The 144179-nt window shown below is 30.3% G+C and overlaps 2 long non-coding RNA genes and 1 pseudogene across 3 annotated transcripts; all 3 read left to right on the top strand.

Moving 5' to 3' along the window:
* The first annotated feature begins 41529 nt into the window (after window positions 1-41529).
* LOC139425562 (DEAD-box helicase Dbp80 pseudogene) lies at window positions 41530-55940 on the top strand (annotated as a pseudogene). Its single transcript, XR_015435981.1, has 3 exons — window positions 41530-43175; window positions 45658-45744; window positions 54725-55940. The product of XR_015435981.1 is annotated as a DEAD-box helicase Dbp80 pseudogene (transcript).
* Window positions 55941-60327: 4387 nt separating this feature from the next.
* Window positions 60328-89291, top strand: LOC147806574 (uncharacterized). Its single transcript, XR_015428564.1, has 3 exons — window positions 60328-61616; window positions 77197-77248; window positions 88896-89291. It is a non-coding gene; the product is annotated as an uncharacterized LOC147806574 (long non-coding RNA).
* Window positions 89292-101774: 12483 nt separating this feature from the next.
* LOC122271317 (uncharacterized) lies at window positions 101775-141442 on the top strand. The gene is made up of 6 exons (XR_015435980.1): window positions 101775-101858; window positions 107316-107397; window positions 116799-116850; window positions 128300-128366; window positions 131113-131328; window positions 137852-141442. It is a non-coding gene; the product is annotated as an uncharacterized LOC122271317 (long non-coding RNA).
* The last annotated feature ends 2737 nt before the right edge of the window (window positions 141443-144179 follow it).

The following is a 144179-nucleotide window of genomic DNA, read 5'->3' as shown; positions in this document are numbered from 1 at the left end:
TTTTTCTTTTAAATTATTTCGGACTGAATGGGTTTTCTTTCGTATTTTGATAATTTTTTAACTTATATAAAACACTTATTTGTAGTTAATTCATATTATCTTTCATATAATTTTGTCATAAGTAAATGTTTCATATTTCACACATCTTTTTCCATTATTTACATCATACCCTATCTTAAACATTCTTTTGGTTATTTCAAATAAATATTTACATTTATATTATTATTATATATTACTATTATATTATTATTACATATAAATTTACATTTTTAAAAAAAAAATTCTTTAAATGTGCAATAACGAAAACGAGCTGAATGGTTTTCTTCTAATTTGGAAAACTTTATTATAAGAGCAAGCAATCGCTTTCAAATTATTTTTGGTAGTTTCATTACATTATTTATCAAATGGGTTTATTTTTGCTTGCTATTATTAAGAATGTTTCTTTCTAAGTTTAAAAAAGCATTTTAGTTGAAATGCACTCAAATTTAATAAAAAAGATCTATTACCCAATTATCACAAATTAAATTCAGTATTATATATAGATAAAATATGTTTAACTAATTTAAACCTCCATGAAAAACTTGCAAATCCTTTTTGGTTTGAATTTTCTCTAGATTGTAATCTATTGTAGCTATGTATTATGTAAACAACTTAATAGTTTGCTTTAAAAAGAAAAAAATGTAAAAGAAAAAAAAACATAAAAGTAAAAAAATATAAAAGAAAAAAATGTAAAAGAAAAAAATATTAAAAATATATATATATAAAAAAGAAAATAAAAGGAAAAAATATGAAAGAAAAAAAATGTAAAAGAAAAAAAAAGAATAAAAAAAAAAAAAAAAAAAAAAAAAAAAAAAAATGAAAAAAATATGAAAAAAAAATATTAAAAAAAATAAATATTAAAAAAAAAAATAAAAAAATAAAGCAAACTGTGGTAATAGTACTTTGTATAATACTTTTGTATTAATTTTTCAATTTGTGTACCATGCATTTTTGTACTATTCAACTAAAAAGCTAAAAATTTAAAATTAAGCATGCATTTTTGTATTTAATTTTCTATTTATTGAAAAAGTGTTTTCATTTTATTTATCTATAAGCAATAAGAATGTTTCTATATTTACAGTAATTTCATACATTACTTCAAGAGTTTAACAGTGTTATCTTTTTTTTATGGCTTTGATTATTTTATTTAATTATTAGCTATTTGTTAAATATATTAACTTTTCTAAGACTTTTTTGACTAAATCATTTTGTTTAATTAAAAAAAAAATATTCTTTGCATCAGTGTTTCATGAAAATATGTTTGAATTTCGGAAATGTTGAAAACCCTCAGTCAGAGTTATATTTTTACGAATTAAATTTTACAGAAAGAGTGGAGTTTGCAAGAACAAATTTAAGTGATTCGAACCAAACAAAATCTCCTTTTCAATTTTTGAATATCTTTAAACTAATATATTCGAGTCAATTAATAATCGTCAAAAACATTGAATCAAATGTATGCTTTATGAAATGTTTCTATTAAGATCATCGACTCAAAATTTTACTATAATCAGCAGTATCATAAAATGATATTGAAAGGACGTGTTTACAAAGTTGAAAATGTAATTTTTTTTTAAATATTTACCATGAAATATAAAATTCCTTTAAAAACTGGACGGGGCGAAGCACAATATCTTCACTTATCGTCCCGATTACTGGAAGTCAGTCAAAAAATTTTATGTGCTGATATTAACTCGAATTCTCAAATCCATTTAAGTGTAAATTCTATTAAATATTTACTAAGCTTCAGTATGTTGAACTGAACTTCAATTATATTTCAATGTGGTTGACCAAAGCTGTTTTTTTGGGGGGGTGGGGGGCGATACTCAAGCCAAAATGAATGTACGTCATTGAATGCCAACCTTTATCATGAGATAATCTTACACTAGTACCAGATGTTTTCAGAGTAAAGAAATAATTATTCTTTCCAGTTCAATTAAACCACATTGAATTATTTCAACTAAAGCAACCATTTACTGAAGATTTTTACATTTTTGTTTCGATTTTAATGAGTGCAAAATTTTTATAATTTCTGGAAAAGCATAAAATCATCTGAATTACATTTTTTATTTTTCCGCCTGCAAAATTAAAATGTAAAAATTAACAAGCTGTTAAGAAGGAAGACAATACTAAGATTAAATGAAACAATAGTTGTTTTTTTTTTGTTCAAATCTATTTGCGTACCGTCCTAAAGTTTTTAATCGTTTTTAGAAGAATTTTTTTTAATTGTATTTGTAGTGTGTTTTAATCAAATTAAAAGTTCCATCGACAACTTTGCTTGATTAAAAGCCGCACCACAATGTCATCTAACTAATATTTAAAATTTCTGTCTTCACAAAGAAATAAATTTTTCACCAATGCAAAGCAATTTTATTCATGTATATGGCAGAAAATGTTTTGTCGCTTTTTGTATAACAGCAGCAACTGTGATTAAAATCCACAATTCGAACGTCCAGTGAATGGCGATAATTATAAATCTTGAGCCGCGATGGCTCAGGGGATAGAGCGTTCGCCTCCCAATGAGGTGAGCCGGGTTCGTATTCCAGCGATGACATGGCTGGTAGATACGAATCCGCATCCGGCTTGGACCGACCACAGGGAATTACTGCAAATCTTGCGCCGCGATGGCTCAGGGGATAGAGCGTTCGCCTCCCAATGAGGTGAGCCGGGTTCGTATTCCAGCGATGACATGGCTGGTAGATACGAATCCGCATCCGGCTTGGACCGACCACAGGGAATTACTGCAAATCTTGCGCCGCGATAGCTCAGGGGATAGAGCGTTCGCCTCCCAATGAGGTGAGCCGAGTTCGTATTCCAGCGATGACATGGCTGGTAGATACGAATCCGCATCCGGCTTGGACCGACCACAGGGAATTACTGCAAATCTTGCGCCGCGATGGCTCAGGGGATAGAGCGTTCGCCTCCCAATGAGGTGAGCCGGGTTCGTATTCCAGCGATGACATGGCTGGTAGATACGAATCCGCATCCGGCTTGGACCGACCACAGGGAATTACTGCAAATCTTGCGCCGCGATGGCTCAGGGGATAGAGCGTTCGCCTCCCAATGAGGTGAGCCGGATTCGTATTCCAGCGATGACATGGCTGGTAGATACGAATCCGCATCCGGCTTGGACCGACCACAGGGAATTACTGCAAATCTTGCGCCGCGATGGCTCAGGGGATAGAGCGTTCGCCTCGCAATGAGGTGAGCCGGGTTCGTATTCCAGCGATGACATGGCTGGTAGATACGAATCCGCATCCGGCTTGGACCGACCACAGGGAATTACTGCAAATCTTGCGCCGCGATGGCTCAGGGGATAGAGCGTTCGCCTCGCAATGAGGTGAACCGGGTTCGTATTCCAGCGATGACATGGCTGGTAGATACGAATCCGCATCCGGCTTGGACCGACCACAGGGAATTACTGCAAATCTTGCGCCGCGATGGCTCAGGGGATAGAGCGTTCGCCTTCCAATGTGGTGAGCCGGGTTCGTATTCCAGCGATGACATGGCTGGTAGATACGAATCCGCATCCGGCTTGGACCGACCACAGGGAATTACTGCAAATCTTGCGCCGCGATGGCTCAGGGGATAGAGCGTTCGCCTCGCAATGAGGTGAACCGGGTTCGTATTCCAGCGATGACATGGCTGGTAGATATGAATCCGCATCCGGCTTGGACCGACCACAGGGAATTACTGCAAATCTTGCGCCGCGATGGCTCAGGGGATAGAGCGTTCGCCTCCCAATGAGGTGAGCCGGATTCGTATTCCAGCGATGACATGGCTGGTAGATACGAATCCGCATCCGGCTTGGACCGACCACAGGGAATTACTGCAAATCTTGCGCCGCGATGGCTCAGGGGATAGAGCGTTCGCCTCGCAATGAGGTGAGCCGGGTTCGTATTCCAGCGATGACATGGCTGGTAGATACGAATCCGCATCCGGCTTGGACCGACCACAGGGAATTACTGCAAATCTTGCGCCGCGATGGCTCAGGGGATAGAGCGTTCGCCTCGCAATGAGGTGAACCGGGTTCGTATTCCAGCGATGACATGGCTGGTAGATACGAATCCGCATCCGGCTTGGACCGACCACAGGGAATTACTGCAAATCTTGCGCCGCGATGGCTCAGGGGATAGAGCGTTCGCCTCCCAATGAGGTGAGCCGGGTTCGTATTCCAGCGATGACATGGCTGGTAGATACGAATCCGCATCCGGCTTGGACCGACCACAGGGAATTACTGCAAATCTTGCGCCGCGATGGCTCAGGGGATAGAGCGTTCGCCTCGCAATGAGGTGAACCGGGTTCGTATTCCAGCGATGACATGGCTGGTAGATACGAATCCGCATCCGGCTTGGACCGACCACAGGGAATTACTGCAAATCTTGCGCCGCGATGGCTCAGGGGATAGAGCGTTCGCCTTCCAATGTGGTGAGCCGGGTTCGTATCCCAGCTATGGCATGGCTGGTCAATACGAATCCGGCTTGCACCAACCACAGTGAGTTGCTAATAATGTAAACCTAATCAAAATATTACTATGGAACCAGGATTTGCATTTAGATTCTATTAACGGATTGTGATATTTTACAGTATTTTCTTTTATCGCTGCCAAATTTATTAATTAAAAAAATGAATTTCAAGCATATTTAAGTGAGATTTTAGTTATTAAAAATTAAATTTGCAAAGTTGTTTATAATTTCAATTTGTGATGAAAAAGAAATATAAGTTTCGAAATATTTAAATATGATTTTAAACTTCAATCGTATATCTAAATTATTTTCAAATTCCTTCAGTTATGTCTATTGGTAAATATACAAAAATGAGTGAAAAGTTCTTATGACCAAAAAAAAATATTTTTGGCTCAGTTTTCTTTATTAAATTATCATTTCCACTTTTGATGCATACCTTTTTTATGATTTTAAGGACAAAGAATTATTGAATATAAAAAAATCCACGCAATGCTTATAAAATGTACTACAAAAATGCAATTTGCACATAAGCCGTTGAAGCGTTTATTATAATCTCTAAAGCTTTTCAGTCAGAAAACAATGAATTTTTCAAGCAAATTATTTTTCTGATTGTCAATTAGAAAACTAGTCAGTACATGTTATATTCGTCATATTTACTATTATTTTTAGAAATTTATTAATAAATGATTGTAAGTAAATATTTATTTTTAGTAATTAATGTTAATATATAGTTTGATTTTTTTTTTACATTTTTTAAATTCTTGTTTTTAAAACACGTTAAATACTTTACCATGAAAGATAGTTTTGCTTTTTTTAAAAAAAATTCAAACTTTAAAACACTATTTTTAGATTTTTGATTCCAAAACAGATTTATGTTAATTGTCAAGTTTAAAAGAACGTCTTTATGCTTCAAACATAAGAAAAAATTAAGTTTGTTATATTGGTTATTTTCTGATCACTAAAAATGTTTTCTCTGAAATATTATTTTAAAAACCAATTTTTTTGTAACTGTTTGTGTATGAATATATTTTTTGAAACGAAAATAATGCATAAAAAGTTATTATTGTATTATAGTTATTATAATTTAAAACTAGTCTTACTGATTATTATAAAAAAAAAATATTTTTCTTCCTTAAACCATTTTTAAAAAAAAGCAAAATTGTTTGAATTTTTAGTTCACCCCCTTGGAAGTATTATGTTTTAAAACTATTGGCAGTTGAGTCGGGTCATGATATTATAGATATTAAAACAAAATCAATTTTTGTGAAGAAGATATATATCTACTATCCATATGACGAGAGAAATATAAATAATCCGGCAGAGAGTGATAATCGAAAATATATATAAAAGAAATGGCGATGCTATGGGCCAGCACGAACCCCCCAAAAAATTGCTATTTAAAATCAAAGTAATGAAGTCCTCCCAAACAAAAAAAAGTATATAAAAAAGATGCTTGAACAAGAAAGTTTGTTATTCCAGATACATGGACAAACAGAATTTATTATCTTATTCATTTTGTAAATTTTATAGCAAATTACTTGAAAATATCATACCATAAACATATAATAAGATTCAGTGTTTTTAATTACTGAAATTCCATACAAAATGACGTGAAATTTTCGTTGCTTTACTTTCGTTACAGAACGAGAAATTTCCATTACTTTAAATGTGTATTTATAAAAAAAAATTGATGAATTGAGAGGATTTTCTTTCTGGAATTTTGTGTTATTAATAAATTCTTAATTCGCAGTTATTTATTCCAATATATTTTGTATGTTTATCATCACATGCCATTAATTTCAAATGTAGTTAATTCGTCTACTCAAATTTACCATTGTTTTCAAATAAGAGTTCCCATTACATCAAAAATATGGATTTGGCATTAAGTTTTATTATTCCAAATTATTTTTTATGTTTTGAAATGTGCAATTTCTTATTAAAAGAAAGTTTATAACTGATTTAATTGATTTTTCATTAGTTTGGAAAAGTTTATTTTACTATTAGGGAAAGACAACTGTTTTCAAATCATAATTTCAATTTTTTTTTGTTTCCAACTAAAAAGGAGTTTTCTTTTTGTGTTTAAAAATTTTCTTTAATTAAAATATGCCCATTCTTTCGAGGATTTATTGAACAAGTCAATGAAAAGTTCGTTCATAGTATTAAATACAGGTTAATGTATTTTAACCGATGTATTCAACCTCCATGAAAAGTTTGCAAATTCATTTCTAATTTGCATAATGTTTACCATATTGTAATTTATTGTACTAAAGTATAATATAAACAACCGCACAGTTTGCTTAAAAAAATGAAAAAAAAAAAAAAAAAAAAAAAAAAAAAGAGAGAGAGAGAGAAAAAAAGAGAAAAAATGCACAAAAAAAGGAAAAAAAAATATATATATATATAAAAAAAAAGAAAAATATAAAAAAAATGTAAAAAATATAAAAAATATGAAAAAAGAAAATACGAAGAAAAAGAAAATATGTATAAAAAAAAAATAATAAATATAAAAAAATATATATATATAAAAAAAAAAAAAATAAAAAAAAAAAAATATATAAAAAGGAAAAAAATAAATAAAAGCAAACTGTGTTCATAATATTTTATCTAGTTTTATATTTTTATTGTCAAAAAAATTTGTAAATTTTTTTTGCTCACTTATAGGCTAATTTTGAAATATATTAATTGCTTTGAACTCTTTGAACTAAAAAAATTAAATATTATGCATTAAAAAAATCTTTGCATCAGTGTTTCATACTTTTTTTACCCAATACTTCTTTGCAAAATGAGTGAGATATATTGTTTTAAGTTCGGAAATGATGAAAACCTTAAACAAGTTTATACTTTTATGAATTAAATTTTAAATGATGAACTAATTTAGGTACTTTATATCAAACAATTTATTTTCAATTTTTTAACCTCTTTAAACTAATAAATTCGAAACGATTATCGGAATCCTCAAAATTATTGAACCAAATGACGATTCGTGAAGTGTTTCTATTTAGATAATCAACTTAATATTGAACTACTATCAAGCAGTGTAAGATGATATTAAGAGGACGTTTCTTAAAAGTTGAGCCTGCCTAAATATTTACTATGAAATCAATAAAATTCTTTTTAAAACAGGGCGAAGCAAAAACCTATCTTTTCACTTATCGTTCCAATTACTGGAGGCCAGAAATTATGAAATCAGAGTATTTCTAAAAGCAGAGCAAGCCAAAATCTTTCGTTTTAAAATGAAAACTTCGTTCTATTCACAGGAAATTAATAAGAGTTTTTCGCAGACTTTCTTAACTTGTATCTTTGGAATCTAATTCCAAATTACTAATTTTTTTAAAATAATTTTGAAGCTTTTGTTTAACTGAAACCTATTTTTTTTTGTGACGATATTCAAATTCATGCTTAAATGATTGTACTTAAATGAATGGCAAGCTTTATCACGATATTCTCTTACATGAATGCCAGATATTCTAAGAGTAAATGAATATTTAATTAAATACTTTTAACAGTTCAATTGATTAAATATATTGTATTATTTCCATTTTAGCTTTTCACCTAAAACACCAATTTACTAAAAATATGCCGATTTTCTTTTTTTTCTTCTGAAAATTAGTTTGCGCAAAGTGTTTTTGTACATGACAAAAATCTGAAATTTGTTTATAGAAACATCTTAATTAAACTTATTTATCTGTCATAGAACCTAATATATATAACTGGAATCAACAGTTACAAATGGAAAGGAGTTGATTTAAGAATATATTAATTGCTCTTATGTTTAACCATAAGTGAAAATGGAAACTTTTTTTTTTAATTTAGCAAATTTTTGGTATTGTGGTTAGCGTGACCTCTAATCATATTAAAAAATTCTACTTTTACGAACGTTTCAAATGTTGAGTTTTCTATTTTAATTTTTTTTCTGTCATTGCAAAAATTTTTTCTACTTTTCTGCGACGTAATCCATACGAGAGATAGGCAGAAAATGTTTTTCTTCGTGTTTATCAGCATCTTTGATTAAAGGAAAATTAGTTTTGCAACTTAAGTGCAGTTGATTGTTATAGAATATTTTTATTAGGTTTTGCACAAAGAAAAATTCATGATAGCCACCTTGAGTAATTTAATATTTATTATAAATTATTATGTATCGTACATTTTTTTTAAAAATTTTCTTCTTTAATTGATGTTGAACACTTTTAGTAAAAAGACTTCTTGTTCTACCACATTTGGACGACCATCTCGTTTTAATTTTGATTTCTATTAAGGCATTTACGATTTAAATAACTGGCTTTTTCTAATTCTAAATTCTTTTTTCTTTCTAAGTATTTTTTACATGTGCCTTCCATGAAGATTCTTTTCAAGAAACCTATCGCTCTTTGAGTGAGAATCACCAACCTTTAAAATAATGATTTATAGACTCAAGAGGGAATTTGATAATTGACCTTGATTCTATGTGGGTCAGGATAAGGAATCTAATCAAAACCTTTTATAGAACCAGGATTTGCAATTAGTTTCTACTTACAGATTGAAAATGGTGGTACATTTTTAATCACTTCCAAATTATCAATTAAAAAAATATATAAATTATATCAGTGTATTTCAAGCAAACTGAAATTCAGTATCAGTTTTTAAGAGTAAAGGTTTTTAATTTCAATTTGTGATGAACAGGAAGCATTAAAAGGGCTATAGATTAATCAAGTATTAATAGTTTTTCAAAGGAGCTTTCAAATTTTTTAAGTTATAGGTGTGTCTACGGTAAATGTTCAAAAAATGAGCAAAACGCTTAGAAGCTAAAATTAAGCTTTTTATTTTAGTTTTATTTATAAATATTTCCTTCCTTTTTTTGATGCGCAACTTTTTACAACTTATATATTTGATATACATGAAAAAAGAGAAAAAAATGCTCTACATGCTTGAAAAAAAAGCACTGCAAATATGAAATTTTCAAAATGTCGTTAGAGCGTTTTAAAATGGTTGAAGTTCTTGAATCTGTCATCAGTTTTGAGTTTTCTGAAACAAAATATTTTTTTACAAGAAAATTAGTCACATAATGAAATATTTACCATGTTTGCTCTTATTTTTGAAATTTAATAGCTAAATAATTGTTGGTAAATGTTTAATTTAATGGCTGTAATTATTCATAATCTGATTTTCTTCAATTCTCATTTGTTATTTTTCAAGACAAGTAATTTTTTAAAACTTGTTAATAAGAGTTACTTCAAGCAAGGATAATTTAATGCTTTTTTGCTTTAACTCAAAACTTTGAAACTGCTTTTTTTTAAATTTATCTACTTTTTCAATTAATTTCTTAAATGGTTTTGACCAATTAAATGTGGTTACTTAAAATAATAAGAATATAGTGTTCGTACCATACTGCAATCTCTGCAAAGAAGGTATAACGTTTCGTAGGAATGGTTAGGTACAATATGTAAGAAATCAAACATAAAAAGCATTTTATTCCTGCTGTTGGCAATGGTTATTTCAGAAATTAAAAATTAATGGGTTGATTTAAACTTTTTTTTGCAGATATTTTTAATTTTGCAGCTTTTTAAATTGAAGAATCACATTTCCTGAAGCGAACTAGTGCTTCAGATAAAATTTTCCTTGCTTAAATTTGCTTCCTCTCTTTGATCCATTATTCTATAAATAATAGAAATTGTTAAATAATTCAAAATTGCCCGATCGTTTCCAATAGTAATTTTTTAACTATTTGCTAGTTAGTACCCCCCCCCCGAAAAAAATATCCTGGATTTATGTTAATGCGCCCAATACCTGTTTTTAAATATTTAACCAATTATTATAACAGCAATTGACTGTTTATGTAAAAAACACTGACATTAATGATTGCTGAGAGATAAAATTATCCCATGTATAATTGTATTTTTCACTTAAATATTTATTATCCCTATGGTTTAGTATTCGATAGTATTCGATCAATATATATAAATGATCAATATATAGAAGAACAGTCATTTTTTTCTTAAAACTACTGTAAATTGTAAAATTTCAAGTCGTTGGTCGATTGATCATAATTTCCAAAAGAAACCAATATATCACGAAAAAAGCTTTTATTTTGAAATTAATTGCGTAAAATCTTATTTATTCTCGTGATATTCAAATCATTCTCTCTTTTTTTTCTTCTTCTTAAATATAATAAAAATTCATTGCATTTAAAAACATTTTAGTTGCATTATGAAACTATAAATTCCCTCTTATATTTAGTTTTACAAGTCAGCCATTAGCTATTTTATTATCGGAGTACTAATATTTTATATATATCAATTTTTGCTTTTTAAATATCACCAAGCTTTGGTTTGTCTATGATCAATAGTTAATATGTAAATGGTAATTATCCAATTTCGGTTACAAGTTATGAGTTTTAGAACTATCAATTTCATCGTTTTTTTAAAGTTGTTAGCAAATTCATCGATACACATTGCAAAAGCGAACTCAATATCCTGAGCATTTTTCTATGGTTTACTGAGTTTATGGCCTCATTTCACTGAGTATTAAGTGTAAAATTAGATGCAGGAAATTTCGCTAGTGAAATTCTTCTTTGAAGCTATATTATATACATAAAAGAAGTTATGTATTCATATATCGACTAGTTATAAAGTATTCAGTGTAGTGAATGTTTTATCAAATAATTGTTGAGAATAATTATTAATGTTGGGAAACACAAATTTCCTGAAATGGATCAAATCTAAACACAAAACGACTTCACAGAGATTTATATCTATCTTTACATCGGTTTTTTTCTTATTTCGTATAATTGTCATACGCTTAAGAATGAAGCAAATTTGTAAAATTTACGAATATTAGATGCAATCCGTCATTTTTACGGAATATAAAATGACTATTTATATAAAAATGTTTTAAGAAAGCCTTTTTGTTGTATTTTACATAAATTTCATGAATTTCGCGTAAATAAGCCACGCGTATGGTCTTTCCAAGCTTTTTTCTTCCCTCCATAAAACCTTTTTTTTTCCAGCTTCAATCAGAAAATTAAAAAATTAAACTATAATTTCAAAAATGGCTCGTTATTCATTGGTAAATGCATACATAGTGTTACTCTCTGTATTGTATCAAATATCTGTGAAAGGCTAATTCTAGTAAGCGTATTCCGCTGTTTTGGAGCGATAATTAAAAATGTAAAATCCATGAAATTGCCAATATGTTCTTTTTCTGAATTTGTATCAATTAAACTAAGTTAAACTGTCTTCGAGATATACGTAAAAAATTCTCAAATATTTTGACAATATACAAAATTGTGAAAAGTTCGAGGACTTTCTTATAGTGTAAAAAATACAGAATCCAAGAAATTGCCAATACGTTTTTAGCCATTAGATTTTAGTAAAATTGTTATATGTAAAAAATATACAAGACGATATAAATTTCGATTTTTTTTTCTCTTTATTCAAAATTTTATTAAAATACGAAAAATGTGTGTGACAAAATATACTAAGTTTCAGTTTTAATAAATGTTTTGATTTCATTTTGAGGGTGTGCCGACCGGCCTGTGTAGGGGTTAGGGAACTTTCCTTGCTTCAGTAAGGTTCTGGGTTCGAATCCCGGGCAAGGCATGGATGTTCTTTTCTTCTCTGTACTATCTGTCCTTACTGTGGGAGCAATGTTGGCCCACCTAATATGGTGTCCCTGAAAGAGTGGCCAACAAATCTGCGCCTGTATGACCTAGGTCATTATCCAGGTGGGCATTGGAGAAAGAAAAATTTGAGGGTGTAATTATTCTTTCTGCTGTTAGCGGGATTGAAAGATCGATCATTTCTGACTGGTTTTTCGAAGTCGGGAGTTCGATGATTTGCTTGAGATTTAGAACATATAAGATTTAATGAAATGGTGGTTGAAAATGAAATTCATTTTCCCAGTTTTATTCGCAATTTAACACTTTATCGCTTATTTACTTTATTAAAATAACCATATTAATTAATAAGTCTCAAATGTTAACTAATATAGAACTGGAAACTTTCTACTCTTTTTGTAAACATTTATTCTAGTTCTAACTATGTTTTAATGTATTATTGTTTATTCATTTAAATCTATTCTCCACGCCACTACATGCAACTGATTTAAAAGTTCATTTGCAACTCCACTGAACTGCAGCTTTTTGGAGATGAGAACCGTGAACTTAATACAGCTTTCACGGCAAACGCTCAGAAGTCGCGGTCAACCTAATCCAACTCTCACATGTGCTCAAAATTCGGTAAACTTAACGTAGCTCTCCCGGTCTTTCGCAAATACGGCAACTAGTGGCATCCGTACATCAAATTCTATCCCTGATCAAATTTTGGTGGAGGAATATTGTGGCGTAACTACCACTACGATTATAAAACATCAATTCACTAGTATATAAGACATTTTAACTCAATCCAATCTTGGGGAATCTTATGATAGATGAAAGTTGACAATGTCGATTTCTACTCTCCCTAGCAAATATATCAACTAATGAGAACTTTGCACTTCATTGTTTAAGAGCGCTATTAAAAGTACTCAACTAGTAATGGTTGTGTAAACTACTTTTGAACTTTTAGAAAACATTTCCAAGTAACTAACGATACGATTACGATTAACGATACTACGAATTATTATTTTTCTCAGCCACTCTTTTATAATTCTTATTTCTCATTAGTATTCCTTTTATTTTTCCCAATAATGATTAATTAAATGTTTATCAAATATCTTTTTGTTGAAAGTAGTACTTAGTAGCACAATTGCTGCAGGCACTTTCACAGCGTCAAGCCTAAACATCGCTACGTGTTCAATGCAATGAAATCATACGGTGATATAAAATAAGTTTGATGAAGAAATAAGAGAGACGAAATAATTTGTAATTCCCATTTTATGTGAAAAATATAATTTTGAATGAATTCTTTATTTCAATGCATATTTTTTTTTCTTAAATTTACCGTTACATTAAATAAAAGCTAATTATTTTAAATAAAATCTTGGTCCAGCATTCATTACTCTTTTCAAATTAATATTTTTTTTATTTCATACTTACTGTATTGATCAATGTTGCAACGTAATTAAAAAACATTAATAAAGCTTAGATTAGAGAATGACGTCATTCCTAAGATAATATTTATTTTCAAGTGCTTCATTAAGCAGGTATATTAAAAAGCACGTATGAACCCTTTTTTAAACAACCTAAACACTAAAAATGTATTTATTGTTATTAAAAAGGATATACACCTAAAAATACTTTCGGAATTTATCTAAAAAAATTCTCAGAATTGTGTCTGAAAAATATTTGTCATTCGAATAAGTCCTATTAAAATACCCAATTGTATTAGCCAGAAAGCAGTTATTCGGATTTAGTATTCATAAACTTGCTATTTTTTTTCAAAGATTTATTCTGAAATATTTCAAACTCAATAGTTACAATTTTTTTATTTTACTAATTTTTTTTAAAAAATGTAACTTTAAAACAAATGAAAATTTTTGTGAAATTTTCTATGCAGACTTAAATTAGTGATGGCTGTATTTTATAAAAAAATCAGAATGATCCGATAAAAGTTGTATAATTTTGTATTTTAAATGATTTTATCCTCCACTCCTTTATTATTCAATAATTCACTTTTTATGGGTCTGCGAAACTTAATAATTTACAATTCTTAGGGATAAACAGTGAGAAAGAAGGCAAAGTATTGACCACATCGCTCATTAGAAACGAAAACCTTTTAAACGCCATGTCACAGAAACCCAAAACTTAGTGTTTTTAAGTCTTGATTAAAACAATCTCAACCAATTTTGCAATACACTATAAAAGATTCTGGTTCAAATTACGATATGAAGTACCGATACTCACGATGCCGGTACTTTCCACTGTAAAATCCTTGTTCACAGAAACATGTTCATTAAAAAAAGAATCATCTAATTAGTAAAAAAAGTTTATATTGAGATTCATATTTTTTTTTAAGATTTGTTTTTAAAAGATATTACGTATTTCTTGATTAATTAAATAAATTTTGGGGATTGGTTACACTTATCTCCCTTGTACAAAACATACGTATTACTGTTTTTAAAAGGCTACCTTTTCTTAATTAAAAAAAAATTTATTCAAATTTTCAATGTTATTTTTTTATCAACCAATCCGTTTTTAGGAAGGTTGTCATATTACACAGGGTGCGTAGCGTTTTCAAAAAGGGCTTATTTTTGATATACGTTTCTTAAAAGCCCTTAAAGGTGCTTTTTTTTATTCGGGTTTTGTAAAAAAACTCTTAATTTTCTATCTTTTAAAAAGAGGTTTTTTCTTTACAGTGTCGATAGTTCTAAATTACAAAAAAAGTCATGATTTTCACACTTTTCTCTGAAATATTTATCAAAAACTAGTTACTTTACCAAGATTAAGTAAAGTTTTTGAAAATGTTTTTGAATTTTATTAATTTTTTGTTTATAAATTAAGAACTTTAAACAATAGAAAAAAATAATTTTTACATGGATAATAATTATGATTTTTTTAAAAAAGTGAATAAAAATATTTGATTAAAAAAGTACTTTAATGGTGCTTATATTTTGTTCAAAAATCTGAATACACACCATTTTACACAAGATCGTCAACTGAATAAAACAACGATAGCAAAATAGCAGTTTTTGTTGATCGTTTCAATATTTTAAAAATAAAAATAGCTGTAATTTTTAAAATTGTTTGATTAATTTTCTCCAAGAAAAAAAAACGTTACTGTAATTCTTATTCTAAGCTTATTTATGAAATAGAAGCAAACATCATTTTAAATTCCAAATGGTAGCTCATATATTTTTTTCTAAATTAGATATTTTGTGATTTACAGAGATTTTGAAATTAACAATAATAATTTTTTTTCATTTATCAAATTGTTACTGCATCTTACGAAAGTGGCCGTAAAAAAATATTTAAAATAAATCAAATGACAACAAATTACTCAATAAAATTTTGCTGTATTCAAGTATGATTCATACTATACGAGTAAATATATTGTGATATTCATCTCTACTTAAAAATCCTATTGAACAAATATAATTTAAAAAGGGTACAAAAAAAATCTTTATCTCATATACTAAAAATACGTCTTTTCAAATTACGTCATATAAAATAACTGGAATATTCGAAATAGCGTTTTAAATTTCAAATTTATTTTTCAATATAAATAGATCAATATTTACAAATTTATCCAATAATAATAATTTTTCCAATAATTTATCGAAGAGGCCAATCCTCATAATTTATTAAATGATTCCCATGATCAGTAGGAAAATTGTGCAGCTAAAAATTCGTAATTGGTCTAAGTTAATGATACAAATTTTTTGATTAGTAGTTTATTAATTGATACATGAATAGAAATTTATATCTAATGTTTGTATACACGCAGCTGCACCTGTGTAGCGCGCCTTTCCTTTGAATAACGTTTTACTGTAGAGTGTTCATAAGTATAAATTGCAGATGTACTTGGCGCGATAACTTTTATTGAAATTTTTTTAAAGTTAACATAAAGTCGTCTATATTTTGTTTTGAAAAAGTTTAACGTATAAAAAGTCAAAAATAGTTTTGAAAAATATAATTGGTTTTGAAAATAAAACTAAATAAATGTTATAAACAGCTCTTCTGCAATCTTCTACAGTTAATGATTGATAAGTATTAATGATTTTGAAATTCTTTAACAGTACTAAAAACTACTTGCGTTTTTGTTGACAAAATCAGTTACCGATGTCAGTTTAATGTGAAGATTTTTCGTATCTGTAATCAATCTAAAATAATCGGTAATTAAACGAAAATAAGTTTTTTGTGACTTCTGCACAATGACCCACGAGAAACTTAAAAACAAATAACTGGCAGAAGAGAATCACGTCGGGAAACTCCAGAAAAAGATAAGAATCGAACATGTCTCCACCAAATTTTTTTTTGTTTTTATTACTTCACTTGCCTTATTACCTGGCATATTTTAGATTGAAATAAGTACTTCTTAATTGATCTGCAAGTAATCTAGCTTGGATAAATCACCCATATTTTACAACCATTAAAGATACGTTTTAAATTCTTCTCACAGCTAATGATTACATAGTGGATAAAACCAGGATTTAAGTCTCGAAATAAGCCTAACTGAAGTTCCTCCAAACCTAATCTGTTCCAACTTATATATGTTTAACCTTTTGCTTACGGCGCTTAGTATCATCAAGGTCCACAAGTAAATCAAGGAACACAAGTAAATCATGGTCACAAGTAAATCATGGTCACAAGTAAATCATGTTGGTTCACTTGTTATACCAGCCATAATTAAAAGGTTAAAAAATGCTTCAAATGCTATTTCCTTATATACATGGTAGTAGAAACCCTGCACCATAATCACGGGCAGTGCAGAATTTCTTTTTTTGTAACTTCTTGTGGGAAATAGAAAAAAAAAAATATTTGAAGATAAAACGCTTACACAAAACTGTCGAGTTCAACATTTTTGTACGTATATATTTATGTTTTAATGCTAAGTTCTTTTCATTGGGCTTAACGTAAATATCGGTTAGACTAGTGTTCCCCAACTCCCGGTCCGTGGATCAAATGGTACCGGGCCGCCCATTTCATTGAAACTGAATTTATACCCCAAATTAAAAATATCTGTGTTCCATTAAAATTTTATTTGTTTAAAAATAGGGGCCCTCGAAGGTAGTGACATAAATTTTTGTAATGTATCATTGTCTCCAATTACCCCCAGATGGAACCCTCTCATTGCAAAGAAAAAAAGCTCAGGGTTCTAACGTTCTAGTAAGTTGAAATGCTAAATCACTTTATATTTATTTTTCGGTGCAACTGTATTTTGTTTGGAAGGCATGTTCATTTACAATTAAATTAAAATTAATAAATCAAAATGATCTAAAATATAGAAAATCAGCGCCCCCCCCCCAACGGGCCGCGGTAAAATTATCAAACGTTAACAGGGCCACGGTGATAAAAAGGTTTGGGAAAACTGGGTTAGACCAAAGCTATTAATTTTTAACTATGCCATTATTTGGAAACGTCTTTAAACTTTTCTTCAATCAAAAATATATAGCTGACTTGACAGAGGAGCAACAATCAATTGTTAGTTATATGATAAAGTAAAACCGAAGGAAGATTTCAGATTATTTTGCATTTCTCGCAATTTTCGGAAATTTCAGTTTTATAAGTTGGAAAGAAAGAAAAAAAAGAAGAAAATTTTGGGAAAGGAAAAACTATTAAGAGGAGTAGGCGAAGAGAGGATTACTCCTTTCGTATATGCAAAAATTTCGAATCCAAATAAAATTTGAAACTAATATGCAGATATATAAACTAAATAAAATTTACTTTCAAACCTTTCTGTTCTTTTTATTTAACTAAGAATTTTAAAAGTGAAGCTAATTAAAAAAAATTTTTTTTTTTTAATTTCCAAAAATTTTGGATAATTCGATAAATCTGGGTTCTTGTCTAATATGGTTGAGCTTGCAGATTTCCCACACAATCAATCAATGTCAAATAACTTTAATTTTAGAAGTTTTGTTAGTTCATATATTTTTTATTTTTAGAAAGGTCGAAAATTATTAATTAAAGGTCGAAACAGTTCAATTTTTTATTTATTTCATTAATGAAGTAATTCAATAAATACAAAAAAGAATGAATACTTTTTCCTTGAATTTTAAATGAGTTAAGATTTTGAAACTCTTGGACATTTTTTGATATTTTGAAATTGCACCTAGAAAATTGCCAAATAATTAAACTTTTTTTTTATCAATTCTTACACCGATTTTCTAATAAACAAATATTCTATTTTATTTTCCATTTATTAATGTTAACTGAAGAGGTCCATTAATTTGTGCAAATAAAAAGAAAACTTTAATAATTTATGAACATCCATCCATCACAATAATATAAATAATTCACTTATAATATTTTCACTACTGTAAGCATTTAAAAGTTTGCATTGTAATTCGTATTTCAGCTGTTTAATATCATTGGACGGCTGTTGTGAAAATATATTTCTTTTGCTTATCAATTGTTTGGTAATTCGTTTTATGGTAAACCCTTTACCGTTCATGGTTTGCATCCGTTTATATTCTTCAACCTCACTCTTATTGTAGAGTGTGTTAATCCGAATATCGTAAATACCATTTTCATTTTTCTTCAGTTCCAACGAGTAAATGGTAGAAATCAATATCGAATCTTTTTCAACAAACATAAACCTGGCATTTTTACCACAATTATGGCATTAGATATTTGCCTTTTCGTACAAGACGTACAAAAAATCGTATTAACGTGGCGAGTATGTCAAGGTTGATTATGCTACATAAGAGAGAGAATTAAATTGCTATTAAATCATTCCACATTTAATGTTTGAGATATCATTGTTTAAATTTAAAATTTTTTTACGGTAAAAGTTTAAAATTTTTTTATGATGTTTGAGAATGTAATGAGACTCTAGATTGAAAACGAAATACAGCAAGGGAGCTGGATCTAGAAGAATTAGACCTTTCTAGATTGAAAAAAAATGTAGTAAGGGAGCTGGATAAGAACAATTTGACCTTTCTAGATTGAAAAAAAATGTACTAAGTCAGCTGGATCTAGAAGAATTTAACCTTTCTAGATTGAAAAAAAATGTAGCAAGGGAGCTGGATAAGAACAATTTGACCTTTCTAGATTGAAAAAAAATGTACTAAGTGAGCTGGATCTAGAAGAATTTGACCTTTCTAGATTGAAAAAAAATGTAGCAAGGGAGAAGATAACAATTTGACAATTTGACAAATAAGAACAATTTGACCTTTCTAGATTGAAAAAAATGTACTAAGTGAGCTGGATCTAGAAGAATTTGACCTTTCTAGATTGAAAAAAAATGGAGCAAGGGAGCTGGATCTAGAAGAGTTTAATCTTTTCACACCAAATTGTTTTTAAGACGCAAGTAAAATAGAGGGGAAATAAACGGAAAAATGTAGGAAAATTCCATAAATTTGAGGTAAATGATGAAAATTCAACGGACAACACCTCTTAAATTTTTATTTTCACCATTACTAGGGGAGAGTGGGGTCGATTGTAAAATTTTTTACTTAACTATTTTTAACTAACAAAAAATTCAATATATTATTAGTATTAATTGACAGACGAGTAAAGTAGACTATCCTCTACTAGAAAAAAAATAATAAATACCTTATTTTAAATGTTATTATATTAGTTATTAACAATTTTTGACAGTCGTGCAGTTGTTACAATTGTCCCCACTTACGGGGTCAATTGTAACAGTTCATAAATTCAACTAAAACATAGTTAATTATACATATTATTATAGTTGTGATATATTTTTTTATTGATCAAAATAGTAGTGATATTTTAGGAGTAAAAATAATAATGAGCAGAGACCTAAAGGGTTAAACTTTTAACTTTAAGGAGTTAAAAATTTTAATTCATGCTGTGAACGTTGACAAATAAAATAATGCACATGCAACATAATATAAATGATGTAGGAAACTATTGGTGGTTCTTAAAGAGTTAAGTAATTGTTTGTAAACATAAGATTATTTATTTTCAGCTGTTACAATCGTCCCTTTACTTATTGTTACAATCGTCCCCAAGACGCCATTTCAGCTTCATTTGCTAAAAACAATGCTAGTTAATTAACAAAACTAATATTTTTTTTTTGAAATGTTAATTAAGGTGTCCACTTACATATTCGGTTAATAATTTTTATTTGTTTAAACAAAATTACTTTGTTACAATATAATATTCTAACACCAAAAAAAGTACTTACGTAGCGTGAAAATATCTTTTGTGAGGTAACTCTTTCAAAAGTACATAAAAATGGTTGCCAACAGGAGTGTACATGTAGATTTATTAAATACACCTTGTGCGCCACCTAGGAACCAAATCTAGAACCCGACACTCGAAATTTTTGCTCTGTTACAATCGTACCCTGTTACAATTGACCCCACTCTCCCCTATTCATAATCGCAAGGATAAAATTAAATAATTATTCATCCCTTTTTTTAAATTATATATAAGGATAAGCAGTCTCTGACTGTGAATTATTTAAGCCTGACTGTTGTCAGGTAGTGTGCCCTATTGATAAAAGATTGAGTGAAATATGTTGAATTTGATGCTTTCTTGATGCTATGGTCTAGACCAGAGAGCTGAAAAATATTTTGAAAATTTGTGTTGAAACTCTAATATTGAATCCAATAAATGTCTTCTACAACCAATATCAGCGAAATTTTCACCAAAGGAAACTTTTTAGTCACTTAAAACTGATAGGTAGGAATAACCAGACTTCTTAAGTTAATATATTCTTAACACTTGCAAAATAGAGGATAAAATAATAAATCACGTTATTAAATAAGTAAGATGTGGGCCCGCAATCCATTTTTACAAGTCTATTTCCTACCTTCCCTTATTAGTTTTTGAGTAAGAAGCTTAAAAATCGCAATGAAAAAAGTGGCGAACCTTAAAACAATGGGTCCGTGATAGTTAAAAACAAAACAAATTTCACTCTCTCCAAAAAAAAAAAAAAAAAAAAAAAAAAAAAAAAAAAAAAAAAAAATCTGAGATGCAGCAATGGTGGATAACAGAAACCTTTAACAGGGTGTTGGTGTACGATAATGTAAGGAGGAATCCAAATAAGATGTTCGATTTAGAATCATTGCTTGTTTCGAATGCCTAGAAAAAAAATAAGAAGGGTTTCTAACACGAATTAAGAATATGCCCCTGAAAAATTTCATTTTTCCGACCATGAATGACGTCATGGAGTGACTCGGTCTTCTCAATGTACTCAACAAAAAAAAAATTTATATTTAGACATTAAATACAATGTAAATTCCCTTTTTTGTTTTGTTTTCTTAGCAATCGAATTTAAAATTCATGGCGATATACTATATGCAAAAGGAAGTAAACAAAAATAAATCAAAAATTAAAAAAATTTGTATTTTCGTAGAAGTTATTTTTGTATTTTTTGTTTTTGTAGCCTGATGTCACCACATATATATTTCGAATAACATGGAAATGGGAATATCCATTATTGCCTCACTCAATGAAGTGTCGAAGGGAAAATATATGGACGCACTACCTCATGAGAGCATCATTAGGGAATCCTGTGCTTTATGGGGTGTAACACTCCACCACAGTTTCCTCAATGGTGATTTCATAAAGAAGTGCTTTCATATGTATGATCTGTGGCATTCCATTGATAGGGGCTGTGATAGATGTACCAACCATTCCCATAGAGTATATACGTGAGGAAACCAGGTTCCCCCTTTTTTTTTCTAGCGAAAATACGAAATTTAACTTTAGTTATTTTTAAATTAATGCGTAATATTAAAATTTAAGAGGGGATTAAATTTTAAATATATATTTTACTATTTTCCAGCATATTTACTTCCTTTTGCATGTCCTAAATTTGTATGTTTTCCTTCCTTTGCCTTTTACTTCTTTTCCTTGAATTTCTCGAATTATTTTTCCTGCTTATTTTTTGTCTTCCTATTTCAAATTATTTTATTAAACATATATATATATATTTTTTTTTTGAATAACCATTTCTTTTCCTTCGTACTTCTAACCCATAACTGCCTTTTACCCGTCCCTCCATAGATTTTGCTTATTTCTAATAGCTAGATTCGACGTGCGCTTTATTTACCCACATTACTTTTTATTCTTATTTTATATTTACTGTTTTAGAGTTTATTATTTCTGCTGAGTTGTCGATGTGCAGTGCTTGAAATTATCTTGAAAATGCATAATCAATTTATTGTCATTGTTAAAATTTGATATTAAAAATAAATTTGTGTACCGGATGTGTTAAAACCGGACATAAAACTGTCTCTTAACTTATTTTAATGTATATTTAAAAGTATTCTCTAGTTTATGGGATGCTTCTCACAAAATAGTGCCAATGTTCAAATTTGAGCTTTGCGCTATATGTTTAACTGAAAATAGGAGACGAAGTCTGCACGCTACGAATTGCGCTTACTATATTCTTAACGACATGCAGAATTGACGTGGAATGTCACGTAGCGATTTATATAAATTTTAATGTATTATCTATAAATCCTTGTAATTTTTGAACTGGACTCAGAAGCAAAGAAATTTATTACCTACAAAGGAATTTTTAAGAGACAATAGAAAAATTTGCAATTTGTATAATCATGATGAAACTGTATAATTTATGATCTGTTTGTTTGTTAAAAATATTTTTTTTTTAAATGTACGCGAGACAATTAAACAAAATGCAAACGCAACTCCCAAGGCCAAAATTCAAATCTCAAAACAACAAATCATTGAGTTCTAAGTTTTTTTTTTTTTTTTTTACTAAAAGTTGTGGTTGACTTGGCTAATTTGTTTTTGTCTTTTTATCTGAATTCAAAATTTTCCCCAGGGGGTTTGCTTAACCCTACAATGCTTTTATTTATTTGTTTTTTTACTTCACTTTTTTCACTTTTTTTTCAAAATTCATATTTTGTATTGAGTATTTAAATTTTAAATTTCATGAAATGTTAACTTTTATTTGCTAAAATTTGTTAATAAATGTTTCGATCCACTTTTTGCTATAATGACGATTGGTTCGTCATCTTGAGCATTTTAAGGGTTATTAAGTTTTGACAAATAAGTAAATGTGGTAAATCTTCACGCGAGTTATTACGCTGTGAAGATGGGCCATGCATGAAAAAACCGGTTCCTGTGTAGACAAGAACTAAGAAAAGTATAGTGAAGACCAATGAGGAAGTGGAAAGGGTTTTGAGGTTAAAAACGATTCTTGTCCAACCCGATTTTAAATGCATTTTTCGGAAAATTAAAAATTGTAAACTTTGGTTTCAAATTTCCAGTGGAAGTAGATAAATGTAACATTCGTGTATATTTTTATTTCTTTCGATTACCATCATATGCTTGCTCTGAAAATTAGCTTGCTTTGAAATTTGTCTTTCTCAGAATCAGATTTCATGTACAAACTTTCCCTTCCTCCTGATCTTTAACTGTAATTGCATCAGCTGAAATTGTAGTGTTAAGCAAATACGGGCCTCACGTACCCGGGTGCCCCAGTGACGTCCATCTTCTTTCATATATGTAATTTTTGGCACATTTCATGCTTGAGGCATTTTTTAATATTTACTTCTAATGTCTAGAATTTTGGTTTCTATTCTTTTCTAAAAGAAAAGTTTTTAATAATGAAAATGAGAGCCGTGATGGCTCAGGAAGGAGAGAGTTCTCCTTCCAGCAAGGCAAACCAGGTTCGTTCGAATCCCAGCGATGGCTGGTCGATACGAATGATGCAAAAGCATCAGGATCTCGCCGACCCACAGTGCTGACGTTAAAATATATTTAGTGGTAGACTGATTATGGGCTACAGTCCCCTTCCGTCAGGCTAACCCGAAAATTGGGTCGTCTGTTCAACGACGGTTAGAAAAAATATGTAACCGTGTTAATGTTATTGAGTAAAATGCTATCCCTTAATTGTTAAAATTTTTCTTTTCAAGCAATTGAAAATTCTTTTTCGAACGAATTGAAAATTCTTTTTCGAGCTCCCAAATTGCTAATATCTTAACATTACATTCGCCTCTTCCCCACAGTAATGAAGATGGACGGTCCCTTATCGGTGACAGAGTATTTTCGGTGTAGGTAATTTTTCAACTCTGATCTCGGCGTCATTTTAAGTATTTGTTAAGATTTTATTTTATTTCAAGCAATAGCCTCCAAAAAATTAAAATTATCAATCCGTTAAATTAATGGTTGACCAGACTTGCTCAAAAATTGAAACATCTGATTTATTTGTATGAAATAATAATATTCATTTGAGGTAAATTATCGAAAATTGGAGAATTGTTTCATTATCCAGTTTTACTTATAAGAAAAAATATTCGATCAGCATTGTCTGAGATATTTCTTAGAAAAGCTTGTGTGCTTTAAAAGAGAGAAATTCAGTAATACTTTCATGGGTTTGAAGATCTAGAGCTTTCTATTTTTATTAAAATCTTTGAATCGTGATATTTTGAATGTATGGAAAAACAAATGCATTCAGAAGAACAAATTTTCTAAAATGCTTCATTATTAACATTTTGAGTGTTTATTTTAATGGGGTTTGTTTTTGGTAATTGATTAAGTCAAATTAGCCAACCTCGAATTATTTCATTCAAAAAATTGCATCACTATTAATTTATTTCCATGGTCATAGACTTTTGATTAAAGACAAAAAATCAAATTTTCGAATTTTCGCCAAATTTAAATTACAATGCATTTGTTTTTCTAAATTGGAAAGTTATTGTTCTGAATCTAAAGAAGGGTCTGCATCTATTTTAAATAATAATTAAATACCTTTATGCTCAAAAATTGTATTTTTAATTAAAAATGAGCATAAAATGTGTGTGGTTAAAAAACTATAGATGACACATTTATTTCAAAATTTATATGTAAACATCTTACATTATAATCAACGTATTTTTTTTAAAAAAAATAAAAAGGGTCGAAAGGTAAGGAAACTGTTTTTAGAAAGTAAAGTTTTTTGCTGGAAACAGATGCAATAAAAACAGCTTCTTTAAATGCGGAAACTTGATTATTTTTTAGTTAATATATTTAATGTAGTTCTGCGTTTTAAAAAATATTTTTTTCTAATATAAATAGTTTACTAACTAGTTTTTGACAAATCTTTTCTGTACTGTTGTAATTTTCAGAAAAAAACATTTTTAAAAAAAGTAAATGAAACAATAAATGGAATAAATTTTATTAAAAAACTTAAATGCAAATTTCTTTTCATAAATTAAAAAACGATTATTCATTTTGAATAATCTTTGTATTAAAATACTTTTAATTTACAATATTCATTGTTTTCCTATTTAGGGAAATGGCAATTTTCCTTATATGTTTTATTAATACACGGGTTTCTCTTAAAACAGTATGGAAAGTTTTTTACGAATATTATGTATAAATCATATTGAAATATCAAGTGCTATAGTTGAATTTATATTCAATTATCGCACTTGATACTTGGGTGAATCATTTGAAACAGCTTGATTATTGCTAGGAAAATTATTTCAAAGTACACAATTTAGAAAATATTGATTTGTTCAAAAAGTTTTGTTTAATTACAATATAAAAAATATTAATTATATTTAAGAAAGGAATGCTTATGTTTGCAGTGAACTCACTTTTATTCCAAATGGCAGAGTTTTTCGTTTATAAAAATGGCTTTTTCACCTTTGAGATAATCTTAAATCGAAATTGTTTTTTAAAAAAATATCTTCAAATTTTTCATCTTAATAAGGAAGCTTAAATGTCTAAGAAAGAAGTTAAAATGTCTTATTTGTAATTTTCAAAATTCTTATTTAAACATGCACATATTTCGGTATCTAAAATGCATCTTTGAAATGGGAAAACACAGTATACTCTCCATAGCTCAAAGTTGAAGGAACGCTAAAAAATTTTCGAGATAGCGAGTTTTCGATATAACAAGTTCAGAACCAAATATATTCTAAGAAGTAGAAAAATATATTCTGAGATAGTACTCTAAAGATTAGTCATGAAGTATGAAAATAATTACTAATAAATTTATATGTAATGGTAGTTTACTATAATTCTAAATTGAGTCATGATAATTTTATTTTTAAAAGTCAGACAAAAATAATTATCCGTTAAATGGGAAAATAATTGGTTTACAAACTTACATTGTGATTTTTCTGAAAAAGTTCATTTTATATTACGAGTATTCTACATAATGAGAAAATAATTTGAGAAGAAACTCTGCGACATAGTTATTCAAATTAACACTATTTGGACGGGTAGGGAAATATTTTTTTGACATAGTAAAGGTTTTCGAGTTATAGAAGTTCGAGATATCGAGAGTATACTGTAATTAAATTTACCTTTTTTTATTTAATGTTTCAACCAAACTAAGCACAATGTCAAAAATTTCAACAAAAAAAAATTATAAAAGCTGCTGTTTTCTCAGATTTAAAATTTATAACCAAACTGTTTAAATAGTAAAAGCTGAAGGTTCTTGCATTTTTTATCGTTACATTTTTGTATTTACATTGTTACAATGAATGATTGAGAGAATAGCAATTCTATTTTATCTCTTATATTTTACGCTATTTACCAATTTAAGACATTTCAATAGGAAAATTTTAGTAATTGATTCTAATTGAATGTATAGTTTTTTTTTCCTTCTTGGATTTGAATAAGCCAAACTGTGGTGACTTAAATCTTGAATATTTTTTGTAAATCTGAAATTCGTGTTTTTACAATATTGTATAATGTAAATACATAAGTGTTAGCGAATATATTAGCGAATACAAGTGTTTTTATTTGGATGACAAGATTTTGTTAAAAATGCTTTAAAATGTTATTTCTAAATAGAAAGTTTCATAATTAACCATGTATTGCACAAACATACAAAAGATTGCGAAAATAAGAAAATAAGTGGTAGTTTGGTATTTAACTAAAGTTTGTTTAATATAATGGTTTAATTCTATAAATGATAGTTTTTTTGTTAGTAAATATTCCAATTAAAAGAAATGCTGGTGATATTTATCAGTTCTAAACACAGATTTTCAAAATATCAATGGTGCATATTTTTAGGGCTTAGAGAAATGCAATGATACTACTTTTAACATTTTCAGTTTTTACGAATAACAACTTAAATATAAATGCACGGAAGGTTGAAAATTCAAGTACCTATTTTACAACTTCAATTATTTTATTTTAATTGCATTCGGAAAATTTCCTGAGAATTCAAAAATCCACACTTTCGTTTTTAGAATGTTGAAAAATGATTCTTTGACACATTAATGAAGAGAACTGGCTTTATATTTTGAAACTTTCTATTTATTCTTCTATTTAAAGAGGTGCCAACCATTACGATTTATCCGTAATTATTACGGTTTCGTAATAAGGATTACGGTTGCGTAATAAAAATTTTAATATTCGAGAATTTTTCAAATAATCTGTTAAAAATATTTTTTTTCTCCCTTGACTTTCAAGAGTTATGAAATGATGTAACGTTTTTAGCTTATATTTGAAGAAAAAGTAACACTTAAGTATTTTTTTCATTTAATACTAAACTGACGTATATTATTAGATATATATAGAATTAAGTAGTTAATTTGATTTGAATCCTTTAGGTTATTTACATTATTGCATACATTATATGTTATATATATTTAGATTATTTATATTATTATATATGTTACCTGTTGTGTATGTTAAAATTTTGTTTATTATTACCTATATTGTATAGATTATTGTATATTAGTGATATCTTGCTCGGAAAGTTGGCACTTCGATATAACTTATTGGTATTAAGTTTTCATTCTTTGGTTTTAAAAACCTTAAATTTTCTGATGTTTTTTTTCTTTCTATTTTTTAGATTTTTGTTCCAATGCAAAAAAAGCAGAAAAGTGTATAATTTGAAGAATGAGAAGACTAATATAAATAATTTATAATATTCTTCTCATGCATGTTATGTAATGTTCTCTGTTTTCCTATATAGAAAGCTTCTAGAAAATGTGATTGTTGGCTTCACATTCAAAACAAGGGTTCAAAATTAACCATAGACTAATAAAATCGGATTAGACTGCTACCCGAATTATAAGACCAACCCCCTCCTCTTAAAACTAACTTCTCCTGATCAAATTTAATTGATCAAAACAGATTCCTTTAGTGATTAGTTTCAAGCAAGATTTATTGATTTTCACAGGGTTTTTATTCAAAAATACTTTTTTTAAGAAACTTAGTATATGTAGGTTAAAAAAATTGGAAAAAAATGGAATAACTAAAGCACAAAAAAGGGGGAAATTGCCAGCTGTTTCTCATAAATAAGAGATTTCATTAAATTTTCTATTTTTTTCTACACTAATTAACTTATAGTTCTAAATTGCGTTAAGAAGGAGTTAGGTAAACTTTCTGAGACACTAGTCAACTTATATAGTTCTAAATTGAGTTATGAAAGTTAAGTAAACTTTTACCCACTATGTTAAGTTTAACTGGTAAGTTTCGTACATTTTAAATAAAGTTGTTTTATTTTTAGAAAAATGACAAGTTGTGATTAAGGAGAAGTAAAATTAGGCAAGTAAAATATAATGTACAGGTAAAAAAAAATTGCAAATTTTATTTTACGAAGTAATTGAAAAAATTGAAAACAATTAAAAAAATCCAATTTCAAAAAGTTTGTGCTAAATTTAATGTTTTCTAAAAAATATTTCATAAATTTTAATGTTATTCTAATTGTTATAAATCGAATTTAATAGTAAAATATTTTCTTTATGAAATCGCTGTTTTTTGTTATGGTTGCGTTTTTGAAAATTAAATGAGAAACAAAATTTGATGCTACGAGACTATTGAATGTATGTCACCTATCATTAAGTTTTTAATTTGAAAAACCCTAAACTAAATCAAACGAAGCAAACATTATTTTTCATGCATTAGCAAATTAAATTTATTATACCATGAATTCGAGTAGCTTATGTTATGTCTTAAATTTAAATATAAATTAAGACAAAATATTGAACAAAAAATTATAAGTTTACAGTTTAATTTTGTTAGAAAAATTTAGTAATTTATTCCATAACGTTATTGTTAAAAATCCAGTATTGAACTGTGAACTCTTTACCTCGTTTTGAAAGAAAATATTAATTATTTTATGTCCAATTTCAAAGAAGTATTTATAAAAATACATTTAAAAAAAAACTTTAAGGCATTAAAATTTTCTTTTATAAACGTATTATGAAACACCTGTTACACTTTTTAATCTTAATTTAGTTTGTGAAATATTATAGAATTTCATTTTGATTTATCTGGTGATTTAATTCAGAACGTTGCAACATACTAACTTTTAGTAAGAAAATATTGATTTTTTTTTATTTTATTGTCGCGTTGAGCATAATTAACAGTATGCAAAATATATAATGAAAAATGACTATATCACACTATATATAATGAATGCAAATAAAGAATATAGCTCAAATTTTATCTCACTAAAGAAAATATTATTTTATCAAATTAAAGAAAATATTAATCGCCTGCAAATTTTTAAAAGGAAATCATCAGACTATACTACACATTAAAAAGAAAGAAAAGAAAAAACTCGTGGAATGGGGGGAAAAACATTTTTTTAAATATTTTTAAGGAAATAAAAGATGAATTTTCGTCCAATTTTATTTGGCACTCTTCTGTGGTTGCCTAGGTTTACCAAATGTTATGTCCAGCCCTGCCCAAACCTTAGTCATTTAGTCTTAAGAATCTTCCTAGTTGCCAATTGGAAATCATAGACGAGCAGTCTACCTATACTATTATTCTATGAAAACTCTTCTGAATGTGAAGCTAACTTTGTTTATTCTGTTTCGTGCCATGCATAAGACAGAAGGTAATATTTTAAGTAAATATGGATAATGGAATGTTTTAATGTCTTCTGAGTTCGGAGTTCAAAAAAAAAAAAAAAATGGAACTAACGTCTAGAAAAAACGAATGAATGAATTGCGATTTGTCTACAAATTTGAATTTTATTTTGCAAATTAATGATATTAACGCGCAGTGTTATTTACTACCAGCGGTAAACTTAGTGGAAGAAATTCAGTTGAAGTAATTTCTTAACCACCAAATTCAATCGAGAAAAATAGTTGTTCATTTTTAAATTTACGAGGTCGATAATCATATGTCTACTTTTTACTCTTTAAAAACTGTTGTACAATGTTTACTTTTTAATTATGCATTTCATTTTAGATTTTAATATAATACACTCTATAACAAAAAAAATCGACGCACCTAAGACGCGCAAAATCGACGCTCGATCAGGCAGGAATGATGCCGACTGGGGATGTATAGTCTTTAGCGACGAATCCCGCTTCCAACTGTGTCCTGACGATCATTGAAGACTTGTTTGGAGACACGCAGGGCAGAGGGGGGATTCTGTCTTTACTATTGCACGCCACACCGGCCCTCAACAAGGCATTCTGGGATGTCATTTCCTTTGACAGCCGGACCCCTTTGGTCGTCATTAGAGGTACACTTACTGCACATCCCAAGACCTATTTTGCTACCGTTCCTTTTGCAGCGCCCTGGGCTGGCTTTTCAGCAGGACAATGCCAGACAACATACGGCTCGTGTTGCTATGAACTGTCTGCAAGCTTGTCAAACTCTTCCTTGACCTGACAGATCTCTCTTCCATCGAGCATGTCTGGGATATGATGAGAAGGCGATTGCATCTGGCACGGAATGTTGAGGACCTCTTTCGGCAATGGGATCGAATTTGGCAGGAAATACCGCAAGAGACCATCCGGGAGCTTTATCGGTCTATGTATTCAGTCTTGTATCCAGGCTAGAGGCGGGTCAACACCTTATTGAACTTGTTACTATAACTCTGCAATAAATTATTCAATTGTTCTGAAATTTTAATCATTTACTATTCTGTACATTGTCTTCCTATCCAATAATTTTCGTTTTAATCGGACAACTCCTTCTTGGTGTGTCGATTTTTTTTGTTATAGAGTGTTTTTTTTTTCAGGTGAAACTAATGAATATTTTAGATATTTTTCAGCTCATCGAAGTCGTTATCTTGTGTTCTCTGATCTTTAATCGTATGGGATGAATGACTTTTTGCATGCATAAGTTCAAACGAAGAGAGCAGGAAATATTTAGAAAATTCACCAAGCTCATCTTTTAGTATATCAGGTCAGTTTAACAATTGTATGATAATGAATTCATGCTGATTTGAAACTGATTTCCGTAAAAGTTGTTATAAGTAGATTTTTTTCTAAATTTAAAATTGAGTAAAATCCGAGACTCACGCTAATTAAATAGTGCAGACGATTTTTCTGTTATGAAACCAAAACGTACTTCCTCTGAATTAAAATACCTTTTTTCCCTTAGAATTAGGACTGTTAACCCTCAAAATATGGGTGGAGTTAGCCGAAATCTGAAAAATAGTGCCCAACTAGTTGCTCCAGTTAAGTTAATTTTACTTTTTGCGTATTTTGCCGAAATTTTTCGACAAAATTATAAAAGTTATTTATTTAAGGATAATTCCATGCAAAAAATAATTTTAATAATTATCTGTAATTTATTATTTTATTTAATAATGGTCGAAAAAAACTTGAATAGTAAAGTACAAAAAATTTTACATCATTTTGGAGAAAATATTTTTGAATGATAATAAACAAAATTTCAAAAAATCGGCCGAATAGTTCTTGAGAAATTAAATTTTAAATGCATTGCATTTTTCGCGCACTGCAAAGCACTCATTCATGTTTTGTAAACCGGTCCCTATATTATTCAAATGAAGCACAGGGATCAAACGGTAACAAAAGTCTCATTTTTCTTCTATCCTCGAGTTATTGCGTTCTTTTCAACTTTCAACTATGATAATGATTGCTTGTACTTGTAACGACATTAAATAGTTGTAATATAATATAACTCAAGCTTTTGCTTATGGTGCATCACTGTGATTCTCAACCACTGTGCAACTATATATATATATATATATATATATGAATGACGTTTAATGACTATTAAAATTATTAATTAACAAAAGAAAGAAAGCTAAATATTAACTTTTAAACGGAAATAAAAGCTAATCATTAAAGCAAGCTATTCAATTAATAGTTTTAAAAGAAATTAACAAAGGAAAACTAACAGTTAATAACTAGCAAAAAAAATAAATAACTGTTATTAACTAATAAAAAATGAGTCGAAATCGTTAAAAGTGTGCCGCCGTGAAAAAAATTTTGAGAATCACTGTTACACTGTATCAGTTAAATCATCACTCGAGGTCCACATATTGTAACAACCATAAGCAAAAAGTTAAGATTATTAAGGTTATTAAGAATTTAAAAAAAAATAATGAACTACTTCAACCCATAAAAGTAACGTCTAACTCATGTGTTCTGATTTTTCCAGTAATGGAACCCTAAACTGTCGACTTTTGTTTTTGTTTGCCATAGATTTTTGTCCTGATAATCCAGATTTTTGTTTGTGTACAAAGCATCAAATTTTCAACGAATACAAATGGGAATTTTAAACGTTGTTGAACAGCCGATCCAATTTTTTGATTTACGACTATTAATCATCAACTCCGTAGCCTTGTCACTTAGAACCCAATCCAGAAGACAAGGGAACTACTGGATTGAGTATTGGGAGAAATTTGCTTTCGTGGAGTACTTCTTGACAAGCATCTGCGTTACATGAAGAGGAAGACCACGAGAACTTCCTACGGCTAGCCTGATGTCAAAGGGACTCTAACCCATGACATGCAAGCCGGATGCGGATTCGTATAGACCAGCCTTCTCTGGGATTTGAATCCGGTTCATCTCATTGGAAGGCGAAAGCTCTATCCCCTGAGCCAGCACCTCACTTTCTATTCCATGAGCTCTATCCCCTGAGCCATTTAAAGAATCAACATATTTATATTTTCGATTCAACATAATTTCATTTTAATTTAATTAATACTGCTGTAAAAATCGCTAGATTTAATTGTCGTTTCATAATGATCGATTCTTATCAACAATACAGTAATATCATAGAATTTTTAGTAGATTTATGCATCATGTACTAAAATACTGCTGTCAAAAATGTGAAACGACATATTTCCTGTATTCTTGTTCCGAGATTTTTAAAATTCTTTTTTTTAAATTATTTGAAAAAAAAATCTTGAACTCTCAATTAGAACTCCGACAATAAAGACTTTAACAATTCTATAATTACAAAAATTTGAACAAAGGAACTATCAACACATAGATTAAAAATAATTAGTTTCTTATCTACTAAGCAGTTTCTTAATTCAGGAATTTTAGAATTTTTCAACATAATTACGCTAAAGAAAACTTGAATAAAGAAATTTTATTAATGAAAATGTGTAAGTGTAAATAGGTGAACATATAGTTGCTTATTATTTAAATAAAATAAAATATTCTCTGATACAGATTAGTTGCTGGAATGAATATCTTTGCACTGTTGATTTAAATTTATTTCAATCCATTTAACAGTTAAATAATCAAAACTGATTGATAACAAATTAATTTAAAATTGTTGTATTTGAATGAAACGTTCTAATTCCCTTTTAAGAGATTAAATCTTTAATTTGAATTATTAGGCTAGGATTAAAAACAAATATTAAATTAAAATTATAAAAAAATGAGTGTCTTCAGAGAGCTGTTTAGTAAGAAAAGTTTCCTATTGATAGTTCAATTAGTTATGACATTTTGAAACGTACAACAAACGGAATTTATTTGCATGTGCATGAATTATACATTTTTTCATTTAATTAATGTTTTATTACCCATTGGCAAAATGGGTGCTCTTTTGGGATTGATGGCGTGCACACCTTATTTGGACGTCATCACACTTTTCTATTGAGTTCAAGAGTAATCGTCAACAGTGAGCATGCGTAGTCATTGCATGCGTTGCTATGGCGACCGTTGCTGTTTGATAATTTTACAATTCTTTTATTTGTCTAGCTTTTGTTTACTTTGTGATATTAATTAGATATCGTATAAATAGTTATTGATAGTCAGGTGCGCTTTACATCCATTTAATTAAAATAAAATATATATTTTTTAATACAACATGAAAATTTTATGGTCTTTAAATTTCTATTTTATTTTTTTTAATTTTTTTTATTCTAGTGGTACTGAGTCTGCCACTTTTTTTAACAAGTATGTGGAGCGATGATGATATTTCGTCATTAAATACTGTTGAATGTTTTGATCCTGAAAAAAAATGGGTAAGTTTATTTGTTTTATATAATTCATATATAAATATGTTTAAATTTGTTAAATTTGAAAGGGAAGTTTTCAGTGAAGTTTTAGAGCTTAAGGAGTTAATTAGTAGTATAAATTAATTAGTGAAATTCTTTGTTTGAAAAATATGCTTCCAATGTTTTACGTTAACGTGCAAACTTCAGATTTTTTTTTCCTTCAAAATTCTATCGTGTGTAAGATTTTAAGTATTACTTTTAAAAATGGGATACATCAATTGTATCAAGTATTGAGGCTTATTGTGAATCTTACTGGATTTTTAGTTTAAAAAATTTCAATGCTCTTGAATTATTTTATGAAAAAAATCATTTTTTTTCCTATCAATATTAATCAAATGTCTCTAATATTAAGTATTTGAAGTACGAATTTAAGGGACCTTTACATATCTCGTATAAGTCTATTATCAGAAAACTCATGACAACAGGAATTATAGCGATAAGAAATCTTTTCTGCTATTTAAATGAGCAAATCTGCAAAAAAGAACAAAATAGATATTGTTATTTATTTCTGACATCAATGCAGAAAAATTAAAAATGAACAACATTTCAGCTTATTTTCTTCATCAAATTTTAATTATGTTAATAAAACAAATATGTGTAGACAACCCTTGACCAGAGAGTTACCATTCCCTTTACTGAAGAAAAAAATCCTTGTTTCTTTCAAGAATCCTGCCGCACGCTTCAAATGAATGTGTTTATTCTCTGGCTACTTATCTGCAATGGCATATATTTAATTTTTGATTTTATTTATCTGCAATGGTATCTTATTTCGGCTTTGATTTTATTTATTTGCAATGGGATCTTATTAATTTCGATTAAAATTGTAATCTACGTTCAGTATTCTCAATGTGCGATGACTCAGGAGATAGAACATTCTCCTTCTAAGAGATGAACTTGGTTCGAATCCCTGCGACGGCTGGTCGACACGAACCCGCATCCGGTTTGCACCGACCACCGTGCTGACGTGACATATTCTCAGTGGTAGACGGATCATGGGTTAGTCCCTTTACAGTTAAGCTAACCGTGGTATGTTTTCGTAGTCTTTCTCTCCACGTACCGCAAATGCGGGCTATTTCCCTCAAAAAAGTCCTACATGAAGGCAAAATCCAGAAGTTCCCTTGTCTTCTGGTTTGGGTTCAAAATTAGAAGGCTACGAGGTTGAACATTAGTAGTCGTAAACCTACAAATTGGTTCGGCTGTTCAACGACGGTTATAAATATAAATAACGGCAATAACTGTTCTACAGTATTTTCCGGTCTACTGTAAGGCTGTTTTATGGTTAAATAAGCGTACTTGCTTATCACGACAGGCTTGCTAAGACTACAATCTACTTGCTATTACGGATTGTCGTTATTACGAACTTTTATTGAATTATAATTTATTGTTAAACAATAACAATGACTAGAGTGTAATAAGTGTGATGCCATTGATACCACTGAATGTTGACTTGTATTGCAAACCGAGAAGATAAATAATTGGTGGATCTATGTGGCCAGCAAAAAGTGGGTAGCAGAAATCCTGAAAATAAATTTTTCCTCAAGTGGTAGTTTGGTATCCAGCCAAAGTTTGTTTATTTATATAAATTATAGCTTTTTTGTTAGTAATTATTTCATTTATAAGAAATATTGGTGATAATTTAAAGTTCTAAATATAGATTTTTAACATATCAATTTATGGTTCATATTTTTAGAGTTTAGGCAATGCTACTACTTTTGAACATTTTCAGGCTTTTACGAATCACAATTTTTAAAAAAAATGCACGAAAGGTTGAAAAGGCTCACAAGTACCTATTTCTCAATTTTATTTTAATTTTGATTGGTTTTAAATAAAACATTCTGAAAATTTCCTGATAATTAAAAAAATCTACATTTTTGTTTTCAGAATGTTTGACATATTAATGAAGCGGACTGGTTTTCCATTTTGAAATTTTCTATTTATTCTTCGATTTAATTTTGTAATTTTGAACCCAATCCAGAAGACAAGGGAACTCCTGGTTCGAGTATTGGGAGAAATTTGCCTTCGTGGAGGACTTTAGGATGGAGCTAACCCACATTTGCGTTACATGGAGAGGAAGACCACGAGAACCTCCTACGATTAGCATGATGGCAAGGGGACTTCAACCGATGATCCGTCTACCACTTAGAATATTTCACGTCAGCACTGTGGTCGGTGCAAGCCGGATGCGGCATTCGTATCGACTGGGATTCGAACCCGGCTCGCCTTAAATGCATCAAGTATTTGGGAGAAAATTGCAAAATTAATGAAAGATTACTTAAATGTTTTATTTTGCACTTTAGAGTATTAAGGTTACAACTGAAAACTAAAGTGCTGAACAGTTTCACGACTATAAAAATCCACAACAATAGACTACACAATTCAACGTATTTTTGAAAACTGCAAAAATATTTTTTCTCTTCAATGTTTAAATATATCTTGTTTAATTAAAGTATGTTATGCTTAAGGAACTAACTATTTTTCTAAAAATGGAAAATTAATGAGTATTAATACATGACTGCAGCGAACTTTTTCGATTGTCCATTATAAATAGATTTCAATTTTCTTCATCTTTCCTCCCTAGAGTCTAAAGAAAACTTCTGTCAAATCCGGTAAGTACCCGTCTGACATATGAATGAAATCAGTGTAGAGTAACTGAATATTTCTGGTAAGTTTTAATTCACTTTAAAAGATCTCTTACGTGACGTTCAGATGATTACGATGATAACGATGATGCAATGTTTACAAGTAAGCCCACACTCGTAAGGTAAGACACTTATTTATCCTTAAGTTCTGCATGGTGCAATACTCGAAGTTAACTCTCATGTATTATTGAAAGAATAAAGTGGCTTTTTTAAATGTTTTTTTTTTATAGAAAACAATAAATTTTATCCGAGTTTTTTTTTCCTGACAGTTAACTTATTTCCATTCAAATGTGCAGCTCGTTAACAAGCTTTCGAGATTTTCCCACTTTTAAATCACGCGCTACGAATTTCGATCAACGCGACGTTTTACCATTTTTTCATCATTAAGCGCGTTTTCCACTTTTTTCACATTATTCAAATTTTTTTCATCTGGTTTTCGAGTTTTTTAATATTTTTTTCTTTTAGTTTTTCTTTCCTATTTGTGTACTAAACTTTCTCTTTCAATGTTTGTGCTCTAATTTTTTTTCATCCTGTGTTTATATTCCTAACTCTGTCATTCTCTGTTTTGTGTTCCTAATTTTTTCATCCTGTGTAGGTGTTCCTTTTTTTTTCCACTGTGCCAGAGTTTTTCACCCAGTGTTTGTGCTCCGAATTTTTTCATTCAGTGTTTGTTTTCTAAATTTTTTCGTCCAGTGTTTGTGGTCAAAATTTCTTTCTTCCAGGGTTGATGTTCTAATTTAAAAATTTTATCCAATTTTTGTGTCCCGATTATTTTCGTCCAGTGTTTGTCTTCCAAATTTTTACGTCCAGAGTTTGAATTCCAATTAGTTTCTTTCAATGTGTGCTTTACTTTAAGTGTCTTTTGCATTTTTTTTTAAATTTTTCTGCAGCTCTTCCAGGGTGTTTTTCAATTGGTAACATTTCGTACATTCGGTCAAATTCGGCTTTGTGTTTTATCGCCTTGTTTCTTGAATGACTCCCTTTTTATGCATTTTTTACGTGTTCAGATTTTTCCCCCATATTTTCAAATTTTTACATTCATTTTTTTTTTTAATTTTTCAAATTTTTGTTTTTTATCTCTCCTGTTTTCCATTCTCTTTTTCAATGTTTCCTACCATTTCCTGTTTTTTTATTGTTTTGGTTCATTCATTGCTTTTAGCTTTTCATCTTTTTTTTCTATTTTTTTAGTGTTCCAATTTTTTTCTCAATGTGTTTGTGTTCTCAACTTCTTCCTCCAGTGTTCGTGCTCCAAATTTTTTGATCTTGTTCTTGTTTAATTTTTTCATCCATTGTTTATATTCCTAAATTTTTCATACTGTGTTTGTGTTTCGAATTTTTTCTCCCAGTCTTTGTGTTCCAATTTTTTTGACCCATTGTTGACGTTCCAATTAGTTGTTTCCAGTATGAGTGTTCTTTTGTTTTTGTTTGTTCTTCCAAAGTGTGCCTTATATGTGTGTTGAATTTCTCAATATTTTTCTGTAGCTTTTTCATGTTTTCCGATTGCTAACATTTTTGTTCAAGTGCATTCGACTAATTCGTAATTTGTTTTATCGCCTTGTTTTTCGAACAGTTCTTTATGTATAGTTTTTAGTTGCTCATTTTTTCCATATTTTAAATTTTTTCGCGTTTCCAAATTCTGTTTTTGAATTTTTTAGTTTTTTTTTTTTAAATTTTTTCTACGAATTCCTGTGCTTTTAATATTTTTCTTGTGTTATCCATTACGTTCCAGTTTTTCATCATTTTTTTTTACATGTAGATTCCGTTTTTTTTTCAATATATAATCTGGTCTTATTTCCAATATGTGCTTTTATTCCAAGTGCGTTTTTTTTATTCCCAGTTCATCTTCTGATTTACTTCTGGTGTCTGTTCCAAATTTTATTTTCCTAGTTTTAATTTCCATTTTTCGTTTCAGTTTTTTTTTTTGTGTCTATGTGTATTTCGTTATATTTTTCTTTCAATGTGTGTTTCACCATTTTTCTTTCAATGTGCGTTTAAATTTTTCTGCTTTCACTGTTTGGTTCAATTTTTTAATGTGTGTTTCAAACTTTTTCCAGTGTTTTTTGTATTATTTTTCTTCTATCCTGTGTTTGCTTTCCAAATTTTTTTACCAAATGCTTGGGTTACAATTTTTTCACCTTGTTTGGATTTCAACTTTTTTCACCCAATGTTTTTTTCACCCATTGTGTTCCAAACTCTTTCATCCAGTGTATGTTATACAAATTTTTTGTTCTTGTGCTGATATTCCTATTTTTAATTTCCATTTTTCGATTCAATTTTTTTTGTGTCTTTGTGTATTTCGTTATATTTTTCTTTCAATGTGCGTTTAAATTTTTCTGCTTTCACTGTTTGGTTCAATTTTTTAATGTGTGTTTCAAACTTTTTCCTGTGTTTTTTGTATTATTTTTCTTCTATCCTGTGTTTGCTTTCCAAATTTTTTTACCAAATGCTTGGGATACAATTTTTTCACCTTGTTTGGATTTCAATTTTTTTTCACCCAATGTTTTTTTCACCCATTGTGTTCCAAACGTTTTCATCCAGTGTATGTTATCCAAATTTTTTGTTCTTGTGCTGATATTCCTATTTTTAATTTCCATTTTTCGATTCAAATTTTTTTGTGTGTTTGTGTATTTCGTTATATTTTTCTTTCAATGTGCGTTTAAATTTTTCTGCTTTCACTGTTTGGTTCAATTTTTTAATGTGTGTTTCAAACTTTTTCCAGTGTTTTTTGTATTATTTTTTTTCTATCCTGTGTTTGCTTTCCAAATTTTTTTACCAAATGCTTGGGTTACAATTTTTTCACCTTGTTTGGATTTCAATTTTTTTCACCCAATGTTTTTTTCACCCATTGTGTTCCAAACTCTTTCATCCAGTGTATGTTATCCAAATTTTTTGTTCTTGTGCTGATATTCCTATTTTTAATTTCCATTTTTCGATTCAATTTTTTTTGTGTCTTTGTGTATTTCGTTATATTTTTCGTTCAATGTGCGTTTAAATTTTTCTGCTTTCACTGTTTGGTTCGATTTTTTAATGTGTGTTTCAAACTTTTTCCTGTGTTTTTTGTATTATTTTTCTTCTATCCTGTGCTTGCTTTCCAAATTTTTTTACCAAATGCTTGGGTTACAATTTTTTCACCTTGTTTGGATTTCAATTTTACTCACCCAATGTTTTTTTCCCCCATTGTGTTCTAAACTCTTTCATCCAGTGTATGTTATCCAAATTTTTTGTTCTTGTGCTGATATTCCTATTTTTAATTTCCATTTTTCGATTCATTTTTTTTTGTGTCTTTGTGTATTTCGTTATATTTTTCTTTCAATGTGCGTTTAAATTTTTCTACTTTCACTGTTTGGTTCAATTTTTTAATGTGTGTTTCAAACTTTTTCCAGTGTTTTTTGTATTATTTTTCTTCTATCCTGTGTTTACTTGCCAAATTTTTTTACCAAATGCTTGGGTTACAATTAATTTTTTCACCTTGTTTGGATTTCAATTTTTTTCACCCAATGTTTTTTTCACTCATTGTGTTCCAAACTCTTTCATCCAGTGTGTGTTATACAAATTTTTTGTTCTTGTGCTGATATTCCTATTTCTAATTTCCATTTTTCGATTCAATTTTTTTGTGTCTTTGTGTATTTCGTTATATTTTTCTTTCAATGTGCGTTTAAATTTTTCTACTTTCACTGTTTGGTTCAATTTTTTAATGTGTGTTTCAATCTTTTTCCAGTGTTTTTTGTATTATTTTTTTTCTATCCTGTGTTTGCTTTCCAAATTTTTTTACCAAATGCTTGGGTTACAATTTTTTCACCTTGTTTGGATTTCAATTTTTTTCACCCAATGTTTCTTTCACCCATTGTGTTCCAAACTCTTTCATCCAGTGTATGTTATCCAAATTTTTTGTTCTTGTGCTGATATTCCTATTTTTAATTTCCATTTTTCGATTCAATTTTTTTTGTGTCTTTGTGTATTTCGTTATATTTTTCGTTCAATGTGCGTTTAAATTTTTCTGCTTTCACTGTTTGGTTCGATTTTTTAATGTGTGTTTCAAACTTTTTCCTGTGTTTTTTGTATTATTCTTCTTCTATCCTGTGCTTGCTTTCCAAATTTTTTTACCAAATGCTTGGGTTACAATTTTTTCACCTTGTTTGGATTTCAATTTTATTCACCCAATGTTTTTTTCCCCCATTGTGTCCCAAACTCTTTCATCCAGTGTATGTTATACAAATTTTTTGTTCTTGTGCTGATATTCCTATTTTTAATTTCCATTTTTCGAATCAATTTTTTTGTGTATTTCGTTATATTTTTCTTTCAATGTGTGTATCAACATTTTTCTTTCAATGTGTGTTTAAATTTTTCTGCTTTCAATGTTTGGTTCAATTTTTTAATGTGTGTTTCAAACTTTTTCCAGTGTTTTTTGTATTATTTTTCTTCTATCCTGTGTTTGCTTTCCAAATTTTTTTACCAAATGCTTGGGTTACAATTTTTTCACCTTGTTTGGATTTCAATTTTTTTCACCCAATGCTTTTTTCACCCATTGTGTTCCAAACTCTTTCATCCAGTGTATGTTATCCAAATTTTTTGTTCTTGTGCTGATATTCCTATTTTTAATTTCCATTTTTCGATTCAATTTTTTTTGTGTCTTTGTGTATTTCGTTATATTTTTCGTTCAATGTGCGTTTAAATTTTTCTGCTTTCACTGTTTGGTTCAATTTTTTAATGTGTGTTTCAAACTTTTTCCTGTGTTTTTTGTATTATTTTTTTTCTATCCTGTGCTTGCTTTCCAAATTTTTTTACCAAATGCTTGGGTTACAATTTTTTCACCTTGTTTGGATTTCAATTCTTTTCACCCAATGTTTTTTTCCCCCATTGTGTTCCAAACTCTTTCATCCAGTGTATGTTATACAAATTTTTTGTTCTTGTGCTGATATTCCTATTTTTAATTTCCATTTTTCGATTCAATTTTTTTGTGTATTTCGTTATATTTTTCTTTCAATGTGTGTATCAACATTTTTCTTTCAATGTGTGTTTAAATTTTTCTGCTTTCAATGTTTGGTTCAATTTTTTAATGTGTGTTTCAAACTTTTTCCAGTGTTTTTTGTATTATTTTTCTTCTATCCTGTGTTTGCTTTCCAAATTTTTTTACCAAATGCTTGGGTTACAATTTTTTCACCTTGTTTGGATTTCAATTTTTTTCACCCAATGTTTTTTTCACCCATTGTGTTCCAAACTCTTTCATCCAGTGTATGTTATCCAAATTTTTTGTTCTTGTGCCGATATTCCTATTTTTAATTTCCATTTTTTGATTCAATTTTTTTTTGAGTCTTTGTGTATTTCGTTATATTTTTCTTTCAATGTGCGTTTAAATTTTTCTGCTTTCACTGTTTGGTTCAATTTTTTAATGTGTGTTTCAAACTTTTTCCAGTGTTTTTTGTATTATTTTTCTTCTATCCTGTGTTTGCTTTCCAAATTTTTTTACCAAATGCTTGGGTTACAATTTTTTCACCTTGTTTGGATTTCAATTTTTTTCACCCAATGTTTTTTTCACCCATTGTGTTCCAAACTCTTTCATCCAGTGTATGTTATCCAAATTTTTTGTTCTTGTGTTGATATTCCTATTTTTAATTTCCATTTTTCGATTCAATTTTTTTTGTGTCTTTGTGTATTTCGTTATATTTTTCGTTCAATGTGCGTTTAAATTTTTCTGCTTTCACTGTTTGGTTCAATTTTTTAATGTGTGTTTCAAACTTTTTCCAGTGTTTTTTGTATTATTTTTCTTCTATCCTGTGTTTGCTTTCCAAATTTTTTTACCAAATGCTTGGGTTACAATTTTTTCAACCAATGTTTTTTTCACCCATTGTGTTCCAAACTCTTTCATCCAGTGTATGTTATCCAAATTTTTTGTTCTTGTGCTGATATTCCAAATAATTTTATTAAATGTCTGCGTTTCCAATGTTTTAATCCAGTGTAGGTGTTCCAATTTTCTTTTATCCTGTGTTAGTGTTCCAGATTTTCTCCCCAGTCTTTGCATTTCAACCGGTGTTTATTTTCCAAACTTTTCCATTCAGAGTTCTTACTCCAAACTTTTCTTTTTCCAATTTTAATTTATATTTGTTTTTCGGAACTTTAAATTGTTTGAAATTAATCATGTATCTAGTTTATTGTAATCCAATGCAATTAAGCTTTTTAGGACACGTTTTTGCTAAGTAATCCGACAAATCGGGAAGAACCTGACAAAGTGAGATCTTTGGAGTCTGCCTGACTGAGAATAATCAATTCTCTTATGATTTGCCTGCTATCAAATGATGAAACTAAAAAACGAAGGATGATTTTTAAAAATTGAATCTTTATCTGTAAGTAAAGTTTAATGTTTAATCTATTTTGTCAACTATTTCAAATCTAACTATTAATTTTAATCATGGACACGCATTTCACTCTTCAGTTTTTTTATACGTTTATATACACTTTAAAGATAAAAATAAACTCCAAAATTTGTTGTTTTATGTTTTGACCCTTTAATGTTAATTTGACTTTTGCGTATTTCAAAATATCTCCAGATTTTTTTCAAACGAAATGGAACATTTTTATACACAATTATAAATTTCGTTTATCCAAAGATAATTCTGTGCAAAAATATTTTTAGTCTTATTATTATTTTTTTCATTGCAAAATACAAAATTTGTCTGATATTGGCCAAATAGTTTCTCGGAAATCGTATATGAAAATTCGATACTATTCGATCGATTTCACCCAAATTTTGTAATTTGCCATGTAATATTACATTCTTTAAAATGATGTAAGAAGTTTTATGCCTTATAATTCAAATTTTGTTCATCTATTATTAAATAAAATAATAAATATTTACTTGAAGAGTTATTTTTTTGCGTGAAATTATCTTTGAATAACGGAATTTTATAACTGCGGGAATTTTTTTTTTTCATTTTGCTTAAAAAGTTCTCGAAATATGGTGAAAATATGCAAACTTGTATTGCTGTCCTGGCCAAACTATGGGGACCATATTTCCCAGATGGATGCTTCTTCCTGCCTCTTGAGCGTCATAAATTCTCATCCGGATTTTATTAAAAAGATCGGCTTTCATTTTAAATTTGCTTTTTTATAAAACTAGCATAAAGAAGCTCATACTTTTAACCGCTTTTTTGACCAAACAATTACGGCTATATTCGTATAGTGCGGTTTCCCGTGCTAGAATCGCAGCGACACGGCGACATTGTCGCAGAATGTTAGAGTTCTTGCAGAATGATTTTTCTTTTGAAAAGTAAAAAGTTTTACATTTTCTACTGGAATTTACAACGTAATTTACGTAATATTTGAATCATGTATTTAGATAATCACGTTTGGGTACGCTCAATTTATGCAGATATAGTATCGTAAATCGATGTAATGTTTCGATTGTATTTTCGGCAGTTGTTGATATCGATCTTCACGTGGATTTTTAATATCCCGATGTATTTCAAACAATAAGGAAAATTTGAATCGTGCATTTGAGTATTTAATTTTTAAGGCAATCGAATTTTTGGCAGTTATTTTAAATCTGGTATTTTTTGCTATTTTTTTTTTTTTTTTACTGTAGCTGTTAACTGATAGAATCCGAAAGTATCAAGCACAGGGCTGCATGTCGGTGTTATTATTTAACCTACTTATGTTAGAACAATACAACATTTCTTAAGATATGGTAAAAAATAAATTTAACTTATTTTTTACCATACAACCTCGTGTTTTAATTTTCTTCCAAACATTAATCTGCCGAAATTTCTTATCTTATAAGCCAAAAAAGCTAATTATCCTGTATCCCACTTCTGATAAATTGATTTATTTTGATGAGAATTTTGATTTTAATAAGCATTTAAAATTATTCTACGATACGTCCCGCTAAAGCTTTTTTTCCAGTCAACTTTTAGAGAAAATTATACATTTTAGCAATTTAGCGAATAAAATATCACGTTTTACCAAATTTTTGATCTAAAACAAAGAGAACATGTTACACATATCGACAACTGGAAATCTATATAAAAAGAAAAATCCACGTAAATCTACAGTCTTTGGCCAAATTATTAGATTCTATGTAAAATCTTAATTATCAGGTGATAACTATACAGCTTTATTGTTTTTTATGTGACTGAAACAGGTTTGCACTTGTTTGCGTTCATTTATCGATTTGTTAACACTATAATTCAATTCGTTAAAAATAAATAAAAATAAAAAGTAGATAAAAAATCTCCTGTATAAAAACTCACTACATGTATGTTTAAACATAAAATTATTGCCTATAAACTCGCGCAAAACATGTCATTATTAAGAACTGCTATTATTTGTTCTAATAATTATAATACACTAATGTGATACTTGATATAATGAATATTCTACATTTATACAATATATCGTCAAATTTATTCAATTGTCGAATTTATATTATATATGGTCTAACTTAACCCATTGATACACAAACGTAAACAAGTGTAAACCGGTTTCAGTCTCGTAAAAACAATATTGCTGTTCAGTAATGACCTGATAATTAAGATTTTACATAGAATCTTATAGTTCGTCAAACCGTAAAACAGTATTTAGGTTTGATTACTTTTACTTTATTTTAATTGTTCAGATCGTGTCTTAAAAAATAATGTAGAAAGTTTAATTAAAACATATTAAAATCTTCAGTCATCTATTTTATGTTACTCACTTGTTTGCTTCGGTTCCGATAATTTTTAGCACCATGCACACATTTAATTTGAAGAGAAAAAATTTTGTGAATTGTGATAATTTTGTGATTTTAATAACTTACTAAAACATTGCTTATGCTTATTATTTTCTTTGCAGTGTTTACAGGACGAGTTGTGGCCTTCATTTTCAAGATAGGACAGAGTTATGAAGGTCTCAAGTTCAAGAAAGTTTCAAGATAGTCTGGTAAGAATTTTATTTTCTCGTTCTATAAATTAAGATTTTTCCACGCGTTTTGACCAAAAATAAAATGTACCAAAATTAAAAACTGAAACCGAAAAGTGAACATTTAAATTTTGCCTCCAAATGTCTAACACAGAAAGCTATCACGATAGACACCCTAACATTTAAAGTGGGAATCAAAACTGGTTTTTGATAATTTTTAATAAATCTAAGTAATCTTTTAACCGGAATTTCGAATTTCACGATGAAATCTATGTTTATAAAAGAAATTGTTCGCCCCTAAACTTTTATCTGGCCATCCTCTCAAAAAAGTAATGATAGTGTCATATATAGCAAGTTTTTAACTTACAAACAAATCTTATCTTAAAATATAAGCAAAATGTAGAAAATTTTAAAACCACCAAAATTTTCGTTAGCCTACCAACTATAAATTAATAGTCAAAACAGATTTTAATTAATCTTTCTCAAAATTTTTCCACTTAAATTTGCCTTTGAATGCACCTCTTCGTTTTAAAATCATTTAAAATAAAATCCGCAATAAAAAAATTGCCAAAAAGTAAAGAAAATAATATGAAGTAAGATACAAAAAATTAATTTTTTTTTAAATTTGAAAGGTAGAAATTTTTATCTTATTACTGAATTTTTAGTTGAACTCTGGTAAATAAAATATAACAAGTACCGAAATCATTTACAATGAGCGAAAAAATTCGCTTGACAGACACATATTTTTTAAACACGAATTTTTTAAAAACAATTTACCAATTACTTTCCGTGTATAAATATTAATGTTGAAAAACTTTGTAGCATAACTACAATTAATCAATTCCAATTCATTAGTATAAAAACAAGTTAACTCGATTCTATCTTGAACCTCGTTTTGATAGTTATTGGTTGACATTGTCGTTAAAGTAGTCCTGGCATTGGCGACCTCCAGACATGAACTGATTACCCTTATCTTGACAGCAGCGCCCACTTCTATTTGAAAATTCCACTTCGAACAGCACGTCTACCTCTTACAGAAACGCTCACTTCGATTTTTAATACCTCTAGTTTGATGGATGGAAGACAGTGAACACTTGACTTTCGATTTGTGATTGCGATATTATCCTCCTCGCGCTGTTGCTGCTCAGTCTCGATCACACAACGGGGCGCTGTACAGACAGCCAAATGCAACAGAAGAGCAGTCACGCACACAACCGTGATCATAATACAGCTCTTGCAATCAGCGCTTAAAATCTAGTGATCGTAATACAGCGCTCTCTGCCTCTCATAAAAATAGCAATGAATTATATTGTGACATCCATTCATCGAATTCTATGACAAATAAAATTTTGGTAGGGAAGTATTGCAGCGTAGCTACCACTACAATTATTCAATACCTATTAACTAGTATATAACAATGCATCCCACCTTTTTTATCACCAGGGTCACAACGTTTTATCACAACGTTTGATAATTTTACCACGGCCTGCTGAAGTAGGAAGCGAACGTTGTGTGTTATACTGTAGATGGTTTTGATTAAATAATTTTAATTTAATTGTTTTTAAACATGCCTTCAAAACAAAATACAGCTAAATTTGCGATATGGGTGTGGCTTAGAGGACTGACCTTAGTTTTGAGGGTAACGCGGATGTCCATTTTTGTGATTTAGCAAATGAAATTTTTTCCTGACATAACAGATCGCTGTCATTGGCTGCAATTTGTCGTTTTCAAGTTTAAAAATTTGCTTAAGATTGTTTTTTCAATAAAACTTTTATAGGTGGGATAGGTAGCAAAACATTTTGGTGGGAAAACGTAAGCTAATGATCTCCTACAATGGACTAATTTTTGAATTCAAAGCTTAATTTCCAGGTCAGAAATCTGCTGTACTTGTAAAACTGTTTAGCTCTTAGAATTGAGGGACTTATGAAAATAGAAATTTTTTAATGGGTTAATGCATGGTTAAAAAATACGTGCCACAATTGGCACGCAGATGTACACTGGATAATGTTAATAAATGAAATAAAAATATTCAACAATTTTTCTTCGTGATTCCTGTTTATTAATGCGTGTTACTTACCCAGGGTACGTAGCGTTTATAAAAAGTCCTTAATGGTGCTTATTTTTGATTTGCGTCTTTTAAAAGCCCTTAAAAGTGCTTCGGGGTTTGTAAAGAATGCTTAATTCTCATTATTTCTAAAAGAGATTTTTTTCTTTGCCGTGTTTATTGACGTTCTAAATTACAAAAAATGCATGGTTTTCACATTTTTCTTATTTATCAGAAGCTAGTTATTTTATCATGATTATGTAAAGTTTTTGAAAAGGTTTTTGGAATTTTATTGATTTTATGTTCATAGATTAAGAATTTTAAACGATACAAAAGCTAATTTTCATTACTGCACAGATCCTAATTATGATTTTTTTTAAGAAAGTTATTAAAAATATCATTTCAGTGATAAAAAAAATAATAAAAAAGTGCTTATTTTTGGTTGAAAAATCTGGCTACGCACCCTGTTACATGTTGCTATAACGTGATGAACATAGTTAAAAACTCACATCATTCATCGCTGATTGGTGAATATTTCAAACATTTTTTATACGTTTTAAACCTTAGCTTCACACACAACACATCAAAATGGTGAAAATTTAAAACGAAACGTCATCAGTATGAAGTTGTCACGTTCGTCAACAGCCGACAACGTCATCAAAAGGTGCCTCGAGTTAACATCCAGTCAAAGAATTAAAGACTTAAACAAACTCAGAAAAAGACAAATTAAGAAAATAACATATAAAATAATAATAAGTCTAAGTGAAAAAGTGCTAAAAGCAGCAAAAACCAAATTTTTCTTCATTAAACAATTTAAAAAGTTAGAAGCAAAAATCAAGAATTTCTAAATTCGAATTGTTCTTATATAATTTTCTAGAAGATTAAATTTCGAGAAGAATTTCTAAAGATATGTATGTCAGAAAAAACAGAGCTTCATCAGGAGACACACTCTGCCAGAGCACTGGAGCCCTTCTGTAGTCAGCGGTTAAATCAAAAACTGCCTGTGCATCGAGGCCCCATAATAGATAAACTAAATAAGAAAAAGCAATCAAAAACTGAAATGAAAATGCAAGGAAAGTTTAATCGTTTTGTTATTAAATTTTTTTTTAAATTTTCCAAGTGTTTATTAAGACAAAACAATTGATCAGGTAAAGCTTATTAACCCTCAGTAGATCCTTCATCAAGTCTATCTGCAGGACCCCTTGTTAACCCACGTGACGGGTCATGTGCTATGAAAAACATCCGTAATCTAACTATTCATATAAATAAAAATTAAGCCTTAAGGGAAAGAAATGAATACATAATAAAATGTAAGGAAATATAAAAAAAACTAAACATTACGGGAACAGGACCAGAATCCTCATTAAAATTCAATAAAATCCATATAATGCATTAATTTATATATTAATTTCCAAACGAGATTGCGCAATTGCAGCTAATCCAGAAATGTCTTAATAGAAAGTCTAATTAGTTTTAGTTCTTAAAAGTTAACATCCAGCATTGTAGTCTTAGGAAAGTTTCTTTTTCCTCTAGGAAAGACAAATGATGAAAACACAATTGTTTCATTATCAGCATTTATATAAAATAAATAAAATAGTCTTACGCACCATAATGCATTAATGAATATAGATATTAATGATTACAGATGTAACCCTTAGTATTACATTCCGAAAAATTTTTTTAAATTGTTTTCATAAGATCAGCTAACAGAATTTTAACTTTTTTCTAATTCATTTATTTCTAATTTTGTGAAACGTATTAACCCATTCCTGCCTAGCGTCTTCTTAAAAGACGGTAAAAAAAGAAAAAGAGTTTTCCTTGTTTGAATTTATTTTGCCAAAGTAGTTCCATCAACAACAATATATTACATGTATGGCCAGGATAACCTGGTTAGAAGGGCACTGGGCCCAAGTACCAGAAGTCGTGGGTTCGATCTTCACCGGTCGAAGACTTCCCGTGTAGTAAATGGTGACTGACTCTCGTTAAATCTGTCGAGTCACAAAGTCCTCCATGTTCTCATAACGAATCATACCTCTGAGGGTATTGATCCAGGAGTTTCCTGGTCTTCTGGATTAGTTCAAAATTACAAGGCTACGGAGTTGAACATTAGTATCTATAAACCCAAAATTGCGTCGGCTGTTCAACGACAGTTTTAAAATTAAATATATTTCATATTCATTGGATGTTTTTAAAAAGTGCTTAATTTTTTCTTTTCGAAAATGAGACATTTTTCTTTACCATTTTGATTTTCGCAGCATTTTATGCAAAAGCATGGTTTTCAAATTCATTCAACCACAATCCATTTCGGCCTACAGTCGGTCCGAAAGCACCAATCATGTCACACGTTTGATGAAATACTTGGGAGTCCGAATGTCCGTCTACTGAGTTGGGTTCGGTGAGATTATTGCTCTCTCATGTGCAACTCTGCTGCATTTTGCAAGATATTCTCTTTTTCAGGCTTCATTTTACGCCTTTTGAAATCGAACCGAAAAATCTCATGATCATTTTATAATAGCTTAATAGCAAGAAAAGAGCTCTTAGCCAGAAACTAAATTTTTATTTTATCATGATCATGTAAAGTCTTTGAAAATTATTTTGCGGACTGTTAAAGTATAAAAATATTTTTTGAGTGCTTCAAAAGTACTTGAAGGTGCTTATTTTTTGTAGAAAGATTTGGCTACGCACCCAGTATTAGTTTAGTCTAGCTATGTATATATACACATAGCTAGACTAGAACTAAATCTGTATGTATATATATTAATCCAATGTTTAAATTTTTTGTGTATGTATTAGTCCAATAAGTGAGTGACGCTAATTAAAAGTTTGAAGTAATCCGAGAAAAACTGCAAAAGCAGAAGGATTGGAGAGATTAGAAGATAAGGCGTAACTACTAATGTATATAATGCTAAAAATTATTTTTGATCGCTTAAAAAGTACTTGAAAGTTGACTGTTTTTTGTTGAAAGATTTGGCTACGCACCCTGATTAAAGTTGAAATTATTTATTTTATGCCTATTATAGAATAGAGAATTTTAAAATTCTTGAAATAAATTCTTTAATATTAAAATAAAAAATTTATAGAACACTACTTTTTAGTGTTATTCTTTATGTGTTCTTACTATAAATAGTTTATAGTAAGGGTGCAGTATATCTGTTTTGCGTGAAGGGTCATTTGCACAGCAGATTGACCAATAAAAGGCAGATTTACCGCATGACCAAGTATTTAGACGGACATATTTATATTAAATTAGTGCTCCAAGCACTGAATTTTTTTTAACAATTATATTAGAATATATGTTTGCATGAAATTAAAATACTTTTAACTGCTAGATTTCATTTAAAATTAAAGAATTCAAAACTAATTATTTTAAAAAAAATATTTCTTTATTAAAAAAAAGTACAGATTAGTCGAAATAACTAAATTCCATGGGATGTTTTTCCTTTTTTTTTACATAACAAAAAAGTTTAATATAAATTTTAGCAATAAAAATCTTCACTGTTTACAAAATTAAATTTCAAATGAATATGTTAGTAAGCAAAAGTAAATGCATGTTAAATTCTTTAATTTGCCTAGGATAGTTTTTAGGGCTTAAAATTATTAATTTTAAAACAAAATCATTGTAGTGCAAAATAAGTTTCAACATTTAGTGGAAAATATACTTCAAATTTAAGATATTTTTATTAAGTAAATTATAAGAGGTTTTACATAGCTTAAATATTTTTAAAGCAATTTCTAAGATACAAAAAAATGAAACAGAATCTATTATGTTTGTGGATTTTTGAAACGACTTGGGAAAACTAGCAATAACCACAGGGAATGTATGAAGGGGAATATGAAGTATTAAATTAAAATTTGAAACAGTTTGATTGCAGTGTAGTTTACATAATAGTATTTTTCAAAGATTTCTTCAATTAATTTCTTAAAAGAAAGTTTTTTTTCGTGGTTTAAAACATATTTTTTTGTTTAAAACATGCTTTTTTCGCTTTAAATGATTTTTTCTCTTATCTTAGAATTGAACATAATTTTATATCATACATATTCTTAATTTTTCTTAAAATAAAAAAAAACCTTATTTAAAGTCACATTTGCTTTTAGAATATTGTTGCAAGCATTGCAATCGTTGCAACACTCAAACGATTCCTTATTTCACAATGTGCAAAACCAAATGTTGAGAGCATTTGTTCTTATTCTGCATTTCATTTTATTTTTAGCTTAAACATATTTTTTCTTTTGACTTAAACAATATCCCGTTAGTTTCTGGAATTTGAAAAAAAGGAAAATTAAATTTTAAAAAAATAATTATTTTAATTGTTTTTTGTAAAAAGTATGTTTTAAAATACATTTTTATTTCTTATTTTAAACATATTTTAACAAAGTTTCTTTAAACGTAACGACCCTGTCACAAAACTCTAGTTTCTTTCAATGTTTTACATATATACATTTCTTTCAATGTTTTACATATGTATAGTCAAACTTAATTTTATAATTATATAACTTGTTTTAGATAAATAACATAATCAAATTATATATTATATTACCCTCTAAATCACTCATAGCACAATTACTAATAGCATACTAATTTTCATAAGCAAATTTGATGAGTACTAAACACAATTCTTAGATAATACTCTAAAATTATTTATCAATAGATATTTTTAATAATACAGATTTCATTTTTACATGCCTAATCCTAAAAATAAAATGTGGCGTAATTCATGAAGAACTTTTAACTTTAAATACTTTTAACAAGTAAATGAAATTTTATTTTCACATCTATAAATAATTTTATGAAATTAAAAATTACTTTGTTAAAAGTTCTAGTATATAGTATTTAAGTTAAGTTTAACTATAATGTAGAGTATTAATAGATAAAACTACATGTATTATAGATAAATACATATATCATCACTTAGCCCCTTTCAAAGTTTGGTTAATTTTGATTTTGTTCACTATTGTTATAATTGTGCAAAAAATAAGCAATGTTAATTATTTATTTCTCAGATAATTTTTACTACCTTTCCTAGCTCTCTAGAACTAGGAAGTTTTTATTAAATAAGTTATAAGTCTATATATAATTTTGTAAAGAAACAAAAACGTTATAATCTGTTTTATTCTGAGCAGTTAGACATCAAGTATAAGACAATATCTAAGTAACTTCCAAAGTTACAGCAAAAATTCTGAAACCCGTTAATGAAAGCAATAAATATCACATGAGTTTTCTAAATAGGAATCGACTGCAAAGCAAACTCAGTTATTTTGTTCAAAAGTATTTATTTCAAAGTTATGTCTTCAAATCGGAATTCCACAATTCGAGATTTTTGATTTTGCGAATAAGATTTCTCGACATCTAAAAAATCAATTAAGTTAAAACTTGGTATTTAGAATCAGTATAGCATGTCGCTTAAAAAAATAATTTTTATTTATAAAGAAAATACTTCTTATTTTTCAATTTTTTTAAAGCTAGTATGGTTTTTGAAAGATATTTTACTCTCTAATGTAAATTATTTCAATTCATTAACATGATTTTTATGACTCTCATCGCCCGCGCAATATGCCACAGTTTTTATTACATTTTTTTCTTTAACTTTTAAGTCTAAGGAAAATTTAATTATAAAAGTTCTTTGTGATAGATATGTAATGTAATTATGTAATGACATCAAATGAATTATAAAATAAGAATTTATCCTGCTGTGAATAAAGAAACATTATGCTTTTCGTTTAGACGTTTAAGAACTTTTATTAGAATTTAACAATTGAAATCTATACAGTCTCGTTACTTTAAACAGAAAATAAAATCCTGAATTTTAGAAATGAAAATTATTAATGATCAAAACATTTTTCAATTTCACAATGAATATATTTTTTAATGTATTCAAAATATTTATGCCTTTTAATTATAACGCATTAATTTTAAATAGTTATGTGTAATATTCTCATTATTATATGCTCAAAGATTTTTTTTCATAATTATCATTTAAGGCTTTTGTGTCTTAATGTGTAAATATATGAAAATATATTAAAATTAGACATACCATTTAATTGTTATCGAACAATATGTTACTATAAAAGTGTTCTTATATGCTCTTTTATTTAACATTAAAAGTAAAAAACTAAAATTAGAAAACGATAATGAAACCAAGATGACAAACATTGAGAAATTTTTCTAACTTTAAAATGTTAATTTTTAATACTATAAGAAAATGTATGAATATTATATTTTTCGGTAGAAATAATTTAGCAGTGTAAAGTTTGACAGCTATTAGCGGAAAAGTGTCGAGCATTCAACTCATTTCTTACAGAAAGTAAAAACAGCAAAGTTTTCATATCCTTTAGTTGTGATTTTCGAGATCTGTGTGCAGCGTAGCGTCATGAGGTAGGAAATCGTAGCTTCAGCTTTGAGTAAGGAATGAACCAGGACTTCTCTATCGTCTCTTGATTTATAGGGTTTAGAGAATAGCTCGCCCTTCTGAAAATACTCAGGGAGAACACTGCTGCATTTAATTACTTTTAAATTTGTTTTCCATCATATGCACTGTTCTCAACAGTAAAATTGCTTTTCACAAAGTTAAATTGCGTCCTTTGACAACAATTTGCAATTGAAAAAGATCCCTCCTTTTCATGTGTACTGCTATTTAAGCATAAGCTAATGGTGTGAAAGAAAAAAAAGTTTTTCGAATGTAATTTTAAAAGAAATATTTCTTAGTTTTTGTTAATATTACCGTGATATTTTGGGTAAGAGAAATTAGTCATTTTTATTCAAAATTTAATTAAAGACTGTATAGACTGATTTTCGTCTGACAAGTTAACGATTATGAATATCAAATAGCATATAAGGTACGAGTTACTATATATATAACAGAAAATATTGTTGTTCTTTAAATTTAACAACTATTTTATTTAAGCAATTTTTGCAATTACTTTATTTTTCTTATAAGGGATTTTTTTTTCAAATTTTAGATATGACAGATAAAGTGACAGACTTGCGTCAGCTTTTAGATTATTTCAGACTTTCTTCTAAGCCTGTTTTAAGACCATGGAAAGTAGGCAGCTCTCCACTATCTCGATCACCATCTCTAGAGAAGTCTACAGACACAAAACAGCATGAGATTAAGAAGCCTATTTTCGATACACCTTCTCTAACAGACGCAAACAAAAACGATGTTAAAGTCGATGCAAATACTACCGAATGATGATGAGGAAATTTGTTTGTCGGCGGCTGAAATATCCATTACGAGAAAGATTCTAAGGACCCAACTATTGGTTTCCTCCCCATTGAGTTGAAGTTTTGCTAAAAAACGGTGACTCTTCACGGTATTCGGTGGAATCTTTAGAACAGCTCCATTTTCCAGAAAATATGTGAAAAGTAACATGCGATGGTCTTTAGCTCCTTCCAAGAGTCAAGAAACAACTCTTCCAACTTTGCTAGCAGATCCTCCAGTCAACATAATCGCGCAATCACAGAGTGTCACTGGTTAAACGACAGCTTTCGTTTTGTCTAGTTAAGCAAGAACGTATCCGGATTTGCATTACAACCAGGTTTTGATATTAGCACCTTATGAGTTAGCCCTGCAGATTAGCGAGGTGGTGAAAAAAATGGCGCAATTTTGCGAAGGGATTGAATTCCGAATGGCTGTTATAGGAACTTGTCAAGAGGTTCCACGATGATGGAGCATTTTGTGATCGGAACGCCTGGAAAAGTGTTTCATTGGACTGGGGGAAAGCGATTTTTCGATTTGGAGAATCTGTGAATTTTCGTTTTGGATGAAGCAGATGTCATGATTTCGAATCAGGGACATAGTGATCAATGCTTGAGAGAAGCAGAGAGATGTAGAGGCTTGAAAATGTCAAGCAATTCTATGTTATGTGTTACATCAAAGAAGGCGGATATTCCGCATTGTCGAATATCTATGGTTCCATATCGATCGGTCAGGCCATTATATTTTGCCGAACAAGAAGACCTGCAGCTTGGTTTGGAGAATGACTGACTGCTGATGGACATTCCGTTGGTTATTTAACCGGAGAATTAGAGCTCAATCAAAGACTGGATGCCCTACTCGCTTTAAAGAAGAGAAAGAGAAGGCACGTGATCTTTATTTTTTTAAATTCAATTTCTACTATTAGTTCACACTCTCCCTGTATCTTATTTAAATTTTCAATCGTTAATAAAAAGTTTCCTGCATTCTCATGAGCAATTAGGTTGTATTTTGCGAGAGATTCTCAATTTCAGGATTCATTTTCCGCCATTTGAAATCTGAGAAATCTCTTTAATTTTTGCGAATCACGACGACCAGCTAAACGTAGCCAATTTTTTTCACAAAATGCATAAGAAAATTTTTATTCCCTCGTTAATTTCATTGTGGTGAAGCACCTTCGTCACTAGCAAGCTGATGATGACCTTCTCGTGATTTTCTATTTATAGAACAGTGCCGTAGTCCTTTAACTTAACTTGAGGATCATTCACTAGTTAAGTTATTTCATGTGGGATAAAGACTTCCTAAACTATTGTGGTGATTTAGAACATCCGATGATAAATTTTAAAAAGCAAGGAACCTCTTTTAGAATATAGATTTTGCTACGACTTTAAATAATTTGGCTGGCCTTAGGAAGACCTGGAAATTTTTGAAACAGCCACTTAATCTCTCAAAAACACATAAAATTTAAAAAAAAAAACACGTTTCGCTTTTATACACCTTCTAAATTGCATGAAATAAAAAAAATAGTAACTGAGATTTTAAAAGTAAAAATATTAAATTTCGAAGTAGTGACAGTTTTATTTATAAGAGTCTCTTCTTTGGAGAGCCTGTCCAAAATTGAGACTAAACAACTTTCGCTTTTACGAACGCTTTATTTTTTGAATGTGCCTTTTCCTAAGTCAGCTAAGCACTTTTAAGATATAAGAAATAAACCCAATGTTTTTAAAGACGAACCTGGTTTTGAAATAATCAATTTAATATATTTTAAGGGCTTGAAAAAGAGTGTTTTCAAAGTTTTCCAAAAATTAAATAATTATTTTAATTCACCTTTTTTAAATTCATTTCCCTCATAATTTTTAAAAGCTAAGCTATAAAAAATTCATAAATAAATATGAGTCTCATTTGCTTTGTCAAAATGAAGGCAAAACTTATCCTGTTTCTCGCTGAGGAGAAGGTTATATACCTTTGTATACGGACATATACTTTACTTATATTATGAGAATGTTTTCTGAAGTAAGCCTTAAATTTTGTTCCTTTTTTTGGAGAAAAGCAGTGAAATAATTTCTATTGAAATTGGACTATGTTCTATAATAGTGAATATGAGTTTCTTACAAATGGCGTTAAATATTAGGAATAATTTTCTTTTAGATTAAGTGTGATTTTTTTTTAATCCTTTTCCATTCATTAAAAAACAAATTTGTAGAAGTAATATTTACAATGATTTTATCTTTTTAAAATAATTATAAACTAAATGTGTCTTAGCCCAACTTTTTATTCTATTTTTTGAAAATTTTATGCAAGTTATTAATGGTGGGTTATTTTAAAAAAACTCATTCGATTTCATTTTGCGATAATCGTTTTATTAGGATTTATTTCTATTTATATTTAAAAGACATCAACTTTTAGACAAATTCCATAAGAATTACTGATAGTCTTCGTGTACTCTTATAATACAAAATATTATACCTTGCAAGATAAAAAGAAATTAAGTCAGATTTAAATTATTTCAAACTCTAAATCAAATAATATTGTTTCTCGAACTATATTATCTAAAAATGACTGCAAAAGAAATGCCGAACCATAAGGGACGTGTAAGGCATAACAAGTATAGCTTCATTTAAAAAATAAATAATAATTAAAAAGTCAAGTTTCAAGATGAATTATCTAATGGTTCTTAGTGTCTCAGCGACATAATCAAAATGGTAGCAAAGCTTATATCATGAAATGAATTGTTTCTTTTTAGAAAGTTATAAAATGCTGTTCCTCATAATGATTCGACTACATAACTGCATCCTACTTAAATTTATGTGACTGCTAATTGAAGTAGTTTTTCATTTATGTTATTGACTAGTTTACGACTAACTGTATATTTTTGCCGGACCACGGGAAGACCTGTTACTTATTTTAAATTCTAGTCGAATATTTTTTTTCATCTGCAATAACGTAAAATTAATATTGTTGGTAAAAAGATTATAGAGCCAAAATGTATAAGTAAAACATTATAAGCATAAATAGATTAAAAAAATATTTTCCAAAAAATAGTTTTGTTATTTTATAATCAATATTTAAAGATAATTAGAAAGTAAAGTTTTAAGCCGTATTTGAGCTAAATTGTATTCCAATCTCATAATATTTTTTCAGAGGCAATTACATACAAGTGTTATGTAAATATATTGAACCCAATATGGAGTTAAAAAAATTTTCTTCATAAGCTTTCTAACAATAGCAGTTAGTTCTAAATTCCTTTTCTGATAAGAATAACAATTTATCATGCTCGATTTTTTTTTGATAAAACAAAACATTAAAAATTTTTATTAAAATAGAAACAAAATTTTTCTTTAGCATTATTATCAGGCATAGTGAAAATGAAAGTTTAGACTCTACACCAACCAAATAAGCATCATAAATCTTCTGCAGTTTAAATGCAGAACAAATTCACATAAGCAGAAATGTTTTTAGAGTGACCTTCTCTTCTTCCTCAGCAGCCAGGTGGTTCTCTCCAAAAACTATAGCATCGATTGTGTCCTATGGGTGGCACTAGAAAAATGTTGCAGATCAAGCCTGCGTCTGTGTCTAAATATATCATGCAGTCGGAAATAACAATACATTTTAAAAGTTTTAAAAAAAATTTAATTTCGGTTAAATAAAAATTACTGTTGATCTCAAAATATTTCTATCACCTCCAAATAATACGGGACACAATTATCTTTCTCGTTTTTCGTTTTCAAACAACAGCACCACTTATTGGCAATCATGCTTGAAATAATAAAATAACTCCCAAAACAATATTTCAATGCCTAAAACGTCTTTTTCTTCTCAATACTTCTTCCAATAACAGGGAATATCCAAAAAGATGTATAAAGTTCAAATAGAAAAATGGCTTTTACTAAAGTATTGAAAGAAGTCTATTGGTTTGGAAAATTTCTAATTTAGTCCACAGCCATTGGAAAAATAATTCCCGGAAAAACTCGAAAAATCGAGAGTGCAATTCTATATAGTTATTTTTTTCTTTTCTAGCTAATAGATTTTAACAAATTGATTTTCAAGTACATACAACATATTATAAAAGTTCGGATTATATATATATGTCATTATATATAATATACTTTTATAAAAATATAAAAGTATATATAATTATAAAAGTTCTTTGTGATAGATATGTAATGACATTAAATGAATTATAAAATAAGAATTTATCCTGCTGTGAATAAAGAAACATTATGTTCTTCGTTTAGACGTTTAAGAACTTTTATTAGAATTTTACCATTGAAATCTATACATTCTCGTTACTTTAAACAGAAAATAAAATCCTGAACTTCAGAAATAAAAATTATTAATGATCAAAAAAATTTCAATTTCACAATGAATATATTTTTTAATGTTATTATTCAAAATATTTATGCGTTTTAATTATAACGCATTAATTTTAAATAGTTATGTGTAATATTCTCATTATTATATGCTCAAAGACTTTTTTTCATGATTATCATTTAAGGCTTTTGTGTCTTAATGTGTAAATATATGAAAATACATTAAAACTGGACATCCCATTTAATTGTTATCTAACAATATGTTACTATAAAAGTGTTCTTATATGCTCTTTTATTTTACATTAAAAGTAAAAAACTAAAATTAGAAAACGATAATTAAACCATGATGACAAACATTGAGAAATTTTTCTAACTTTAAAATGTTAATTTTTAATACTATAAGAAAATGTATGAATATTATATTTTTGAGTAGAAATAATTTAGCAGTGTAAAGTTTGACAGATACTAGCTGAAAAGTGTCGAGCATTCAACTCATTTCTTACAGAAAGTAAAAACAGCAAAGTTTTCATATCCTTTAGTTGTGATTTTCGAGATCTGTGTGCAGCGTAGCGTCATGAGGTAGGAAATCGTAGCTTCAGCTTTGAGTAAGGAATGAACCAGGACTTCTCTATCGTCTCTTGATTTATAGGGTTTAAAGAATAGCCCGCCCTTCTGAAAATGCTAAGGGAGAACACTGATGTATTTGATTACTTTTAAATTTATTTTTTCATCATATGCACTGTTCTCAGCAGTAAAATTGCTTTTCACAAAGTTAAGTTGCGTCCTTTTATAACAATTTGCAATTGAAAAAGATCCCTCCTTTTCATGTGTACTGCTATTTAAGCATAAGCTAATGGTGTGAAAGAAAAAAAAGGTTTTCGGATATAATTTGAAAAGAAACATTTTTAATTTTTGTTAATATTACTGTGATATTTTGGGTAAGAGATATTACAGTCATTTTTATTCAAAATTTTATTAAAGACTGTATAGACTGATTTTTGTCTGACAAGTTAACGATTATGAATATCAAATAGCATATAAGGTACGAGTTACTATATATATAACAGAAAGTATTGTTGTTCTTTAAATTTAACAACTATTTTATTTAAGTAATTTTTGCAATTACTTTATTTTTCTTATAAAGCATTTTTTTTAAATTTTAGATATGACAGATAAAGTGACAGACTTGCGTCAGCTTTTAGATTATTTAAGACTTTCTTCTTAGCCTGTTTTAAGACCACGGGAAGTAGGAAGCTCTCCACTATCTCAATCACCATCTCTAGAGAAGTCTACAGACATAAAACATCATGAGATTAAGAAGCCTATTTTCGTTACACCTTCTCCAATTGACGTAAACAAAAACGATGTTAAAGTCGATGCAAATACTACCGAATGATGATGAGGAAATTTGTTTGTCCGCGGCTGAAATATCCATTACGAGAAAGATTCTAAGGACCCAAGTATTGGTTTCTTCCCCATGGAGTTGAAGTTTAGCGAAAGAACGGTGACTCTCCTCTGTATTCGGTGGAATCTTTCGAACAGCTCCATCTTCCAGAAAATCTGTAAAAAGTAATATGCGATGGGCTTTAATGCTCCTTCCAAGAGTCAAAAAACAACTCTTCCAACTTTAGTAACGGGTTCTCCGGTCAATGTAATAGCACGATCGCAGAGTGACACTGGTAAAACGACAGCTTTCTTTTTGTCTAGTTTAGCAAGAACACATTCCGAGTTACATTACGACTAGGTTTTGATATTAGCACCTACTTATTAGTTTGCCCTGTTGATTGGCGAGAGATTGGTTGAGGCTAGAAGAGGTTCGACAATGGTGGAGCATCTTGTGATCGGAACGTCTGGAAAAGTGTTTCATTGGACTGGGGGAAAGCGATTTTTCGATTTGGAGAAGCTGGGAATTTTCGTTTTGTATGGAGCTGATGTCATGATTTCGACTTAAGGGCATCATGATCAATGTTTGTGCAATTACCGCATCGTGTCTAAAAGTTGTCAAATGATGCTGTTTTCTGCCCCTTACTCCCCTAATGTGTTTTGCAGGAATAATTATAACTGAACCCTCCTGCAGCTGAAGACGGAACAATGGAGGCTAGAAAATGTCAAGCAGTTCTATGTCATGTGTTACACCAACGAAGGCAAATATTCAGATTTGTCCAATACCTATGGTTCCATATTAATCAGTCAGGCTATTATATTTTACTGAACAGGAAGACCTGCATCTTGGTTGGAGGACCAGCCGACAGCCCTGACGAATATTCCGTTGGTTATTTATCCGGAGAATTAGAGCTCAATCAATGACTGGATGACATGACTTGCTTCAAAGAACGGAAAGAAACGGTACGTGACCTTTCTTTTTATCATTATTACATTATTAATTTTTTTCCCTACTTGCAGGTAAGACAGTGAAATAACTCTTATTTAAATGTAAGGAAATACACTTGATAACCTTTTAAATAGATAAATTAATCCTAATTTTGAATAATTATTTTTTTTACATAATTGTGTAAAATAATTATTAATTTAAAAAAAAATAGAATGATCCTCTCAATATTGAATATATTTAAAATGGTGCGTAAATTGTTTTTATGGTGGCCAATGTAATCAAGAAAAGAATTCCTTGTCAGAAACTAGTTATTTTATCATGATCATGTAACTTTCAAAATTACCTTAAAAGCATTTTGTTAACATAAGTATAAAAATCTTTCAACAATATGAAGGAGAAAAATTATTAGTGCGCCTATCCTAATTATGATATTTTCTTAAAGTGCTTAATTTTTGTTGAAAAATTTGGCTACGCAACCTGCATTAATAATGTGAATATTTATATTTGGCTCTATAATCATGAAAGTTGTAGCATTTTTTTTAACGTTAAAGTGAGCGGTACAAATAAATTTACTATGATTTTTTTTAAATTCGGTAGTTTTCTTGCGTTGGTTAATTTTTGTTGTGCAATGATTTTACTTTTTCTAAGTAATTATAAATTAAAAGCGTCTTAAACGGATATCGCACAGGAGAAAAATAAGCGAGACCTGGAAACTTTTTTTAACAACCACTTAATCTCTCAAAAACACATAAAATTTGAAATATTCAGGCATGCTTGATTTCTATTGCTGTCACTCTCACTTCTAGTTTTAGTTTCTTTTTAAGCTAATTTCGGACACTAAACACCTTTATAGATTGGCACAATGTATGCGCAGGAAAACAAGGAAAAAGCCTTTAATGACTTTTTATCAACTGATTAAATTTTCACACGTCAAGAAGCAATCTTAATATTTCGAGATGAAATTAATATGCTAAAATAGGGAGATTAATTATCTATGCTAAAATATTTGTGTAGTCAATATTTTCTCTGAATGAACATAACTTTGAATACGGACTTGTATTCTTGACCTTCAATATGAAGGGGAGGGATGGGTAGCTGCAATTTGGAATTTATAGTCACAATAGTTTCGGAAGAAGAGGGGGCGAAATCTTGAGTCCCTTCTCCTTCATAGGGTTTTCATGTTCTGCAGTTGCTTTAGAAACCCTACTGGACACACTTTTTCATGCAATTACCAATTGTGTCCATTTTTAGAGCAAGAATCTAAGCAGCTCAAGTTTAGATTTCGGACACTTGGTTCCCTCTGGTCCATAAGCGTGGTTCTAACTTGACTCACAAATGTTCTAAGACGTTTAGAGTCAAATGATCTCAAGTCTCCGTGATCAGGCCAGAGAAAGAGTTCAACATGCATTTTTTTATTTTATTTTATATCTGTCGTTGAGCAGCCGACCCTACTTTTGAGTTTGCAACTACTGATATTTAATTCCGTAACTTTATAATTTTGAAACCAATCCAGAAGTTGAAAAAAAACTGTATCTAGCTTGCAAATAATATCTTTCGAATACTATCATCATACTAAGCGTTGTAATTAAACAACCCAGTTTTATTGAGTCATAAATTTTCCAAATTCACCATAGTAAAAAAGTTGTTTTTAACTATTTGATTAAGTCCGTGTATATCATTATTTCAAATATTTACGTGAGTTTATTACAACTATTATTACATACATGTCAGTAACTTGCGTTACACATATTGAATAGTGCACAAAACAATAAATAAGTAATATATGAAAACAAAACTATTGCTGCTTATTTAGTGTTAGCCTCTAAGAAAGAAAAAATATTATCTTTACTTTTGTATCACTTGTTCATTTTTACACATAAAAACTTTTCCTAGTTTTTGGTAACTTACGTTACATGCATTAATGTTTAATTAAAATTTGTATAATTAAGTGAATTTAAGAACAAAAACTTTTTTAACACTGCACAATATTTCTATTAAGTGTAGTAAATAATATTTATTCTTTGGAACATTTTGTAAGGAAGATAATGTTAACTTATTGATTTTTTAAATATCTGACCATGTTCTTCGCCCAAATCAGAACAAGCAAATGCTAATGTTCAATGGGTTGCCAACACTAAAAATCTAAATTCTCAATAAGAATTATTATAAATTATCAAACTTCAAACCTTTCTAATTCAGAAAACATTAAAAATAATAGCATTATTCTTATTTGAATTTTCCAATACTTTTCCCCTTTTTCATGGAATTGCCCAGCTTCTAAATCGAATAAAATAAACAAAAATGGTAATTGTAATTTTAAGAGTAAAAATATTAAATTTAGAAGTAGTATCAATTTTATTTATTAAAATGTCTTTGTTTGAGAGACTGTCCAACATTGAGCCTTAACATCTTTCGCGTTTACGAACGCTTTATTTTTTTAGTGCGCCTTTCCTTATGTCATCTAAGCACTTTTAAGATATTAGCAATAAACCCAATGCTTTCAAAGACCAACCTGTTTTTGAAATAATCCATTTAATATATTTTAAGAGCTTGAAAAAGAGGCTTGAAACGACGCTGAATTAATATCCGTTTAGTTTTATGCATTCTAAAAGTATTTATTCAGCTGCAACTAAAAATTCTGAGCACTTCACTTCCACGTTAGTGGAGCAGCATAGTTTAAAAAGAATTATGATTTCTAGCTCATAATTTGTAATTGATATTAACAATGTATTTCATATTGCATTTCTAAAAGGCTGAAGGGATAAAAATGGGATAAACTTAAATACTATCTAGTATTTTTACGATTTTTTTTTTTTGCGTTGAACGAAGTGACTAATATTATTGAAGTTAGTTATGTTTTATGTATAAAGGAACAGTTTTTTATTTATACCTATTTAAGTATCTAACTTAGCAAATTAGGCAAATAAGATATCGTTACCTATGCCTATCATTACGCTAAATCGAATAAGAATAAAACCAAGTTCTCTGATTTAATAGTTTAGGAGTTCGAAAATTTATTAAGGTTTTATGAGTAGAAAGTACAATTTTTCGACTTTAACTTGCACAACTTCATGCAACGGAGATTGCTATCTAGACAAGTGAGGTATAACTGCAAATTTAATTTTTCACTCTTAATCCAGTAAAATAGTCCTTTGATATAATTTTTTAGAAGAAATGATGGTTTAATGCACGAAATATTAAATTTTGACTTACGTTTTACTCATAAAATATTTATAGCATTAAAACTATTAGATCTTTCAAATCAATTCTAATGTTTTCTAATTTGTCTAAAAAACGCATAATATGTAATGCTAGACTTGACTATACAAAAATGACTCTTCTTTTCATTGTTACCTAATTGTAATAAAATTCATTTACATAGAACTTTGATTATTATCAAGAATATCACATTTACAAAAGACAAATTTAAAAAAAAAATAATTTTAATGAAAGAGAATTGGTTAAAATGCTTACAACTTGTTATTGTAAAATTTAAAACGTTAATTATTGGTATAAGATCATTTAATTAAAAATTACAGGATATATTTTAGGACAAATTTATAGTAAGATATACTATATAAATTCAAATTAATTAATAACTGGAAAAAAAGTATATTAAGAGAAATTTGTCTTATGAAACCTATTATTTTTCTTATTGGCTTTAAGCGTATTTTACATTTTAAATAACGTAAGAATCAGTTTAAAAAATAAAACATTTACTATCAAGTGTATTTATTTTCAATTTTGTATTATTGTTTTTTTTAATTTCAATCATAAAAACAATATAACATCTCTTTCCTTTTACACCAGACAAACCTTACAGGGTTCCTCAAAATATCTGAAATAAAAGAAATTGCTATCATGATAAAATTTACCAACCCATTATTAGAATAAGGGAGATTATAAATACCATTAATTTGATATCAGTTAAGACTTCAGATATCTCTCAGAAACTTATTTTAAGTTTGATCGATATTTTGATTATAGCTCAAAGATGATTCTATACAGTAATGAAAGATGGGAGGTATCTCTGGTTTTGTAGTTTTTATGTTTGGACTGAAATTTCTTTGGAAAAATAAATGTTATTTATAAATGAAAACTATTGAAAATGAAACTATATTGAAGAATTAGTAATTTAAACTTACTTACATTGTAGAAAAGTAAGGGATCAATAGATAAATGCAAAGTATAAATAAAAATTAAGGTATCAAAAGTTAACTTTGAACAAAAATGAGCAAAATATTATGCAAATCATCATACACCAAATAAAAGAGGGGATGAATGTAGAAACAGATACAGCTATTCAGAATTTGTATTTTTAAAAACTACTCAAAAATGGGTTAACTTTGTGACAGATAAGGTAAATATTTGCCACACATGTTTTCTGAGTTTTTTAACTTGTTTCAAAGTAAGATTTTCTGAAATTAAAGTAATTCGTAGGAGAAAATAAAAAAATTATTTCACAAATAGAAAAAAAAACCTTGTCATATAATCAAACACATGCTTTTACATTCAACAGATATAAAAATTAAAAAAATATTGAAATTTAAAAATAAAGAAATACAATCTTTATTATATTTTATACGTTATAATAATGCAACAAAATTTTGCATTTATAAAACATTTTTCATTCTATTGAAAATGAAATAATATTCAAAAATTAGTAAGGTAAACTTATATACTTGCTACCATTGCAGAAAAGTTAAGCATCTATAGATAAATATATGTTAACTTTGAATAATAATAAACAAAATATTATACTAATCAAAATGCAGCAAAACAAAGAGAGGATGAATGTAGAAACAGATAAAAAAATTAAAAGGAAAGGGATTATGGAATATAAAGCAGCTTGAAGTGTGGAATTTTTAAATTTAAAAATTATTTTTATATAATATATTTCTACCCCTTTTAAAAAAACTCTTCAATAATAACCGTAAAATGGGGTTACTTTGTAGGGGACAATGTAAATATTTACCAAACATGTTTTCTGAATTTTCTAACTTGCATTAAAAAAAGTGATTCAAACATTAAAGAATTCGTAAGGAAAAATAAAATTATTTCTCCAATAAAATTTTTTTTAAGCAATAAAGCACATGTTTTTTTAATCAACAGAAATAAAGATTAAAATTTTAAATTAAGAAATGAAATCTCTTATGTTTTATATGTTAAAATAATAATGCGACAAAGTTTGGCGAGTTGCTTGGCGAATATTTTAATGTGAAATAAAGAAAAAATTCATCTATATTAATTTAGAAATTATTTCTATCCAAAGTAATGAAAGTTTTGATTAGAACAAATTATAATAATAAGTTTTAATGTTATTAGTTTAAAGCGAATAAATTATTGTTACATCATACTAATAAAACAAATTTGAATAATGTTTTTTTTCTTATTATTCAAAGTTAACTATTAATATTTTACTTTTTATTTACACTTTACATTTATCTATTGATACTTTACTTTTCTACAATGGTAGTTAGTATGTAAGATTACCTTACTAATTTTAAATATACTTTCCTTTTCAATAGTCTTCATTTATAAATACCGTTTATTTTTTAAAAGAAATTTCAGTCCAAACATAAAAAGTATAAAACCAAATATACCTCCCTTCCTTCATTAGTGTATAGAATAATCTTTGAACTATAATCAAAATATCTATCAAACTTAAAATAAGTTTTTAAGGGATACCTGAAAGCTTAACTGATTTCGAATTGATGGTATTTATAATCTCCCTCATTCTAATAATAAGTGGGTAAAATTTTATCGTAACAGTTCTTTCTTTCTTTTATTTCAGTTATTTTGCGGAACCATGTACGGTTTGTCTGGTGTAGAAGGAAAGAGTTGTAATATTGTTTTTATGATTAAAATTGAAAAAAAATTGCAAATGTAAATGAATAAAGTTCTAAGTATTGATATGAAATGTTTCATTTTTTAAATTGATTCTTGTATCATTTAAAATACAGAACACGTTTAAAGAGCCTATAACAAAAATAACAGGGTACGTAAAAAGTATGCTATTAATAAAATATTGTTTTTTCTTTCTAGTTATTAATAAGTATGAATTCATTTAGTGCGTAAATTAACATACAACAAATTTGCCCTAAAATAAATCCTGTAAATTTTAATTAAATTATCTTACATAAATAATGAATATTTCATATTTTACAATAATAATTTGCAAGTATGACATTGAAAATCCTCTTGTATTTTTAAAAGAAATTTTTTTTAAAAAAATTGGTATTTCATGAAAGTGATATTCATGATAATATTTGCAGTTAATGCAATCTAAATATATTTATGACAGTAAAATTCTGAGACATTATTGTATAGACAAGTCAGACATTATTTATTATGTATTTTTTGGGGCTAAATTTTAAAAAAAATTGGAATTGATTATATAGATCTAATGGTTCTAATGTTATAAATATTTTATGACTAAAAGGTGAATAATTGTATATTTCATACATTACATCCTCATTTCTTCTAAACAATTATTTCAAAGGAGTATTTTATGGGATTAAGCTTAAAAAATTAAATTGGTAGAAAAGCTTCACTTGTCTAGATAGCAATGCCAGTTGCATAAAGTGGTATAAGCCAAAGTAAAAAATTGTTCTTTCTAAACAAGAAACTTTTATAAATTTTTGAATTGCTAAAGTATTAAATCAAACAACTTGGTTTTATTTGATTTAGCGTATACGATACTTCACTTGCCTAGCTAGCAATGCTAGATACGTTAATATGAATAAATAAACTTCACTTTTATAAATAAAACATAAGTAACTTCTATAATATTAGTCACTCCAACGCAAAAAAATCGTAAAAGTACTAGATAGTATTTAATTTTATCCCCCTTTTACCCTCTTATCCTTTTAGAGATGCAGCATGGAATTAATTTACACCTCAATATCATTCTCATACAATGAGCTAGAAATCATAATCCTTTTTATATTATGGTGCTCCACTAAAGTGTTCAGAAAAAATGAAGTGTTCAGAATTTTTATTTGTAGTTGAATAAAGACTTTTAAAATGCACAAAATTAAACGGATATCAATTAATATTCTACAGTGTCTGTGATTTCATTTTCCTCCTTTTGAAAAAAGAAATTGAAAAAGAATGAGATAATAGTATCACATGAAAAAATAAAATTTTATATAAAAGTTAAGATAAAGGACAAAAAATGGTAACCCGTTACCAGCAAACGTTTTGGCAATTAAGCAACCCTATCGACAACTCCGAATTGCGAAATTGCCTTTAGAGATGAAGTTCCGCTAATTGTTAATCTTATTTTTCTCTCGTGTGATATTCGCTCAAGACACATTTAATTTATAATTATTTGGAAAAAATAAAATCATTGCAAATACTACTTCAACATGTCTTTCAACGAACTCAAAGGGATAAAAAAATCACACTTATTCTATCAGAAAATTATTCCTAATATTTAAAGCCATTTGTAAGAAAGTCGTTTTCACTAGAATAAAACATATGTAGTTCTAATTCAATCGAAATTATGTCACTGCCTCTCTTTTAAAGAAAAGCAAGATCTTGTGCTTACTCTAGAAAACATCCTCATAATATAAATAAAATATAAAAAGTATTTATCCATATATACAGCTACATATCGTATAATAAAGGTATACCATATAATAAAGGTATGCTTTTTGTATACTTTTAACAATAAAGGTATACTTTTTCACTTTTTTAAAGGTATACTTTATATATACTTTTTTGTCTTACTATATAAGAAGACATATAACCGTCTCCTCAGCGAAAAACAGGATAAGTTTTGACTTCATTTAGACAAAGCAAATGAGACTCATATTTATTTATGAATTTTTTGTAGCTTAGCTTTTAAAAATGAAGGAAGAAATGAATTTTAAAAAAGTGAATTAAAATAAATATTTAATTACAAATGAAAACTTTGAAAACTCTTTTTCAAGCCCTTAAAATATAATAAATTGATTATTTCAAAAACACGTTGGTCTTTGAAAGCTTTCGGTTTATTTCTTAAATCTTGAAAGTGCTTAGCTGTCATACGAAAAGTCACACTAAAAAAATAAAGCGTTCGTAAACACGAAAGATGTTCAGCCTCAATGTTGTACAAGCTCTCAAACGAAGAGATTCTAATAAATAAAATTGTCACAACTTTTAAATTTAGTATTTTTACTTCTAAAATCACAATTACCTTTTTTTTAATGCAAAATGGAAGCTGTATAAAAACAAAGCATGCCTGAATGTTTTCCTTTTAATTTTATGTGTTTTTGAGACATAAAATGACTGATGCGAAAGCTTCCAGGTCTTCGGAACGCTAGCCAAATTGTTTCAAGTTGTAGCAAAATTCATATCATAAAAGATGTTTCTTGCTTTTTGAAATTTATCATCAGATGTTCTGGATCACCACAATAGTTTAGGAAGTATTTACTTATAAAAAGAAATCTGATAACTACGTCAAGAAATTTATGTAAAATCAGGTACAGTTTGTTCACCAGGAGTTGGCACTTGGCTCTACCTTCATCACGTGGTATCCGACGATACTATTTCGCTACTTTTGGGATAAGGACAAGAACAATCCTGAACAAGGTTGCTATTTGTGGATCGTATGACAAAAATATTTATTTAGCAATCTTTATGCGTATTTTTTTAACATTAAATATTTCATAAATTTGATATTTCTCTCTTTTTAGTGACTAGTTTGTCCGTTTTCAGACACTTTGCAGCAATATATTTAATTATCTAGAGTAACGAAAGGTAGAATAGCAGATGATGAACTGGAGTAAGTGATAGAAAAATAATCGTTCGCGTTTGGCGCTCATTGAGGGTTGTCTCAATTTCAAGCGCGGAAACATTTCTCTTCTTACTCCCGCGTTGAAATGAACTAACTCTTCGTCAGAGTAGATGGAGCCAAGTGCCAATTCCTGGTGAACAAACTATTGTTACAAACGTAGAAAAACTTCCACGTACTTTAATAGTTAACTGCCTTAATTTTTTTGACCGACCTTTCGACCCTCGGTTTCAGTGAGATAAGTTTCTCAGAAAAATTTTATTTTAATGTGTCTTAAAAATTAAAAATTTTAAGTTTGTCCACAAAAAGTAACCGACGTATGAAAAATACTGGATTTAAAAAAGTGGTAGTAAATTTATTTGTATTGCTCACTCTAACGTTAAAACAAATGTTACAACTTTTATGATGACAGAGCCAAATTAAAAAATTTATATTAATAGTATATTCTCGTTGATAGAACTACTTTGTTTACGCAAAATAAATCCGAATAATTAAAATTTTTTTACTTTATTTACAGTCTTTTAAGAAGACACTAGGGCAGGAATGGGTTAATACGTTTAACAAAATTTGAGATAAATGAATTAAAATAAAAAGTTAAGATTTTGTTAGCTGATCTGATGAAAATAATTTAAACATTTTTTTTCGGAATTTAATACTAAGAGGTCACAGTTCTGATCATAAATAACTATATTCATGAATACATTACGGTGCGTAAGACTTTCATTTATTTTATATAAATGCTGATAATGAAACAATTGTGTTTTTATCATTTATATTTTCGGGGGGGGGGGAGAGAAAGTTTACCAGGAACCGACTGTTTTATGAACTAAAACTAATTAGATATATCTGGATTAGCTTCTCCCTCTTTCATAGGGCTGTGGTAAAATTATCAAACTTTGACCGGATCGTGGTGATGAAAATTTGAGGAACACAGTTATATACTATTGAATAATTGTAGTTGTAGCTATGCTGCATTACTCCCCCACCAGAATGTTACTTGGGATAGAATTCTATGAAAAGGTATTGCAGTATGATTCACTTCTGTTTTATGAGAGGCCGTGAGAGCTGTATTAAGATAACCAGATTTTGAGTGCTACTTATGAGAGCTGTATTAGTATCATGGTATTGTGCGTGGTCTCTCCTTTGTTGCTATTAGCATTATGCACAGCGTCACGTTGTGTGTGATCGAGACTGAGTAGCAACAACGCTAGGAGGATAATGTCGCATTTACAATTAGAAAGCCAACGTTTCATTGGGTTTTATCCATCAAACTAGACATGTTCAAGTCGAAGTAAGCGTTTCAGTGAGAGGTAGACGTGTTGTCCGAAGTGAGTATGTTCAGATTGAAGTGGACGCTACTGTCAAAACAGGCGTGTTCAGTTCACGTCCGAAGGTGTGTAATGCAAGGAGTACGTTAACGACAGTATCAACCGTTATCTATCAAAATGAACTTCAGGATAAAATCGAGTTAACATGTTTTATATACTAGTGAACGGGAATTGAAAAATTGTAGTGGCAGTTAATCTACAAAGTTTTTTAATGTTAATATTTGTTCACGGAAAACTATTGATACAATTTTTTTAATAAAAATTTTGTTAGAAAAATAAGTTTCTGCTAAACACATTTTTTTCGCTCATTGTAAACGATTTCTATACTTATTATATATATGGGGTATTCTTTCTAAACATGACAATTCGAACCAAAAAATTTCTTCAAATTTAAAGTCTTCAAAATAATCTAAACTTTTTTTGTATACTTCTTTAGTTACACTTATTAATATCTTACAGGCAGCAGTGTAGTTTATTAACATTTGCTCGAGAAAAAAAATAAAATAGAAATTCACCAAATATTGAATGCCAGGAAAATGACATATTAGCTTAGAAGTTTAAAAAAAAATTTTTTAAGTTAATAGTAAGTAATTCAACTTAGGCCTTTATGTTAGATGAACCATAAATTGCTTAAATTAATTCTTTTTATCTACTGTAGAAGGAATCAAAAAAAATTTTTTTTGCTGATATGTACAGAATAAAATTGTGTATAATAATCAATCATTACATAAATAAATAGCTTTGATTGCACTCAAGCATATTACAATCATACATGAACTTGGTATTAGGTTAATATTTGCTTTCCCTCCTTACAGTATCAGCAGTTAAAAAAATTCTGGTAACACTTCAATGTACTGGCATTCATAAGCCAGGAAATTGACAGCCAGGATAATGACAAATTCGCCATTTTATAGCTTATAACTTCACTTTAATTTAATATTTTGGCCTAAGAGGTTTATATTCTGCAGAAAACAACAAGATTTCTTAAAATAACTCAGATAAATCTATGTAGTTAATGTTATTAATGATTTCAAGAAGACAGGAAAATGACAACACAGAAACACTCACCTTGAAAAAAATTTTGAAATAGATTTTGAACCATAAAATTAGTTCTTTATTCATGCAACAAGACATGTTCATATAGAAGGGTATTTAATCAATCTATTAACATAAGATATTGATTGCTGGCTCTATCTATTTTTGTTATAAACCACTAAATAAAAGTAGCCAGGAAAATGACAGATTTTCTTGGGACAAACAAATTATTGACAGAAAAAATTATTTTAAACGTTTTTGTAAATAATACCCTCGGCGTATATTCTAGAAATGTTTATACCGGTTGAGATGAAAAAAATTAGATATTAAAAAATTTATAGAAAGTTTTGAAGCTAGTTATTATTGGAAACATTGTTTGGGACACACCAGGAAAATGACATTTTGAAGTTCAATTAAATTTTTTAACTATACAAAACAGTCAATGCTATTCATTAATTTTTTTTAAAAAAAGTTCTTTTAGTATTATAGTATTAGATCTTGGAGCAAGGGACAGTAAATTGTCATATTTCGTCAGAATCACCCATATACCTGTATATATATATATTTATCAGAGTCCAACTAAGAATTCAGTAACAAGATAAAAATGTGCCTCTTAAATTTCTATTTTTATTTGGGTCCCTCAATTATAAACAGTTTTATGTCAGCAACAAAAATAAGAAAATAAGTACAGCTTATTTCTGACTTGGAATCCAAGAAATTAAGTTTTGAGTTCAAAAATTAGTCCATTGTAGGAGATTATTTTCCTTTCTTTTTCCCACCCAGCTTTTTTGCTACCTGTGCCACCTATAAAAACGTATAATGAAAAAACAATCTTAAGCAAATTTTCGAGCTTTAAAATTTCGCATTCAAGCATTTGAGCATAGTAGCAATCCGTTATGTCAGGAAAAAGTTTCGTTAGTTAACTCGCGAAAAAAATTAGCTAAGGTAAATTTTAGTTAGCTTTTGACAAAAAAAAAATTTAGAGCTCAGTTAATTTAAGCTAAATTTTGAAAATTATGAATCTAAAATAATTTTTAACCCAACTAAGAATAATAGCGGAGAGAATTTTTTGTTTTTTATTAAAAATCGAAGATTTTTAGAGCAAAATATATTTTAAATTTTACAACTCCGAGTTAGCGTAATAAGAGAGTATTGTAAGCCTATCCTTGACCACTAAAGCTTTTCTTTAGCCAATCTGCTAGAAATTTTTTTTTTTATAAAACCTGTGTTTTTTTTGTTGCAAACGCCTCTTTGCTAGCTAAACTAATTTTTTTTAATCTAATAACGGTCCTTGAACAGCCCACGCAACTTTTTGGGTTTACAACTACTAATGTTTAACTCCGTAGCCTTGTAATTTTAGACCCAATCCAGAAGACAATAGAACTACTGTATTAAATATTGGGCAAAATTTGCCTTTGTGGAGGGCTTTTAAATGGAACTCATCCTCATTTGCGTTACATGTAGAGGAAAACTACCTACGGTTAGCCTAACAGCAAGCAGACTCTACCACAGAGAATATTTTACATCAGCACTGTGGTTATTGGTGCAAGCCAGATGCGGAATTCGTAACAACCAGACGTCGCTGGGGTTCAAACCTGGTTCACCTCCTTGGAAGACAAACGCTCTATCTCCTGAGCCATCTCGCAAACTAATTTTTTTTTTACCAATTTATCCTCTTAGTTTAAGTTCATTATTGAAAATGGTTAACCATCCAAAAATTTTCGTGAGGCCACGACCGGAAACAAGTTTAGTCAGAAGCAAATTATGGATCAATTTGAAGTTGGCTGCTACAAGTTGACATTTTGCCTCCGAATGTTAGCTCCCTTGAGGAAAATTTTTGCCTACTGTAACCAAATAAAACTTTCAAAGTCCTCCATGTTCCCATAACAAATCAATACCTCTGGTGGTACCGATCCAGGAGTTTCCTTGTCTTCTGGATTGGTTCAAAATTACAAGGCTACGGCGTTGAACATTTGTAGTCGTAAACCCAAAAATTGGGTCGACAGTTCAATGGCGGTCATAAAATAAAATAAAAAATACACAAAAAAAGAATATGGCTAAAAGAAATTTTGGCTAAATTTTAACCAAAAACAACAGTTTTTAGTTTTGCATCAAATTTTAATCCCGTTGTAAGAAGTGGTGTTAATCCACATTCCTGAGCTGCGATGGCTCAGGGGATAAAGCTTTCGTTTTCCAATGAGGTGAACCGGGTTCGAATCCCCGGGATCTGGTCGATACGAATCTGCATCCGACTTGCCCTGAGCACAGTGCTGATGTAAAATATCCTCAGTGGTAAACGAATCATGGGTTAGAGTCCCTTTGCCATCAGGCTAACCGTGGGAGGTACTTGTGGTCTTCCTCTTCATATAACTCCAATGCGGGTTAGCTCCATTTAAAGTCCTCCATGACGGCAAATTTCTCCCAATAATTGATCCAGGAGTTCACTTGTCTCCTGAATTGGGCTCTGAATTACAAGGCTACCGAGTTGAACATTAGTAGTGGTAAACTGAAAAATTGAGTCGGCTGTTCAACAACGGTTATAAAATAAAATAAAATCCATATGCCTGAATAAAGTTACAGCCAACAAAGTTTTAGTTATTATGGATCAGAAAACAAGAAAATTTAATTCTGTTTTCGCTCAAATTTAAAAAAAAAAATTATTCCCTCTCAGCCTACAAAAACTTGTGTTACCCTTTTCACAAAAAAAGTAGTGACTAAAACAAGTTAAAATTATTAACTAAAATATCGCAAATAAAGAATTTAGCTTAAAAATGTTAGCCCGATTTAGGAAATCGCTTGCCCAACGAAAGTTTTCCTTAGCCTATTGGCAAATTTATAATCTAGAACACATTTTGGCTCATTTTTGATCTAGGAACCATAAATTAAATTTAACCTTAGAACTTTGTCCCAATGAAGCAAATCGTTAGCTGCTCTTACAAAACGAAAATTCTTGTAGTCTGCTTATTCACCAAAATAAAGTATGGATAACGCAAAGTTAGCAAATTTCTAACCAAGAAACTAGAAGTTAAAATTTCGCCTCTAAATAAGAGCCCATTATCGCGATAATTACACTCCTAAAACTTGTTGGTCAGAAAAGATATGTCAAAAGCAAATTATGGCTAAATTATGTGCTAAGAAAAGTCTATTTTTCTTACAAACCTTATCCCATTTTTTATTTCATATTATTTAATAACCGTCATTAAACAGCCGACCCAATTTAGGGTTTACGGCTACTAATGTTCAACTCCGTAGCTTTGTAAATTTGAATTCAGTCCAGAAGACAAGAAACTACTGGATCAAGTATTGGGAGAAATTTTGCCTTCGTGAAGGACTTACCCATATTTGTGTTACATGGAGAAGAAAACCGCGAAAACTTTCACGGTTAGCCTGGTGTCGAGGGAACTGTAACCCATGATCCGTCTACCACTGAGGATATTTTACGTCAGCACTTTGGTCGGAGCGAGCAGGGTGTGAAATATGAATCAATCAGCTATGGCTGGGATCGAATCCGGGTTACTTCATTGGGAGGCGCGAGCTCTGTCTCCTGAGCTACCGCGACTCAACCTTAGCCCATTGTAGAAAGCTTATTTTACCCACAAAAATTGATTATTGTTAAAATCAAGTTCAGCTAGTATTTGATGAAAAAAAGTTTCAATCTCGCTTACAAAGTATAGCAAAGCAAATAGCTATATTAAATTCAAATACCAAAAGTTTTTGTTAACTCAGTCTTAAATAGTTAAAGCAAAAAAATATTTAACTGAAAAAAGAAAAAGAAAACTCTCGTTATAATATTTTGCTCAAAATTCAATTCTATTGTATAAAATCGTTTGGTCATCAAAATTGTTTGTTAATCAATCATCCGTTATCTTAAGGCTGTGGTAATAAACCATTGATTTCAAATCTCAATGATAATAAATATTTCGTTCATAAAATTAAGGTGAAGAGAATATGAAAGGTTATATTCTCTTAAAATAATTTATTTAAAATATTAGTGTAACTTTAACAAACGAATAAACATTATTAACAAACTTAAACATTATGCCACCAAGCTAACTAGTAAAAGGTAAGCGCCAGTTCTTAACCTGATGTTTATCACAAGGCTGCCTTTAAACCCTGTCAAAACCTTGTCCTCAAAACCTTTATTCGTCAAGCTGGCGGAAGTAAAAATAGTGGTGTGATACTGGTGGAAAAAAATTGGCGAAAATGACAGGTTAAAACCGTTGAGTGTGGCGAGCACCACAGAGGAATAAGTTAATAAATTAATAAACAAAAGGTTTTTTCTGGTTAAGAGCTTTAAAGTAGTTAAGAATGCAACTTTTCAAATATAAATGGAATTGTAACATACCATGCATGACCCTAAAAGGAATTGCGACATACCATGCACTTTTTATTGTACGATTTATACTGCTTTTTTGAGCTATGTTTGTACTAAAGCAACTATTTGTGTTATAGGAAAGAGTTATGATGTCAGTTGAGCTGTATAACGTAGTACAACAAAATACAGGTAAGAATATAATCCTCATGTTTTATTAATTTTGATACCTTTACGTGTTTTGACAAAAAATTTAAATATACCTCTTTCATTTTCTTTTCGATACCTGTTTCATCTTTTTTTCAAACCTGCAGCACAAATGGAAAACTACTATTGCTATACACATGAATTTTGATTTACAGTGTGCAAAAAAAAAATTATACATGGACCACCATCAATAATTTTTGACTTAATGAATCAATCTTCACGTTCTGGATCTCAATCTGAATGATTCGAGGGGGTTATATCAGACATGCTAATTAATTTGTGCAAACGATATTTTAAGTAACCGAATCAGACGCAAAAACGTACTTTCCTCGAATAAACATATCGTTTTCTCGACGGATTCGAATAGGGGGTAAACGCAATTTGAGTAATATGATCCCAGGGCTGGAGAGTGCTCCTGAATTTGTACCCCTTAATGTTAATTTTACTTTTTGCCTATTTTATCATAACTTGAGAATGTTTTAAGTGAATTGTGAGTTTTTTCGCACAATTATAAACCTTTTTTTTTTTCAAGAAATAATTGCAACCCAAGTAAAACCTTTAGTGAATATATTTCTTTGTTTTTTTATTTTATTTAATTATTGCAAAAAAATATTGAATTCTATGGTATACAATTTTTGCATTATTTTAGCGAATGTAACTTGAAATTGAGGAATCCAAATCTGAACGAAATCCACCGAATAGTTCCTGAGAAATCAATCTTAAGTTTTAAACATAAGACTTTTTCAAACAATGCGACTTCTTCCAAATTCAATTTTCGCAGGAATTATTTGACCGATTTTTTAATTCAACATTCAAAATAGCATTATTTAAAATTATATGAAAAATGCATATAAATAACAATTCAAAATTTTTTCGTCATATCTGTCAATTATACCTATAATTTTCATATTTTAAAATACTCGTTGTAGTGTGAAAAACAATTTGCTGTTTCATTAGCAATATAATTCTTTGGGTCCTTTTCCGGAATAAAATAACTGGTTAAAACTGGTGAACATTATTGGTTTAAACGGGTGAGAGTGGCGAGAAAAGTACACTCCCCCCTCTCTCCACCCGCAGTTACTTCATTCGCTATACTTTTTTGGAAAACGCACAGTTCATCAAAATCGTTTTTTTTTTTTTTTTTGGCTTCCTAAATTACAGAATTAAATGGCATTCACACTATACAGTCTTATATATTCCAGAAGATAGTAACAATTTACTTTCATGGAAGGCAGGTTTCGCACGATTTAAAGAGATTGTTGACTTTCGAACTCGAATAATCAGCATCAAAAGTTCGCTGAAGTACTTTAAAGGGTCGAAGGAAGCTCGTGAAAGTTTCCTCCCAATATCATTCCTGATGAAGACGTGACGACAATCTTTTAAGGCAGGATGCACAAACACTGACTTTCTAAAATGGCGGGAAGCTAGAAAAGTTCTGATGGTAGAGGAATGATTGAATTGGGGACGAGTTCATTGATGTAGAATCAAAAAGTTCCACTGGAATGCGAAGCGTTATCCTGCTGACGACCTCTGTGGATGATGGCTGTGGATCTTCCGTTATATACCGCTCGGAAGCCCAAGATGATAGCTGGCAAGGCGTCTGACCAATGGTCTTGCGGCTTAACTATCACTATGTTTATTAAAAATCAATTCACTGGTATATAAGACATGCGGACTCGAACCAATTTTGAGGTACCTTTTGATAGATAAAGCTTGGCATTGCCAATTTCTACTCTCCCTACAGTCTGTATTGTAGGCCTTGAGTGCAGCTATCAAGGTCGGTGCCATCGTTCTGTCACTCCATTACTTTGAGGATGGTAAGGTGAGGATCAAACTCTTTTGATGCCCATAAGATCTGCTAGAGTTTTGAAGTCGGGCGTTATCACTGGTGATTATCACCGATCGTTAAGACACGGTTCCCAGTAGAACACCGAAGTCAAGCATCACTGGCTGTGGTCAGTAATTGTGTAGGTAACCACCTTTATCAGCCTGCTTAGAAACCGAGGGTGAGTGGTGTCGGTCCTCGTTAAACTGTTCTACAGTAAAGAGATCGACTTCACGAGCAGGTACTCGGGCTATCAAAGCAGGGATGCCATCCCCTGTGCAAAAGATCAAAATTGCGATAGCATATCTTCGGATAATCCTCAGTCGCCAGTAGCCCATTGTACAGCTCTAGTGAGAGGTAAATAAAGTAACTGCCTACCAAAGCAAGCAATATCGGTTTTAAAGAAAGCTACCGTCTCTTCTGTAATAAGAACAGCTACCACCCATGTAGTATGTCTGTCGATCATCGTTGATCAGTATGAAAATTCTTTTGATGGGGGTAATGGGCCAACGATATCCAAATGAATATGGTCAAAGCGTTTAGACTTTATTGGAAAAGATAAAAATAGAGGGTTTAGTATGCCTTATGATTTTTGACATGGCATGCAGTATCTGGACCACATATTGCAATTTCTATTTAAGTTAGGCTTAATAAATCTATTACAAATCAATTTATTAATTGCGTTTGTACCGGGATGTGATAAGTTATGCATAGTATTAAATATTTGTGTACGCATTTGTTTTGGAGTAAGAGGTCTAACATTTTTATTCGAAATGTCAGAATATAAAATAGTGTTCGAATCGGGCATATTTACATTTTTAAAATCTAAAACTTGCGGAATATTAACTAAACGGTTTAATTCTATATAATTTCCATGAGCTTGTGCTATTTTGCTATAATCTACAGGATTTGGTATGTTTATAGAAGCTATTTTTTATAACGCATCTGCTGTTATATTATCAGAACCATTTGATATCGCATATCTGTTGTAAACTGAGATAAAAAATCTAATTGAAGTGAACATTTATCTAACTTTTCCTTAAATGCATAGGTGGGTGGTTTGTGATCTGAGTTCAAAACAAAATTTTGAGCATTTAACTGAATCGTTTGATCGTCTGAATCGAACTCCCTATTCTAAGCGTTTTTCAATTTCGTATAACTTGTTGCGAAAAAAATGCAAACAGCTGAAGAAATTCGTTTTCTGTTTAAAATAAAGATTTTCCTGTTGCGAAATCCGAGGCAACCACGTGCAATACTAAATTTGCATCGAGATTAGGATGTTTAAGAAGCAGAGTGTTTGCTAAAAGGGTTTGTTTTACAATTTTGAAATTCTATCATGGATTGTTCTGACCAGTGAATCATATGATTATCATTGCACTCTTTGAGCCTTCCGAAAAATCATTTAAATAAATTTGGTTAAGAGCTGCGCGAGGTAGAAAACAAAAAATTTAGAAATCCGAAAAATCTTTCCTGTTTCGCAATTGTTTTTGGCTGTGGGTAATTTAAGATAGTCTACTTTATGAGGTTGTGGTTTATTGCTATCTTTAGTTATTAAGTATCCAAAAATTTCCTTTCTAGCACACCAGACTTATTTAATATGTGTCACCTGAACTGTGGTGGCTTAGGGGACAGACCACTCGCCTCCCAATGGGGTGACTCGGGTTCGGTCCCATCAACAGCTGGTTAATACGAATTCCGCACGTGGCTCGCATCGATCATAGTGCTGACGCAAAATATCCTCAGTGGTAGACGGATGATATTCCCCTTGCGGTCAGGCTAACTTTAAGAGGTTTTCGTGGTTTCCCTGTCCTTGTAACGCAAATGCGGGGTAGTTCCATCAATAAGTCCACCACGAAGGCAAAATTTCTCCCAATACTGGATCCACTAGTTCCCTTGTCCTATGGATTGGATTCAAAATGGCAAGGCTGCGGAGTGAAACATTAGTAGTCGTAAATCCAATAAATTGGGTCGGCTATTCAACGATAGTTATAAAATGTGTCACCTGAATTTCTGCACCGTAGCAATTTTTTATTTGCAGTTACTTAGTAAGGCTGAATTAATGTTCAATAACTTAGTTCCGTATTTCAACATTTTTGAATTATTAGCTTTAAATAATTTTAACGGATCAATTTGCAAATTTCTAATCATTTTTGAGACGGGCAAGCAGCTCCCGTCCAAACCTAGCAGCTACTTCACTTGCTATACTTTATTGTAAAACGCACAGTTCTCTCAAATCTTTTGTTCAATGTTTACTCTATTAAATCTTGAAATACTTTTTGATAGGTCAAGGTTGACAAGATTTGAAGATTTTTAACCTGCGTACGTGCTATGAAAAAGCTTACTTCGATGTATGGTACACATTGAAAAGTTGACTTTCCATTTGTGACTATGTCCTCGTCCTCCTCTCGCTATTGCTTTTCAGTCTCATTTACACACAGCGTGATCCTGTACACACTAGACTGCTAATAGGAACACCGAAGGAGACCACATACACCACCGTGAACTTAATACAGCTGTCACGACAAATTATCAAAACTTGCTGAACTTAATACAGCTCTCACCCATAGGCGCTCAAAATTCAGTAAACTTAACACAGCTCTCCCGGTCTTTGATAAATACGACAACTAATAGTATCCATTCATTGAGTCCCGCAGTGGACTGATCGTTAAGACACGGTTCCCAGCAGATCATCGAGGTCAAGCATCACTGACTGCTGTCAGTGTGTGGGTGGGTGACCACTTTGATTAGTCTGCGTAGGGACAGAGGGCGTGCGGTATGGGTCCTCGTTAAACTGTTCTACCATAAATTGCTTGACTTCGCTTGCAGGTCGTCGGGCTACCGAAGCGGATGTGCCATCCCCTATGCAGAGGATCAAAATTGTCTTCAGATCATCCTCAGGAATTTTTCCCAGACCGTCGCCAATAGCCCACTGTGCAGCTCTAGTACGACGCAAATGAACTACAACAACAACAACCATTCATCGAAATGTATCCCTGATAGAAGTTTGGGTGACTGAGTAGTATGACATAACTACCACTGCGATTATTAACTATCAATTCAAAAGTATATAAGACATAATAACTAGATTCAATCTTGAAATACTTTTTGATAAATGAAGGTTAGCATTGTCGAATTCTACTCTCCCCACAATCTGTACTGTAGGCCTTGAGTGCAGCTTTCAAGGGTCTGTGCCATTGTTCTATCATTCTATTACTTTGAGGATGGGAAGATGAGGATCAAACTCTTTTGATGCCCAGGAAATGTGCTGGAGTTTTGAAGAGTCTACTCTCGAACTGGCGACCCACCCATCTAGTATGTCTGTCGATCATCGTTGATCAGTATGAAAATCCTTTAGATGGTGGTAATGGGCCAACGATATCAAGATGAATATGGTCAAAGCGTTTTGACTTTATTCGAAAAGAAAAAAAATAGGGGACTTAGTATGCTTTATGATTTTTGACATGGAATGCAGTGCCTAGACCACGTGTTGCAATCCCTGTTTAGGTTAGGCTAAATAAATCTATTACAAATTATTTTATTAATTGCTTTTGTCTACCGGTGTGTGATAAATTATGAATAGGATCAAATGTTTGTGTACAAAATTGTTTTGGAATAAAAGGTCGAACATTTTTAGTAGAGCTGTCAAAATATAGAAAAAAGTGTCCGTATCGGCCATATTTACATTTTTTAAATTTAAACCTTTTGAAATATTGATTAAACGATTTAATTCTTTATAATTTTCCCGGCCTTCTGCTATTTTGCTATAATCTACAGGATTTGGCATGTTTATAGGAGCTATTTTTGATAACGCATCTGCTGTTATATTATCAGAACCATTTGAGTGTCGAATATCTGTTCTAATTGATAAAAAATCTAATTGACGAGCTTGCCGAGGTGAAAATTTATCTAACATTTGCTTAAATGCATAGGTGAGTGGTCTGTGATCTGTGAACTAAACATAATTTCGAATATTTAACTGAATTGTTTGATTACAACTCCATATCGTAAGAGCTATAGCGTTTTTCAGTTTCATACAAATAGTTGCAAAAAAATGCTAACCGTAGAAGTTCGTTTCTGTTTGAAGAAATCTTTTCCAGTAGCAAGAGGCATCCACATGCAATTCTAAATTTGCATCGAGCTTAGGAGTGTTTACTAATACGGTTTTGCAATCCTGGCAAATTTGTCCTTTGAGCCTCTCAAAAAACCGTTTAAAAACCGTTTAATAAAGGTAGCAATGTAGAAAACTAAAAAAAATTTAGAAATCCATAAAATCTTCCCTATTCCGTAATTGTTTTTGACTGCAGGTAATTTAAAATAGTGTCCACTTTATCAGGTTGTGGTTTGGTGCCATCCTTAGTTATTAAGTATCCAAATAATGAAATTTCTGGCACACCAAGCAGACATTTTGATACGTTCACCGTTAAACCATACTCGGTTAATTCTTGAAATACGGCTCGAACATGCATTTTGTGCTGTCAAGGTGCGTAGAGTTTTAAAAAAGTGCTTAAAGTTGCTTATTTTTGATTTTCTTTTATTAAAAGCTCTTAAAGGTGCTTTTTTCTTTGGGTGTTTTTAAAGATTGCTTAATTTTCCCTTTTCAAACATGCAATTTTTTTTCCTAACCATGTCGATTTTCGCCGTGTATGTTACAAAACCGTATTTTCACTTTGTTCTATTCAACATTTTAACATTTCATTCAACCACAACCTATTTCGGCGTACCGTCAGTCGTAGTTACTGTTCATTTACGTCGAACTAGAGCGGCTAAATGAGCTATTGGTGACCGTCTGGGAAACATCCCTGAGGATGATCCGAAGACATGCCATCACAATTTTGATCCTCTGAGGAGGGGATGGCACCCCAGTTTCAGTAGCCCGACGACCTGCGCGCGAAGTCGAGCACTTTACGGTAGAACAGTTTAACGAGGACCGATATCGCACACCCTCGGTCCATACGCAGACGGATTCAAGTGGTCACCCACCCGCACACTGTCAGCAGCCAGTGATGCTTGACTTCGGTGATCTGCTGGGAACCGTGACGTACTGTCGTATAAAAGGCGTATATGTATAGCGTATAAAAGGGCCAATCATTTTAGATGTTTGAGGAAATACTTGCATATACCGCATGTGCATATACTGAGCTAGGTTCGGTGAGATTATTGCACTCTCATGTAACTCTGCTACATTTTGCAAGATAGTCTCGATTTCAGTCTTCATTTTTCCCCACTGAAATCGAACCGAAAAATATCTCGATCATTTTATAATGGCTAATATGATCAAGAAAAGTGTTCTTTGTCAAAAACTAGTTATTATATTTTGATCATGTAAAGTCTTTGAAAGTTATTTTGAATTTCTTTGTGTATAGAGTGCTAAAAAAAACTTTTTGAGTGCTTAATAAGTACTTACAAGAAGCTTATTTTTTGTTGAGAGATTTGGCTGCTCACCCTGGCTGTTCATCTGATTCACTAAAAAATAAGGATATCACCGAGGTTAACATAGCGATAAGGCAAATCTCCGAAAAGGCAAATCTAATAAATTTTGCATTTATTAATGAACCTCTGAAAAGTTTGTTCTGCTCCTTACAGACCGAAATTCAAAAAATGAAACTCAAAAAGCCCAAAGAAGCGTACACACAACAGTTTTTTGTATGTCGTCCGGGTGTACTGGATTTTGAAAATAAGCACGGACAATATCAATCTTTGAAAAAATATTTGTTATGAAACGCGTGGGGGAAATCTTCTTGTAGGTGGGGAACAGGGTACAGCACCTGTGTTGTCCCCCCGTGTTTAATTTCCTCTAGCCCCCAACTGGTTGAGGACCAAATCTTCAGGAGTGGAGACGACCTTAGTGAGATCGAGGGCCGGCGAATACCCTGCTCTAGTATAAACTAAAATTCTCGTTTTGCAACATCCTATAGTTTTGGACTTAATCGTCTAGGTTTGCTGTATGTAGGCGGAACAGTTGCATCGATGTAATGCGCACTATTATGATACGCCTGCTTAATTTTTAATGTTAATTTAGTCAATTCCGGAAAATTTGATATGCGTCACCTGAGCCATGGTGGCTTAGGGAATAGAGCACTCGGACCCGGTTTCGATCCCAGCAAAAACTGGGGGATTCGAATTCGCGGCTCGCATCGACCATAGTGCTGACATAGAATATCCTCAGTGGTAGACGGATGATAGAGTCCCCTCGTCATCAGACTCACCGTAGCAGGTTTTCGTGGTTTTCTTATCCATGTAACGCAAATGCGGGCTAGTTCCAACGAAGGTCCGCCACAAAGTTAGTTAGGTCCGCCACGAAGGCCAAATTTCTGCTAATACTTGATCCAGGAGTTCCCTTGTCTTCTGGATTGGGTTCAAAATGACAAGGCTACGGAGTTGAACATTAACAGTCGTAAACCCATAAAATTGGGTCGGCTGTTCATCGACTGTTATAAAATTAAAAAAAACATGAGTCACGTGAAATTAATTTTATTTAAAAAGTATTAATTTCGGTAGTTATGCCTAATGAAGAAAAGTGACATCAATTAATTTACGCCATTTTAAGTCAACCAACAGCTCAAAGTGCTCTGAAAATAATTGGAATAGCCAAATAGCAATTAAAAATTTCTCTTTAAAGTCTCTTCGTAATGCTAAATTAATGTTCGATAACTTAGATCCGTTAAGTCAACATTTTTGAATTATTATTCAAATTAAAATATAGAGGGTAGCCCCAATCTGGGTATTATGGTCCCTATAGTTTTGTTAGGAGAACACTCCAAAGTTTGAACCACTTAATGTTCATTTTACTTTTAGCGTATTTCGCTATATCTCGGAAACTTTTTAAGCTAACTGAATTTTTTTTAAATACAGTTAAGAAATTCGTTTCCGGAGATATAACGAAATCCGCAACTAATAAAATTGACATTAATTGGTCCAAATATTGGAACGTTCTCCTGATCAAACTATGGACCTCCTATATTTCGGGGATCAGAAATTCATTTCCGTCGAAAAAAAAGCATGTTTATTCAGGGAAATTACGTATTTGTGTCCGATTTCGTAACTTAAAATATCGCCTGTACTTATTAATTGGCATGTTTGAGTTCACCCCATCGAACCATGAAGATTGAGTCCTAGAACGTGAAGATTGGCGCTGATCGATTATTGAATCAAAAATTCATCATTGTGGTCCTTTTTTTTTAACTGTACTTGTCAGCGTTTGCTTGCATTTGTGACGATGTGACGGCTTGTCATCCCCTAACTGCAATTCAGAAAGAAGTTTGAGAATTTGCTTATTTTCAGAATCAATAAATTCCGCAATAAGACTTCCTTTAAGAGTATTATATTTATTAGCTGCTGGAAGATGAAACAAAATACCTGAAACTGCCGATTAAATTCTCTGGGTCGATAGTTGCTATAATACTGCTATATTTCGTCTGGTTGATCGTAATTCCTGATAAATCAAAATTCCTGAATAAACCAAAGTTTGATATTATTCTTCCATATTGGTGGTAGTTTAACAGCTACCGTGCAAATAGAGTATAAGTGCAAGTAGAGATTTAGTAAGATTCTGCTCAATTTCGTTTGTCAAGTTCAATTTAAAGTCATAAAAAAAGTAAACTAATTAATGTACTAATGTAATTTTGACATGCATTTTAAGTTTAATATTAAATTTATATAGAAATTAATACTAACAGCGAAAAACTGAATTGCTAAAGGGGACAAATTGCGTAATTAAACCAAATGAGTGACCCTAAAAACCAACTGGAATCGTCTCCACGTAGTATACAATCCAATAATTCACGTAGTATAATTCAATAATTTTCCCAAGAAGATAGCTTTTAGCGTGATTAGACGAACGCGGTCACCACTTAAGAGAATATAGAAGGTTAAATTTTCTGAGAACAATTTTTTCGAAACATTAGTATAATTTCAAGAAAGGAATACACATTTTTCACAAATTGAAGCATTTTGCGTTCGTTATGCGATGAAGCTAGCAAAAAGGCAAGTGCCAGTTCTTAACTTCCATTAGACTGAAGATGTTTATCACGGGGTTACCTTTTCCTCGAAACCTTTACTTATGAGCAGCAAAGGCTCAGAGGATAGAGCGCTCGCCTTCCAATAAGGTGAACCGGGTTCGAATCCCAGCCACGGTTGCTCGATAAGAATTTCGCATCCGGCTTGCACCGGCCACAGGGCTGATGGATCATGGGTTAGAGTCCCCTTGCCGTCTGGCTAACAGTAGATGGTTCGCGTGGTTTTTCTCTCCACGTAACGTAAATGCGGATTAGTTCCATCAAAAAGTCCTTCACGAAGACAAATTTCTCCCACTACTTGATTGATCCAGGAGTTTCCTTGTCTTCTGGATTAGGTTCGAAATTACAAGGCTGCGGAGTTGAACATTCGTAGTCGTAAACCCAAAATTGGGTCAACTGTTCAACGATGGTTATGAAATAAAACAAAACATTTTTCTCGCCAAGCTTGTGGGAGTAAAAATATTGATGAGAAACTGATTAAAACTGGTGATTGGCGAGCACATCAAAGGAATAAGTAAATAAATTACGAAGCAAAATATTCTTCTGATTAAGAGCAAAAAAGTAGATGATGTAACTTTTAAATAATAAATTTTCATTATTCATATCATATATAATTTTCATTAAATACTCATTGCAGTGTTTAAAATAATATGATGTTTTATTAGCAGTAAATATATTTCTTCAGCAATAAATATATTTCATTATTTTATACCCATTTAATTTCATAAATATTTATTTAAATACAAGCAATTTTAAAATGTATTGAATGTGTAGTTATCTACTTGTAAATAAGGAATAAAGACTTGTTCTACCAAGAACAATTTGTATTTAAAAACGTTTTCTCATTGAAGTTAATTTAATTTTCAATCGACAAGTTGGTTCTCTGTCCTTGCCATTCTTTAATGTTTTGAGTTTGATTTGGAAAAAATAAATAAATGGTGAGTTAACTTATTTATTCAGTAATTAGTTTACAATGAATCAATTAAAAACTTTTTTATTAGTAGTACTATCAAGAATTTTAGTTGCAGTAGTATCGTTAAATATTTAAAATCACTTATACATTAGTCAGAGTTTTGATCGTTAAATGAGAAAACAATTTAAGAAAATGAAATAATAATTTGAATAAAAGAAATCTTATGTTTAATTTATACTTCGTTAAACAAGATCTAATTTTTATTAACCATGATAAAATGCCACAATGTTTTGCCAGGCCGTTAAGACCCTATATTAAAAATATTTGAGTTTTAAATACCATGTGAAAAAGATCTATAAATTTTTTAAACGATATAGATTAAGGTAACATGATTTCAGCTAGCCAAAATGTTAGAATTAAAACTTAGCCATGTAGAAATGGCTGAAAAAAACTAGCTACCAAAATAAATTTAAATTGTTATGGATTTTACGATGGAATTGGTGCACTGAAAAAAGCGATTACTTAAGTGTGACATTTTGAGTATGAAAAACCGATTGAAATTTTTTTTTCAATGAACAGGTTATAAAAGCAAAAGAATAACGATGTGGCTTTTCTATAAAACTGTCACACATTGAACGTGTAAAGGGATAAGTTTTGAGTATGTTTGTTATAATATCTTAATCAAAATATCGGAATTTGAAAAACACATAAAGGGTTACGTTTGGAGATGGAACTCAATTTTTCTCAACCTCGGAGGGAGTCGTAACATGCCCTGCATTTTTAATTGTAATATTTAGACTGCTGTTTTTATTATTTATTTTGTTTTTTATTGTTTTTTTTTTCTTTTTGCTATTACTAAAGCAACTATTTTTCTTATAGGAACGAGTTATGATGTATAACGTATCACAACAAAATACAGGTAAGATTATAATTCTCATCTCCTATCAATTTTGAAATCCTTACGTGCTTTAGCCAAAAAATTACATTTTTTAATGCCCGTTGCTTTTTTAATATCTGTTGCTGCTTCATTTGCTGGATTTTCTTTTTCAAAACTGCAACACAAATGAAAAACTACAGCTGCTATAAACATGAATTTTGACAGTATACACAAAATATATATAAATGGGCCACAATAAATAATTTTTGATTTAATGATCGGATCTTCACGTTCTATGACTCCATCTGAATGGTTCGAGGGGGTGATATCATATATGCTAATTAATTTGCGCAAACGATATTTTAAGTTACGAAATCAGACACAAAAACATACTTTCTCTGAATAAACATATCTTTTTTTTTTGGCGGATTCGAATAGAAGGTAGCCGCAATTTGAGAAATAAGGTTCCAGTAGTTAGGAGAGGAGAGAGGTCCTGAATTTGGACCTCTTAATGCTACTTTTACTTTTTGCGTCTTTCATGTCTTGAGAACTTTCTAAGCAAATTGAATTATTTTTCATACAATTAATAGCTTCGAGAATTCGGAAATAATTTCATAGCAAAATAAAACTTTTAGTAAATATTTTTTTATCTTTTATTATTTTTTTTAGTATTGGTAAAAAAAAAAAATTTAAATCTGAGGTACGCAATTGTTGCATCATTTTAAATAATGTAATTTTAAATAGTGAAATACAAATTTTGAAAGAAATCGACTGAATAGTTTACTGAGAACTTAATTTTTAAGCATAAGCCTCTTTCAAACAATACGACTTACGCATTTACTATTAAAAATACTATTTTTTTCAAAATTCAGTTTCTCTGGATCTATTCAACTGATTTCCCCAAATTTTGTATTTTGCCATTCTAAATTGCATTATTTAAAATGATGCTAAAAATGTATACCTTACAATTTAAAAAATTCTCTACTATTATTAAATAAAAAAAAATTAAATTTTAATGTATAATTATTAAAAGTTTTGGCAAGGAATTATCTTAAGATAAACCAATTTTATAATTTTGTGCAGAATTTTTTTAATTTTCGTTAAAAGTTCTTGAGATATAGTGGAATACGCAAAGAGGTAAAAATAATATTAAGAATGAGCAACCTGCATAGGTAGGGTAATCGAGTAATGTAGATTATTTTGTCTATGACTTATATAAAACTTACGAAAATCAATTGAGCATGTTCAAAATTGACATGAATTTATTAAAATCATAACTTAAAATTAGCTTAGAACGAAAATCACTTCACGTGACTCAAAAAGAGGCGGGATTGATTACGACGTCAGAATTCACTTTCTGGATAAGAGGATTTATCCGAACCAGAGCTTGTCTTACGGTAAAGTGATGTTGTTTACAAAGGTATTTTTTTCTAATTGCATTTTCTAATTTCTTTTTGATATAATGCAGGCAGAGGAAGATATTTGGCTTAAAAATTGATTTTTTTCTTCAAAAATTACTATTTCGCCATGTCATTTTATATTATAAGTAAACTGAGTAATACATAATCTATAATAAGAAATATATATACATACATAAAAACTTTTTTTAAATTCCTTCACCTGAAAGTTTTATCCCAAATAGGAAATGGAAATATTTAAGATATAGAATTTTAAGTAGGATCAGGTAAGTCTGGTTAAGAGGGCGTTGGGCCCATGTCCAAGAGGTCGTTGGTTAAATCACCACCGGCCAAAGACTTCCCATAGAGCAAATGGTGACTGGTCACAAAAACTTCTATTTTCAAAAAGCAAATCATACCTCTGGGGGTACTGATCCAGGAGTTTCCTTTTTTTCTGGATTGGTTCAAAATTACAAGGCTACGGAATTGAACATTGGTAGTCGTAAATCCAACAAATAGGGTCGGCTGTTCAACGACGGTTACAAAATACTAAAAATGAATTAGAGATTGATCGTTCAGGTCAAAATTACGATCTATGGATGAATAAATGGATAGATGAATGGGTCTGCCCGGTAAATGGGCTATGACGTGTGTGTGACTGAATTCGTATTTTTGGCCATAGATGGCGTCACTGAAACACAAGAAACGCACCTTTGTCTTAAATTCGTTTAGTTTCACCAAGCAAGCTTTGCAGACATTGGCAAGTGGCATTAGAAACAACAGAATTTTAAGCCTTTTTTTTTTGGAGATGCAAATAATTCATAACGATTTATTTGCTTTTATTTTTTAATTTTTAAAACATTCTCCCTGAAAAAGTGCAAAAAATAAATATTTATTCATTTATAATAACTTCAGTTATGTATAATATTGAATTTATTCAGGGTAATAAACTGAGCACGAAAGTCGTAGTTTTAAATTTTATGCTATTATTAGCTGAAATATGTTAGCAAAATGCATTTTGCAAAATAAAATTCTTACAATATTTTTTTGAAAATAAATATTAAAAAAATATATCATTTTTTGTGTATTTATATCATAGGTATGTAAGCAGCTAAATGTTTTAAGGGCGAGCATAAGTATGACTTGTTGCAACGTGCGTGAATATTGTTTTGAATTATTATGTTTCTATGTCTAGTTTGGATTCGAATACGATTAAATAAAGATACATTTAAAATATACGTTAAATATCTCTTACAGGTAGTTTAAAGAATTTAAAGTGTGACGTAAAAAAAGTACTACTACGCCTTGAGGAATTAAAATAACGTAAGATTTTTACATTTTCCTTCTTTGAAGTTTGAATATCGTTAAAATTGCAAATTTTGCTTCAAAATTGCTGGTTTATTAACAAGGGATATATTATTGAAATTGTTTTTTAAAAATTTCAGAAATTACGGAAACAAATTTGAAACATGATTTTTGAAAGAGTTTTTCCGGTTGAATTGTTTTCAATGTTTACATGATTGTTACGAATATTGTTTAAATAGAATTTAAACCATACGTTTATTCTAAATCAATTCCAATAATGAATATAAATATCCAATTATGAATATAAAATTATGAATATACTAGTGGGCTGCGCCCCCTGCTCGCTAACGCTCGCCAACCCCCGAAAATTGCTACGCAATCTTATATGGTTTGCTTCGCGTACCAAGATCGCTTCGCTCACTACTAACTTAGGTACATTGCAAATGCACAAAATTCTAAGAATTCAAAACAATCATTCAAATCCATGTAAAAAAAATTACATCTTTTTAGTAAATACTAAGTCATTAAAATAAATTTGAATTCAAATAAATGACATGTAATTCGTTAAAGCTATTAGAAATGTGCTATAGTATAATTCGTGATATAAATCAAAATTCGTCATATATAAATTCGCGAAAAAAAGCGCTTTTGACAAAATACTAAAATAGAGATCTATCGACAAAGACTACTCACTTCTGCCTAGCTTAATAGTATGAGATTGCCGCAGCTGATGCTCTCTGGTTATTTCAGTTTCCGTTTTTAAAAGCGCTATATGTTGAGTCACCTCAGATAGATTTGGCATGTGACATTTTTAGCGGCAATCATGGGTCGATTCGCCGTGTAACAGAAATAGTAACGTAAACAAAACAAAGCAAACGTTGCCAACGGCGGAAAAGAAATACAGCCAAAATTTGGGACCCACGTAAGAGAATTATATATATTAGATATTTAGATCTATTGGTAAAAAGAAGTGATTTTTTAAGTAATCTTTTTTTTAAAATAACATTTATATTATTATAACGTTATATTGTTGAAACAAATTTGATGAGTTCACATACGTAATTTAATATTTTCGCTTACCAAACGGAAGGATAGATTAACAAATTTTGTTGTTGCCTGCATCTCATTGTGCATGTAGCTGATCGTTAAGTTCTAAATCATTTAACAGATCTCTTTAACTGTAATTTATAACAGTATATTAATGGGCCGGACACATTGTAAGAATGAATGATGACAGAACAACTAAAAGAATCTTTTTGGCAAGGCCAACTGGAGCTAGAAAGAGAGGCAGACCCCGACTGAGATGGGCGGATTGCCTCCAAAGGGACTTTGCCACAATCAAGGGCAGAGACTGGAAAGCCGTGGCATGCAGAAGAAAGGACTGGTGCAGTCTTCTTGAGAAAGCCAGGGTCCACCGAGGACTGTCGAGCTACTGATGATGATGATATTAATGTTATTTGCTCAAAAATAATAATTGTTAGACCACCTTTCTAAATAACTTTATCTTAAAATGTAAGGCAGATTTACATTATAATACTAATAAGAAAACAGCAATTCTCTTAGTTTTAAACTCTTGAATTAAAAGCGTAATTCAATATTGTACAGGAAAATAATTGTACAGTACAGGTACTGTACAGTACAGGAAAATAACTTTAAGTTAGGGATTCAAAAATATTTAAAGAAAAGCATGACTTTTATTAATTTTATGCTGACTACAACCAAAACAATAAGGAGACGAATGAGGAAAAACTGGATCACACCACGTGATTTTCTGGTCAATAAAAATGCACTGACAACAATGGAAAACTGCGACACCATCATTAGAATTTTATATATAGTAAGAAATATCCAATTATGAATATAAATGATATAAAATTATGAATGCAAAATTGACATTTGATAGAAAATACTTCATTTACCAATCAATGTACGACCCCCAGTGCAAAATAGGCTATTAGTATATCTCACTCGTTTAGAAAAATATTTTACCAACTTCGTTTAATAGCAAAATAACTTGAGTGAAGTACAGGCATATTAGATTTTTAGTAAATATTAGATTTTAAAGTATTAGATTTAAATAAAAGAAAATGCTTTAAAAAAACTAGAAAGCAAACTTCTGTACAGTAATTTTGTCATACATAATCTACAAGATTTTTTAAAATATTTTATATTATTTAATGACAGTCTTTGAACAGCCGACACAATTATGGGCTTAAGACTACTAACATTAAACTCCGTAGCCTTGTAATAGTGAACGCAATCCAGTAAACAAGCATCTCCTGGATCCAATATTGTAAGAAATTTTGCCTTTATGGAGCACTTTTTGAAGGAACTGACCCGCATTTGCGTTACATGAAGAAGAAAACCACAAAAACCTCCCACGATTAGCCTGACTGCAAGAGAATTCTAACCCCTGATCCGTGTACCGATGAGGATATTTTACGTCAGCACTGTGGTCGGTGCGAGCCGGGTACGGAGTTCATATCGAGCAGCCATTGCTGGGATTTGAACCCGGTTTATTTCATTGGAAAACGAGCGCTCCCTTCACGACTCTCTACAAGATTTTGTAACATTTCCTATTCACATTTTTTTTAAACAATAATCTTAAATCGATTCTAACACATGTACTTCTGACATTTTTTAATTGATATCGCTAACTCAATAAGGTATAACGGAATCGTAAATTTAAACTGAAGATAGAACTTTAATTTTAAATCAAATTATGAATAAAGAAGGACTACTATTTACTATTTATCATATGATTCATAACGTAAATTAAATAACTGTATTTGCTCCATAAATGGAAGAGAACCAACTAAGCTCAAAAACATGATTTATCCTAATTGCTTATAGGTTTACAGTTTGTCTTAAACTTCTAAAACAATACAAATTTAAATGATTTTTTGAGACTTTAAAATCAACTATGAATTAATTTCAAGTGACTCTAAAACTAATAATAAACTAACTTCGAAAGATCAGCATATATTTTAAACTAATAAAGGTAACCTGCTTGACATCATAATTTGAAATATATTTATCATATAGCAGACATTTCACTTCACTTTTTGATACATAACTATACTGTTGCTGTTGTGGCACTGGGAGTACGATTGTTCTTGTTAACAAGTGGCGCCATCTACGGCCATAGTATATCACATTTAATATTCTGAAAAATAAAGAAGATCTATTAAGTCTTAGATAGAGAAATACACGAAATTAAAAAATTGTGATGTATCGAATCAATAACTATTCTTTATAACAGTATTTCCCAAACTTATGACTTTAGTGTACCCTTTCTAAATTTTTCGTAACGCTGTGTACCACTAATAAAAAATGAATGTACTTTTTACCATAAAAATTTACACTAAAGTTAAAAATCACATCTGGCTGTTGACACTAATAATTTTTAACTGTAAACTCTGCAAAAAATAGCTAATAGAAAATTACTTAATCGTAAATTTTCATGGCTAGATTTGTTTCTAAATATTTTTTTTTTTTAATTTTCGTTTGTTGCAAGATATTTCGCATAAAAACGCGTACCCCCTTTAAACTGTTCCCGTACCTCTGGGGGTACGCGTACCACACTTTGGGACTGCGTTATATTATTAACTATTCGTTTTAATTCCCGCATTAATAACTTATTCGTTTATGTTTCTTTCCAGTATTTGAGAAAAATTTGCAATAACATTTTGCGTCTTGAAACATACAAATAATATATATATATATATATATATATATGAGAAATCCATTTTTGAAAATGTTTAGTTGAATTTTTTTTCTTGATAACATTCATTCCGATTTCATTTAAATTTTGTACTTTGTCATTTAAAATTAAATACTTCAAAATTATGTAAAAATCTAGATTCCTTACAATTCAAACATTTTTAAACTGCCATTAAATAATATAATAAAAAAATTATTAAAATTATTTTTTTCATGTCATCATTTTTGGATAAATGAGTTTCATATTTATATTGCTCCCCTGCGAAATTATTGGGAGTAGAGTACGGCTACCCCCCTATTTTAGCAGTCAAAAATCAAAATTTCTTTTTAAAAAATACCTCTGCTCTACATAATATTACTTCGTTAGGTAAGAAAGTGCGTTTTCGCATCTGATTTCGTAACTTTAAATATCGGGTTCTCCATATAATTAGCTTATTTAAAGGTAGACTTTCGAATCATTAATATTGAGTCTTTGAAGGCGGAAGAACCGATCATTAAATCAAGAGTTATTCAAGGAAATTTTATGTATTTTTTTTATTATTTTGTGCACTGCGCATACTATTCAGGTGTCTATGATAGTTATGTTATTTTCAATTATCCAGTCAAAATTATGAATGTATGTGTAGTACGAAAGAAAAATGTTTTGTTTCATATTACGTTCCTTGATTATTATGAATCTGATTACTATGAATCCTTTGATAAATATGACTGCTAATCTGGATATTTTGATTTTAATAGTTTATAAAATTATTACTGATTTAAATTTTTTTTATATTTTTATCATGAAATATTTACTTTTCGGGTATATCTTAAAGTAGATATTTAATATTTTTGATAGGGACCTATTTTTGGTGAAAAAGTTTTAAGTACTAAGGTCCAGTTCATTCCTAAGTCTAGTGCAATCCATCTTATTTCCCTCAATTTCTCTTTTAAATTTTTTTATCACTTTCAATTGTCTTAATTTTGTTTTTACTTTTGTCTAAAATTTCGTGTGGTCTACATTTAAATTCCATTTGATTTTCACCTATTTTCTGCCAAAGTTACGCAAACGCAACATTTCAATAAATATTTTTTAATAACAATATTTTCCACTACTTTTATTCTGCTGTTATCAAAGGTTCTTAAGACAACTAAAAATTAATAGTAATTCAATTTGAGTAAACACTTTCTGTTGAGAAATTTTTAAGCTATTAAAGTTTTTTTTATGACTTATAACGGTTATTGACATTTTTTCGAAAATGTGTAATTTTTTCTTTTGAGATTTTTCGTTGTGTTTTTATGATGGAATAAAGTTGCAAGTCAGTGAATAAAAAAAAAATTACAAAAAATTTCAGTGAAAAACAAGCGTTTAACTAAATGGTTTGTTCATTGATTTGGTGAATGGTGCCTATTTACACCCCGTTTTATTTCTTAAATAAAATAAAATTTTTTATACGCAAAATTTTGTGTGTGTCTTAATGAATGTTATATAAGCATATTTCAATGAAAATAATACCACGTTTTATAGAATTTATATACTTGGCCTAAAATGAGTTGATTGACTTGAATGTGGTGTTAGGTAGGATAAGTAAAATGTCCCATTTTCGTTTACAAGAAAACTGCATTTCTTTAATAATCACACAAGTAAACGCTTATCGCATACTTTTTCATTTATTTCAAAGGCAAATTATCACAATTTTGGAAAGAAATTATTTTTTTTGTTAATGCCATTTTTTTATTGCTGCTTAAAAACTCTTCTTAATTTTATATTATTTGATGAACTTTTAAATTATAAATATTTCCGTTTTTTTAATTTTGAAAATATTGCCCAAATGGGTCTGTGTGATTATTTTGCAAGCTTTGTTAGGAATACCGGACAAATGTATGCTGGACATCTTTTAAAAAATCTTCAAAAAAATCTTCTCTTTTAAAGAAATTTATCTTTGATTGTCTGAAGTAGGGTAGGGGTCCGCAACATACGGTGCGTCAACTCTCTATATGCGGCCGGCGGCTGCAACCTGAACAAAATGAACAAAAAATATATCGAGTGTTTTTTTTTTTTAAATTAAAAAAATTCGAAAATTTTTTAATTGCGCAGTAAAATTTTTGATGTACCCAATCTCAACGATTCGATTTTTTTTTTTTGTCGATGGTTAATGCTGCGGATTTACGCATAGTTTTAAAAATTCCAATATTTTTGACGCTCTTCGTGTGTGCCAATTTCGCCGTAAATTCAATGACTTTTCGCTAATTATTACTACCCATTTTCACGCAGTTGTAGAAATCGCGATTTTTTTATGAAATCGAACTATGTACTAACGTCTTGAAAGTTATGAAACGCTTTATTTGGGCACACTTCATCGCAAATCTGAATGACTTTTGATCCTTTTTTCTGAAGTTATCGTGACGCATTTCGCGTGGTTTTTAAACTTTGGATATTTTTAGCACGATATATTATTATGAACAGCGAATAACGAATCGCTCTTTTAGATAACCATTCTTAACGTGGCTTATTTGTGACGATTTTATAGCAAATCAAATTATTTACGAATCGTTACTTTGGCAATTATTGCTACACATTTCTACAAGGTTTTGAAAGTCCCAGTATTTTTATGCGCTATTGCGACACTTTAATTTTCGAATCCCGCATTAAAATACATCACTTTTGACACTCTATATTTATGCCGATTTCATTGTCAATATAAAGGGATTTTAATGGTCTTTACGGAAGTTATTTCTACGCTTTTCCCCACGGTTTAAGAAACAATAGTAATATTTTTATTACTATTGTTTCACAGCACGCGAGTTTTGAATCTTTTATTAAAATAATCACTGCGCTCTGTGTCAATTTCAACACAGATAAGAATTTTTTCGAACGTTTATTAAATAATTTTTTGGCCGTTAATTCTAGAAGCCAAATAAATCGTAATTAATATAAAAGTCGCACATCGTAATTCGTATTCACACGATCTAAAAACCGCATTTCGTATTTGCATTAACGAAATCTAAAAATCATCCCTTGCGACTCGTATTCACGAAATTTCAAATCATAAATAGCGATTCGTATTTTGGCGTTTACAAAATCATAGCTTGTTACTGTTCTCGATTCCCAAACTGATTGAGTTGTTTGCCTTAAGCTTAATACTGCTCATAGCAACAGATTCTGTCGAAAGACACTGTTTTACAAAATGAATTTGGCATGTTCAAAATTGAGGAATAGTCTTTAAACAAAATCATTAAATTTTAATTTAATTATCCGAAAAAGCTATCACATGATCAAGTAGATAAAACCATCACACTTTTTGAAAATTTTGCAATTTGCGGGATAACCATGAAGAAATTTTTTAAACCATTTTCTACCTAAGTGGGCTATTTTATACCAATTATAATGATATGCTGGGAAATGATTTGTATATCAAATTTTAACTGTAAAAAAATGTAATCAAGATAAGTATCATGAAGTTTATATTTCAAACGTTTTATATTTCAAATCACTTTTGTTTCTTCTGATCCACATCTGTCAAATCCACCTGTTTTTGGGCGTTTGAAACATGTATACTGTTATTTCTTGTTTGAATATTTTTTGAAGAGAACAAAGTTTTTAATCGGCTAATAGCTACCGCTTTAGTTTCTTAAGATTTTTTATTTTATGTAACAGAAAAAAAATTTACATTTTCGATGGACAATGATAAAAATTTAAGTTTAGTACCTACTTTCTATTTTAAAAATTAAAGTCTGGGACTAAAAGTAAAACCATGAATTCAACTCTAATTTATTAAATAAATCAATTTATAGCCCAATGCAAATATTGCATGCAAAGTATAAATACAAATATTGAATTAATACAAATATTTGCTTACCTCCAAATGAATCAATTTATTTCAAATGCTTAGTATCTGATAAGATGTCACAGTTTATTTTTTTTTTTTAAAAAAGGATAAATTAATCAAAGTATAAAATGTGAATAAAAACTATTGCAAGTAAATATTAAAACGCATGATTAAAAAAAACAGTAGTTTCAGTTAAAATATTTAATAATAAAATCAAATAAAAGAAGCTCCTAGATTTCAGGCTGAAGACTTCAATTGTATATGTAAAATGTTACATTGAAAAGCTCAAGAAAAAGAAAATAGGTTAGCTCTTTTCAATAACTGATTAAAAAACTGACTCTAGACAGAATGACCGAAAAAAATACCAACAGAATAGTTTTATGTTTCGAAACAGTTGATACATGTGTAGTTCTAGAAATTCTAGATGATGAGGCAATATATTATTAGTGTAAATCAGAAGCAGAATTAATTCCTTGTATATTTTGAAAGGTCATGGACGGAAACAAGTCCAAAGCAATATTGACAATGGCAGTGTCAATTTATCGAAGCAAACAAGATTATTCCATTCAGTAATATGAGCCGGCTTCAGAATAAAAGGGTGCACAGTGGTCGGTAAAACTGCATTTGCTTTGTAGTTAATTTCAACTACTTTATTACAACTGTAGTTAACTACGACTACTTTTCTTACCTTTTGAAATATAGTTACTATTTCACAACTTTCAGAAAACATAAATACTTTACCGAAGAGCATAATTAGCACAAATGTTAAAAATGATTTTGAATAAAAAATTGGCTTTGTTAAGCATGAGAAGTTATTAAGAAATGTTAATTCATCTTTATATGAGATAGTAATTTAATCTAAAGCACTTTTTACGAATTTATTCTTTTGACCTTTAAATTCTATGCTCTTCTTGACAGTGAGTATTTAATCAAAGAAATGATCAGAAATTATCAAATAGTTGAGATATAAGTGATTAAACCTTTTTTTATGTCCTCCAAAAAATAAAGTACAATGCGCAAAATAATTTTAAAAAATGGAACACCCAAAATAACTTTATATCTAATGATCGGATCTTCACGTTATAGGACTCAATCTTACTGATTCGATTTCCAAAGATTCATTTGTTTACAAGATTTCTAATGATAATGAAAAAAATAACTTAAGAACATGAAGGAAATAACTGCTGCCAGCAAAAATGAAAAAAAAACTTGAGCTCTAGAGAATCTGACAAAAAAAAATTTCAGAGAATAGAGCGTTCGCCTGCTAATAAGATGAACTGGGTTCGAATCCCAGCGATGGCTAGTCGATATGAATTCCGCATCTGGCTTGCACCGTCCGCAGTTCTGACGTAAAATATCCTCAATGGTAGACGAGTCATGGGTTAGAGCCCTGTTATCATTAGGCTAATCGTGAGAGATTTTCTGGGTTTTCCTCTCCATGTAACGCAAATGGCAATTAGTTCCACCAAAAGGTTCTCCACGAAGGAAATTTCTACCAGTACTTGGTTCAGGAGTTCCCTTGCATTTTGGATCGGGTTCAAAATTTCAAAGCTACGACGTTGAACATTCGCAGTCGTAAACCCAAAAATTTGGATCGACTGTTCAGTGACGGTTATAAAATAAAATAAATTTTAAAAGAAGTTGGTAGAAATAGCTACGAACTATTGTTTTTTTTTTTTTGTATCGCACTACGCGCTACACTATTTCTTTTTTTGAGAAGTATCGCACTACACTACAAACTACGAAAAAAAGTAGCGACTACAGTAGTTGCACTACTTGTAGCACGCTACTTCCGACCACCGAGGGTGCATTATTTTGATTCTCTTATCTTCGTGATGAATTTTCAAAAGAAAAGGAAAACTGTTCATTGATGCAACGTTGATCAGGGGGGGGGGGATAAATTGAGCTTCGCAATTTAGGTTGCTGTACAACTTTACATGCATAGTTGGATACGTTGCTTATCTAAAGCTACTATTTTATTCTTTCTTTCTATGTTTAATTTCCATGTTAAAATTTCAATGTTAAAATGTGTTAGCACATTTAATTAACATGGGTGATATAAATGTATTTTTGAAGAAAAATCTTAATAGTACGGTACTGTTTATCAATAGTGTAAAAATACAGAACAAACCAACGAAAAAAAAGAAAAACCTTTCTTTTTCACTACAATACTTTACCATTCCCAGCATTGGTTAGGAGGAGAGGAAGGTGCAAACCCGTTTCAAAAAGTGCTGCTATACTCCTAAATGGTATTTTCTCTTTTATACACAAGAATAAGGCACCTAACATTGGGGAACTAGTTTACATTATGTCAATGAAGGCTGGACTTCTTTCCCTATGTATATTCCTTGATACAACTACTCGTTCAGATTATTGAAATAGTTTATTTTCATGACATTGCTGTGTAACTAAAAATAAATTCAATCCTTTTCCTAAAAGTGTTTTTTTATTACAATGCAGCAAACGGAAAAAGTGGAAAATATCATAATAAAAATTAATGATATTTTACACTTTTTCAGATCAACTTATTGGACGGAAGGTACTTTTAGATAATAATAAATAAATGAAGTTGAAAGAATTACTTTTAATTTTTTAAAGGAAGAAAATTAACAAAATGTATATTTTTTTAAATAGTTTCTAATTTTTTTACAGGTTGGAAATTTAGAAAGACTATATGAGGGGATGACTCCTCGTTCACACGTCTAGGATTGGAGTTCTTTTTAAATGAGCGGTAATTCCAATATTCTTGACTCCTTAAATATCTATTAGTTAACCATTTACCACGTGGTTGATCGTGTGACACTGTTGATGAAAAACTACGCGCTACTTTTCTTTTTTCAGACAAAATTGAGTTTTAATTCATCTTAAAAATTACATACATATATTTCTAAAATTATTATTGCGTTTTTGTCAAAGATAAAAGATTTTTCTTTAAAAAGTAAGGACGTAATTTTTGCAGGTAATATACCGAAATGTTTAACTGTGTTATAGGGATAGTACAGGGAGTTACGTTTAATAACCCTCCCCCTCGGTAGTATTAACATATCTCGGAAATTTTGCAAGTAATTTTTGACATAAAAAAGTGTTTTCTTTCAAACATGTTTGTGTAAGGTCATAAGATAGCAAACTTTTTTTAATTTCCTAAAGGAGTAATGAAATATCCGCAAAAGTTTGAATGCTAAAAATGAGAGAAAAATTTGCAAGTATTTGGCCCAGAATTTGCATATTAGAAAATATCTGCACTTAAGGAGACAAAGGACTTTCAAAAATATTTTTAGAAATTATCAAGGGATTTGTTTGAAATTCTCAGTATACAGTGTTAAAAACAACTTTGATGCACAATTTCAAAAAAAATATTTTACAATTTCTGAAATTAGAAGAAAATTTTGAATTTTTAATGTTTTTTTTTATACTGTTCTTCACGTCTGAAATTTTGTTAAAATGACAAAATTCTTTTAAAATATTACGTGTTCGGTAATATAAAAAATTTGTTGGAGGTACTTTTTTAAATTTTATTATTGAAACAAATAACAGTAAAAAAGCAGAAAGAACCCAACATCTTTGAAAAAAAATCATCTTACCGCTATAAAATATAATGTATAAAAATAATACTATTTACTTAATTCAAAAAACTTTTCCAACGAAATGTTAATAATATTCATAAATATATACCATCAAATTCTCAGGTTAATAGAAAAAAAATTAATTTCGCTGGAAGAGTTTGAAATTTGTAAATTTGTCAAAAAAGACATTTTGAGAAAAATGACTTCTACTACTTTTTCATTGCAGGCGCCAAAGAGGCGTGGTCAAAACAGAAATGGCCATAACTTCGTCAATTTAGATCTAATTAAAGAATTTTTTTTAAATGTTCAGTTAAATGCCTAGGTTTCGAAACTATAAAAAGTGAAAAATAAATTTTTTGGCAAATTTTTGCTTATTTGAAAGTTCCTTGTCACCTTAACTGCTTATTTTTAATGTAATATAAAAAGACATTTTTATCGCATGTTACATTAACAGATTTAATCAAATTTAATGCATGCGTACAGACTTTAGCACGATACTTCAATATTTAAAAGTTTGAAAATTTTTTATCGTAGTGCATATGACTCTTACAATCCAAATAAGCATTATCCAAATAAACATACATCTTATTTATTCAACACAAGCAACACTGCAAAAACTTTTTCTTTTCATCGGTAAATTTCGTTCTTAAACTAAATTACAGATTTGAGATACATCAAATGAAATAAAAAGAATAACCAAATTTATCTAGGCAATCCATTGTATTAAAAAAATTGCGCTAGGGAATTAACAGAATTCTAGAAGGAGATACGAATAAAGATATTCATCGTCTGCTATAACTCCTGACGTCACAGCTACTGCGAAAATCAGTTGTTAGGATTTTTCTCAAGCAGGCGTTGCTATATCCGTCCTCTTTTACAGTGGATATATTAATTGCAACTTCTTTATAAAAACTAATTATTATTATTCTATACATCAGATCTGTTAGAGAAATTGAATCTTAAAAATTATTTACCCCAAAAATCCTTGAAAATCATGGAATTCGTGAAATCGTGAAAGTCACGAAAATGTTCGTGATCGGTAAACACACTGGTACTGCACATTTTAATAATTAAATAAAATATTGTATTCTATAACCGAGTTTTTTTTCGGGGGGGAGGGGTTACGACAGTTAATGTTCAACTCCGTAGCCTTGAAATTTTGAACCTAAGACAGAAGACTAGGGAACTCTTGGATCAAGTATTGGGAGAATATTTGCTATCGTGGAATGCTTTTTTGATAAAACTAACCCGCATTTGCGTTACATGGAGGGGAAGACCACGAGAACATCCACACGGTTAGCCTGGCTGCAAAGGAATATAATATTTATATTTCTTTAATAATATTTATATCAAACTCCATATAGTGATTTAATTTCAGACTAATCAATCCTTTAGCAGTATTTTTTTTAATTTTAATTTATAACCATCGTTTAACAGCCTACCTAATTTTAAGTTTATGTCTACCAATGCTCAGCTCCGTAGCCTTGTGTTTTTGAACCCAATTAAGAAGACTAGGGAACTCCTGGATCAAATATTGGGAGGAATTTGCCTTTGTGGAGGACATTTTGATGGAACTAACTAGCAATTACGTTACATGGAGAGGAAAAACACGAAACCCACCATCCCCTTGACGTCAAGGGGACTCTAACCCATGATCCGTCTACTGAAGATATTTTAAGCCAGCACTGTGGTCGGCACAAGCCGGATGCGGAATTCGTATTGACCAGCTGTCGCTGAGATTCGAAGCCGGTTCACCTCATTGGAAGGCGATGGCTCTATCCCCTGAACCATCACGGCTGAAATAAAATATTATAAAAATTTTTAAAAAGCAACTTTTCTATGCTCTAAAAAGTAATATTGCGCGCAACTTAAAAGAATTGAGATTACATAGTCTGGGCTGATTTTTGAAGTATTATGCTAATTTGATATAAAGTTTGTCTTAAAATGTGTTGCAAAAATATTTTATAAAATCTTTAAAGGAAGCAGATGACGGTTGGTGTATTTTTTGCTTCATCAGCTTTTTGTTGGCCATCGTACAAAATAGAGGTTATAGTTAAAACAAGTTTAAGCTAGATTCTGACCTAGAAAACACAAGACAGAACTTCACTTCAAAAGTAGGCGTCTCGTAGGAAATTGTTAACACACACCACGAAAATTTCGGTCTATACAAGTTTCGACCGCTTTATGATTTAGAAAGATAAAAGTTTGAATTTAAACTCCAAATCACACCGTTTTGACCATATCTAGCAAAAAGAGATGGTCAAAAAAGGTTTTCACCAATTTTCGATCAAACAACCACGTGTTTAAATTTTTCTCCAAACATTAACAGTTAATAGGAAATCGTTTACCGAACAATTTTTGTCGTTACAAATGCCAAAAAGTTACGGCAAAACATTTTATATCCAACTTCAAATAAATGGATTAAGTTTGCGAATTAAGAATTTTGATTTGAAGCATTTGAAATCATTCTGCGATATGTAAGCTCATCGAGGAAAATTGTTATCCAACTTAACTTTTTCCTCAATTAACCCTTAGAAAAAAGTTACGGTTGCAGCAAATTCTAGCGAACTTTTGATCAAATAAACCAGAGAACATATTACACATCGGCATCTGGAACTATACCTAACAACAAAAGAAAATATACACAATACTGTATGTCATGTTTTTACGTGTTTTCTTTTTTAACCAATCAGATGCATGAGCTAAGTGAACGAAATACATATATATGGTTAGTGCTGAAATCACGTTTAAAATAAGCTGTTACATTAAAGATAATCTGGTGCAGCCATCTTGTGTGTAATAAAAGAATTGAAAAAATTGGGGCACAACAGACGGATATGTTTAAACCATTTTGGTGCTTTTCTTTTGAATGCTCTATCCCGGAAGTATCACGGGCACGAGAAATGGGAGACGAAAGCTCACAGCTTGATTTTGACGGGAAAGAGAGAGAGCTAATTTTTGACCTAGAAACCACAAGTTTGAATTTTACCTCTAAAGGTCAGTCCATTTCAAAGTAAATCATAAAAGTACGTTATCCCATTAAAAAATACCGTTTGCCTGACTGCTAAAAAGTTTTATATCCAAAATCAGCTTTAGCTCATTTCTGACCCAGAAATCACTAATGAAGTATGCCTCAAAATGCTAAGCTTAGTATAGGATATCGTTAACCCATCAAACCGTTTTTCCAAAATGTTAGTTTGGTCCATTCGCCAGCAAATGTTATGCCTAAAAAAAATCTTACAGAATTGTTGTCCATGGAGCCACGAGTTTGAGTTATGTCCTAAAACGGTAGCCCGTTGTATAAAATTGCTTCAAAAAACTTTCACCAGAATAAAAATTAGAGCCAAAATAGCTCTTAGTTTTTTTTTAAAAAAATCTGACACTTTGAAAGGGAGCTCAAAATTTTCCCTCGTAGCCATTCCATAATCCCATGTTTGTGCACGAAAGTGTTTCGTCAGCTAATTAACACATCTAATTTTTCAACCACATTTACAAATTTTATTGAAAATTGTTAGCCTATTGAGCCTCTCATGTTTACCCACTAAAGAGTGTTTCTCAGCCAACCCCCCCCCCCCGCTAAAGAAAAAAGCTGCGACAAAAACTGGTTTTCAACAACAACAACAAAAATCAGAATTTAGAGTTTGTGTCTCAAAACGTTTAGCCTATTGTAAGAAATTGTGAGCTCACTTTCTATCACCAAAACTATTCAAAACTAAAATAGGTTTTAGCTAATTATTGATTAAAAACTGAAACTTTTAATGTTGCGTTTAAAGTTTGGTCAATATTAAGACAGTAAATGTCCACGGCAGATAACCTATTGAAAAACAATAATGGCCAAAGCAGCATTTTGTACACATTTGATTAATCGAAGCATTTTTTTAAATTTGAAATATTAAAACCGTACCGTATTGTACACCTAATTAAGGAAATCGTTAGCCCACTTAAACTTTACAACGAAACAAGTTGTCTGAAATTTTAACAAAAAACGAAATATTTTCATTCTACCACTTAATCCATGCTCAGAAATCGTTACCCCACCTGCTAAAAATATAATGATTAAGACAAACATTAGCTACTTTTTAACCTGTAAACAAGCCCGTAAAAAAAAATTTTTTAATCCAGCGTTGAAACACCCACCAAGAATAGGTTACAAAACAAGTAAAGAGGGTTGTCTGAATTTTGTCTCCCCCCCCCCCCCAAAAAAAAAAATCGTTAACTTTTCCACTAAAAACAATTATGGCCAAATAAAGTTTCAGCTTAATATTTTTTACCTTGAAAACACTATTAAAATTTTCCTTTAAACAATACCTCTTTGTTTCTTAACAGTCACTCCATAGAGGAAAAAAATATGAAAATAGTTTAAGTTTATTTTTAACCCAAAAACTAAGAATTAGAATTTTCTCTTCTAACGTTAGACTTTTATAGGAAATCGTTAACCCACCAAAAATTTTTGTTAGCCTGTCAGACAAAAATTGAAAATTCTGATCAAAATATAGTGAGAAATTAATCTGTATCTCTTTTGAGTCACTCTTTTTTTCATAATTTTTTAGGAAATTTTTGAAATTGTGCGCTTTGAAATACTGATTATAATATTTGATTTCTAACTATTTTCTTCTCAATTTCAGGTTTTGGCCTTTAATTTTCTTAAGAGAGAAGATAAAGCCTCTGATAGCAACTAAAATGGAACTGTTTCCTCCTAAGTTTGAGGTGAGAAGACTATAACTATATTTTTGCAAATAAATAAAAAAAAGAAAAAAAAACTCATAAGTGACGATTTTCAAAGAATGTCAACTTGATAAAAACTTTAATTATTAAAAAAAAAATTGCCAAACTAGTGGATTGCCCCATATTTATCAAACTTGTATACAAATATCAGATTTCGTAAAATCATGTGGAAATGGCCGAAATGCAGTGAATAAATACATAAAAAATTCACAGAAGCGGATTCGAATGTGTATTAAAAGCTTCGTGAGCAATATCAAAAAGTGATAATTCGAGTTCTGAAACGCGTGTCCTAATAATATCATAACTCAGAATCTTATCATTAAAAAAATTTAAATGGACTGAAAAATGATCGGTAAACGACATCAAATTATTATTAAATGACGCAAGTTGAATTCTTCGAAGTGATTATTCTATACACAGGGTGCGTAGCGTTTATAAAAAGTGCTTAAAGGTGCTTATTTTTGATTTACGTTTTTTAAAATCCCTTAAAGGTGCTTTTTTTATTTGGTGTTTGTAAAAAGTGCATACTTTTCTATCTTTTAAAAAGCGATTTTTTATTTACCGCATCGATTGTCGTTCCAATTTACCAAAAAATGCTGATTTTTACGTTTCTCTGCAATATTTATCAGAAATTAGTTATTTTATCATGATTATGTAAAGTTTTTGAAAATGTTTCTTCATTTTATTGATTTTGTGTTTATAAGTTAAAAACTTAAAAGGATAGAAAAAAATAATTTTTATTATTGTACAGATTTTAATTTTTTTTTTTTTTTTTTGGAAAAAGATTAAGAATATTTTTGAGCACTTAAAAAATGTTTAGAAGGTGCTTATTTTATGTTGAAAAATCTGGCTACGCACCCTGTATACAGTAAAACCCCTCTGGAGTAACCACTCACCGTTCCACAGCAACATGGCCGTTGATGGAGGGTGGCTCATGTTTAGAAATTACCTCCATTGACTTCAAAATTGTTATCGAAGGTGCATACATGATTTTAATTTCAGGCAGTGTCATTTTCTTAGTTTGGAAATGCCACTTCTGTTAGCGTCATGAAAACACGGATCTATTAATAAAACTTTGCGTCTATAAAAATCATTCCTACTGATTTAATTATGTGCAAAAATAAAGTTGACAGATGTGAATGGTAACGCTATTTTAAATAAATAAACAGTTATGTTTTTTTTTTTGTTTAAGTTTGCATTTAATTTTTTATCATAAAAATTAATTAGCTTTAAAAGATGAGATGAGGTTTTTTTTTTTTTCGTTTGAGATGTTTTCTAAATTAACTTTTCTTTCTAATTGAACTTTCAACTCTAAAACTTAATCATTGAGAGAATCGTCTTTTCGTGTACTTCTCTGACTGAGGTTGTATCTTCAATAAGAGTCTCACAGAAATATTTTGAATACTTTTTAATCTAATTATTTGTTTTGTTCATTTTTCCGTTTTGATATTTTTTCGTCTTTCTTTATTTGATCTTTTCCGCATTTGGTGCAGATGCTTAGGGAGGTATTTTAATGGTCTCGCCTAAAGGTTTTCAACACAAATCTATGAAAAATATTCTGTACCTCCCACAAGATGTCGTAAATAGAGGTGGTCGCTCCTGGAGATTCCACTGTGATTCGAAATCCAAGTGTCGTTATCTCATATAAAAAATTTTGGAATTTCAAAACCCGTGAGGAAATGATGAATAAACGACATGGGTTGACAACAGGATAATCGCTATTCAGCGTGTTAGACCAACAACTTCTAGAAAAAAGGTCTCGGCAGGGATCAATTTAGTTGTCAGACATAACGAACATAAACTGCTCAGTGGATGAGAAATAAGAAAAATGTCATTACGTTTGGACTACTAAAGGATCAAATTTCTTGTTTATGGTAACCCGTGCTGAATCTTTTTATTTTCTAGGATGTATTGGTTACACTGTCATTACTTTAAAATTCAAAATTCGAGTATCGTAATGTGTTGAAAAGATTAAAGTTTCAAAAACATGATCAAAAAAGATATTGAAATGACGTATATTTACTTTCGAAACGCGATTTTCACACGTCAATGTGAAAACTCAAATTTCAAATTGCGTCGCGTAGTAAAGTCCTATCATACATTAAAATATAGGAACTAAACCTATCTGAAATGGACAAAAACAATCAAGATGTCCTGCTAAGGAAAGATAAAAACGTCGTGAATGAAATCAGTGCATTGTAGGTAAAAAAAAAATGTGATTTCTTAAATGTGATATTTTGACCTTGAACCTATTTTTTGTACCTACTTTTTAAAAATAACCAAAAATAGGTACAAAAAAAACAATATGATTTTTCAATAAAACTGTAGCGCTTCGCGCGTATAAAAAAAAGTGATAAATCAAAATTCTCGTATCGTAACATATTCAAAATTTTTAAATTTCTTAAACTGCATTGAAATACCCAAAAGGCAATCAAAAATCACTATTGGTTTAAAAGGGAGTCAGTGTGAATAGACCGATTATTCTTTTTATATTATGTATGTCTATACAATGTGAGGATTATACGTTAGAAGGTGATAGAACACAACTTGTTAAGAATATAAACTTGTTTGGATCGTTTGTTCATATTGAACCATCAGAAATTTCCATCATAGTTTCATAGAAATCAAATGTTGGAATGATCATGAACCACCATCACTCCAATGTAGGGATTCAGTCTGATTTATGATGGTTCAACATAAAAGAAACCAAATTGTTTTGATGGTATATTCCAGCTGAACCAACAAGAATTATTATTAAACCATCACGGAAAAGCCTTGATGTATCATTATGGACCATCACGAATTTCCATCACAGTATCTTAGAAATCAAATGCTGGAACGATCATGAACAACTATCATTCCAATGAAGGAATTCGGATTAAGTTATGATGGTCCAACATTAAAAAAAAAATTGTTTTGATTATATTCCTGAGAACCAACAGAAATTCCCTTTAAGCTATCATGAAAATGTACAGTTGGAACCATCGAGGATCATCATGGATTGTTGTTTCATGAGAATCAAACTTCTCTTGATGGTTCACCATCATAAATTTAAGTAGCATTTTTCATCAAGGATAGATGGAAGCTTGTGGGCTTATCAAAAACCATGAAAACATAATGAAAAATGTTGGATGATGGTAACCATCATGAGTCGCACTGAAACCAACATAAACCATCAAGAATTTAGATTTGGGTATGCGTTTCTCTTGTGGTGTCAGCAGCTACTGATATCAGAGGAAACAAGGACTTCAACAAAATCCATGGGACCATCGTCGTAGATGAGGCTCACTTCTTATGACACCAGAAAAAAAAGTGCGCAAATGACAAATCAGGTGTCAACCAGTTGATTGGACCACCACAATCTATTCATCATCTCCGATACATGATAAAGGTGTTACGCGCATCCACAATATAATGGGGCTGAAGTTCCGTCGTATTGAAGTCACATGCGTTGTTTGATTTGTAATTGAACGCAGGTAAATAGTTCTGCTAAATACACAAGGTATGAATCTCTCTCCAGGCGTGTTTGCAGTAGCTATGGCCCAATCAGATGATCGTGCACCATTCCGCCAAACATTTAGCGTGAAAACATTGTTGGAACAAACTTGGACGCAATATGTACGGGCTCTCAGTTGCCCAATCATGATAGCTGTAGATATTTGAAATACCATAGCATGTAAATGTGCATTCCTCAGTGAACAAAACTTGTGCACAACGATTTGGGTCCACAGACATCTGCTGGAGAAACTACGCGGTAAAATTGATAAGTGCCTGATAATCTAACGCCCTGAACTCTCTGCGCATAGAGATGTATTCCTTGATCTCGTAGCATTCGCCACATTGTACTACGGGAAACGTAAACGGCGTGAGACATTTCCCGCGTGCTAGATTCAGTCTTCGCGCTGATGCGATGCTCAATTTGGTCCGCTACACATGACAGATCTTAGAGCTTCTTTTGCAATGTCGTCTGCAATTCCGTACATGTAATGAATATCGGCCTTCTCCTAATTCGAGTAAGCATTCATCTGATCGGAGATCCGCAAAGCAATTAAAAATAGTTACTCTGTCATGCAATTTTATAACCGACATTGCACAACCTACCCAATTTTTGGGTTCACGACTACTAATGTTCAACTGCGTAGCCTTGTAATTTTGAATTCAATCCAGAAGACAAGGGATTTCCCCCATGATCCGTTTATCACTGAGGATTTTTTAAGTCACTACCGTGGTCTGTGCAACGCGGATGAGGAATTGATATCTATCAGCCACCGCTGGGATTCGAACCCGGTTCACATCATTGAAAAGCGAACGCTCTATCCTTTGAGCCATGACAGCTCTTTGCTGAGCACTTAAAAATACAACGTAAGTGATAGACGATTGATTCCGAGAAAAGAGGATAGACAACTGTTTTTTTCTATTTTCAATGCTATGAAAGCTAAAATAGAATGCCAAAAAACTGATATATATTGTTTTGGCGATAAGAAGTTTACTATGTTATGTAGTTCCTGTTGCAAGGATATTTCAACGAAGACCCCAACAACTCGTCTAGAGGTTTTTTTAAAGTTACACGCAGGATACTGGACATGGCAGGTGTATAAGTACGCCCTCTGTAGCGGTGACGAAATTGTGCATCGTATCAACGTGAGAACTGAATCTTGCACGCGGGAAATATCTCAGCTCATTTACGTTTCCCGTAATGATAATAGGGGCAAGGTTCGACTTAATAACCATACAAAGATGCCAAATACATAAAATTCTAAGTTTGAATTTTTTGACTGCATGACAGTAGGGGAGAATGGGTTCAATTGTAACAGGGTACGATTGTAACAGAGCAAAAATTTCGAGTGTCGGGTTCTAGATTTGGTTCCTAGGTGGCGCACAAGGTGTATTTAATGAATCTACAAGTACAGTCCGCAAAAAAAAAGATATCACCCTGAATAACTTTCGTTCTAATGATCGGATTTTCACGAACTAAGTGTTAATCTTAATGGTTCTTGGGGGTGACCTCAAATATGCTAATTAATTAGTGCTAACTATTAATTAAGTTACGAAATCAGACACAAAAACGTACTTTCTCTGAATAAACATCTAATTTTTCTTACATATTTGGATTCTTAACCTTCAAAATATAGGGGGTAGCCGCAATCTGGGAAATATGGTCCCCATAGTTTGGTCAGGAGAGCGATCCAAAGTTCGTACCCCTTAATGTTAATTTCACTTTTTACGTTTTTAGTCATATTTTAAAAACTAATAAAGCAATTCGAAGAAAATTTCACCCAGTCATAAAACTCATTTACCCAAAGGTAATTTCACGAAAAAAATAATTTTTAATAACTGTTAATTATTTTTTATTATTTAATTAAATTAAGGATGAAAAATGTTTGAATTACAAGGTATGAATTTTTTTATACCATATTTTTTTATACCATACTACATATTTTTCAATTGAGAAATCTAAAGTTTCAACTGTTTTTATTTATTAGAAGCTGAGAAAAATTAAAATTTAAATTAATTATTTTTAAAAAAATAATTTGGCGACAATGAAGAAATGATTAAATGGGGCGATTAATATTAAAATGTGATAAACTTGCGAGGAACTTGACTTCGCGAGCTTAGCATAAAATTTCATTCATATTTTTTTCGCTAATAATCGTTTGCTTATCTTTTCATTTTTATTTTTTTAAGCTATAAAATACGATGTTTCTTTTCTAGTCGTCTAAAATTCTATTTGCAATTTAGTAAAGAAATTTGAATAAAACATTTTATTGAATAAAATACATTTTATTCAGAGAATGTGGATTTTTATAAAAGCATGCTTCTGATAGAATATGATTATACAACAGATTGTGCTTCTTTAATGTGATTATTTTTTAGTTTTTAGTTTTTTTTTCTCAATAACTGATAAAATTTCAATAATATACATACGAATGAATAAATTTGGAATAAAATATTCATCAATTTCTTGAATATATATTTTATAAATATTAATAAAAATACGTAGTCAACATTTTTAAGCATCTCTCACAACATCGCAAATTTCTCAAAATCTTATAGGGTAAACTTACCAGTGATGGAATACTTAAGCTTAGCTTGTCTTTAAAAAAAAATCATAAAAATTTCAAAATTTCTAATTTTAGCTAAATGACGTATTTGTTATTAAATGCATGTCGACATATTTGTTAATAAATGCAAATTATGTAAAAAAAGTTTAGATAACTTACATAATATTGTTTTAAGCTTTTGGTGGTTTAAATAATAAGTAGTAAGATAACCAAGTGAAGGAACCGTTCTTAAATTGAATAAACACTAAATTTTCCAGTGAATGAACACTTAATTTTGAGAATGTTTGATGCTCGTTAGGAATCCTTAGGCCACACAGATATCTGTCGCCCTGTAGATGCCTGAATTGAAGGATGTTAACACAGGCGGGCATCAGGAAAAAAAAATCTTTTAAGTTTTCGTGCCCCCATTTCAGTATCTTAAGGGCCTTACGAGCTCTGTTTAAAAAGAGAGTATCATATCAGATATATATATATATATATATAAGAAAACAAAAATAATCATAGTAGCAGTATTTGGTGGTAAATGTAGCTTATCGTAATTGAAGAATATGCTGTGCGACATTTTATGGTGAATTTGCGAACGTAAGTTTCAAAATGTATCGAAACATGTGGATGCTATTTGCTAATCATCTTTATCCAAAGAAAACCATGTAACGTAAATGTCTAGCAAAATGAACCAATTTTTTAAACAATGAATCATACAATATGCAACATATTATTTCAATATCTTATTCTTAAACATAAAATATTTCAATGTTTTTAAAATGTCACTAAACATTCAGCAATTCATTGAGTTATAGAAAAAAGAAATATCGTAAATTATAGAAAACCTTGTGAATGTGCATTAGAATTACTATACAATCTACATTTTATTTTTCAAGCACTTTTTTTTCTTCAAACTTTCATGCCTAGAAGACTCGATTAAAGCTGTAAAAATCATTATCCCTAAAATTTTGCATATAGCTAATTTTGCATATAGCTAAAATTTTGTATAAGTTATGTTAATTTGATTTTAGTATGAAATCCTCGAATAAACATAGCAAAAATAGCATAATCTAAATAATATCAGATAAAAAGTTCATGTATTTAAATTCTAAAAACTTATAAATCGATTCAAATTTTCTTTTCAAAGGAGAATAAAATAATTTTTTTTTTTTTTTTTTTTTTTGCTTTTTGGACATAAATGAACTTAAAAATTGTCTATTGCCTAGAAACTTCGAGATGTTTTCTATTAACTATTAATTAAACCTCTCAAAGCAATCACAAAACATTATTTCAATTTTTTTACAGTCAGAAATTGGTTGCCTAGCAACCTAGTAAAATTAAGCGTTTCGCTTTTGAATCAGTCAATGGGTTATCTTAAAATATTTATTTGCGCAGGCGACTTTTTTTGGCGCTTTTCTGGACTATCGCCAAATATATAAACCTTTATTGCAACCCAATTTACGACCCAATTGTTTTAAAATTTTGTCTACCCCCCCAATTCAAGTGTCTAGATTCCAAATATGTAAAAAAAAAAATATATGTTTATTCAGAGAAAGTACGTTTTTGTGTCTGATTTCGTAACTTAATTAATAGTTAGCACTAATTAGTTAGCATATTTGAGGTCACCCCCAGGAACCATTAAGATTGACACTTAGTTCGTGAAAATCGAATCATTAGAACGAAAGTTATTCAGGGTGATATCTTTTTTTTTTGCGGACTGTACACCCCTGCTGGCAACCATTTTTATGTACTTTTGAAGGAGTTATACCACAAAAGATATTTTCACGCTACGTAAGTACTTTTTTTGGTATTAGAATATAATATTGTAACAAAGTAATTTTGTTTAAACAAACAAAAATTATTAACCGAATATGTAAGTGGACACCTTAATTAACATTTCAATGAAAGAAAAAATTAGTTTTGTTAATTAACTAGCATTTTTTTTAACAAATGAAGCTGAAATAGCGTCTTGGGGACGATTGTAACAATAATTAAAGGGACGATTGTAACAGCTGAAAATAAATAATCTTATGTTTACAAACCATTACTTAACTCTTTAAGAATCCCCAATAGTTTCCTATGTCATTTATATTATGTTGCATGTGCATTATTTCATTTGTCACCTTTCACAGCATAAATTAAAATTTTTAACCCCTTAAAGTTAAAAGTTTAACCCTTTAGGTCTCTGCTCATTATTATTTTTACTCCTAAAATATCGCTACTATTTTGATCAATAAAAAAATATATCACAACTATGATAATATGCATAATTAACTAGGTTTTAGTTGAATTTATAAACTGTTACAATTGACCTCGTAAGTGGGGACAATTGTAACAAGTGCACGACTGTCAAAAATTGTTAATAACTAATATAATAACATTTAAAATAAGTTTTCTTTTTCTAGTAGAGGATAGTTTACTTTACTCGTCGTGGCAATTAATACTAATAATATATTGGATTCTCTGTTAGTTAAAAATAGTTAAGTAAAAAATGTTACAATTGACCCCACTCTCCCCTACTGTGAACAGCCTTCTTATGGATCGCTGGGAGGAGTGAGTTGCGACTTACGTTCGAACCATATATTGTACTAGGATTTACAGTTCTGTTCTGTTTAGTTCTGTTCTATCATTTCCTAACGTAAGAACCATGAGTTTGGGGACATCTTTATATAAAGGAACATAATCAAGATTAACGAACATACGATGGGAATCTTTTATACCAAGCTCAAACTGGTCAGCGCTTTACACACTTTTCAAATAATGGACCCTATTATTTCTTTTTTACGTAATTTTTTAAATTTATGTGCTACTTTTATTAATCGAGACAGTCTCGAATAATAAAAATAGCACATAAATTAAATGGTAAGGTGATATACAAGGTGAATCTTTGGTGATGCGGCAGAACTCTTCTCACACTTGCTACAATATATCGCTATAAATGGTAGTGGATGTGGCCTTTCATCGTAATCCTGTTAAATAATAAAATCTTTGATGTAATTTCATAAAAAATCACAAGGATTTAAATCTGGAGATCAAATCAAATTTTTTTTCAAACCCCGGAGTGAATTGTGACACAACCTGCAATTCTGTTAATACAATTTAGACTGCTTTTTTTAAACTATGGTTCTACTACCGTAACTATTTCTCTAAAAGGGAAGAGTTAAAAAGTTAATTGAGGGCCGCTAAGAACCTAAGTTCATTCCTGAATGTCGTGAAAATAATTGAAATTTTAATACCATGTGCAAATGGTATAAAAATTCTTTGATATAGATTTGATTTGAGCGCTTAAATTTTTTTTGTACTATTATTTTACTAAAGCAACATTTTTTTTTATAGGAAAGGGTTATGGTGTCAGTTAAGCTGTATAACGTAGTACAACAAAATACAGGTAAGATAATAATTCTTATGTTTTATTAATTCTGAAATCTTCACCTGTTTTGATCAAAGATTTCTATGATTTCTTCACGTTCTATGACTCAATCTAAATTATTTGGGGTATTATATAATACATATGCTAATTAATTAGCGCAAACGATATGTTAGGTTACGAAAGCAGACACAAAAATGTACTTTCTATGAATAAACATATCTTTTTCTCGACCGATTCGAATAGATGGTAGCCGCGATCTGCGAAATATGGTTCCAATAGTTTGGGCCCCTCAATGCTAGCTTTACTTCATGCGTAATTCATATAATTTGCTTCTTCGGATTCACATCTAGCAAGTCTTGAAAATGGGTGCCTGTTTTTGAGCGCTTGAAACATCTATACTGTTATTTCTTGTTTGAATATTTTTTGAAGCGAACAAAGTTTTAATCGGATAATAGCTTAATGATTCAGTTCCTTGAGACTATTTGTTTATTGTAAAAAACCAACGTTTACATTTTTTATAGGCAATGATAAAAATTACGTTTAATTTTTAAAATAGAAAATAAGTACAAAAATTTGGGCTAATAATAAAACCATGCGTGTACAGTCCGCAAAAAAAAAAACGAATCACCCTGAATAACTTTCGTTCTAATGATCGGATTTTCACGAACTAAGTGTCAATCTTAATGGTTCCTGGAGGTGACCTCAAATATGTTAATTAATTAGTGCTAACTATTAATTAAGTTACGAAATCAGACACAAAAACGTACTTTCTCTGAATAAACATATAATTTTTTTTACATATTTGGAATCTAGACACTTGAATTGGTAGACAAAATTTTAAAAAAATTGAGTGGTAAATTGGGCCGCAATAAAGGTTTATATATTTGGCGATAGTTCAGAAAACCGCCAAAAAAAGTCGCCTGCGTAAATAAATATTTTAAGATAACCCATTGCTAATTCAAAAGAGGAGTGCTTAATTTTACTAGGTTGCTACGAAACCAAGCTCTGATAGTAAAAAAATTGAAATAATGTTCAGTGATTGCTCGGAGAGGTTTAATTTATTGTTAATAGAAAATATCTCGAAGCTTCTAGGCAATAAACAATTTTTTTAAGGGATATTTCTGTCCAAAAAGCAAAAAAAAAAATTATTTTAATCTCCTTTGAAAAGGAAATTTGAATTGATTTATAAATTATTTATGATAGTTCTTAGAATTTAAATTCATGAACTTTTTATCTGATATTATTTAGATTACACTATTTTTACTATATTTATTCGAGGATTTTATACTAAAATCAAATGAACATAACTTATTATAGCTATATACAAAATTTTGGGGATAATCATTTTTACAGCTTTAATCGAGTCTTCTAGGCAAGAAAGTTTGAAGAAGAAAAAGTGCTTGAAAAATAAAATGTAGATTGTTTAATACTTCTAATGCACATTCACAAAGTTTTCTATAATTTACGATATTTCTTTTTCTATAACTCAAGGAATTGCTGAATGTTTAGTGGCATTTTAAAAAGATTGAAATATGTTATGTTTAAGAATAAGATATTGAAATAATATGTTGTATATTGTAGGATTCATTGTTTAAAAAATCGCTTCATTCTACTAGATATTTAGGTTACATCGTTTTCTTTGGATAAAGATGATTAGCAAATAGCATCCTCATGTTTCGATACATTTTGAAACTTATACGTTCGCAAATTCACCATAAAATGTCGCACAGCATATTCTTCAATTACGATAAGCTACATTTACCACCAAATACTGCTACTATGGTTATTTTTGCTTTCTTATATATATCTGATGCTCTCTTTTTAAACAGAGCTCGTAAGATCCTTAAGATACTGAAATGGGGGCACAAAAACTTAAAAGATAAAATATTTAATTTCATTAACTCAAAATATCTGGTGTCAAAATGTTAATTTTTAAGTTAAATATAACTTTTACAATATTGATGTTCTTACGTTTTTAAAGACCACATGAATCCTGATAAAATATTAAAATGCATATGTTTACTTTAACGAGTGTAAAATCCTTATCAAAATAATGATCAGGACCCAAATGTAAAACAGTATAATTGACGATAAAAACTCAACCAGCTTCAAAACATATGAAGAGGGAAGTAAAAGTCGACATGTTTCGACAAATATAATCGCCCATTCTCAAGACTTGTCAGGCTTGGATAACTTGTGACTTTTATTATTGGACTCTCAAAACATGTCTATTTTTATTATCATCTATTATTTTTTTTAATCAATGAAGTTTTTATATTTTCGATTCAGTTTCTTGGGATTATCCATTTAGTTACACAACATATTAAATTATTTCACTCGATATTAAAATAAGTTTTACATATGTTATAGGCACAGGTTCTTAGAAAAAATAATAATTCACTACTTTGTAAAAAAATCATTGCAGTAAAAAAAAAAATTTTTTTTTTTGCTGCAAGCCTTAACATTTTAATTTAAGGTCATAAAAAAATTCCGTTTACAATTGAAATTTCAAAAGTCGAATGTGAAAATGGAATGTCCCCTAGTACCAGGAATCGAAATTAAATAGTTACAAGGACAACTTTTTTAAACAAGTTAGCGTTTCCGTCCTACTCGAAGTTGTTTGAAAAGGTATTTTTTATATATCGATTCCAAAGTTTATTCTGCATATATTTCAGGGTATACTTTCGGAGTATTTCGATCGAGTTTATTTTTACACCCTTATTTGTTTAAAATTATTAAATAATTTACTTAAAATAAATTATTCAAGCTACATGATTTAATGCATTTATAGTATAATAATAAACGGAGCTTCCAACGCATATCCTTAAGCTTAATACCGCTATCATTAAATAAATGGAATAAGCTTAGATAAATAATAAAAGTTAATTTTTCCCTCGTTTTAATTTTCAAGTAATAATATGTTTCGATCAAACAGATTTCATTCTGGAAATAGCGAAATTATTGAGTAGGTCCCTTCGAGCAATATCATTCTTATCCTCTTTTGACGAAATATAGGAAAAATTAGTTTTCACAGTTTCTGTAAAAAGTATGTTAGCCTACTTGCCACGTTTTTTTTTTAATTTTTTTTTATTAAAATAAGTTTGGAAATTGTGTATTTTTTATAGCATTTTTTTTAAAAATCAGATGACTCTAAAATTGGCACAGCTTCGGAATCCTTACAAATTTCAATTTTTAGTGTTTCCTGCTTAACAAAATAAGGCATTTTCCTGATAACAAATTATACTACAATAATATCTTGGAAATCACGCTAAAGTAAAAAATTAAACAAAATAGTTTAGTATATTATCAGAAGAAAAATCTACTTGGAAAAGAATGAAGCTTCATGAGAAAAAAATCTCATAAAGAGTAAAAGATATAATGAAATAATTAGTGAATCACACGTGGTCAGATAATTAAAAATTTAATTTCACAACTAAGATAGTTGGACGACATTTAAGATACTGCGATATTTTAAGACACTAAAAAAATTGGTTACGTATTCCACAGCTTTTTATGTTCGGTATCTTTATCCTCTTTGTAGTGACTTATAAAACATCAACACTATTTTAGATAATCTAAGTTGAAGTCACAAGAAACAAAACAAAAAGACAATCAATAATTTATATTCCTTTCTCAAAAAAAATAGTATGCTAAGTAAATAATCAGCTGTTTTGCATTAAATAATTTTAAACAGCTGAATGTTTTTAATTTCTTAACAAGGTTTTATTCTTAGCTAGCAGACAATAATTCTTTAAAAAAAAACTTGACTATAATTTAAAAAGGAAGCCTAAATTAAAGAAAATCTAAATTAAAGTTCTAAAAAAATTTATAAGTATATTAATGAAGAAATAATAAGCGTAAAATGGTAAAGAATAAGATTTTTAAAATGTTAAAATTTAATTAAATAGATGGTAAAATAGTTCCGCGATACACTTCCGGAAATTTCTTTTAAGATTAGGATGATATAGGGTAAACCAACAAATGAAGGAGCATTTCATAGATATTTCTTAGAAATAAGATTTTAAACGTTTTAATTCAGATTGATTGGTAACAGTAGCTTACTACCTAACAATAGGAAGTCATCTAACAATGCATTTAGTTACCTGGTCTTTGAGTCTTCTCTGGAAAAAGTTTTGAATTTGTTAGTATCTGTTCAACGCCTTGTTTCTTTGACAAAATTATAAGGTCAGTGTTTGTTGTTATCCGTTTAAACTACAATTAATTGCATAAAATAAGGCTTTTTCTTCTCATTGCGAAAAAAAGAATTCAAAATATGGTCATTGAAGGTTACGTTTTATTTATTTTAATCATCATAACATAAGCAAGTACTGAGATTAGGGGGTGTTTATTAACTGGATTACCGAACGATGAAAAACCAATGAATAAACAAGTGTTCCTTTACTGGGATTTTTTCAAGTTAATGAAAATAAAAGAAAAATTTTAATTTTCTTGTACCTTTTGTCATATTATAAATCAAAATTATGCTAAAAATAAAAGAAAAACAACTTCTAACCAGTGAAGGAACAGGCATGTTCCTTCACTGAGAATAGATTTCCCAGTGAATGAATAGTATGTGTGAAATATGATTTTACATGGATAATTAGTAGTTCAGCGACATAGAGGACTCCTAAAATTCAATTAAATGTTGTATGAATAGTTCCTATAACAATTTCCTTTAAATATGCCAATTTAATTGCTAAATTTATTTAAAGAATTATAATAATAATTAATTTATTATTTATCTTTATAAATGTAGTGATTAGTTATTACATCATACCTTAGACACCTTAATAAACTATGTTTATTAACTAAATATAGCAACTAAATATAATAATAAAAACTTGAATGGAAAATTTCTTTGCAGGATTTTGTGCCAATAATTAGCTAAATTATTATCTTATTGCCGGCTTTAATGTCCTAACGAGAACTGGTAGGAAAAATCCATTTAAAGACAATTATCTAGGTGAAAAATGGGTGAAGTTTTTTTAAGGTGACATCCACCGATAACTCAGTGCAATGCGAAGATAATTTCAAAAGGCAAAACTTCCCTTAGAGAATAATATTCGAAATACTGGTTTTAAGGACTTCAGAAGAATCTTTAGGAGGCAAGTAGCCCTGGCATCCTTTTATAAAGTGATTGCATTTACAATGCGAATGAAACAAGAGTTGAATACTTCCCTTAAACGGGAAAAATCTTCGGCCTTAAAAATTATAAGGATTTATATTTTAAAGTACCTAGGAAAGAAAAAGTACCTCCATTGGTAGTTTTTCCTTACAGAAGAATTCGTTGAGATATTACAGAATCAGTCCCTGCTACATATTTCATTGGAAAAAGCTATTCATGAAATGAAACGATGACCGCAGCAACATTTTACAAATATATTGCAAATGTTTCTACCTATGGCTAATTAAAAATGCAATCAAATTCCATATTTTGCTTCTTCTGGATAGGTATAAATCTCATATCAATTTGAAACGGAGCAAGTTTTGTTCCTCAAAACAAATTTTCTGGTTTAGTTTTCTACCTAATTCTTGGAAATCTCTCGTTGGATCTTGAAAACAAACGAATTGTAAAACAATATGTCTAGAAAATTTTACATCCATTTTTAAATAAGATTTGAGGCATCAACTGATGAAGTTAAAATGCTTTTATGAAATGCAATATTTTTTCATTCGATGTAGAAAACGTTGACTGTAACAAATGCATGCAAAACAGACACCAAGAGTTAATGAGCAAGACAACTTATCAACAAAACACATGCTTCGAGATTAACGATGCGCTATTTCACAAGTTAATGAGAAGGAAATCTCACAAGTTATGTTGCAAATTTTTAAAGGAACATTGACAGAAAAGTTTAATCTCCCAAATATCCAATAGCCTGTGCTTTTCTCATTATTGAAGAATTTATTTCAAAAAGAACAATTGTATAATCAGATTTTGGCTCTGAAGCTGAGACAACTAACATTAATAATGAAAGTATCTTGAAAACTGATTTTGAGATAAGTCCTCTTGAGGCATTGTTAGTTTCAAAAACAATTGGTTTCATAAGTAACTACTAGATATTGGTAGTCAATGAGAGATGGGTTTTACTCAAACTTCGAAACTCCTTTTTCTCATTTATTATGCAGTGAGAAATTCTGGAAATGGAACTGGAAAATCAAAAGAAATTTCGAAGATACATTTACATTGGCCAAAAATTTAGAAAAAAGAGGAAGGTTAAATCAAAAGAAAAAGAAATAAATTACTCATGACGAAGAGAAAAAAAATGCTTAAAAAGATTTAAAAAAAAGCTTAAAAAATATGGGGAAAAGAGTAAACAAAAAAATTATCGAATTATAATAATAATAAAAACATCATCGGATTACACAATGATAAACATTCATAAATTAGAACGGACTATTAAACTGTGAGAAAAAAATGAAATGTTTTTTTTTTTTTTTTAAATTATGTATTCAAGCATATTTTACTTTCCCATTCCATGACTGAAAAAAAAGTAATATTTTCCACATTAACTATGGTTATATGTCGTAATTCCAAGAAAAATCTTGTTTTTAGACATTTGTGTGGCCTATGGATTCCTAACGAGCATCAAACATTCTCAAAATTAAGTGTTCATTCACTGGAAAATTTAGTGTTTATTCACTGGTAAGAACTGTTCCTTCACTTGGTCATCTTACTACTTTTTATTTAAACTTCCAAAAGCTTAAAACAATATTATGTAAGTTATCTAACTTTTTTTTACATTTTGCATTTAATAAAAAATATGTCGACACCATCATTTAGCTAAAATTACAAATTTTGAAATTTTTATTAATTTTTTTTTAAAGGCAAGCTAAGCTTAAGTGTTCCTTCATTGTTTAGTTTACCCTATAAGATGTTGAGAAATTTGCGATGTTGTGAGAGATGTTTAAAAATGTAGACTACGTATTTTTATTAATATTTATAAAATATATATTCAAGAAAGTGATAAATATATTATTCCAAATCTATGCATACGCATGTATATTATTGAAATTGTGTCAGTTATTGAAAAACAAAATAAAAAAAATAAAAAATAATCACATTAAATAAGCACAATCTGGTGAATTTTCTCAGAAGCACGCTTTTTTAAAACTAGACATTTGTTGAATAAAGTGTTTTTTATTCAAAATTCTTTACTAAATTGCAAATAAATTATTAAATGATTAAAAAAGAAATATTGTATTTTATGGTGTGAAAGAAATAAAAATAAAAAGATTAGCAAACGATTATTAGCGGAAAAAAATATTAATGAAATTTTACGCTACGCGCGCGAAGTCAAGTTCCTCCCAAGTTTATCACATTTTAATATTAATCGCCCCAATTAGTTATTTCTTTATTGTCGCCAAGTTATTTTTTTAAAAATAATTAATTTTAATTTTTCTCAGCTTCTAATAAATAAAAACAGTTGAAACTTTAGATTTTTCAATTGAAATATATGTAGATTAATATGGTATAAAAAAATTCATATCATATAATTCAATATTTTTTCATCCTCACTTTAAATAAATAATAAAAAATAATAAATAATTATTAAAAATTATTTTTTGCATGAAATTGTCTTTGGGTAAATGAGTTTTATGAGTGGGTGCAATTTTTTTTGAATTGCTTCATTAGTTTTGAAAATATGACTGAAAACGCAAAAAGCGAAATTAACATTAAGGGGTACAAACTTTGAATCGCTCTCTTGACCAAACTATGGGGACCACATTTCCCAGATTGCGACTACCCCCTATATTTTGAAGATAAGAAATCCAAATATGTAAAAAAAATTCATGTTTATTCAGAGAAAGTGCGTTTTTGTGTCTGATTTCGTAACTTAATTAATAGTTAGCACTAATTAATTAGCATATTTGAGGTCACCCCCAGGAACCATTAAGATTGACACTTAGTTCGTGAAAATTCGATCATTAGAACGAAAGTTATTCAGGGTGATTAGTTTTTTTTTTTTGCGGACTGTACATTTAAGTCTAACTTATTAAATAAATCAATTTGTTGCCCAATGTAAATATTGCATGCAAAGTATAAATACCAATTAGTTATTACAAATATATGCTTACCTCCAAATGAATCAATTCATTTTAAATGCTTAGTATCTAATAAGATGTCACAATTTATTTTTAAATAAAAGATAAATTAATCAAAATATGAAATGTGAATAAAAACTATTGCAAGTAAATATTAAAACGCATGATTAAAAAAAATAGTAGGTTTCAGTTAAAATATTTAATAATAAAATCAAATAAAAGAAACTCCTTTAAGAAAAAGAACTCAGACTAAAATATTAAATGTTACACTAAAAAGCTGAAATAATATTGCTCTTTTCAATGACTGATTAAAAGACTGACTCTAGACAGAATGACAGAAAAAAATACCAACAGAATGATTTTATGCTTCTAAAAAATTTATACATTTGTAGTTCAAATAATTCTAGATGATAAGGCAATTTATTATTAGTGTAAATCGTACAAAGAATTAATTTCTCGTAAACTTTGAAACGAGTCCTAAGCAATATTGAAAATGACAGTGAAAATTTATCGAAGCAGCCAATATTTTTCCATTGAGTAATTTGAGCCAGCTTCTGAATACACAGTACCGGCCTCTGTGCACAGTGGTCGGTAAAACTATATTTTCTTTATAGTTAACTATAACTACTTTATTACAACTGCAATTAACTACAACTACTTTATTTTTACCTTTTGAAATATAGTTACTAATTGAACAGTTTTTGAAGACATACATACTTTACCGGAGAGAATAATTCACACAAATTGTCAAAATGGTTTTGAATAAAAAATTGGCTTAGTTATGCATGAGAAGTTATTAAGAATTGTTAATTCATCGTTACATGAAATAGTTATTTATTCTAAAGCACTTTTTTACGAATTTATTCTTTTAACCTTTAAACTCTATGTTCTTCTTGACAGTGATGAATATTTAATTGAGGAAATGATAAGAAATCATCTAATATTTGGGATTGAAGGATTAATGCTTTTTGATAGCCCTCTAGAAATGAAGTACAGTGCGCAAAATAAAAAAATGGAACACCCTGAATAACTCTATCTAATGATCTGATCTTCACGTTCTAGGACTCACTCTTAATGGTTCGATTTCCAATGATTCCTTTGTTTACAAGATTCCCAATAATAATGAACGAAAGAAATTAAGAACAAGAAGAAATTACTGCTGCAAATAAAATTTTTAAAAAACTTGCTGCTCTGGAGCATCAGACGAAAAAATTTTTTTTCTTCATGCGATAGAGCTTTCCAATGAGGTGTCCCGGGTAGGAATCTCGGCTGTGGCTGATTGATACGGATTCCGCATCCGGCTTGCACCAACCAGTGCTGTCGTAAAATATCCTCATTGGTAGACGGATCATGGGTTAGAGTCCCCTTACCATCAGGCTAACCGAGAGAGGTTCTCGTGGTCTTCCTGTCCATGTAACGCAAATGCTGTATGGTTCCATCAAAAAGTTCCTTACGTAGACACAATTTCTCCCAATTCTTAATCCAGGAGTTTCCTTGTCTTCTGGATCGGGTGTTGAACATTAGTAGTCGTAAAGCCAAAAAATTGGGACCGCTGTTCAAAGACGGTTATAAAATAAACTTTAAAAGTAGTTACTGTAAATAGCTACAAACGACTGTTTTTTTGTATCTCGCTACACTACAAACTACGAAAAAAAGTAGCAACTACAGTAGTTTCGCTACTTGTAGCGCTCTACTTCCGACCAATGAGGGTGCATTATTTTGATTCTCTCATCTTTGTGATGAATTTTCGAAAGAAAAGGAAAACTGCTAATTGATGCAACGGTGATCAGGCGGATGGATTCGCAATTCTGGTTGTTGGACAACTCTACATGCAACGCTGCCTTTTCTCCAACAGCTAATTCATTAAAATTTCAATGTTAAAATGTGTTAGTACACTTAATTAACACGGGTGGTATAGACGCATTCTCAAAAAAATCTTAATAGTGCAGTATTGTTTATCAATAAAGTAAAAATACAGAACAAACCAACCGGAGAAAAAATAATAATTTTAAAAAAATTTCTTTCCCACAATGCTTAACTATTCCCAGTATTGGTTAGGAGGAGAGGAGCCCGTTTCAAGAAACTCTGTTACTGTGCCCCTAAAGGTTGTTTTCTCCCTTGTACACATAGACCGCACCTAACATCGGAGAACTAGTTTACATTATGTCAATGAAAGCTAGACTTCTTTCCCTATGTATATTCTTTGATGCAACTACTCGTTCAGATAATTGCATGAATTATTGAAATAGTTTATTTTAATGACATTGCGCTTATTTTTAGTTACAAAGCAATCTTTTTTCCTGAAAGTTTTTTTTTATTACAATGCACTGTGTGCCAGAAGACCATGATCTTTGGCCAGAAGTCAAAATTACATTTTCAACTAAAATATGTGTAGGCAGTTTTAATATCGCCCAAATTAAGTATTCATAATCATTCCAAACATTATAATTTACTTTTTGGACGGACGAGAGTACAATGTAGTGAAAAATATGTTAAGAAAATTTTTTTTACATGTCACTTTTAAATTTATATTTCAGAAATATATATAGGAATTTCACCTAACTGTTGCATTTTTATCAGAGTAATTAGCCTGAAATTATAGTACAATTTTTCAATTTGTTGGAATAGTTAATACTCTTGACAAACTTATAGTTTATATCTTATCATTTGACGTTTTACAATGTTTGAATCACTTTCGAAACTTAGTTCCAAAAGGTTCCACGTGGTAATTAGCTAAACTTTTTTCTGTTGTCTTCTTTGATGTTTCTTCTTTCGAAAAAAACTGTCCCATTTTGCCCATATTGCAAAAATTGACTAAATATACCGAAAAACAAAAATTATGTTTTTTTTCTTCATGTTTTAGCGTTATTTTGTTACTAGTTCGCGTTATTTTATAATATTACTTTGGAAATATAATTTACTTTTCCTTTTTAATATAAAATTACGAAAATTATTATATTTTCATTGCTATATTTAATTATTTAAGCATACTCTATTATTTTTTTTTATATTTTTGCTCGCCATATTTCAACCGCAATTTTGTTTTTTTGGATATTTTTAGTGTATTTCAAAATTTTAACTTTTAATTCAATTTACCTGCACATGAAAACCCCCAAATTTTGAAACAAATTTTATCGAAATACTAATTTTGGCCACGAAACCTTGGATGCTGACCCACTGTGCAAACGTTAAATTTTTATAGGAAATCGTTGGCAAACCTAATCTTTTGTTAGCCTGTCAGACAAAAATCGAAAATTCTAATCAATATGTATTGAGAACTTAAGTTACTCTCCTTTTCCCTGTTTTAGGGAATTTTCTAATTTGCACTCTTGTAAATATACTTATTACAATTTTAGATTTGATTTCTAGATTTGATCTATTTGATTTCTAGCTATTTATTTATTTATTTTCTCAATTACAGGCTGTTGCCTTTATAAAAGAGGGAAGAGAAAGCCTTAAAAATGCGACTATTTGATACTAAGTTCCAGGTGAGGAGACAGTGGCTATTATTTTAACAAAAAAATGCTCGAAAAGTCAGAAAAAAGACAAATTTATGAAGAGATAAATTTAAAAAAAAATTTTCCTGCTAAGCTAGTAAGTTGCTCTATATCTAACTATATAACTCGTATACAAATATAAGATTTCGAAAAAAATCATATGAAAATGGTCAAAAGCGATGAATAAATTCATGAAAAATGCATGGCGACAGATTTTAATTTGTATTAAAACCTTCATTAGCAATATCAAAAAGTGATAATTCAACTTCCTATTCGCATGACGTAATAACATGATGTATCGGAATTTGATTACAATAAAAACTATAGAAAATTGACTAAAATTAATCAGTAAACGACGTCGAATTATTATTGAATGCCTCAAATTAAATATGTCAGAATGATAATTCAAAATTCAAGCGTCGCAATCTCATATAAAAAAATACTGGTATTTCAAAATCCGTGAGGAAATGATCAGTAAACGACATGGGTTAGTCGCTATTCAGCGTGTTAGACCAACAACTTCTAGAAAAAAGGTCTCGGCGTGGATCAATTTAGTTCTCAGACATAAAGAACATAAACTGCGCAGTGGATGAAAAATAAGAACGATGTCACTATGTTCGGGCTACTAACAAGGGAGACTAAGGAAATGTGACTCTCCAATTTTGAAATAAACTAGTGCCTTGGTCTGGACAGACACATCGACCTTCCTGTGTTCGATAGGGTTCCTCTGACAGGTCAGCGATGCAGGGACGCTATCCTTGCGCCCCATGTGAGACTTTTCCGCACAGCATATGGGCCAAATTTCAACTTTATCTACGATAACGACCCTACACATGGGGCTCAGTTCGGAACGAATACCTCTAACCGGATGACATACAACGATTGACGTGACCTGCGATGTCCCCCGATCTGGATCCCATCGAACGCATATGCGACGCTTATCAAAGCTCAATTGCTATGAGCTCAAGGCTGCCTTGGTGCATGAGTGGGTCACAGTGATTAATAAGGACCCAGGTAAGAAGTATGAAAAACCGATGAGAGGAATCCAAACTTTCGATCGCAAAGAATCCGAATTCGACGAAAAAAAATTTACGTTTTCGTGTCTGATTTCGTAACTTAAATGGTTATCTCGTTACTTAAAATATTGTCTATACTAATTCTGCGAAGGATAATAATGAATCTAAAGGTGAAAGAAGTTAAACGTTTTTGAAATGTTCATCAGTCAGCGATGAACGATGTGTTTTTAGTAACGTTGATTAGCATTAGTTAAGTAACAAATATTCATAAAAAGAAATCATGTAGGAAAAATTTATTTACAAACGTTAAATGAAATTTTCTCTTTCTTGACATTATTCAACGCTGTTTATGGTGCTGGAAAGCAAGTATAAAGTCGAGCTGAAAGTCACCGAACACCGCTGTTAAAACTGAATATGCAAAATTATTTTCTACTTGCAAATATAGCGTCTAATTACTTAGCATGACAAGTTTTTTTTTTATTCCGTATGAATGGTAGACTGAATTTAAACAATAAAAAGCTCCCTAAAACCGGAAGAAATTTAGGAAACTTCCGGTGTATCCCTCCGCTTATGTATTGCTTACGAGACGATGTGTGAACAGGCTTGGTATTCTAGGAAGTTATATTATTGCGATTTGTATTTAAATTTACGCGTAAAATTTTACCATTCATGAGAGTTTTCTGTCGTTTATAAATTCAAACAGGTCTTGAGCTCCTGAAACGACTTTTAAAAAATTTATATCTCAACATAAATAACGTGTAAGAGTAGCCATGTTGTGAGTGTTATCCCTTATTTGGTTATATTTGTGTGAAATAGCACCGTTTGTTATTTTTTAGATAGCATTATTGATGGCTTAAGTAGTTTTCCAAATTTATTTGTTTCATTGACAGTTAGGTTGAAAGAACGCGTTATATTGAAAACACCACTAGTATAATATTAAATGGTGCATTTTTTTTCAACTTTAGGCGAGAAAAACAGTCGGAAGTATTGTGTTTCGTTGTTGTCGGAAGTTGAGATCTCTAGATTAATCTAGCGACGAATTTTAACCTCCTAGTGCCTTCTGCAGTTAGCTTTTCATGGTCAGCAATTCATATTGTTAAAATTATGGCTAAATTGGCATAATCCTTGAAAATCAAGTTGGAAGAAAAGTATTAAGTCGATAAAATTTTAGATTTTAAAGAAATGGTCTTCAGTGGTTCATAAATTGCCTAAATTAGTCCTAAAAGCTATGACAATAAACAGCGCATTAGAAGGGCAAAAAAATCATCAAAGCAAGAAAGACGAATCAGGAAGCTTGTTTGTTTCGGTAAGATGTCATCTGTCCAACTTCAAAAATTAAATGCAATTACCATATAGAAGCAGCTCGGTTTAACTGATCATCTGAATATTAAATTTATAAATATCAAGGAAAACTCCGCTTACTAAATGACACGAAGATGCTCGTTCAGCATTTGCAAGGAAACATCTTGGAGTACGATTTGGGGTGATGTGGTCTTTTCTGATGAAAAGAAACTTAACTATACAGATCAGATGGTATTATTTAATAACCGTCGTTGAACAGCCGACCCAATTTTCGGGTTTTCCACTACTAATGTTCAACACCGTAGCCTTGACATGTTGAACCCAACCCAGAAGACAAGGAAACTCCTGGATCAAGGATTTAGAGAAATTTGCCTTCGTGGAGGACTTCTTGATGAAACTAACCAGTATTTTTTTTACAGGCAGAGGTAGACCACAAGAACCTCCCACGGTTAGTCTGGCTGCAAAGGGCTCTAACCCGTGATTTGTACCACTGAGGATATTTTAATTCAGCACTGTGGTCGGTGCAAGCTGGATGCAGATTGGTATCGACCAGCCATCGCAGGGATTCGAACCCAGTTCACCTCATTGGAAGGCGAACTCTCTATCACCTGAGCCATCGTGACTCTATGTATAAGGTTAGATATGATTTGAATGTTATCCCTTATTTGGCTATATTTGTGTAAAATAGCACAGTTTGTTATTTTTTTAGGTAGTATTATAGCAGGCTTGATTAGTTTCTCGAGTTTGTTATTTGTTTCATTGACGCTTAAGTTGAAAGAACGTGTTATACCGAAAACACTACAAGTATGATAATAATGAATGGTACTTTTTTTTCTAGCTTTGGCGTAAAAGACAGAAGTTGTAAACCGGAAGTCGTACTACGAATTTTAACCCCCTAGCGACATCCATATTATTAAAACTCCTTCGAAATAAGCATAGTCATCGAAAAACAATGTGGAAAAAAGTTCAATGAAATTTTAGGTTTTAAGGAAATGATCTTGAGTGAATGTCAAAAAATCAGAATATTATAAGCCTACAGTAAATAGCTATCTCAGGAATCAAGGCCGGATTTACGTATAAGCTAAATAAGCTGTAGCTTGGGGCCCCGAGATGAGAAGGGCCCCCAGATCCTACTTTCCCCCCTCTTTTTTTTAATGTTTTATTCGGCCCTCAGAAGCCGAAAATGCATTTTTTTTTCTTTTTTACATTGTCGGACATAATAAATATAAATAAATGACTGAATAAAACAAAAAACTTCGCTGTCATTAGTAGGGAACATATCATCGTACAAGCAATTTGAGTATTAATAAATTTTTTATAAATAAACAATTTTTTAGTTTAAAAGGTGAAAAAGTTTTTTTTTGCCCCATCATTCGATCATCAGACTATTTAATATCAGTTTCTAAGGATCAGAATTCCCTTTTATTTTACTTTAAAATTGTACAAATGATATATTTAATGCTTTCATGTGATATGCAGCAGTTTTAAATAGCACTTTAAAATATCTAAAAAAGGACAGAAATAATCAGTTCAAACAAAAATTAACTAATACTTTTGAATAAGAATTTAAATAACTACGCACGTTTGTTTTGTTATCTCATTCTATATATCATTATTTAGAGTAGACAGTTGCGCGTTGGTGTGATGATGACGTAATGAAAGAGGCATACAAAAAAAAGGAAATTTCATTTCAGTTAAAATCCTCAATATTATATTTTTAAACTCCTCGAAAATGTAGTAAAAGAAGTATACAAATTAAATGTTGCAAACAAATTTATATTAAGTAAGAACGAAACAAAAATGATATCGGAATATGCTGAATCACTAATGAGACCGGGATGAAAGAAATCGATATCTATTTGATTGAATAGTATAACTAGAAGATGTTTCTAAAATTCTGAAATCTATCAGGCTTTAATTTTTTTTTCTGTCACAAACTTAATCAGTAATTAAAAATAATAAATTCGTTAGATTTCAATATTGGTTCTGTTTTTTCGTTGATTAAATGTTAAACATTAACAAATAGTTGTCTTTTAAAACATTTCATTCTATAATAAGATAATTATTCAACAATTGTAATTATCTAAAACTAATTGATAATTGATATAAAGCTTTAGTGTGTTCCATTGATATGTTGAATGCTCATTTTGGCTAGATGCCGGGACTAATGCTCTTTCGCATCCTAGCCACTATACACCATCAAGAGCAGAGCTTATACTTTAAACCCGTATGACATTTATTCTCTCTGATATTTAATAGACCCTTTAATAAATCCTTAAAAATATAATCCAAAAATTTACATAAACAATGAAAAAAAAATTTTCTTCTACTAAAATTTAACAAATATACTTAAAATAATTGAAAAGAAAGCAAAAATAATGAAGAAATATTTTCAATATAAACATCAGTTAAATAATATCAGCTTACGAAATGTTTTTTTTTATTTTTCCAAACAGTATTAATATAACGGCCCTCACCTGCTCCAGGGACTGCTGGGTTGGGTTCAAAATGACAAGGCTACTGAGTAGTAGTCGTAAACTCGAAATTGGGTCTGCTGTGCAATGACTGTTATAAAATAAACTAATAAATTTGGCCGGGATAGCCTGGTTGATAAGGCGTTGGACTTGTGTCCGTGAGAATGGGAGTCTGAATCCAACCGGCGGAAGAATACCCATGTATAAAATGGTGACTGGTGCATGTTAAATCTGTCAGGGTCACAAAGTCCTCCAAGTTTTCATAACAAATAAATACGTCTGGGTACAAATCTAGCAGTTCCCTTGTCTTCTGGATTGGGTTCAAAATTACAAGGCTACGGAGTTGAACATTAGTAGTCGTAAACTCGAAATTGGGTCGGCTGTGCAATGACTGTTATAAAATAAACTAATAAATTTGACTGGCATATCCTGGTTGATAGGGCGTTGGACTCGTGTTCGTGAGAATGGGAGTTTGAATCCAGCCGGCAGAAGAATACCCATGTTTAAAATGGTGACTGGTGCATGTTAAATCTGTCAGGGCGGGGGCCGGGATAGCCTGGTCGGTAGGGCGCTGGGCCCATATCCAAGAGGTCGTGGGTTCGATCCTCGCCGGCCGAAAACTCCCCGTATAGTAAATGGTGACTGATGCACGTTAAATCAGTCGAGTCTCAAAGTCCTCCATGTTCCCACAACAAATCAATACCTCTGGGGGTACTGATCCAGGAGTTTCCTTGTCTTCTGGATTGGTTCAAAATTACAAGACTACGGAGTTGAACGTTAGTAGTCGTAAACCCATGAACTTAGGTCGGCTGTTCAACGACGGTTATAAAATATAAAATAAAATAAAATCTGTCAGGGTCACAATAAATACCTCTGGGTACAAATCTAGCAGTTCCCTTGTCTTCTGGATTGGGTTCAAAATTACAAGGCGAAGGAGTTGAATATTAGTAGTCGTAAACTCGAAATTGGGTCGGCTGTGCAATGATTGTTATAAAATAAACTAATAAATTTGGCCGGGATAGCCTGGTTGATAGGGCGTAAACTCAAAATTGAGCCGGTTGTTCAACGGTGGTTATAAAAATGATAAAACTAATAATAAAATTGTATTTTCTTGTTTTCTTTGCATATTTTCTACGCACATTCAAAATTTCATGTTTCTAAGTCTCATAGATTTTGTAACGTAAAAAAAAAAAACAATTGAGAAAAAAATTCGCGAAAAAATCATTAAGAATTGCAAATAAAATATATTCAAAATGAATCTAAAAAAAAAAAAACTCTGTTAAATATATAGTAGCCCAGCACGTCAAATTTTTACTCTGTGCTTAAAATATGTTTCTTTTGTAACTTTTTCCCCTCGTTCAAAAAATGTGTGCAATAAAAGAAAGGTTCTACATAATAGTCTCATCACAATTTATATATTTAACAATAGAGTAATGTTATCAAATTTTTTAATAATATAATCTTAATACTCAACAATAAAAAATAGTGACAGTTTACTTTAGGTGTATAGAAATGGAATTGAATTTATAAGGGCCCGATCATTTTCAGTAGCTTAGGGCCCCACCCAGCTTAAATCCGGCCCTGTCAGGATTCCTGAAAGCTATGGCAGTAAATAGCGTATTGAAGGAGGGGGGGAAATCAGCAAATCAAGAAATTCGAATCTGGAAGCTTGCTTGTCTCGGTGAGATGACATCTGCACAAATTAAAAATCAAATGCAATTACCAAGCAGAAGCCGCTCGGTTTAAGTAATAATCCAAACATTTAATTTGAAAATGTCAAGGAAAACTCAGATTTCTAGATGACACGAAAATGCTCGTTTAGCTTATTGCAAAGAAATACCTTAGAATTTACGAATAGGAGGAGTGAAGTGGTCTATTCTGATGAAAAAATAAGTTTAGATAGATCAGATGGCTGTCAATATTTTTGGTAACGCGGCACTCCATACTTAATACTCAACTTACTTGAGTAATGTGTAATGCATTTGGAAATTCATTTCATTCTGCTATTGTTCTTATTACGTCATAACCTATCACTATATTGCACACGTAGAAAGAATAGAATTTACTCTGGCGTAGAATAGGTTTATTATTAAACATCCAAAATACACAAAACTGCCTTTTCCACTTGACATTCAGGAATTTGTATACAGTGTAATCAGGAAACAGAAATGATGTAAGAATGAGAATATTCTAGAACATTCTATAAATAATAACTAAAATCTTATTAGACATCGGGAGAACTTGGAGAATCGAACTCAGGACCTCCGATTTGCCGGGGTAGTGTTTTTAGCCAATCGGCCATGCCGGCACATTCCGTTTCAATATTATAAAATAAAATGATATAAATCATTTAATCTTAAGTAGTGTCACTTTCTTCAGTGACTTTATACTTTTTCTTTCATCACTGTAGTGTGTCACTCAGAATTCCGCTGCGTGATATTTGTTTTCCCTGAGTTAATCCATCAAAATTGAGTCCCGTAGTAGGACTGATCGTAAAAACACGGTTCCCAGTAGAACACCCAAGACAGGCATCACTAGCTGGCATCAGTAAGAGGGTGAGAGACCACTTTGATCAGCCTGCGTAGAGACCGAGAATGCGCTGTATCTGTTCTCGTTAAACTGTTCTATCGTAAAATGCTCCACTTCGCGAGCAGTTCGTCGGGTGACCAAATCAGTTGAGCCATCCAAAATTGTGATGGCATGTCTTATTGCAGTGACTCTCAACCACTGTGCCGCGGCACTTTCGTGTGCCGCCAAATACTAGAAATGATACAATAAAAATTATAATGTTTTTTTTTTATTATGAATAAAGTTTAAATTAAAGAAAAGTGTGTATATATATATATATATATATATATATATATATATATATATATATATATATATATATATATATATATATATATATATATATATATATATATATATACTTTTTATAATTTTTCCACACTTTAACCGAGTGAACATCTTTGTCGGCGATTGTCTTGTTTCTGACAATCTTGAAATAAGATGGAAGTGCTTAAGTTGTATATAACACACAATTTTAAAACATTTTGTAAGAGCTAATCATTAAAGTAAGCTATGCAATTAATAAACTAATTAACAAAGGATAACTAAAAAAACAAATATACAAAAAAAAAAACAAATTAACAAGGGATGGCCAACAAAAATTAAGTTAACAATTAACTAGTTGTTTTGCTAGTTACTAACAAGAAATCACAAAAAATTACATTTAATGTAAAAAAAACCAACAGTTAATAACTATAGAAAACAAGCTAACAATTAATAACTAGCAAAAAATAAATAACTGTTACTAACTAATAAAAAAATTGGTCGAAAGAAATAATTAATCCCTTAATAAATGTGCTTTTGTAGTACATATTATTTTATTTCACATTCGAAATTATTATCACACACAGTGTAAAATAGGTAATTAAACAACTTTTAATCCAATTTGTTTCATTTTGTGCCAACAAATTTCGAAATCGTTAAAAGATTGAGAATCACTGTCTTAATGGATGTCTTATTCCTCAGGGGTGTTTCTCAAACCATCGCCAATAGCCCATTGTGCTGCTCTACTTCGACTTAAGTAAAGTACCTACCTATTTAGCAATTTTTTTATAACATATTCAAATTTTATAGCAATTGGCTTAGTTTTGGGAGAGTTATTGCTGCTTTTGTTAATTTTTCCTTAATTTATGATAGCCAGTATTATTATAGAATAATATATAATTATGGAGAATGATACTTTTGAAGAAATTTTACTCAGTTAACAGCGTTAATTCTTTCACTTACGATATTACGAGAGGGGCGTTAATTCTTTCACTTAAATTATTTCACTTACGTTATTGGTAACAGTGCAGGAATTGTTAATACAATCATGTTATTAGAGAACTTTGAGTTTTTGAAAACGCACCACCTTACTGGATTCTGTTATGGTGTTGTAACTTTTTTTTTTCTTCATAAAAAATCCTATGTTAGAAAGGTTTTCAAGATTTAAATACCATATAAATAAACAAAAGTTTAAATTTTCTTGGTACCAAGGACTTTTTTTTTCATGTTCTGGTATTTATGAAATAAATAAATGAATGAGAAAGAAGTTATAACCAAAACCAAGTTTAGAGAATTTATTTACGGTAAAACCAAAAAAACAGATATTTGAATTTCGCCCCATTTATTAAATCGTTCTAGGAAATTATTCACCCATCAAAAAATGCTGTTAGCTAACCCGCTTAAAAAATTTGTGGTTAGGAGAAATTTTAGCTAACTTCTGAGCTACAAACCAAAAACTTCAATTTTTTCACAAGCATTAATCTATATTACGAGACCATTAGCCCAATGAGCAACGATGAATTTTTTTCTGAAAACGTTTTAGTTTATATGATCTAGCATTTACACAAGTTTGAATTTTACTTTAAAACGTATGTTTTCTTCTCAACGAAAAATTTTAATTACTTCAACCGCATATAAAAAGTAATAAATGAAACGAGTTTTACCACAAGTTTTGAATTACCTTTCAAATAATATTGAAAATCGTTAGAGCAACAAAATCAGTCATTGCTAATTTTCAAACATAAGAGTAAGTAGTTATAAAAAAGCCATAATTCTTTTGAGAACAGTTTCAATTTAAATAACTGTAGTTATAAAAGTTATGAAAAGATATTAAAAATGAATTTTTTTTCAGGGTCTGTCACAAGCGAAGTCAAATCTGTGGAAAAGTTTGATACGTTGCCAACTTAAATAAAGAATGTAATAAGAAGTGATCAGAAAAAATTGTAGTATTTAATGCGAAATTAATGGATTTGAGGTGAAAGTAGACATCTTGGATAACATCTTCCTCAACATTGGTGACCGCACGGGATATGATCACGCTTACTTCGATGGACGGTTAGCATTGAACAGTTGACTTGCTATTTGCGACTGCGTCATCGGCTTCATCACGCTGTTGCTTATTGGTCTCATTTACACACAACGGAAATCTACACACCCTCGACTGCTTACAGCAATACAGAAGTGAGCATTCGCAATCAAGAACTTAATACAGCTCTCACGACAAACGCACTAAGCTTGAACTTAATACAGCTCTCCCCATAAGTACTAAAAATTCTGTGAACTTAACACAGCTTTCCCGGTCTTTCGCAGATACGGCAACTAGTGTTCATCGAATTCTATCCCTGAAATAATTCTGGTGGGGAACTTTTGTGGCCTAACTACCACTACAATTATTCCATATCAATACACCAGTATATAAGACGTGTTAACTCGATTCTATCTAGGGTACCTTTTGATAGATTAAGTTGCCATCGTCGATAACATTAGCCCCCGCAGATTAATGCATGAAAACACTAATTTTTACCTTTGCAATCAGGAAATGACTTAATGTGATTTGATTATTATTCATGTCCATCCCTGGTAAAGGAATGCCCAAGTCAGGTTCAGGATATCATATTGCTTTAACAGCTCCACTAGTCCACCTTACTTCACAAGCAGTTTGGCTGAGACACCCATACAATTCATGATATTAGCAGAAGAAGCAGGCTCAAAGTCAAGGTGAAAGGTTCTTTCCCCTGTTGACAAAGTTCAAACATTTAATGTGGCCGCATCATAACCTGACCAGGCCATTGCAGTTTGGGAAAGTCATCATATTGGTTTCATGTTCGCTAAAACTTTAGTTTGTCTGGCTCGGCCCAGGCTTAGATTTCATTGAGACCAAGACAAGGGAGATGAGCCTGTAGGATTCAGGCAATCTTAGATGTCTCTTTAGTTTACCAATAAGGGCGACCTCGTTATTTAATTTTCTATTATTTTTGGAAAAGTTCCCGTTTTCAGACATTTATTGAAGAACTCCAGTAGCCGATGACGATTGATCCAGAAGATATCTACGAGAATGTCCGCCCAGCGCCTTACTTTGATTTTAGAGTTAATCCATTGTGAATGAAGGACCATTATTTGCCAAGTTGCCTCACTAGTACATGTTCAAAATCAACCTCCGGAAAATGATGTGACGTAATATTTTCAACAGTGCCCACTAAACCTATTAGTAGTTGAATCATCCTGCTTAGTTTAGACTCTGTCTCAAGCACTGTCATTTGGTATAGAAAAGATTAGTCGATTGCAAACCATGTTTAAAGACAAGTTCTGAAGCATACTTTTAGGAAATCTTCTTTTACTGTCTTATGCTCTATATGTTAGTAATACGATGAACACAAAAAATAAGCTGCACCAATGTATAATAGTATTCTTATTATTGACAAGAAAAAGCTCAACGTTAAATCAACATACCTCTTTAGGTCAAGCTTCCTGATTACTATAACAGATCTTATACTTGTATTTTTTTTACTATGAATATGCTAAGCCAGTGATGTAATTAAAAATTTATTTTGTGTGTGTTTCATTTTTACAACAGAAGAATAACGTTTTAGCAGAATAGTAAAGTAATTGGGTTACTTTTAGATATATTTATTAAAGTTAGACTCAGCTGTAAAATTTAATTCACAAACAATTGGTAAAGGGGACAGTTTATGGCGGATATATATATCTTCGCTAAAAAGAGGTGACAGCTTAGGAGTAATATATGCAATATCAGCAAGCTAATGCTGAAAACAACAGTTAAAATTAAAAATGGTGAATCTATTCAACTAAATTCAAGGGAATAAGTACGATATATGTAAAATTATCTCAGACCAAATTTGCTTTCAGCAAATAAATAGTTTAAGAATAAACAGAGACATCAGTGGTTTGTAAACTGGAGTCTATTTAGCCAGGTTATATTTTGTTAAAAGAACTAGATTAATTTTAAATCACCGTTTTTAGTAAATTTTAAAAAACAGATTAGTACTAAAATTTATTATTACAAATTCTGTAACAATTTCTAATGCTTATACTTTTGTGCAACAGAGGCAAAGGTCTTAGGTTCAAAACAAAATTAATTTCACCAACGTCTCATTAATTTTAATGTGAACTGTATTATATTACACAATGTTACCCCTCTCAAGGACTGCTTAGTTCCTCCCTGGTAACAAAAATTAAATGAACTCCAGCAATAATCATATTATAGATGATGAAAGCAGTGTTGTAGACTGAAAAACCCTGAGTGAGAAATTCGGTGAAAATATAAAGGATTCAGTATCAAGTACTAATTAATAATTGGGCCTTCCAGTGCTTATAATTCAATCATGGTACGTAGAGTTTTTATAGGTGCTTTTTATTGAGAGGCATTAAAAAATGCTTATTTCTCCCTTTTCGAAAATGAGATTTTTTTTTCTTTACAGTGTATTTTTGCCAGGTAATTTGCAAAAGCGTGGTTTCCGTATTTTTCTTTTCAATGTTTTTGTACATTTCATACAACCAAAATCCATTTCGGCGTACCGTGGGTCTATGGCTTATGAAAGCGCCAATCATTTTATTTGTTTGATGAAAAACTTGCGAGTCTGCATGTGCGTCTACTGTGGTGAGTTTATTGCACTTTCAAGTGCAACTCTTCTGCATTTCGCAAGTTATTCTCCATTTCAGGCTTCATTTTCCACCCTCTGATAACGAACCGAAAAACCTCTTGATCTTTTTATTATATCTAATAGAAAAGAGTTATTTGTCAGAAACTAGTTATTTTTGTCATGATCATGTAAAGTCTTTGAAAACTATTTAGTTAATGTATATAGTGCTTAAAATTTACTCTAAAGGTGCTTATTTTTTGTTGAAAGTTTTGACTACGCACCCTGATGGTGGTAGGTTAGACAGCCATTAGAATTATTTTGGTTTGATCAATTGCGGGATACAATACTAATCAAATAACGCTAGGTGCAAGAATTTATTAAATAATGATACATGCATAGATCAAATATACACTGTATTAATCATCTTCGAGTAAGGCTAGAAAAATATGAGGTTCGAGTCGAGATTGGGTTCAAAAACTATTCAAATTAAAGGAAGGTCAGGTATCGATTAAAACAATAGTAAATTTCCATTTTTAAAAAGTCTGGTGGTTGAAAATTAATCAAGTTACAACAGGCTCTAGTGCCGATATATATGTGATTAATACTAGTGAATTTAAATCGTCGCAAAGGTGGGTAGAGTTATAAATATTACAGCAGCTTGATGTATCGAAAGAAAGATAAATGATTTAATTTTTAAAAAAAGGTTCAAATACTGTTTTAATATTAGTGGATTAACCAATAGACAAAAATATAATTCCATCATGGGTCAAGATAGATTGATTTTTAGTAACTTATCAAATTATAGCAAGCTGGGATATCTATAGAAAAATATTGATTAATCAAAAGGCTAATTTTATCAATACTCGAACTATCAGGAGAATTATTTTCGTGCCCACTATATTTCTATAGGAGCCTAATTCTGCTATGATTTACTCAATCCCATTTTGAATCCACTACTCTTCTCTAGGTGCTTCAACCTGCTATAACTTCATTTTTCAAAACTGGTTTCTTTTGTTCAATACTCGAACCTAATAACTTTTCTTCGGTACCAAATCCCTCTACTATTTGACCAAATTTTGAACCATTTTCTAAAAATCTCCAACCCATTCTCTGGGACCCGCTGTAATTTGATCAGTTTTTAAAAGTAGTTTCTAAACCAATGCTCAAACTCGCCATCTTTTTCTGGAACACGAATGGGCTATTGTTAAAACAATTTTCGAATCCATTCTCGTTTGATCAAAACTTGTAATCGCCAACTTTCTGTGGATCCTAGAACTCGCAATTATTTGATCAGCTATCAAAATCGGTCTCTAATTCAGTACTCGAACTATCGGTATTCGAAACTGTCAAATCCACTATATTTTTATCGGTATGCGAAACTACTATAAATTCATCAATTTCAAAATAACTAATTTTCTAACCCACTTTTTATTGTCACTCAAACCCCTAGCATTCAACAGTTTTTGATTCTATCTTTTTAACCCGCTATTTGTAGAGTTTTCGTACCTATTTATTTTTTTTTATCACGACAAGATTGCTATTGGGTGAGTTTTTATAACAGGTTTTTTATACTAGTATTTTTAAATCGGTATGCGACTTATTTATTGGAACAGTATTCAAAACCACTATTTTGATAAATACTTGAACCCACTTTCTTTCTTAAAACAGCTAGCATTTGAGCCCACTGTTATTTGATCAAGACTCGAACCTACTACCTTTCGCTTGGTACTTTAAACTGCTATTTTTTGTCAAATTTCAGAACCAATCTTTTTTTACAAATACTTGGACGAACAAAATTTTTATCGGTACTCGAATTGACTATCATTAAAAAGTTTCGAACCCACTCTCTTTTGATTGATACCTGCTGAACCCTCTAGCATTTGAACAGTTTCCGAACTCTTTTTTTAATCGAACTGTAGAATTGTTTTCGAGCGTTTATTTTGATCAAGTGAACACTTCTACTTTATCGGTACTCCAAACTGCCATTATTTGATAACCCGTCTCTTTTGATCAGTGTGCGAATCCTCTATTTTTTTTAAATCTATACTCAAACCTGCTATTACTGGACCAACTGTTATAACCAGCCTTTCAATAAAACATTCGAACCCACTATGTTTCTATCAGTATTCGAAGAGGCTATTATTTTATCAGTTTCCAAAAACAGGGTTTTTCAATCAACATTCACACCCAATTCTCTTATTATTACACGAAACCCCTACCTATCTGGTTAGAACCTGCTATAATTTGAATAGTATTTTCATGCACTCTTTTTTTTAAAAAAAAACAAGTACTTGACCCTGCAATAAATAATATGGTCATTTTACCCGAGTGAATATGGCTGGTACCCGAACCAGCGATAATTTAAGAAACAGCACAAAATAAACAATGTGAACGAAAACTGTTCCAATGCTAGCAAATTCCTGTATCATTTTTGAAAAAAATGGTAGGTTCTAGTATTGATTAAAAGGGGCAGTGGTGGACTGCCTTCAGTAATTACCCTTCTGCCACAGAAAAACTGGAACAATCGCACTGCCTAAACAGGCATACGACAACAAATTTCCATCATTCCCGGATAGAAAGTGCTACTTTAATATTAATACCATCGAGAGAAGTTTGATTCTAATGGACCATCAATTCGTGATGGTTCCAACTATACATTTCCATGATGTTATATTGGGAATTCTTGATGGATCTCTGAAAACCATCAAAACAATTTGCTTGTTTTTTATATTAGACCATCATACATCAATCCGAATTCTTTCATTGACTTAGATAAAATGGATAACTTGGTCACTGGATAATGGATGTCACTTAGATAAAATGGTCACTTAGGTTCATCATGACGTATTAGCTGACGTCACACTAGCGATAGGATCAAATTGCATTGTCCATTCAAATTTCATGACAAGGTGGATTTTAGCTGAGCATACAAGACGTTGCAAAAACAAACCTTATAATGACCTTAGATTTAAGATTATTTTCACCTTGAGACTAGCTTCATTAAAGGATGTTTTTCATGTTTGAAAACCCCAAGTCAACCTCGATTTAAGGTTTTTATAGAAGGTTGTTTTCAATTAGGGTAATGTGCGTTGAATAGAGCAGATTGTCACAAATCTGGTTTTAAAGTTTAAACGTAAACCGCATAAAAAACCTTTTTTGGTTTATATTAAAAGGTTTTTGATGAGTTAAAATAAACATATTTTTGATATCTGGGACTATTGGTGTTAAATTTTTGCTATCAGATAAGAAGAAAATTTCGTCAAAATAAAAACAAAATATTGAAAACAATGCATAGAAATAAACTTCAAAAAAGAATAATAGATAGACGCGAAACAAATCATTTTTAAAGTGAGAATTGATGCTGCGCCGGCGTGACGACACTGATTGAAATCAGGAGAGGGTGAGGAATGTTAAAAACATATTTCTGTAATATTTAAATAGTCCCTACACGAATTTTCTTTTTCAAAGCCCCTATAAAATGAGAAGATTACTGCCTTCTTTTCTCTTTAATCTACATGATAAAATAGAAAGGTTTGCAAGCTTCAATACTGGAAATGGTATCTGAAAAAATGTTTGGTA

This window comes from Parasteatoda tepidariorum, chromosome 8, assembly GCF_982258835.1.
Source record: "Parasteatoda tepidariorum strain Cologne lab strain chromosome 8, Ptep-v5.0, whole genome shotgun sequence".
Taxonomy (NCBI): Eukaryota; Metazoa; Arthropoda; class Arachnida; order Araneae; family Theridiidae; genus Parasteatoda; species Parasteatoda tepidariorum.
Note: the sequence above shows the minus strand (reverse complement) of the source record. Positions and strands in the feature narration are given on the sequence as shown.